This window comes from Panthera leo, chromosome D2, assembly GCF_018350215.1.
Source record: "Panthera leo isolate Ple1 chromosome D2, P.leo_Ple1_pat1.1, whole genome shotgun sequence".
NCBI classification, from domain to species: Eukaryota; Metazoa; Chordata; class Mammalia; order Carnivora; family Felidae; genus Panthera; species Panthera leo.
The window spans coordinates 20,953,075-21,097,253 of record NC_056689.1 but is presented as its reverse complement, the minus strand read 5'-3'; the positions used below and the strand labels follow the sequence as shown (position 1 = coordinate 21,097,253).

General features: G+C 39.6%; 2 protein-coding genes across 3 annotated transcripts; both read left to right on the top strand.

Moving 5' to 3' along the window:
• Nucleotides 1-10,416: 10,416 nt before the first annotated feature.
• Nucleotides 10,417-10,557, top strand: MRLN (myoregulin). The gene has a single exon (XM_042909032.1). It carries the CDS (start codon nt 10,417-10,419, stop codon nt 10,555-10,557), a length of 141 nt encoding a protein of 46 aa, XP_042764966.1.
• A 19,297-nt stretch (nt 10,558-29,854) lies between these two features.
• On the top strand, nt 29,855-83,612 carry SLC16A9 (solute carrier family 16 member 9). 2 transcript variants are annotated; one of them, XM_042908161.1, is made up of 6 exons: nt 29,855-29,902; nt 53,566-53,798; nt 65,615-65,758; nt 77,560-77,655; nt 80,198-81,115; nt 81,515-83,612. In XM_042908161.1, the coding sequence occupies exons 2-6, from the start codon at nt 53,603-53,605 to the stop codon at nt 81,691-81,693; spliced, it is 1,533 nt and encodes a 510-aa protein (XP_042764095.1). In that variant the 5' UTR covers nt 29,855-29,902; nt 53,566-53,602; the 3' UTR covers nt 81,694-83,612. The 2 variants fall into 2 exon arrangements, with proteins under 2 accessions (XP_042764095.1, XP_042764096.1); XM_042908162.1 differs by lacking the exon at nt 65,615-65,758.
• The last annotated feature ends 60,567 nt before the right edge of the window (nt 83,613-144,179 follow it).

Sequence of the window (144,179 nt, the reverse complement as noted above, 5' to 3'; positions counted from 1 at the left end):
TGTGTATCAGGCTTCTAAATAAAATGTGTAAAGAAGACATAAGAGTGAATTGGAAGGAGGCAGATGATGGCCTGGTGTTGAACCCTGGCTTGGATCGCTGACAAATTGTGTGAGCTTAAGCAAGTACTCAACCTCTCTGAGCCTCAGTTTCCTCATTCATAAAATGAGAGTCATAACTTCTTTTATAAGGGAGTGGGGTTTACTCGTAATGTATATAAATGGCCAAGTATTATAACATTATTTATGAAATCCCTCATTTGAATTTGTCCTGAATCTTCTTTATATCTCTTGTTTGTTTCAAATTCAGGTCTAGGGCCCCCAGTGTGGTCTTTGGTGGGAAATACTAATCTAAATGGTAGAGACAATAATTTGTTTTTACTGTTTTTAAGAACTTCATCTTTAGGATGGGTAAGCCATGTGAATGTTGAAGATGGCATATGGTTAGCTGTTAGGGACATTAGGCTCTAGCTAAGATCAATGATGGCAACAAACTTCCCCAAACAACCTCACATGTAGGCTATTATTTCCATAAACTTACCTGATCTACGTTAACCAGCATTCTAAAATTTTTCCTTTGGTTATGTACTTCTGTGGTCTGAAGGGACCAGTTCTTCCCCATTGCTAGATCGATTCTGTGACTAGATGAGACAGAAAGAAAGGTTGTCTCAAAGAGTACCTGCTTCCCAAAGTGTTCCCTTGTAACTCAGGGTATGAGGTTTCTTCTTTCCTCTACGGACTTTCATTATGCACAAGTTTATTTCATTCCTATTGTGTGCAAGACATAGAGCCAGGTTACAATGCTTCAATGAGCTCTGACGGTACTAGAAGAAAGAAGTCATTTCACGAGTGATTTTGCTACCAGTCAGAATGGGCTTGTTTCATGGGACATGAGAAGTACATGCAGAATACAGACAGGGTCCAGACTCCACAGGGCCTTCACATGCAAAACTGATTCACCAAAAACAGACATTATTGGTTGCACATCGCCTTGGAAGGCTGTACATTCTTGGAAAGCGATTCAGAGGCTTTCAGGGCTCCTCTTTGGGTTCAACTTCTAAGTAATGAGCTGGAAAGGCATAGAAGAGTCGCACCTTAAAGTTGCATTTCATCCTCACCCCTCTACCCCCCACCTCCCTGATCATTTCTTTTTTTTTTTTTTTTTCAACGTTTATTTATTTTTGGGACAGAGAGAGACAGAGCATGAACGGGGGAGGGACAGAGAGAGAGGGAGACACAGAATCGGAAACAGGCTCCAGGCTCTGAGCCATCAGCCCAGAGCCTGACGCGGGGCTCGAACTCACAGACCGTGAGATCGTGACCTGGCTGAAGTCGGACGCTCAACTGACTGCGCCACCCAGGCGCCCCACTCCCTGATCATTTCTTAACTCAGCACCTATTTTTCTCTCAGGTCTGTGCTAAATGCTGGAAATATAATTCTGCCTTAAAAAAGGCCACAGACTTTCATTTAACTTGAAATTCTGTTCTCCAACCTAGCCATCTACCTTCTCAGCTAAACTGGACTCCGAAAAGCACTTAGCTGGTTTCTGAAATCAAATCTGTACCTTAATGAATAAAAAATTGCCACCAGTGAATTTATGCAGAGTGTGTGTTGCAGGCCAAGAAAGTAGTTTGAAAGGTTTTGCCAGATGCTTTTTAGAACTCCCACAGGCGCAGACATTCTCCACTCTCCTCCACTTGCCAGCCCCCGACTCGGAGCGGCACTGCTTTGGCTCTATGAATTCTGCAGGTGAAAAACACAGACCTAACAGACATCCCCGGTCTCACTCCTGCTTCCTCACATCATGGCAGGACACACATTGGATGCACTGCTGTGCTGGGGCTTCCTGCTGAAACGGTGCAGGGCTGGACCCAGCCAGGCTCTGGGCAGTTCATCGGGCCTGGTAAGTGTGCTCTACAGCAGTGATTCATGAAGAGGGTTGGGGAATTTGGCAGGGAGAAGGTTGATAACATTTTGATTATTTTGGTTCCAGAAGATTTCTTCATATTAAATGCCTGTAACTGGGCAATTTATGTCTTCTTAGGGGCCATGCACAAACTCCTATTTGGGGCAGGAATGTGGCAGTGGGAAAGCTCAACCTTCAGAAGTCTTGTAATGGATGATTAGCAAGAGATGTTGGTTCGTGTGTAGAAAAATAGCTCATTTTAGGGCCAAGATACGTACTTAAAACATTTGAGGAATGGTCATGGATTGCCCAGGAAGGCCCAAACTTCACAGATCTGGGAATCCCACCTGCCCCCACCCCACTGGGGATCAGGTGGACCATCGTGAGTGCTGCCAGGCAAGCCAGCACCCTGCTGCCCACGTGTCTGCACACCTGCCTCAACTTCCTGGGCCTTTCCTGTCTAGGTCCTTTGGTTTCCTCTCATTCATCTGAGTCACTCTTCTCTTCCCTGTAGTTGGGCTGCGGGGAAGTGGCCATTTTTCTGATTCTGCTGCTTCACTGTAATAACCTCTACTGTATCAAGTGCGAGGTGGCATGCTGGGCTCTTGGCTTACCTTTTTACCAGTCCTGAGATACTGCAGTGGCTAAAGCTTTGGAGCCAGACAGACCTTCATCCAAATATCTGGTTGTCCCTGGTGTGTGACCTTGAGTAGTTTATTTAACCTCTCTGCTCTTCAGTTTCCCTAACTAAGGTAATAGGAGTGCTAATTACTCACGATATAAGGTTTTATGAGATTTAAATCAAAGCATTTTCAGGCCCTTCCTAACAATAGTTAGATAGTTACAAATAAAATCCTTTCAACTCCCTGCAAGACAGATGTTATCTTTGCTCTCCAGATAAGGTAGCAGATGAGGTTAATGCCAGGTCCAAGGCTACAGGGTAATACTAGCCAGAACCAGGATCTAAAACCAGTTCCGTCTGGCTCTAAAACCTATGCTCTGTCTTCGCTCTCCTCTGTTGACTGACCATCTGTGACAAAATGTACTTTTTTTTTTTTTTTCAATTGAAGTCCACTTTGTCAAGTTCTGGCCTCATGAGTCTGACCTGCCAAGTGTTCCAGTTTTCACTTGTGACTTACTTTGTTTTAGACTCTCTGGTCTTACCTTGGCCTGTATCAAAGAATTTCGGAGGTAATGAAGGTAGAACCTCTCTAAGTGGCCAAGTCTGGTGAAATGCAGAATCCAATTTATCTCAAATGTCAGAAAACTGCTGAGACAATTATGATAGTACTTCTTAACAAAAGTATCTGTGGAGCCTCAGGCAAGCTGCTGTACTTCCTGTACTTCTCTGGGCCTCGTTTGTCCAAGGGGAAGTTTACGGAATTTCAGAAATCTCTTCCAGTGCCAACATTTCCACGCATATTTCAGGCCTTTATCTACTATTGTTTTTCTTAGCTGGAAAGAGAAAAATCTGTTGGAAATCCTGTCTTAATCAGGAAACAAGGAACAACAATTGTGCCTGCAAACATTTAAGTGTAAATCCATATGCTGCTTATTATGATTCTCATTCAACAAGCTTTGTCTCATACAAGACTCATCATTGCTGAATTAATTTCTCAGATTTGTGTTCAATTTCCTTTCTTACATGATTCAGCTTTGGGCAGAATCTAATTGAGCCTTACCTAGTTCAGAAAATGCAACTTGAACACAAATTTTAGAAACTTACCTAACACACAAAATCCATTTGACTAGGCCTGAGTTTTTAGTTAACTTCTGAAAGACTCAAATTTGAAGAGTTGCTTGCCACACCAGCATCCATTTCTGGAGTCTTAAAGGGGCAAATCTCCATTATGCTGTAGAAACGGTAGCCATCCCAACAAGTCATTCCTATCCTAAAATCCCATATTGCTGGTGCCACATTTTTGTTGCCTTCCAACAACTTGACTTGGTTCCCTAATTACAAGCAAAAAACAAATACAGAAGCAAAAACACTAGCAAGACATAGCTCCCATATGACTTATCAAGTTTCTAAAAGATAATTTTATTGAACATAAGTTTTATGAGAAAGATATTTTCCATTTAGAGACAAACAGAAGACACCCAACTTTGAGATTTTATTTTTAAAATATTTTCTGGAAAGGTACACTTAATATATGTGTTTTTCTTATTGTAATTGTCATTTAAACAAAGTGAATTTTCAGTCTTCTGAAAAAGCCTCTACTTTACGTGCAGTTATTAAATCGTTATTTGTTGAAGATGAATTGGTGTCATATACTACAAGGCACTGGGATCCAGGGTGGGTAACGTCATCTTCACTTGCTAGGAAGCCAGCAACAGCCTATGGGGTGGTCTATGCAAACAAATGAATATAATACTAGGTAGTGAAGTGCAATGTCATAGACGACCTGTCTTAAATTCTGCCTGAGGAAGTCAGGATGGATCACAGAGGGGGTTATGCTGGGTTTCAAAGGATGAGTAAATGTGCCATGGTTTTGTGTGTTTAGGTGTTTAAGGAGAACCTGAGAAGAATGATTCATTCAAGGGATACCATCTAGGAGGTAATATGCTAGAATATAATTAATAATAGTTATCGCTGCTTGTTATGTGTACTTGCCAGGCATAAGTATCATCTCATTTCATTCTCATACTGCCCTAAGAAATAAGTACTATTATTTTCATCCCCTTTTTATAGAAGGGCTAAGGCACAGAGTTCATATAATTTGTCCAAGTTCTCGTGGTAAGTAGCAGATTTGAATGAAACCCCATCAGTGTGATTTCAGACCCGTCTCTCAACCACTATGGGCTGAAAACATTCTTGTTATTTCTTTGTATAGCTAATGTTAAGGAGGTCATGGGGAAACGCTTGTCAGTCACAAGTTGATCAGTGTGTAGATAGCAAAATAATAATAAACAAGAATAAAATTGCAAATAAGAGAGCTAATAAAATAGGTTTCAAAACCTCTGCTTTCAGCAAACCTGGTTGCTAGACAGTAAGCTCACATTGGTAGTCTGTGAGTGCTTACAAAGACCAGATTATTTTGATGTGAATAAATGAACAACTGGCTGTTGTATAGATATCTTGGCAAGTTCAGGGTTCTCATTCTCAGAATTGCAAGACTGTCTAGCCCATTATTCGACCAGCAGTTTATACACAGAAAGGAGCCAGGACCAAAGAGGAAGAGTAGTCATTAATAATTACGTGTGGGTATTTCCGTTTCAGTATGGTCAATTTCCATTGTAATACATATCTTTTCGAAAGTAACTTTTCTTTCTTTTTTATTTTTTAATGTTTATTTATTTATTTATTTTGAAAGAGAGAGACAAAGACAGTATGAGCAGGAGAGGGGCAGAGAGAGAGGGGGAGAGAGAGAATCCCAGGCAGGCTCCAAGCTGTCAGCACAGAGCCTGGATGCAGGGCTCAAACCCACAAACTGTGAGATTGTGACCTGAGTTGAAATGAAAAGTTGGCTGCTCAACTGACTGAGCCACCTTGTGCCCCTCAAAAGTAACTTTTCATTTGAAAACACTAACAAATCTGTGTAGTTGAAAGATGGTGCCATCTGGGGACTAGAGTCCTGGCTTAGTAGAATCTAGGATCCAGCACACAATACTGCGTGGCCTTGGATAGTTGCTACATCTCCTAATAGCACATAATCACAGCCTGGCACATGCTAGACCCTCAATAAATAGTAATTATTGTATTTTACTTAAGTGACCTATTAAATAAAAATGGACAGATTTCCATTATTTGTCATTTTTCAACATGTATCTCCAGGGAACTTTGGTCAATATTATCTTGACCATTAGATACTGATGGAAACATGAGTAGGATTAGCAAATTCTTGTCAAAAAAGGAAATATTTTTGAAACATGACTCAAGAGTTTAAGACTATAAACTTTAATCCAATGAAAAGTGTTTATCTTTTGATTGAAAATGAGACTTTCCAAAGTATGTTCTGTTCTTTGTCTTGACCAAGAATCCATGCCTAATAAGGGGAAATAGTAGAGGTTGAAAGAAGTTGAAAAAATGGTGAGCCTTACTGGAGGGCCAAGCCATTTAGCAAATGCATTCTTCTTGTGGTCATAGAAGTCAGAGTTGATTTGAGAAGCCCCATTTTATTTAAAAACAAGACTGTAAAGGTTTTAAAGGCAAGAGCGTACAAGCTGATGGCAGGGTGAAGAACAAGGAATACAGTGAAATTCAACTTCCAGAGACCAAAGTTTGTTGTTACTCTTCATTTGTCTAACTTACTTTGTGGGATACCACTTTTCAACCATTCAGTAAACAATGAACAGGTCAATTTGAATTAGATTATTTGAACTATTAGTGGGGTCAGAAGATAAAATAAATACAAGTTTAAAAAACTAGATAACAGAGTATTTTCAGTACAACATTCTATAAAATAATAAATTGATTCCCACTTCCTTCTGGAAATAGGGAAAAGAAAGGTAGGTAGAGGCATTCAAATGAGATGATAAATAATTTGGAGTCATCTGAAATTTCAACATGAAATATATTTGGCCCAGGATAATCTTGGATGTCTTACATCAGAAATTGGAGGTGATATTATTTTAATTATGATTTTTAAATACCACGTTCAAGATAAGACCATGGTCTTGAGATAGTCACATTCAATATGTTATAGCATACTTCTAGAAGTGTCCTAATTTGTTTGAAATTTGTATTTTGGGTGCATGTTATAGCCAATAAAAAACACCAGCAATCACTTTTTTCCCCCTGAAAGTTGCTGTTAAATAGTTTTTCCCCCAAAAGGAATGTCCCTCCAATCCTGGAGAAAAAAAACATCTGATTATGAAGCTTCTAGGTAAGTAAGAACCAATTAGGCAAAATGTAAATCAAAGAGTAGTTACACTCATAGTTTTAATCCACAGTAAAATCTGAGTGCATCAGTAAACTTGCGATGTTACAAATCTGCATCCTTCCACTGATTTAGATCTTGAAACAGATCTATCATCAAGCAGAAGAACCAAACAGGAAATGCCCATATTCCTGTTTATCATGAGCACTTTGAGACAAGAACATGTTCTTTAGCCACAGACTTAGAATGAACTCAAGGAAAATTAAATTTGTCAGTGAAACATTTTAATTAAAAATATGTTATTTGTACTTTTTCACATAAGTTGCATATTGTCATTAAAATGTTTCACTGATAGATCTAATTTTCCCAAGTTCATACTTGTTTAAGTGATTGTTTTGACAAAAAATCAGTATACATTACTTTTCATTATATGGAAAAGGAAGAAGACTGGCAGTTTTGAAACTACTTTCCTTATTTTCTAAGGGAAGCAACATCCTTTTAAACGAAAATGTGAGAAATGGAAAAAGCACGGATAAAAAATCACAGAGTCCTTCCTTCCAAACTCAGGCTCTGTGATCATTTATAGATCTTTCTCGGTTTTCTTTTCTTTTTAATTATTTCACTTGTGAAGTCTAGCATACATATAGAAAAGCACATAAAACTTACATGTACTGTTTGTCAAGTGGTTAAAAAGTGATTGCCAGTGTAACCGCCACACAGGGCAAGAAATGAAACGGTGCTGGATGTGTCTCAACCGGCCACAACTTCCCCCCACTCACTGACCACTATCCTGACTTATGGTAGCCAATCCCTTGCTTTTCTTGATAAATTTACCTCCAACACTGTTGCCATCTGCATATGCACCCCTAAACTGTGCACTTTTAGCTGTTTCTTTGCTTTATGTATCTGTACACTGTGTATTTCTTTGGTGCCTTGCTTTTTAAAACTTCAATATTGTGATTGTAAAATTACCCCTGCTGTTGTGTTAGTTGTAGCTTAATTTTCATTATTGAATAATATTCCATTATATGAATTTATCTATTTATGTACTAATGGGCGTTTGGGTTGTTTCTAAGTGGAGAATATTGTGAACAATATTTGGATCTGTGTCCTGGTGCAGGATATCCATGCCTAGGGTATATGTCTAGGAGTGTAATGGGTGGTCATAAGGGATGGCTTTTAATGTTATTTAAATATTTAAACATAATTTTCTAAGTAGCATTTTTATTATCTCATAGTTGCAATAACCATCATTTCATTGGATACATAATCTTTCATTTGTGCCTAAATTTTACAGCCTGGTCTTTTGTAATAAATGTACTCCTCCACTTTCTAACTTGTTCATAAAAGTAATACAAAGTCTGAAAACTTATAGAATTTATAGCAGACACACAAGTGCATGGGTTATGGTCTTACATAAAGAGTTGTCATAGAAGATACTGAAACAAATATATTTAGAATAATTTTTAGGGAAGTTTTTAATTGAGTGGTGTTTGACTTATAACACTGCATAAGTTTGAGGTGTACGACATATTGATTTGATACATTTAAATTGCAGTATGATTGCCGTAGTAGTAATAGCTAACACCTTTATCACATCACATAATTATCATTTCTTCTAGTATTGAAAACAATTAAAACCTGGTCTCTTAGCAAGTTTAATGTTTATAATATAGTTTTATTGTCCATAATCACTGTACTGTGTTTTAGGTTTCCGAACTTACTTAGTAGTTCCAAGTATTTATCTTTAAACATCTCTGCCATTCTGCCACCCCCTGAGAATTGTTGTTTAAAAAGTATGGTGAATGTTTGCCAATTCCTGTACAGAATTGCTGTACAATTCTGTGATAAATTAGACTTTAACTGTCATATTTTCCAAAGTCCACTCTTTGAGCTCCCCTTTCTGACTTCTTTGAGAGTAATTTTAGAGTTTCTCCAAGTAGGCTCCCTGGTCCTCCACTTCATACACAACCTCACTATCCAATAAAACCTTTTAATGTGCTTTGACACAGGAACCAAGGTTGCTAAGAGACCACCTGTGCTGAATGCACTTTGTTCTAGCAAAAGCTTACAGAGAGAAAACCAAGGAGCCGTGTTATCTACCACTACCCGGGATTAAATCAGGTGAGAAAAGGTTTCTACTCACTCTTCAGTCCCCACCAGCTGTCTGGTCTTTCTCTCACTTCCTATTTTGGTCTCTTGCTGTTGTTGAAGGAAATTCAAGGTGCCCCTCAGAACACAGATTAAAGAAGTACAAGCTTGGGGCCATGGCTATAGGAGGGAAGGAAAGGCATTTTGTAAATCCATATATTATTCTCACCCTTTGTTTCTGAAACATAGGCAAAAGGAATTGTTGAATGTCGGGGAAATTCTAGGTGTTTACTTTGCTAGTGACTGCTGTGTAATTTGGAGCATGCCATTCCCTCCTCCAGGAATGGGGCTGGTTACTACAGAAATTAACCAAGGCTGCTAGGATGGAAGAAGGTAACACTGCACAAACCTCATTTATCCACCGCCCCCCCTCATTCTCTCTTGCAACTCAACCTGCCTTTTGTTTTTTTAGTAAAAATAGCAAAAAATATTTTCCTACCCCAATATTGCCACTTTAAAATTTTTTTTAAAGTTTATTTATTTATTTTGAGAGAGACAGAGACAGCATGAGTTAGGGAGGAGAGAAGCGAGAGGGAGAGAGAAGTCCCAAGCAGGCTCCACGCCGTCAGCATAGAGCCGGATGCAGGACTTGAACTCACGAACAGTGAGAACATGACCTGAGCAGGAACCAAGAGTGGGATGCTTAACCAACTGAACCGCCCAGGCGCCTCCCCAATATTGCCACTTTTAAAAAGTACTGATGCTCCTTTTAAGTCGAGTATATAAAAGGAACTTTGATGCAAGGCTTTGAAAATCACTTCATTTATTTGACCTTGCATTCCTGAAAAAGGAGTTCAGAATGGTTCTAAACTCCCTACTTGACAGGCATTTGGTAAGATGTTCCAACAGTGTGCTAAACAGAGAGCATGCTAATACCTTTTAAAATTCCATAATACTTTTTAGAAAGCATTTTAAAGTAAAATACTTTATTTTTAAAAATTATTTGGTTAACACAGAAATGTGGAGGAAATTAAATGTTTGATGTTTTATTAAGTGACCAAAATAATGAGAGAGAGGATCTTGAGGAAAGATCAAGAAAATTAAAAAGACCTTTTGCTGTTTAATTAAAAAAAAATTTATCATCTACCTTTTTCCATGTGTCCAAATTCTCATTTCCCTTTAATACTGTCCATACAAGTTGGAAGAATGGCAATTTCACCAATGCCAATATAAATGATTGTAAATAACTTTGCAGAGAAGATTTCATGACTAGACTACTGATAACATGACAAGAGAGTGGTCATTCTGATAGCTCCTTGAGCTGTTTCTTTTTAGAAAGAAAGGCATGTTTGCCATGTAGAGAAATGTATGATTATGATATAAAATGGCCAAAATGAGTGGATGGAAAATATTTTAATTCATTAGGGAGCAAAGTATTTTAATTTATTAGTGGGTTACAGATGTGTATGGATGTTTCCTCATTACTATTTTTTTTTTACAGTGCAAATATTCAATTGAGTTTAAAGGATCAAGATTATAAATATATTTATTGGAGGATATTTTTCTCTTTCTTTCCCCTAGGGAGCAAGAGCAGCCTGGATATGACGTGTAAAAACTGGATATTAATGTCTACTACTCCTCCCACAAGTCTGGAGGATGAAATTGTTGGAAGACTCCTAAAAATTTTATTTGTTATCTTTGTTGACTGTATGTCTATTATATATGTTGCTATAACTTCCTAGAGAGCCTACTTTCCTTACTTTACATGTAAATTTCACATTAATTCTAGTGAATAAAAATTTGGAGTTTAATATGTTGAGTGATTTTGATCTCCAATTGTTTTAGAAGCCAATAGGACATTACAATAAAAATAATACTGTGTATTGTTTACTACCTTAAGATTTATAAAACATCATAAAAATTGACATGGAGGTATTTTGTTTCTAAAAACCTATATTACTGAGTCATAAAACTTCTTGATTTTTTTTAAATATGAAATTTATTGCCAAATTGGTTTCCATACAACACCCAGTGCTCATCCCAAAAGGTGCCTTCCTCAATACCCATCACCCACCTTCCTCTCCCTCCCACTCCCCATCAACCCTCAGATTGTCCTCAGTTTTTAATAGTCTCTTATGGTTTGGCTCCTTCCCTCTCTAACCTTTATTTTTTTTACTTCCCCTCCCACATGGTCTTCTGTTAAGTTTCTCAGGATCCACGTAAGAGTGAAAACATATGGTATCTTTCTCTGTATGACTTATTTCACTTAGTATAACACCTTCCAGTTCCATCCACGTTGCTACAAAAGGCCATATTTCATTCTTTCTCATTGCCAAGTAGTATTCCATTGTGTATATAAACCACAATTTCTTCATTTATCAGTTGATGGACATTTAGGCTCTTTTCATAATTTGACTATTGTTGAAAGCGCTGCTATAAACATTGGAGTACAAGTGCCCCTATGCATCAGCACTCCTGTATCCCTTGGGTAAATTCCTAGTAGTGCTATTGCTGGGTCATAGGGTAGGTCTATTTTTAATTTTTTGAGGAACCTCCATAGTGTTTTCCAGAGCAGCTGCAACAGTTTGCATTCCCACCAACAGTGCAAGAGGGTTCCCGTTTCTCCACATCCTCACCAGCATCTATAGTCTCCTGATTTGTTCATTTTAGCCACTCTGACTGGCGTGAGGTGTGGTATCTCAGTGTGGTTTTGATTTGTATTTCCCTGATGAGGAGTGACGTTGAGCATTTTTTCATGTGCCTGTTGGCCATCTGGATGTCTTCTTTAGAGAAGTGTCTATTCATGTCTTCTGCCATTTCTTTACTGGGTTATTTGTTTATAGGGTGTGCAGTTTGGTGAGCTCTTTATAGATTTTGAATACTAGCCCTTTGTCCAATATGTCATTTGCAAGTATCTTTTCCCATTCCATTGGTTGCCTTTTAGTTTTGTTGGTTGTTTCCTTTGCAGTGCAGAAGATTTTACTTTGATGAGGTCCCAATAGTTCATTTTTGCTTTTAATTCCCTTGCCTTTGGAGATGTGTCAAGTAAGAAATTGCTGCAGCTGAGGTGAGAGAGGTCTTTTCCTGCTTTCTCCTCTAGGGTTTTGATAGTTTCCTGTCTCACATTCGGGTCCTTTATCCATTTTGAGTTTATTTTTGTGAATGGTGTAAGAAAGTGGTCAGTTTCATTCTTCTGCATGTTGATGTCCTGTTCTCCCAGCACCATTTGTTAAAGAGACTGTCTTTTTTCCATTGGATATTCTTTTCTGCTTTGTCAAAGATTAGTTGGCCATACTTTTGTGGGTCTAATTCTGGGGTTTCTGTTCTATTCCATTGGTCTATGCGTCTGTTTTTGTGCCAATACCATGCTGTCTTGATGATTACAGCTTTGTAGTGGAGGCTAAAGTCTGGGATTGTGATGCCTCCTGCTTTGGTCTTCTTCAAAATTACTTTGGCCATTCGGGGCCTTTTGCGGTTCCATACAAGTTAAAACTTCTTGATTTTTTAATATGATTGTAATTTCGTAGATTGACCAAAATTTGTAGGTGTAATTGCGAGTGATCTTTTTCAGGATGCATGCCTATGTGGAATTTTATATGGTTCTATTTTTAACACACCAAGCTTAACATATGATAAGCTTTCCATACGATATCCCAACACTTTATACTCATTTTCTTATACACATATTGCATCTGCATGGAGGTGTAGATATGGTATTATTAACCTTGGACAATTTTATGTTTCTATAAACAAAAACTTAAGAATAAAAATATTTAAAGGAGATTGTTTTAAGAAAATAGAACTCATAAGGGAGGAGAGAAAACAGGTGCAATGTACATTGGTTTTCTATTTGGGTCTAAACTCTCCCAGTGTGTCATTCAACATAAAGCTCACAACAATCCTAGGAGGAGGGTTCGTTGCCCTTATTTTACAGAAGAGAAAAGAGAATCTTGGGAAAAATATGCTTGCTTGAGGCCAAAACCAGGAAGCAGCAGAACCAGGTCTTGGACCTTGGCAATCCATGTCATGTTGCCATCCCAAGGTCAATAATAAGACAAGTGTGGTTAAAAAGCAATCTGTAAGGCTCCACTTTTTTTCATGGAAATGTTTTATTCAAGACCCTAGGGCTGTATTTGAGCGTTGCCCCTGTTTGTTTTCTTATTCCACATTTAAAAATCTTTGATGAAAGAAGAGACAGCTCATTTACCCTGTTTGACAATGCATTCTCTTCACTTGTTTCTTTGATTTCCTCATTTTCTGACAGTGTTAAAATATAACTGTTGGATTTCTGCTTCTTAAGCTTCTGAAAAGCAAAGGTCACTCTGTCCTTTAGACTTTCTGACTTTTTACATTGGACACAGATGCTTCAGAAAATTCTGATTTCTTTCATGCGATGACAATTTTCTCAGATTTGGCCCAATCATTAATGCAAGATTTCATAAGAGGCCTAATGAAGTGTGAAAGGAATCTGGGACCTTTGAGACTTATTACTTAACTGACTCTTACTTAACCTTTCAGTGGAGTTGTATATTTAACCATAAGCCAAATAGAGTCAAACTATTTGAACATTTGCTGTAACAGAAAATCCTGGGTTTTTTTTGTTTGTTTGTTTCTACATTATATTCACACCCTTCCTTTTGGATATAAGGGTCACGTCCTGTTGATGTGATGTGTTTCTCCCCACTTCTATTTGGGATTTGTTAGGGTCTATTATCAGGTTTCTGGCAAGAAAGTAAAATCACTCCATCTTCTGAAAATTGGTCCCCGCCTCCCGCCGTTTGGTTCCAGCCAGTTTAGGACATGGTTGGAAGCACTGACTCTGAAGCCAGACTGGCTTGGTCCAAATCTTGGCTTCACCTCTTACAGTTCAATAATCCTATGTGTCCCCTTCCTTACCTACAAAGTAAGTGCCTATGTCGTAGGTTTGTAGAGAGGATGAAAGATGACTGCTAAAGTGCTAAGCACAGTGCTTGCCATATGGAAAACCTGCAACCGTAACTTGGTGTTATCAGCATCCTCAGTTGGGATCACAGATGACATGGCTTCCTCAAGCTGAAGGCTAGCGGATCTCAGTCACCTGCCTGTACTACACTTCCCCCTTGCCCTTGGAATGACCTCACATGGACCCATTCCCTTAGCCAGAAACTGTGATGGTTTTCCACTGGACCCTAGCATAGTTCTGCCCAAGGTGTAGGTCTAACTGGTAGACCCTGCAGGGCTCCTTCTGGTTATGTTATTTGGGACCTGGCAAATACAGTTAGATATAATACAACTGGAGACAATGAAGGAAATTGATAAATATCTTTTTGCAATAAGTAATCACAGCCTTAATATGCAAGAGTTGGGGTTTTTTAATTGGAAATACAACACATTCTTTTTCACTCTTCAAAAATATTCATTCATTTCCTTTTTGCCAGGTGTGGTCCTGAACAGTCATGTCAAAATAATGACCAAAACATAGTTTCTGCTCTGAGGGAGTTCATAGTCCAGTCGTGGTGGTGGAGGGGGGAATGAGTAGATACCCAGATGATGGGACTCCAAATTGGAGGAAGCAGGAGGACATGCCTGGGCTGTTATGAAAGGTGTGGCAGAGTATGTTCTGGGGACTGCCAGGAACAGCAAGTCCTGGGGTCCTGTTAGACATGCAGAACCCTAGCTTCCCCCAGACCTACTGAATTCAGAAGCTGCATTGTAATCAGATCCCTGGTGATTCATATGCACACTACAGGTTGACAAGCACTTATGTGGAGGGAGGCCCACTGGACTAAGTGTTCCTACTGTTTGGCTACTGGAAAGACATGTGACCTCTGGGCAAGTTGCTTAAACTCTCTGGGTCTCATACTCCTCCTGCATTAAAATAGAACAGAATGAAGAAAACCCAAAAATGGCATTAACACTACGACTTTGCATATCACATAGAAATTTTGTGAACTTTAAGCGAACTGAACTGAAACACGTAGAAATGCATAACAGAAAATAGTTATATAAATCTAAGATGTTGTTATAAGCACCCAGAAGACAGGAGGCGCTCTGTGAGGTAAGGGATCTGTAACTCCCTTCAGGAGAACTGGAAAAGGATGGTTCTCATCAATGGCAACAGTATCCACAGCATGGATGTGTTCTGTAGCCTGGATTAGGTAACATGCTTTTTCCTGGATGCATTTCTGTGGAGTTTCATAGAACTTAAGGTCCACAAGCACTGTTATAATCAACCCTCCTGCTGAACTGGATTTTTTTTTTTAACTTGCCATTAACACATATGAATTTTCTGGCCATACATGAACTCAGGTGCCTCCATGCTGTTAATTTTATAATCTCTCTTGATATCAATGCAAATGGCCTTGCATCCTTCCCAGTTCTGTGGCCCTTGAAGAATTTGAGTGGAGAGTTCAGAAGTTGCCTGCTGGGGTCCTCATAATTTATAAATGCCAATACCTGGAGTTGGAATGCACTGTGCTGAGTGTTTTGCATACATTATGTAATTTTGTCTGGACTAACAGATCAATGAGGTATTTCCATTTTGCAGATGAGGAGATACATACTCAGAGGAATTAAAGGCCCAAGTTTGCATAGGATATCGTGATTGTGGTGATAGAGCTAAAAGTGAAAGAAACACGACCCTCCACTGAAAACTATCTGCCGCTAGAACCCTGCTTTGACCATTTGGTTATATGCCTCAGGTCAAACAAAAGAATTTAATTACCTCACTGGCTCTTCATTTGGAAGGGCAAGAGGTGTGCACTAAATGAAGTGTCCCAATCATACAAGTAAAATACGACCTGTTGCATATAAGCTATTGTGTTGCAATGACTATCCATCTTACAGGTAACTCTCTTTCCTAAGGCTTCTGTAGTAAAATGGCACATGTGCTCACTCTCCAGTGGTTGAACTCCACTGTTTGATGGTACCAAATATGAAGTCAGTCTTTATAAAAGGGAGTCTCGGATCATTGTTCTGCATTCAACATACAAAGAAATTTAAGTTGTGTCCATAAAATCACTTAATGTGAATTTTGTAATGACTGACAAGTCTCAAATACCATTTTGAGCAATTTGTTCCCAAAGAACTCACAAAAGTGATATCTTGATAAATGTGCCATTTTCTGGGGCTTAATAATAGCATCTTTTGAGTAACAAGCAGTCTACAGTGTATGCAGCACTTAAATGTTCACTTGAATGATGGCTCACACACACACACACAAAATAAGCCAGATGGCCATTCTGAATTTGAGTGGACAGTTGCTAACTCTGAGGTAGGATTGGGCTGATCTGCTTCTGTAGAGCCTGGGGTGAAGATTTGAGAGAAGATCTTAAATGTGTGGTGTTTGTGGGGCGTCTGGGTTGCTCAGTCGATTAGTTGTCTGACTTGGGCTCAGGTCACGATCTCATGGTTTGTGGGTTCAGGCCCCACATCAGGCTCTATGCTGACAGCTTGTAGCCTGGAGCCTGCTTTAGATTCTGTGTATCCCTCTCTCTCTGCCCTCCCTCACTCATGCTCTGTCTCTTTCTCTCTGTCAAAAATAAATAAACATTAAAAAATTTTTTTCTAACTGTGTGGTGTTTGTGTGACCACATAGACCAGGTTTTTGTTCTGGGCTGCTCTCTGCATGACTGTTATTTGCTAAGCTTCCTGGGAGCAGTCCTACTAACTGAGCTGAGCAGGCGGAAGGCAAGTTGCCATGTAGGTCAGTCTAGGATCAGCAACGAGCCCAGACTTATTTATAAACCCAAAGGAAAGGCCCTTTGAGTGTGCTCCTGCCTTCTGACCTGGGACCATGGCGAGAGAAGATTAGTGAAAGAGCACGGGAAGTCCTTGATGGCCAACTGGGTTTCCAGCCTGAACCATTTGCTGTTTCAGCCAAGAGCTTGTTACAGACTGTTTTCTGGATGGTCAGTGTCCCTGGACTGGTATGACCTCAAGGTACAGGAACTGACCTTTTGGGTGTTGTTTACAAAGTTGGTTATGACTTGCACCATGGAGAGCATCTGCTCAATAAAAATTTAGCAAGCACTCATTGCCTATCTGGTGGTGGTGTAGGCACAGGGAAAGACTGTGGGCCGTGTCCTCATGGAGCATGCCTTCTGGTGGGTGGGGGAGGGAGGCAACAATCTGATAAAGTCATGAGAATCTCAGGTAGTACTAAGTGTTGTGAAGAAAACAAAGCAATGAGAAAGAGGGTTTATGTGGGGTAAAAGTACTTTAGCTACGAGGATCTAAGAAATGTTTCCTGAGAAAGCAACATTGGAGGGGCACCTGGGTGACTCAGTTAAGTAACCCACTCCTGATTTCAGCTCAGGTCATGATCTCACAGGTTCATGAGTTTGAGCCCTGCATCAGGCTCAGCACTGACAGTGTGGAGCCTGCTTCAGATTCTCTCTCTCCCTTTCTCTCTGCCCCTCCCTACTGGCTCTCTCTGTCTCTCTCAAAATAAATAAAACTTAAAAAAAAAAAGCAACATTGGGGCAGAGTCTTGGTTAATGAGAAACAAGCTAGATGGAGAGCTGGGAGTAAAGACTTCAGGTATAGACAACAGTAGGTACAAAGGCCCTGAGGCAGGTAGAAGTCAGGAAGGCCAGTGTGACTACAGATTAGAGACGAAGTAGGGAGTTAGTTTTCCAGCATTGATAAAAATCAGCTTCTACCTAAATTCTCTGATATTTGTCGCACAACCTAGATGGTTAGTGAAATTTTCTCATGGCAAACTATAGAAAGAATGTGAGCATATGTCATATTCTGCATTCTTTGTACTGGTACACATCACAGTGTACATTAAACAACAATCCTTCCTTCTGTGGGGATTGCCATTTTTCCATGGTTATTCTAGGCTGATTGTGTCTGCTCTTAACTTGTCACAACATTAAGCAGCTTCATTGCTCTACTCATTAATTTTAAAAGCTGTGCTTTTAGGATGGCTTTTTTTTTAAAGTTTATTTATTTATTTTGAGAGAGAGAGAGAGCATGCACAAGCAGTGGGAGGAGGGGCAGAGACCGAATCCCAAGCAGGCTTCCTGCTATCAGTGCAGAGCCCTACAAGGTGCTTAAACTCACAAGATCACGACTTGAGCCAAAATCAAGAGTCAGACACTTAACCAACTGAGCCACCTAGGTGCCCCAGACAGCTTTTAAAAACTATAAGCAGGGGCATCTGTGTGGCTTAGTGGGTTGAGTGTCCAAGGTCACAATCTTGTGGTTTGTGGGTTCAAGCCCGGAATTAGGCTCTGTGCTGACAGTGCAGAGCCTGCTTCAGATGCTTTGTCCCCCTCTCCCAGACCCTCCCCCACTCATACTCTGTCTCTCTCTCTCAAAAATAAAATAAACATTAAAAAAAACATAAGCAGAGCAAAAATTGCATCTACTGTAGTTTTTTTTAATAACAGCTTAATTCAAATCGACTTTCTTTTTAAATTTTGTTTGACGTTTATTTTTGAGAGCTAGAGAGAGAGAGAGAGAGGAAGGGAGGGGCAGAGAGAGAAGGAGACACAGAATCTGAAGCAGGCTCCAGGCTCTGAGCTGTCAGCACAGAGCCCGATTCGGGGCTGGAACCCATGAACCCTGAGATCATGACCTGAGCCAAAGTCGGGGGCTTAACCGACTGAGCCACCCAGGTGCCCCTCTAATAGACTTTCTATTTCTGTAGATCTCTTATTCTGGGCATTTAATATAAATAGAATCATAAAATATATAATATTTTTGTATTTGGCTTCTTTATTGGCCAGATAATACTCCATAATATGGATACATCACAGTTTATTCATCAGTTGATGGTTGTTTGGATTGTTTCCACTTTTTGGCAATTATAATTGTATACATTTATTGTGAGGGCATATGTTTTTAGTTATCTTGGGTATATATCAGTTAGTGGAATTATTGGGTTATATGATAACTCTACTTTTAATTTTTTCTTACTTTAAATTTTTCTCATTTCTTTTAATTTTCTTTACTTTTCTTACTTTCTTACTTTTTTTACACTTTTGAGGAACTGCCAGACTATTTAACAAAGCAGCTGCCCCACATCTACCATTTTTGAAAAAGTTTTGTCTTGATATGTAGGGGGAAAAAGAACATTTTTGTCACCTTAATAATCCTCAGGATTTCAAATATGAACTAGGTAGATTACAAAATAAAGGCTAAAGATGAAACCATTTTCCCCTTCCTCTTAATTTGAGTTTCAAAACCCTCAAGTATTTTCTTTAAATCTCTATTTTATCCCTCTGGCAATTACAGCTTATTGTTTGGGTTCTTTATTACTCATTTCATCTCAAGAAGTTAATTATGTAAAAAATTCCTCACATTTCCTTTGAGTACGTTAGGTCTGATAAAAAATATCCAAGTTAACATGAGACACTTTTTCACTGATGGAGATTAGATTTATTTGACTACTATTCCTTGGACACTTACTTCAAGCCAGTCACGTTCACGGTGCTGGATATTTTCCTTGCTGTTTTCTATTTCAGAAGCCTCACTTTATTAGTTGTGTGGTTGGAGGAATACTGTGTAGTACAAATTATTCTTATCGTTCATTTTCCATAAGCAGACCCTTTGCAGACTGAATTCTTGGCTTTCAGTATTCATTGGCTGCATGCTTTTTATAAAATATACTATTTGGGCTGCACTTAGTGAGTCAAACTGACTGCAGATTATAGTTTCCAGCGTGACAAGAGTTCTAATAGGTGTTTCTTTATCCACCCCATGGCAATCTTCATTTCTTTTGGTGGTATATTGTAACACTATTGGCTAAAGAATCTGTTGAAAAACAATCTTGACCTTCCAAAGAAAAGTTGAGCTAACAGCCTTTCCAAGAATTACATCTAAGCCAGAATCCAGCCCTTGAGTTCATTAAGACCACAGTTGACAGAGAATGGACCCATCTTGACACCTGAGGAATGACTCAAGTCTTCTTGGTTAAAAGGCTAATTTTCAGACTTAGTCGCTGGACTTTGTTGATTCCCTGGAGTGGTTATCATACCTGACTGCCACTAGAGAAACTCTTCTTAAATGAATTTCAAGAGCTGAGATGCAGGTTTTTTGATGAGGCACCTTAAAAGATATTATATATGACAACCATTCATAACCATTGTAAATTTGTTAATGGATAGAAGTTTCCTCTTCTAACTCTGTGCAGGAGACGTGGGATCTGAACTCTTGTTGGGTTTCTTTGGTGTACACATGAGAACAAGTACTCAAATAGCACTTACTATGTACTAGGCTTATTCTAAGCATTTAATTTGGTTTCATTCACTGAACCTTCACAACTACCATATGAAATTATTCTCTTCATTTTGTAGATGAGGAAACAAGCACGAAAGGATAAAGAGTGTCATCAAGGTTACAAAGTAACAGGGAGTCTTGACTCGTGCTCTTACCCTCTATTCCCTCTGCCTTTTATCATTCAACCCCTTGGAGCTTCTGTTTCTTCATCTGAAAAATTAGTAGAGTAAGTGTTACATTGAGTGTGAGGTTGTACCTGCTAATCTCCAAGGTCCATTCCAGTTCTAAGACTCTTGTTCAGATCCAGCAGTCCCAAAAGGAGCATTCATGACCATGGGTGGCTAAGAGAAATTATCAAGCCGTGAAGTAGCCTGGGAATGCTAAAATACTCAAAAGCAGCCACTTCAAGCCTCCAAGGATGTTTGAAGGACCAGGTTCAGGGGAAGGAAATGCCCATCATTATCATTGTACATAGTGTTGAGAGTTAATTAATTCAGCTTTTCCTTGGTGGGTGCCAGAGTCTATGTGATGAATCCAAGTATTTGTACTGTGGGTCATACCACTCTCAGGTTAGAGATGTAATGACTTTTCTCTAAGTACAGAATGCTGGATTTGTGGGTAATGGGGCTGTTGGCATGCCTCTGTCTGAGCCAGCTGTACACCTGGTGTTTGCTTGATGTTTGCCTGTTACTGACAAAGGATCTGGCTTGCCACTATGGTCTCTTTAGCCTAATAATCAACCCTGATTCTTCTTGCTCAAGTCAGTTCTATTTCTAGTGAAACTTTAGTATTTACTTTGCAGACACCACTACTCACGGTACTGGTACTGAACAGACTCCTCAGTTTTTGTTTCTGTTGCATGTGCTCACTCATTTGTCGTCATGTTATCCAGACCACAAATCTGAAAATTTGAATCTGACAAAAGAATTTTGTACCGTTTCAAATTGTGAAATAAATCTTGGAGATCTACTTTAGATTTGGAGTTTTTTTTTTGAATTTTGGGGGTCTTATTGGAACAATGAATAAAGTATTTGAAATTTGGACTATTGTGGAGGATCCTGCAGTGTAGAGGCACACTTCCCTAATTTTCCCACCATTCCCTATAAAGCCGTTATGGGAAACCTGGACGCCATCACAAACCTTTCTTTTTACCAACCTTTCTTTTCCTTGTATGGTACTTTGTAATCTCTCAAATTGGTCCCCCTAATTTTTAAATAATTTTAGAGGTTTTACATTTTTATAAGTTTTTTCCTTGGCTATTTGATCAGCCTTCTAACTAGTTTTCCTCCCAGTGTACCCTCCAATGTGGTTTTGAAGAGTGATCATTGTGACAAATCCTACCATGTCATCCCGCTGTTTGGAATCCTTCAATGCTTCCTTCAACCTTTCAATGCTTCATTGCTAAAGCCTTCATACAGAGATAAGAACTCACATGGTCTAACCCACTGGAGAAGACATTTTGTGTGTGTGTGTTTTGGCTAGTTAGCATCCCAATTTGCTTTTGGAGAATTACCTCTCCTTCATTGAGTGCTCTCAAAGTGCCCCATGTTCCCTTGAGAAATGGTTATAGTGCCCAAGCCAGATCACTAACTCTTTCCTTTGGGACTCTGAATCTTGAACAAAAGCCTGTAAGAATGGAGAAAATAGAGCCCATTCATTTGCTGATAAGACTATGAGTCCCTGCCAACTTGATCTCTAAGTGGACCCATGTCCTCTTGGGTTGTCCATTTATGCAATCCTGTCCAGAGATGGGAACCATTGCTTGCAATCAAAGGCCCTATTCTTTTTTACTTTCTATTTCTCACAAATACCCTTATCTTTAATCCTGTGTAGTTATCCATTGTAGTTCCCTAGCCTAACATAAGAAGCTTTCATGACATTAAAGCTTTGCAAATGCTCTTTACTCTGTCTTGGGATGCCTCCTTCTCAACCCAAGCTGTTTCTATTTCTGTGTTCTGTTAAAGTGGCATGAGTACCTTGACTAAGGTACTTGGCACATTCCAGTAACTATTTACCTGTCAGTATTCCTTCATAGATGGTGAGACCCTTTGTTTTCATATAATGTCTGGCTCAAAATAAATGACTAAGAAATATTAGATGAATTAGTAAATAAGAATAAATAACAATTGACAGTATATTTTGTAGTTCATGCATGGGGATTTATGTTATAGACAACAGACTTCAAGAAATGGGTTGCAAATTGTAGATCATAAAATCAACATAAATTGTGTGAGACTAACCATAAGATAAATTGCTGATGAGATTAAGGCAAATTTATGAGACTAAGGGTTGTGGTGATCACTAAGTTTTGTGACAAACACAGGACATTTGTTTAACTAGTGAAGTGTTTTTTTTTTTTTTTTTTTTAACTAAGTAAGTAATTTTAAAACATCATTTTAAATACAGCTTGGTTAAATAGTGTGTACTTAAGAGCACAGACTCCAGAATCAGGCTGGATTTGAATTCCATATCTTTGTTTTTTTCATCTGTAAAACGGTATCTACTCCTTAAGTGCTTAGCACAGTGCCTAGAGGTTCTGGTCATCTCCGTTTGCCACTCTCTCCAACCCAATTCAATTTCTGCCCATCTTTGTCCTGCTCTGTGCCTGGGAGGCTGACCACTTGTGGGCAACACCTCTTGGGCTCCCTCAGTGCCTGGATTCTGCTTGGCCTTGGCCAATGGTAAGCACCATCAAAAGACTGGAGAGCAGAAAGAGAGGCAGGGGACTTCTCTCCACACTCATTTTGGCACTTTGTGTCTGGCAATTAAACTGTATCTCTTCCCAATCCCATCTCCACTCAGGGGGTCCCTCCTTTGCACGTTCTGCTGTCCTAGGTGCTGGTAATACTACGTCTTCCCTTATTAAAGCCCAGAGGTAGTAATCACTTCCCACTGTCTAGTCTCTGGTTGCTTCTTGTTTATTCCTTTAATCCTACCCACATTGCTATAATTATTTTTTCCCTTAAGACTATCTTGGTTGGGCCTATTCTGTTTCCTGCCTGGACCTTGACTAATACACTATATATATAAATTGCTTAAAAATGCGAGCTATTGGGGTGCCTGAGTGGCTCAGTCAGTTAAGTATCTGACTCTTGACTTCGGCTCAGGTCATGATCTCACGGTTCATGAGTTTGAGCCCTGTATTGGGCTCTGTGCTGACAGTGCAGACCCTGTTTGGGATTCTCTCTCTGCCCCTTCCCTACTTGTGCACTCTCTCTCAAAATAAATAAATAAACTTAAAACAATCCAAAGAAATGTGAGCCATTATTATAGTAAATTATAAATATTAAATGTTTAATTAGTATTATTTTTTAACTTTTTAATGTTTATTTATTTTTGAGAGAGAGAGAGAGAGATGGGGGGCAGGGGCAGAAAGAGAGGGAGACACAGAATCTGAAGCAGGCTCCTGGCTCTGTTAACTGTTTAATTATTAAATTAAAAAATTAATATTAAATTTTATTAATGGAAATATTTAAATTAAATAAAATAGATAATTATTGCTACTGAATATTGTTATGATATGAAAACACTTATGGCTATTGAGTCAAAGCAGGGTTCACATACATCTTTAAAGGAAAGCAGAGGACCTCCAACACATTTCAATTCTATAGCTGGTTGTTTTGCTTGTGGTTTGGAATTACTGTTGAGTACTTGGATGGAAAATTAAAGAAGCTGTACAGTGTGCAGGGGGGAGGGAGAGAGCTGAGCACCTTTTTATGTGAGCACAGCCTGGGGTTGGTCGATGGGGGAAAATATACTAGCACTGTTGGGCTTATTCTGTCTGCAGTGGCCCCAGTCCATGTCCAAACTGGATTTTTTTCTTTATAACTTCTAGTTTCATGGGTTAGGTATCATCTTCAAAATTGTGCTCAATAAGCCAAGGTTGCAGCATGCTGATTAGTTCTAAGGTGACCATGTTTTTTTAAAAAAAAGAAAGAAAAACAAAAATGTTTACTCGCTGAAACCATGGGACAAACTATTTGGACTGTCCACAGATTTTGGACTGTATAGATCCTGTGCACAATGTAGAAGTCAGGCTTTTTTCACTTACATCATGTAACAGAGAAGAGAAGAAGGCTAAAACTTAACATTTGGAATTGAAATATTGTTTGGGGTTGTCTGAAATGTTGTTATATACTGCACATAAGTCAGACACTCAGGCAGAGGCACATTAAAAAAATTGGCACTGTCTCACAAAAAATATTCAATTCAATGGTCTTATGTTTATTTTAAAATAATAATCAATTCCACCTGTATTAAAAAAAAAAGAAATTGAATTCACTGGTACCTTTGAACTTGATAGCCTGCCTTTGGGATTAAACCCTTCTCTGGTGATCTATTATCCAATTTGATTACATCCTAGATGATATGAGCTGAATTTGCAACATAAACAATTCCATGAGTGGATTAAAATGTAAGAAATGGTCTGAAACTGTCCTGGACATAGGAGGGGATTTTCTCTTCCCTCCTTCAATACACTATAGGCAGACGTATGGCCTAGTCTCATAAGCATGGCCCCTGCACTCATGCTGCCTGTTTACTTCCATCTTTGCTGCTTTGTTGCCCTCCGACTTTGGGCAGCTCACTGAACCTCATGGGGCCTTAGTTTACCATCTATAAAATGGAAACTCTAATTTGAAAAGGTAGATATATACGCACCCCTGTGTTCATCACAGCATTATTTACAACGTATAGAAGTAAACTAAATGTCTATCGATAGATGAATGGGTAAAGATGTGGCATATATACATAATGGAATATTACCGAGCCATAAAAAAGAATGAGATCTTGTCATTTGTGACAACATGGATGAACCTAGAGGGTATTATGCTAACGGAAATAGGTCAGACGGAAAAATACAAATACTAAATGATTTCATTTATATGTGGAATCTAAAAAAACAACAGAAAAGCCAAAATAGCAACAGACTCATAGATTCAGAGAACAAACCAGTGGTTGGCAGAGGGGAAGAGGGTGTGAGATAGATGACATAGGTGAAGGGGATTAAGAGGTACAATCTTCCAGTTATAAAATAAATAAGACACGAGGGATGTTGTATACAGCACAGTTATTACAATATTGTAACAACTTTGTATAGTGACAGAGGGTAACTAGACTTATTGTGTGGCAATTACATAATGTACATAAATATTGAATCACTATGTTGTACACCTGAAACTAATACAATATTATACGTCAATTGTCTCCAGTTAAAAAAATAGAATAAAATAAAGCTTGGCAGAGTAAGGCAATTGAAGAGTATTAATGGTCTGATGCAGCAAGTCACTTACTTTTCACAAAAAAATGTTTGAGCATGCATTCATGCATTCATTGCTCCTTTGGTGACTTATTCATTCAACAAAAGTTCATTAAACAAACTTCTACTCTATTGTTGCCACTGTACTCTAGGGAGTAGTGATGAACAGGATAGGCCAACCAAGTACCTGCTACCAAGATTTTATAGTTTCTCTGTGCAAACAAATAATGAGTACATTATAGACGTTGGGAGTCCTACATGTGGATATATGCTGGGTGCTTTGGAAATTGGTACATATAAAAATGCAAGTTATTTTTGGTTATGGCCTTGGAACTGTGCAATGCTAGCCAGAAGGATACAAGGTGGAAAGTATATATATATATGTGTACACACACACACACACACACACCACAGAAGGACACACACATTCCATGTAGTTTTATGTTTCTTATTTCCACTTTCTTAAGAATATAAAATGTTAGTGCAGAGCATGGTTCTCTGTACCCTGGATGTCTGGATTTGAACTCTAGCCTACCTGTTGTGAACTGTGTGACTGGGGGCAAGTTATTTAATTTCTCTCTAGTTCATTTTCATCAGCAGCCAATGTGGATGATAATCATAGCACCTGCTTCTTGGGTTTATTATGGGTCATAGTGAGCTTAGTGAGCTGGTAGTGTTAGCTCTTACCAGCCTTGAATCCTTTTTCTAAGGTAGAGTGGGAAGGGCACAGACTTAGCAATCAGTCAGACCAGAGCCTGAGCCCTACTCCATCTCTTACCCACTAAGCAAGTAACCGAATTCCAGTTTTCTGATCTGTGAAATGAAGATAACAATACCAAACGCCAGGAGATAGCATAGTTCTTGGCAATTACCAGACACTCAGAGAACAGCATTTATCCCTCTTAACCCTAAGAGGGTTAAATAATCTCCTAAGATTAAAAACATCTCAGCCCAATAACATGACAAAAGTAAAGGGAAGAAAAAGATGAAACAACATTCTGGAGAATTACAAGCAAAAATATGATATAGTATGTCTTTAAGTTCATGTCTAACATTTGAAAATTTGTCTCTTTAAACATATCTCTGTAAGTATAAGAGAGAACGATTTATCCACTTCTAGTATTTTTTGGTCTTTTATCTGTTAGAGTATAAATGAATGAAATGGAATTAATGGCTTTAGATTTGAGCCAACTGCTATAAAAACTCTAATGTCTATTTTCTTTATTTTTATTTTAAAATGTAGTGTCCACGTAGCTATGCTGTCACTCATAAAGAGGGGAAGAACAGCATGTGGAAAGGAAAGAAATCTGTCCTGGTGTAGTAAGGGAGGAAAGTCTGCTCAGCTGGGCAGGCACTGGAGTGGTGACTCAGGTGCTGTGGAAATGTCTTACCCTCCCCTGACCAACTGATGCCTTCACCTGCCCTCCTCATTTCTGGCCTCCTGGCTAGGATGAGGTCCTCAGAGCAATTTTAGGTTAACTTCTCTGTCTTTTCTCTAAAGGATTGAGTCAGCAAATGGCCTAAGAAGGGGTGGACCTTAAGCTATTTCACAAATCACAAAGTTCTTAATAAATGCTCCATAACAATAATAATAATACAAGGCAAGGAATGAAGTTCTTCGGCCAAGGCATCACTTCTGTATCAATTTTCCTTTAAATGCACATTCAGTTTTCTTTCTTCCCAAGGGAGTCTCATTAAATCCAGCTTAATTTTTAAAAAAAAAAAAATTTAACAGTTGTTTGTTTATTTAGAGAGACAGAGAGAGACAGAGCACAAGCGGGGAAAGAGCAGAGAGTGAGGGAGACACAGAATCCTAAGCAGGCTCCAGGCTCTGACCCCCTATGTGGGGTTTGTACCCATGGACACAAGATCATGACCTGAGCTGAAGTCAGATGTTCAACTGACCGAGCCACCCAGGCACCCCTAAATCCAGCTTATTTAATGACTTTTTTCTTTCTCTCTTGAAAGTACATATACTTTTGGGCCCAAGAGAGACCCAAAGGGCACGGGTTACACAGAGCTATAAGGCCAGCAATATTAAACTATCTGATCCTCACTTTGCTAGCAAATCTTGCTTCTTCCTGTCATTGGGGATGAAAACTCTGGATGGTAGCAAGGTGGTTTTAATACTGTCTCTGTCAACCTGCTCTCTACCCCATTCTGTGCTGTGGGCTGGGTGGTGTGGGAGCCAGGTGATCAGAACATCCCTAGCTTCTCTAGGTCAAATTCCATTCATAGGTAAAGTGTCAGAGCTGGATTAGATTTCTGAGTTCTCTCACATGTCTAATTTCTCTGCTGAGGTGTGACTGATAAATGAAACTTCACAAGGGGGTAGGGGCAATTCTCACATTCTAGCAAGGAAGCAATTCCCTAAGCCAGGTGGCCACTGCTCCCAGAGTCACCTTACACACTCCTTAAGTTCTCCAGGCTGCCTTCTGCCCACTTCATTCATTACACTATGAGTCTGGACCCCTAGCCATTTGAGTTTTTGACCCCTGGGCTCTAGTCCTACACTAAAATTGGGACCATACCCTAGTGTTTAAGAATGAACTCATTTTGTTCTTAACTGATAGGTGTGAACTGGCCTGAGCAGACACGGGAGTGTTGGTCATATACCATCTGTAAAGGAAATCTGGGGAAACTTGGTGGAGACGAGAACAGGAACAAGGCACCTTCAGAAACCAGTTCGTGAACACAAGTAGTTTTCAAGCAGGGATTCCTTGTCCTCAAAATATAATTTTACATGCATGGATTGGTTTGACCAAACTAACTGACAAGATGACACTTGCTTTGGTGGTTAGAGAGTATTTGAATCAAAGAAAAAACTTTCTAAAATATCTCTTATCAAACACAAGTTATCAGTGTACAGGTCAATGAATCATTATAAAGCGAATACACTCGAGTAACCACAAACTAGCTCAAAAATAGAACATAATGAGAACCTCCTTTTTTATCTTCTGTGCTTCTCAGAAGTAAATTTTTGATGGCGTGGACAGCATCACCCCTCCATTTTTCCTTCCAGAAACCTTTCCTGGGAACACCTCCCTCTCATTCTTACTGTACCTTCATCCCCACCAACCCCCCACCCCGAAATCTTTCTTCCTCTTAACACAAAACAAAATATGTAATATCAACTAGCTCTGGCCATTCCCTTTCCCATAACCTGAAAGTCAGTAAATTGGGTAGAAGGGGATGAACCACAGTTTTCATATCTGTAAGAAAACTTGACATGCGTGATCAGGCTCCTTAAGATTTTTGGAACTCTCATTTCACATCGACTCTACCATGCAGGCAAGATGAGAAAACAGAGGTTCAGGAAGGTTAGCTTAATTTGGACTTCAGAAAGCAACTGTATGCACGGTGTAGAGTCTTTGTCTAGGTCAGCACCAGAGGCCTCGGTTTATAAACGGAATTCTCATTCCAGTGTTGGATGGCCTTATGCCTGTTTGAAAAGTTAGTACCAGCTACGGTGCCCCTTCCCAGAAACATGTACAGACATGGGAACACCAAAAGTGCATATCACTTTAAGCGTCCCCTCACCCAGTGAGCCTCTGGTACCTACAAACTGTCCCCAGTCTGCCGCGGTGACCCTCTGTGGGGTTACAGCACACGTCCAGTTCAGCTCCCATGCCCGACAGTGTGAACTTGTGTTTAGATGCGCCCTCCCTCTCGGCCCGCTGTGTTGCACTGCGGAGCGCCCTCCTTTCCCATGGAGCTGTCACAAAGGACAGCACTTGGCATCCTCACTCCTGTAGCCCAGGAGCACCGGCTACACAAAGTTCTGGTGCCTGTTTCTCTGGGATCATTGCCAGCTGGGTATACAGCTCCGGCCAGGAGGGCGCCCGGCGGCCCCAGGAGCCTGGGAGACCGGGGGCGACTCGCACTCATCTCTACACCCCGGCTCCCAACCAAGTGCGCTGGGTCTTTGGCGAGCTGGTGCGGGCACGCGGTGGGCGGCAGGGGCGCGGCGGCGCCGGGGGACGCGCGCGTGTGCGCACCAACAGGGCGCCTGGCCGGCGGTGCCCAGCTCTCCTGAGGCCTCGGTGGCCCCGGGCCGGGCGGGGACCGCGGCCCCGGCAGTGCCCTCCCTCCGCCACGCCGGCCGGAGCCCGGCCCGAGCCTCGAGAGCGGGAGCAGCGCCCCTACCGCTCGCTTTTCCGCCTCCATCTCCTCCGCCTCCTCCTCCTTCCCCCCAGCCACCCGCGCAGTCACAACCGGTTCAGACTGGCCAGGGTGCCCCGCAAAGGAGTTAGAGAGAGGGGCCAGACCGCGGGGAAGAACTTCCCGGGAAGGAGGAGGAGGGAGAGAAGGTGGAGCCCAGAGGAGGGGGCCGGATCCCCCTCTCCCTGCACGCGGCCGCCGCCGCCGCCGCCGCCGCCGCCGCGGGGCTCGGCGGGGGCAGAGGGCGGCGGCTCCCGGGGTCGCGCGTAGCGGGACCGATTGCCCAATACTCCGGCAGGGGCCGGGGCCAGGTCCGGGCCCCGGATAAATACAGCCCGGCGGGCCCCGAGGAGCAGGGGAGAGCTGCGGCCGCGGTCCTCCCCGCACCACCCGCCCGGCTTTGCCCGGGGCACTGCGCCCGGTGCTGCGCCCCGGAGCCCCCAGCCGAGGCCGCTACCCAGGTAAAGGGCTGGAGCTCGCGGGAGGGCGCCGACGCTGGGCGGCCACCCGCGCTGCCTCGCCTCCCGGAGGCGAGAAGTGACTCCTTGGGCTCGGAGCAGCGGGAGACGGCGGCGGCGACGACGCTGTCACTGGCGGCCAGCACTTTGGAACGGGTTTCTGGTTTGGGCTGTGTACCGGGAGCCGAGAGCGTCCTCGGTGCTCCCATCCCTGGACACCCCCCTCCCCTTTTGATGGGGTGCCTCTCCGCGGTGGGCAAGTTTCCCCAGGAATCCGAGGGAGGCATTTTGCACGGAGCGCAAAGAGAGACAGAGATACAGAGAGAGAAAGGAGATCCTAGAGGGAGGACGGTACCACGGGCTGGGCTCGGGGCAGTGGTCTGTCCTGGAACTCCCAAGACAGCTTCTGGGGCTGCTGGTGGCAGAGCGGGGCTGTGGGGAGTGCGACCAGGTGGGCCCCTGTTCCTCAGAGGGCGGCGAGGCCTCCAGGTGCCCGGGTGGGGAGCCGGTGCGCGCAGCTGCCCTGGGAGAGTCGCGGCTGGGGCGCCCCGCTGCTGCAGGGCTGGGAGGAAGGCGGCGCGCGGAGCTAGAGGCCTCTGAGCCGCGGCGCCAGGTTCAGCACCACCGGGTCAGTCCGGGCGACCGCTTCTGGAGGCACGGGCACCTGGGCCGCCTGGACGCCGAGCAGGACCTCGGGAGAACTTGGTGCTTAACGCTGCAGCTGTGGCTCGTCCCAGGTAGCCGACTCTGGCTTCAGCAGCACCCAGAGGCTTTGGAAAGAGCTGACAACTATTTAAAAGCTCGGCCATCAAAAAAACAAAGCAATGCTTCTCGGGGTCCCATGTCTAATTCAGCACAGGTCAATCCATCCTGCAGGTTTAGGCAGGCTTTACACTAAATATGTTACTTACACAGTAAGTTATTTGATATAACAGTTTTTTGGGCCAATTTCCTGGCTTACAATTTGGGTGTATTTTTTAACATCTTGGATTATCTGGATAGTAGTGTATTTTTTTCTTTTTTCTGTTATCAGATAGATTATCCGGATAGTAGTTTATTTTGTTTAAATCTTGGATTATCTGGATAGTAGTTCAGACTATAGATGGATTTTTACTCCCGGAGTAGGATATTTAGTTGTTCCATCACATTGTGTTCAGGTGGTAGTCCTAACAGTTTCTTTGATTCTGGTTGGCTTTAGCTCTGGGAAATTGTTCTGGCTAGAGAAGATTCTGAGGTGAGAGTACCCATATTCATTGACCGATCACACCTTCTTTTAATTAACATGTGAATGCAGATAACAGGGTTAGTATCCATACCATCGCTAAAAAAAGTTTTTTGTTTCAAGACCCTAGAAAATGGAAATTACATAATAAAATAGTTTAACCTGCCATTTTGCAACAACTCATAATTTTAGCACCACTGACTGAGAACATCCTTCTCTGTTGCTTCCCGTTTGTGTTTAAGGGGAACCAGGACCTTTCCTATGTATAGGATGAATACAGGGAAGGACAGGTGACATGGGGAAGTGCATCAGGACACTAGAAAACCTCTTCCAGCTCCTGGCTGTGACTCTAAAGAGATGGAGGTGATGGTGTGTGTTGGGTGGTGGCTGAATCTGTGTCAGAGCAGACTGATACAGTGCTTTTGGGTTGGATCTGGTCATGAAACTGGAGCTAGAGGATGATGACAGTTAGAAACATGTGGTCTGATTTTCTTGTTTTTTTTTTTTTTTTAATGTTTGTTTATTTTGAGAGAGAGAGGAAGAGAGAGCATGGGAGTGGCAGAGAGAGAGAGAGAGAGAGAGAATCATAAGCAGGTGTGGTGATGTCAGGGCAGAGCCCCAGGAGGAGCCTGATCTCCTGAATCATGACCTGAGCCCAGATCCAGAGTTGGAGGCTTAACAGACTGAACCTTCCCCGGGTGCTCCCAGATTTTCAAGTTTTATTTCCTCACTCCAATATTTTGACCCCTAATTTTTGTGGTCTTTTTCTCAAGTGAGATATCTCTTCAATTTAATTTATAGAAAGAAATTGAGTATTAAAAACCGTGGGAAGTGCAAAAAGCCACAATGACTTGCTTGTATAACTATAGTTTTTCAAGAAAGTTTGCCTAGTGACTTCACTTTTAATTAAAGATTGAAAGAATGCATATATTTTGAGCTAGTTGGCTTTTTCTTTGGGGGGTTCTTTGCAGATACCGAAGTATTCCTTGTAGATAATGAGATTGAACTAGAATTTACAAGTGAGTTCAAGCAAAGAACACATGGTCCCCACCTTTAAAGAGTTTAGTCTAGTTAGGGGCACCTGAGTAGCTCAGTTGGTTAAGCATCTGACTTTGGCTCAGGTCATGATCTTCCAGTCCATGAGTTTGGGCCCCGCGTCAGGCTCTTGTGGACAGCTCAGTGTAACAGAGCCTGTTACAGATTCTGTATCTCCCTCTGTCTCCCTGCCCCTCCCCTGCTCATGCTCTGTCTCTCTCTGTCTCTGAAAAATGAATAAACCTTAAAAATTTTTTTAAAGAGTTTAGTCTGGTGGGAAAGATAGGTATGTTTACAAATATCTACAGTACAAGATAGTATATATAGATGGAGTCATATGGCAGTAACACCAATAGCGTGCTATTGAATGGCAGAGAAAAGGAGAGGTTCATTCAAGGTTAAGAACTAAAAAAAGTTATGTGGCAGGTGGAGCATTTGACCTGGGATCTGAAGAAGGAAGAGATTTCCTCCGTGGAAAGGATCCTCACTGGAAGAAGCAAACAGCACAGAGTCCTGGAAGTCTGATGTGTCCAAAGGAAGCAAAATAGTTTGGAGTGGCTAGAGCCTGGAATTTAAGATAGATAAGGCTGGGAGGTAGGATGGGGCTAGATTGTGGAGAATATAACAAGCCACGTGAAGAAATTAAAAATGTGCTTGAACGTTATTATTGTATTTATACTACCAATGTTACAGCATCTTTAACTGTAGTTTATACCTTAAAGTTCAATTTTGTTTATACACTAAAATAAGAAAAATAATATTTTTTTTGAGAGAGAAAGAGAGACAGAGTGTGAGTGGGGGAGGGGCAGGGAGAGAGGGAGACACAGAAACCAAAGCAGGCTCCAGGCTCTGAACTGTCAGCACAGAGCCTGACACGGGGCTCAAACTCACGGACAGTGAGATTATGACCTGAGCCGAAGTCAGATGCTTAACCAACTGAGCCACCCAGATGCCCCTGTTTATATCCTAGAATAAATAAATGGATAAAATCTCAATGGTATTTGCTTCCTGTAAACATTACTGTAAAAGAGTAATGTATTTCAAATAGCCTTTAATGCTTTAAGTCCAACAGTTTTTTTCCCCCCAAGTCTGCAGTGTTATGGACTTAAGGTATACTAGTCTTATGGTATACCAACTCTTAGTTTGATGAAAACTTTGTATAGGAAAACACCTCCACATTCCTGGGCAATATGCAGAGTAGAGCCACTGTCTTCTGTTTCAATTGCCAATAATAATAATGACTATTATTATTGTTTATTAAATGTGATATATCATATAAGCCACATGCCTTATTTCATCTAGGGAGGCATCATTTTGATCTTAGGCTGATGATTTTAATGAGGTCACTCAGCTGAGTAAATGATGGAACCAGGATGTGAAGCCAAGAAGTGTCTCTCAAAAGCTTATTCTTTGAACTATTGTGCTATCATGTAACAAGGGCATAATACATGACAACTTATTAAAAGAACTTAGAGGGGCTGGGTGCCTGGGTGGCTCAGTTTGTTGAGTGTCCAACCTTGGCTCAGGTCATGATCTCATGGCTCCTGAGTTCCAGCCCTGCATCAGGCTCTGTGCTGAAGCTTGCAGCCTGGAGCCTGCTTAGGATTCTGTGTCTCCCTCTGTCTCTGCCCCTGCCCTGCTTGTGCTCTCTCTCTCTCTCAAAAATAAATAAACATTAAAAAAAATTAAAAGAAGTTATAGGGGCACCTGGCTCAGTTGGTTAAGCATCTGACTTCGACTCAGGTCATGATCTTACAGTTTGTGAGTTTGAGCCTTACATTGGGCTTGGGATTCTCTCTCTCTCCGTCTCTCTCTGCCCCTCTCCCACTCCTGCTTTCTCTCTCTCTCAAAATAAATAAACTTTAAAAAAGTAAAAGAAGTTAGAAATTGAGCCTGCTAACTGTAGAAGTGTTTCTCTGTTTTTAAATTTTCACCTTCATTCCCATTATTTTGATTTTGTTTGTTTCTTTATTTAGAGAGGGTGCAAGCAGGGGAGGGGCAGAGAGAGAGGGAGAGAGAGAATCCTAAGCAGGCTCCATGCCCAGCTAGGAGGCTGACCTGGGGCTAGATCTTAAGACCATGAGATCATGACCTGAGCTGAAATCAAGAGTCTGATGTTTAACTCAGTGAGCCACCCAGGTGCCCCAGTTTTATTTTATTTTTTTTATTGAGTTAATATTGACATATAGCTTTGTATTACCTTTACATGTACAATGTAATGATTTGATATATGTATATATTGTGCAGTGATTACCACAATAAGTTTAGTTAATATCCATCACTACACAGGTTTTTGTTTGTTTGTTTGTTTTTTGGTATTGAGAACTTTTAAGGTCTACTTTCTCAGCAACTTTCAAATATAAGATATAATATGTTAACTATAGTCCTCATATTGTACATTACCCATCATTCTGATTAATTTCACACTACAAATCAACAATGAGACGTGTAAATGTTTTAACACATCTTTAAACTATTATATGATCTTGTGCTTTTAGTATCCACTCAAAAGAAACTCTTCAGCTTTTTGAGAAGAGATGGGATATGGATGAGAAAAACTCTAGTGAGAGTGACAGCATCAAATACAAAGGCTAGATCTTCCAGATTCTCTGGAAGGGTGTCAATTTCAAATATTCTTGTCATTATTCCCAGTAACCCCCACCCCCAAATGCACTAGATCTTTTTGTATTCCAGCATCCTGGAAATGTTGCCTTGTGTCTTTTTATTCTGAAAGTAATATAGCAATATACTAGCTTGGACACAATATACTCGTGTGTGTTCAGACAACAAACTAGACTCCACATAATCATGTACAAATTATGCAAAACATATACTAAGCAAAAGAACACACCAGTGTAGATGGCATCATCATAGATTTCTTTCAGAACACTACTACTTGGGCCAGGCTGTGAGTGATATGGTTTGTGTGGAAGAGAGAATAGCTGAAGCAAGAGCCCAGCAGCATAGGGAACGTGGCAAGAGTATGGGATGGATGCAGGGAAATGATTATACCAACTTGTATTGAAGTGTCTGGCCCTCATTTTGCCTATATTTAATCGTTAAACCTAGATGTTTTCATCTTTTTTCAGGCTCTGAGTGGTTTACAAATTCTGCTATTTTTCTCTTCTGAGCCTGAGAACAGGACTAGAAATAAATGACCTTTCACTGGATTGGTCAGTGAGAGACCTTGGTACTGGTCTTTCCTCTAGAGTGACATCTCTAAACCTCAGTGTCTTCATATAGACGAAGCAACTGAGTCATTGATGAGATCAGTGGTGCAAGTTCACAGGGTTCACCCGGGGGAGACAGGCATCATAAATAAGTAATAAGGGGTGGTGGGAAGGGAGAGCACAGGTGAAACTCTAAATGCAGGTCAACCTTGGTCCTGTGTCAGGGAGATTTTAGGGAGTGGAAGGAACTGGAGAGAACATGTCCATTCGATGAGGGTGAATGTTACTCAGTTCCAGCCAATTGTTGTGTAAGAACAAGAGCCCAGTGTCACCAGATTCTGATTTTTTTAAAAGAATCAAAAAATTCAGATTTTTATGTGAAATCTTTCAGTGTTAAATCAGTGGCAATTCATTCAAAATTGCCAAAAGTAAAATAAAATAAAATAAAATAAAATAAAATAAAATAAAATAAAATAAAATAAAATAAAAATTGTGCAGGCCAAACAGAATACTACTGATCTAAAGATCAGATCTGGCCTGAGAGCTGTCAATTTGCTGAATGATTTCCAAGCCTCCTTCTGGCTTCAGGCTTCTATGATCCTACACTGGATCCATTTTATATCTAACCTATTTCTTCTACTTTGCTAAACCATAGCCTGGTACTCACCATATCTAAGTTATGCTTTGGGGATAACTTAGCTTTGGAGGAGTTCTTTGGCAAGTGCTGAACTATGATAGATCTGTAAGGCCTTAATTGGTCAAAGGATGTCCTTTTTTGATGGCCATGCTGGTTTCATAATTCATAGGCTGTAGCAATTAAGTACTTGTGTTAATTATCCCTTTCAGGGACAATTAATGTGATTCAATTCCAGAGCCCAGAATTATTTCTCTAAACACTTTCCTTTCTGCTCTTCCTTCTCACCCCAGTAGGAGATAATAACCAGTTGGGAAATCGATCCTGGTTCCCAATTGGACAAGGTATATTTGTAGCCTGACTTATGGTGCTCAAAGAAATCTTCATCGTCTTTACCCTGCCAAGATTTCACCATGGAGTCTCTCTCTCTTTTTAAACTTGGAAGTGTCTGGGAAAAACATTCTTGAACTGCAAACTGAATTAAGGGTTTGGCTTTTGAGTTGTGTTAATACAGGACTTTAGGTTTCTTTTTAAGAAAGCATACTTATATGGGCCCCAAAGTAACAGATTTGCATATGATCCCAACCCCAGATTATTTTTAATAACACTGGTTCTTTCGCAGTGAAATTCTTTAGTATAATTTTTTTAAAAGCTCCATTTATTGAATTTGACTTGCTAAGGTGTGTTCCTCACTTTACGTCAATGAGCTGTTTTACAAACAGGTGAGTCTGACTCTAACTGAAAAGTTCAGAGCAGATGTTGACAATGAGAAGGAAGTGTCTGAATAAATAAAACAAGAATGTCATGTTTAGAGAAACCACATATCTTCTTGAGACTGAGCTGATTTCAAGAGAATGAACAGAAGGCTCTGGATGACAATTCTCAGCCACAGTTTGTCCTTGTTCTGGCTCCAGTAGTGAGTCAACCTCCTGCCTCCCCCCACCTCCCCGCACTTCAGAGAGTGTGTGAAGCATCTCTGGATGTTTAACATTTAGAACCAAATCTGAGAGAGCCAGGTTACTGTCTGACCATTAAAGACATACCATTTGATGTTATACTGGTAAAAAATTTGAATAAAAAAACTCTACTTCTGTATTTTTACCCATGTATTTGGCTAGTCCTTCCGATTCAATGATGAAAACAGGCTCCAAGCTCCGCGAATGTAGGGACCGCATTGTCTTCTAAGTGCATTCCATTCATTTTCTTCTAAAAAAATGCACGATGCCTTCTAAATGCACTTAATTCATTTGGTTGAATGAGAGATGTTTGATTAATCATTTTAATATACAGGAGAGTTAGGTAAGTAGCTTTTCCAATATTCATTAATTTCATAAAGATTTATTGAGCTCTTATTATGCACCAAACACAATTCTTAGTGTTAGGGATGTGAGATGGGCTTGGAGGTTAGACACCTTAACAAGGAATAGCAATATATTGTGATGAATGTTATAATAGCAAGATTGCCCAAACTGATGTAAGATCTTAGAGGAGGAATGACTGACCATTGGAGAGTCAAGATGGCATCAAGTAAGAGGAGACATTTTAGGCTAAGTCTTAAAGGAAAAGCAGGAGTTTGTCGGTAGGCAAGTTGGAGACAGGCATTACAACCTCTCCCTAGGCTCACGTGTTGACTTGCAGCAGTGGCTTGGGGACCACAGGTTTGTTGGGACATCCTACAGAGGTGTAGTTGTGGGCTGGATTGTTGCAGATCTTTAGAGAAAAAAACAGAATTCAATAACTTGCTGGGTATTTAAAGATCTAAATATTGAATATATAGACAAAACATGGTTGTGTAAAACCAATTTTTCATTTTCATTTATAATTTTTGAATAACATTATTGATGGGGAACTATAAGCTCCATGAGGCAGGAAAAATTATCTTTGGTTTTCTTATACGCTTATAATAATGAATTAAACTTCCCCTCTGCTAGTGGATACACTGTGGGTGGTGAGGAACCACTGAGAGATTTGAAAAGTGGAGGTGGAATTGGAGAAGATGAGAAGCATGGTTTGGCAGCAGCCTGCCAGATGAATGGCAGCAGGAAGAGAGCATAAGCAGAGGGGTCCATGAGTAGGTGGCTGTGATAGTGCAAAGATTTGCAAAGAAGAGGTAGAGGAAGAGTCAGACTGCAGAGCTCATTGTCAGGACCCTGGTCCTGGCTGACATGGGTGTTGGGAAGAAGGAACAGGGAGGGGATGGAGAGAGGGGCTTTCTGCTTGGGCAATTGCAGGTCTGGTTGTGTTTGTTCTCCAGATGAAATTTAGGAGGAGGAATTATGGATGTGTTAATTGTGAGGGTCTTGAGCACAGCCAGGTGGGATCTTGACATAAAAATTAGTAAGAAATTGGTTGGACATATGGGTCTGGAGTTCTGAGGGGAGGTCAGGCCTGCGGATGGAGACTTGGGACTCATTCCTTTGCATGCATGCAATCACTTGGTGAGGCTAGAGACAGCTGGTGGGGTCCTGTGGGAGTGGGCTCAGGAATGTCACGGGGGGCCATTGGTTTGCAGAGAAGAGAGAGGTGAACAGTGTCAAGATGGCGGTTGAATGCAGGCCTGAACTGACTCAGTGATAAGGCAGTGGGGGCTCCACAATAAGAACATTTCTCTTGTTGGATGCATGGAAACCAGAGAACAGTTGAGGAATCATCAGGATGTGAGAAAACAGAGGCAGGGAGAGTGTTCTTGCAAGTTTTTCTAAGACCTTTGAAAGATGCAACAACAGTAACAGCAGCTGCAAGCATTTACTCTAGGCTGAGCACCATGCCCAGTGTTTCATAGAGATGATTTCCTATATTCCTCCTAAAAATCCTAAGAGGAAGGAGTTCTTACTATTTCCATTCTATAGATGAAGAAACTGAGAAGGTTGTTAACTCACTGAAAGGCACACGGCTGATGGCAGAGTTCGATCATGAACCCAGGAGAAATGACTCCAGGGTTCATGTTGTAGACCAGGGACTTGCAGTGTTTTAGAATATGACGTGCAGTAATATGTGTTTGTGAACCTGGCCGTGCACACACACACAGGCACACATACAAACACTGAAGCACAGATTCACACAATGGTATTGAAGCCTTATGACCATGCAGGAAGTATTCTTATATTTTTGGTGCTTATCTAATTTATTCTATTCTAAATTCCAATTTTAAAAAATGTTACTCATAATCCACAGTTGATTTCATGACCCATGATACATTGGAGTTTGAACAACACTGCTCTAGCCCACTGCTTTGCATTGCTTCCCAAACTAGAGCTTAATACTCTTTTCTATTACATTCAACAAAACATTTTTTGAGTGCCCACTATATGCATAGATGTGGAAAGAACATAAAGAATATAAAATGTGCCTTGATCCCAGGAATTTTCTGTTAGTGAAGAGGATGGGAAGAAAGCAAGTAAATGCCTAATTATAATGCATACTAGAATGAAATAAGAAAAGAGAGGTATAAGCAATATATCATGGGTGCATAGAGTGATTAATGCTGGCTCTAAATGTATACTGATTTGACTAGTAGTGTTTAGTGTTTTTGTGCTTTGACAACATTAAAAAACTTTTATGAAATTAATAGAAATGTATTTGGCAAAGACTTTTAAGAATAAAGGCCCCAAACTATAGAGAGAGTGCAAATGTCCATCAACTAATGAATGGATATATATATATATACAATGTGGTGTGTGTTTATGTGTGTTGTGTCACACAGACACACACAATGGAGTATTACTCAGCCATAAAAAAGAATGAAATCTTGACATTTGCAACTGTGTGGATGAAGCTAGAATGTATTATGCTAAGTGAAATAAGTCAATCGAGGAAGGACAAACACCATATAATTTCACTCATATATGGCATTTAAGAAACAAAGAGATGAACGTATGGGAAGAGGGGAAGAGGAGAGAGGGAAACACACCACAAGACACTCTTAATGATAGAGAACAAACCAAAGGTTGATGGAGGGAGGTGGGTGGAAGATGGGCTAGATGGGTGATGGATATTAAGGAGGGCACTTGTGATGAGCATTGGGTGTTGTATTTAAGTGATGAATCACTGAATTTTACTGCTGAAACCAATATTTCACTGAATGTTAATTAACTAAAATTTAAATAAATTAAAAAAAGAATAAAGGTCAAAGGAGATTTAAGACCATGATATTCTGTGTATTTTTCTCAAAGGTCCTGAGGTGGTCAAAATATTATTACTTAGATATCAGTTTGTTTAGTATAAGCCCTTGGGTGATGTCAGCAAGTTCAGTCATTTTAAAGTATATCCATTAAAAAGTTTTAAAATGGGGGTGCCTGGGTGGCTCAGTCGGTTGAGTGTCTGACTTCGGCTCAGGTCATGATCTCACAGTCCGTGAGTTCGAGCCCCGTGTTGGGCTCTGTGCTGACAGCTTGGAGCCTGGAGCCTGGAGCTTGGTTTGGATTCTGTGTCTCCCCCTCTCTCTGCCCCTCCCCTGCTCATGCTCTGTCTCTCTCTGTCTCAAAAGTAAATAAAAACATTTAAAACATTTAAAAAAAAGTTTTAAAATGAAAGGGTATCCATTAAAAAAATTTACCATCAACTTCCCAAAGTAAAGCAATGCAACTATACAGACCACTTAAGAAAGAACCTGCATTAGGTGGTCACTCCTTGGGTTACATGGAGAGAGTTTGAAGTAGAATCTAACAAAAAGCCTAGGGACACAGGGATAGAATGAGAATTATCAATACCTACCTAGGTTTTATGTAGAGTTGTACATAGATTAAAAAGATAACATTTGAAAGTCCTTGGCATTGTGTCTGATATACAGAAAGTGTTCATAAAAAATGGTAATTAGAAGTTATTCATGATATGGCTAAATAACAGTACATTTAAACCTTAGAAAATTTTCTTAATTCTACTGTTTAGGGAATTCCTAAGAAAACATGACATCATTATTGGGGTTTAAGGACACTTGAAATATTTTTCTATAGCCATGATTGGAGTGGGTAAAAAAAAAGAGAATTAATTTAAATAACTAAGGGCAGCCAAGTCTTTCAATTTATGACTGTATATTAGGACGTGAAGTTGTTTAAGATGACCTGTAGTGCTGTTGTCCCCTTCTGCTCAGTAACCACATGTTAAAATCATCTGGAGTGCTCTAATAGCCTGGCCTCCCCTCCAAACATCCTGCTTTCATTGCTGTAGGGTAGACCCAGACATCAGGGATTTTTAACCTCCCAAAGTGATTGATTCTACCATGTAATCCACTTTGCAATCCCCTGCAAGTCTTAGTGTGCTAAGTGCTTAGTATAGAAGTATGTGCTTAGGAAGCGTGCTTAATATGCTCTGATGATTAGAAACAAGCTCATGTGGAGATACAACCTTAAAACGGGGTTTTTCATTTGCCCTTCTGATGCACATTGAGTTACCACCTTTTCTTGAGAACTGGTTTAGAAAGGAAGATCTTCGGGGATTTTGGAATAAGAAAGGGGTTCTTTGAACTGGGAAGATTAGAAAACTGGGGTGTGAAAAATACAAAGAGAAAGAAGCTTGAGTTCATGTAGCACTTTAAGAGACAAAGTAGTTGATTTTTAAGGACACTTGTAGCCCTTGTTAACTCTGATGATCAATGCTCACCACCGTTCTACCCACGGGCACCCTATGAACCATCCGGTGGCTAGGAAGGTGCTGGAAAGCTGTGTGGTTTCCTGAGTTGGGAAGAAAAGGAAGGATGGCAATGAAAGGGAGAAAGAGAACAAAGCAACCCTCAAAGCAAGATGAAAGCAACCCTCGTTTGGATTTGTCTTCTCTTGACTGTTGGTGACCTAAGAGTAGACTGTCCTTGTCCTTATGTTCTTTCCTCACTGAGACTTCCCTCTTCCCATTTACTTTTTCTTACTATCAGGAAATTATCTGAGATTTGAAAAATGTCACTTCCATATCACCCCTTTTTTTTGGAGGGAGGAATTTCATAGCAGAGTATGTGTGTGTGTAGGTGTGTGTGCGTGTGCACACTGTTGTGGCAGGGAGGGAGGGGGGTCGTGGATGTTCTGGCCAGCTGTATTTGTAGGGAGGGTAGTTTGAGATTTTGAGAGGATCTCTGCCAAGATAAAAAGAATATTTTTATGACAATTATGTTTAAAAGGATAAGAAATAATTTACACTGAAATTACTGTGTGCCAGGCACTGTACTAATAGCACAATAGTCTGATGAGGTAAGTAATATCATTTCCCTCACTTTTTGGATGAAGAAAGTGAGGCCCAGAGATATTGCAGTAATTTGCTGAAGGTCACATGCTTGGCTAGTATCAGAAGTGGGACGTGTACTCAGGTTATCTAGGACCCAAGCTCATACTCTTATTCCTTATGTTCAGTTTTTTAGAACAGATATCTTCACATATTTATAGATATAAATATCTGTGTATGTACTTGTATGAAACTATAGCTTTTGACATAACAAAAAAGTGGAAACCCTATCAACCATTCTTTGGGACCACATAATACCATTACTAGAAGATCCTGACTTCTCTTTCACTACCTTTCCCAAACTCAGAGATTGTTTGGCTAGTTTGAACAAATTAATAGGTGGCTCCATCATTATATTGACAGCTTTATTATAATTATAATTATCACCATCAGCAGCAGCATTATCATGATCATGAAAATCTTCTTAGAGTTTTACCTGCCAGCTGCATGCCTGCTCCATTGGGGACTATGGAGGCTGGCTGGGGCATGTGACCTAGATCTGGAGAGGTGAAGTGACCATTTTAGCATTGACTATCTGGAGATTTTTGGAGCTGCTTCTCCCCAGGTTTTTCCTGGGCTGCTGTACAGCAGAAGGATGACATTATGGGCGATTGGATGATTCTCTAGAAGTAGAGCGCCTAGGCTTGGCCATTAGGGAAAATGGAAAAGAGACAGGGAAAGATTTTTCTCTCCTCTGGCTGGCAATGGTGTGTACTTGCTCTCTCTGGAGCCACAGGGGTGGAACTGGGCTCCTCCAGCTGGAAACCAGCCAACAGATTCTGGGGGGTTGCCACATCAAAGTGTGGGGTTAATAGCATTGCCACCACCAGTGGGGATATAGCCAAATGTCACAAATGAAGAGGGAGCAGGCAACCGTCCATTCCTTTGTTTTCTGTCTGCGCTCCAGGGTGCTTAGAAAATAAAAGTCATGCTCTTCTGAGAAGGTCCATTTATTCTGCCCTCTTGTTTTGTAAAGTTAGGATTCTTTGGAGAGAGATGCTTACTTTTCTATAGGCTTCCAATTCACTAGGGCACATTACCACGTTGCAAGTTGTTTTTTGAGTTAATACACTTTCTGACACCATTTTCTCCTATTTGCATTAAAAACAACTTTTGCAAATCTTCAGATAAATTGATGTAATAATCATCTTTTAAATTTTGTATCACAGGCAATGATCCCCTTTGCATTTTCTCATTTTATAGAAGATCAAGAAAATAGCTTTTGTCATGGTTATCACTCCTATAGGAATTTTTGCTTTGATCAGTGGAGATTTAGGGGTAATAAGCTTTGTCCTTGACCATATTATAGATGACAGGGTTGAGTTAAAAGGACAGCACAGTGCTGGCAGCTGCACTGGGGTGGGTGGGCTCAGGGCGATGAGTTCCCACATGCTCCAGTCCCCACTTCATCCCCAACTCTTAGCCTCTTCCTTTCCTCACCTGTGTCCCTTCTCCACTGGGAAAGAGGATGTGACAGTTAGTCAGAGGTGGTCCTTCTCTCCTGTAGGACAGTGATTCTCAGCCTTGGCTGCACATTCGAGTGACAGGAAGGGTCAGGCTGTACCCCAGAGCAGTCTGGGGTGGGACCTCGATCAGAGATGTTTTAAGCTCCCCAGAGCGCATTCAGGCTGGAGAACCATTGTGGTTGGGCAACCATTTTGAGTGTATCTGTGGATGACCTTGGTCAGAATCACAGGGTGATTCTTAAAAAATCCGATTTCTGTGATTCCTAACACACTAAAAATACATAAGCCTTGAACCCAAAATAAAAGGAAACCAAATCTAGCAGTAAACATGAGTTTTGAATTATTCCAAACTAGAATCTGGAAATATCCAGATCTTGGTTTACATTTTCTAAATATTAAGAAATAACTAAAGATTAAAAGGTTTTAGAAACCCTAGGTTTATATATAATTCAGTAACTAGTTGCTGTAGAACTCTGGTGTGAGTAGTAACTACTTCTTAAAGAGGCTATCAAGTTACCAGAAATCCTTTATGGTTTTTAAAGTAATAACTAACATTTATTTTTTTTAAACCAGTTTTTGTTTTAGAGAGAGAGTGTGTGCACACAGCATGGGAGGGACAGAGGGAAAGAGAGTCTTAAGCAGGCTTCGCGCCCAGCGTGGAGCCAATCTCACAACTGTGAGATCATGACCTCAGCTGAAATCAAGAGTCCAATGCTTAACCAGCTGAGCCACCCAGGTGCCCCACTAACATTTATTAAAGCTTTTTACTGTGTGCAAGGCACTGAGCTTTGCACTTGAAATTCACTGTTATCCCATATTAAGACAAGAAAAGTGTGGTTTAGAGACATTAAGTAATTGGCTCAAAATCACATGGCGATCACATGGTGACCTCAACCTCTCTCAAAATAAATAAGCATTAAAAAAAAAGGAATGAAATACAAATACATGTTACAACATGATGAACCTTAAAAACATTATGCTAAATTAAAGTGGTCAAACACAAAAGACTACATATTATATGATTCTCATTTATATGAAACTTCCAGAATAGATCATCTATAGAGACAGGAAGTAGATCAGTGGTTGCCTAGGGCTAGGAGGTTTGGGAGGAAATGGAAAGTGACTACTAATAGGTATTCGGTTTCTTTTGGGGATGATGAAAATGTTTTAGAATTATGATGATTATTGATCATCATAATCTCACAGTTGTGAGATTGGCTCCACGCTGGGTGTGAAGCCTGCTTAAGACTCTCTTTCCCTCTGTCCCTCCCATGCTGTGTGCACACACTCTCTCTCTAAAACAAAAACTGGTTTAAAAAAAAAAAAATATATATATATATATACACACACACGTATATGTGTATACGTATATATATGTGTGTGTGTGTGTGTGTGTATACATATAAAACAAGGATTTCTTTGTGTGATTTTGTGAAGAGTTTTAATAGTTTATAAGAAGGACAGGGGCTGGGTTCTTCTTCTTTTCCTTTAAAAATGACATTGATCTATACCAAAATTTATTTTGCTTCAGAAGAGAAATCATAAACTCTACTCATTATGAAATAATATCACTGGAAAAGGACAAAATTAATCCAGTGTCTATAACTTTTAAAGGAGTAACACTGGTGTTCATGTGAGTGTGTTTTCCAATATCCGAAACAACAAATGGAGCAGATTCACTTGGAAGTTTGTATCTTTGACCCAGAGAGAACTGACACTGTTATAAAGCTTTAAGCTACCCGTAAATGGTCAACAAACAGCCATGCTGACTCTTTGGCAAGTGACCGCACGTGTTGCACTTTTTACTTGGCGCGCGCTGTGGAACGCAGCGCCTCCAGACATAGGAAAGTGAAAGTACCAGCTGAGTGGTAGCGTGGTAGAGGCGGACTCCAGCCCCCGCAACAGCTGTGGCTACTTGTACATCAGAACGGCCTCTATGCTGCTTGTCTCCCATTAAATGCAATCTAATTAACTTATATTTGAATCATGAGTCTCTGTGTGTATTAAAGGGTATTTTTTTACCTGTATTTTATTAGAATTCCCAAATACTTATTTGCTTATTTTTTATTTTCACAAAGAATGATTTGTTTACTTACATTTTTAAATGAGAATTCCTCCCAGTTTTTTCTCAATTCCTAGCATCCCTTGACCCAAACCGCAGTCAGCGGTGGAGGATGCATGATACATGTTTGGAAGGGCAAGTGTCACAGGAGGGAAAGAGCAGTATCAGTGCTAGAACTGCTTCTGGCAGAATGGGTCTGCTCTGTAGTTTATAAAACTTGTTACCCATGTTAGAGTCAGAACCAAAACATAATTTCCAGTAGCTTTTGAATGCATTTTACTTTAACAACTTTTTGGAGATATAAATCAGATGTGGTGAAGTTCACCTATTTATTTTTATTAAAAAACTTTTTTTTTAAGTCTATTTATTTTTGAGAGAGAGAGACAGAACACAAGCAGGGGGAGGGCAGAGAGAGAGGGAGACACAGAATCCAAACCAGGATCCAGGCTCTGGGTTGACAGCACAGAGCCTGACGCGGGCCTTGAAACCACGAACTACGAGATCATGACCTGAGCTGAAGTCCAACGCTTGATCGACTGAACCACCCAGGTGCCCCTGGAGCTCACCTATTTAATCTGAACGGTTTAGTGGATTTTTTTTTTCATGAGTTGTGCAAACTGTACCATAAAAAATAACTTAAAAACCTTTTTGTTACCTCAACAAAAACCTTGTGCGTATTCATGCCCACCTATCAAACTGTTTTCCAGAGTGGCTGCCACGTTTTCATCCCCACCAGCAGCACACAAGCGTTCCAGCTTTCTTCAGCTTGGCCTCTGGTTTGGAACCTTCCATTTAACAGGATACATAAATGTAACTGAAGGAAGTTCACAAAGCCCAGGATGATTTTGACTTTTGACACACCTGGTGGATGACCAGGTCAAGACAAAATCAACACGGAATCAACCATTTCCTGCCCCCACCTCCCCAGGATGTAATCACATGATCCTAGGCCCTTAGTTAAAATAAAGTGCTTTGATGGGATATTGCTCAGAAGAAAAAAAAGAATGGAATCTTGGGGCACCTGGGTGGTTCAGTTGGCTGAGCATCCAACTTCACCTCAGGTCATGATCTCACAGTTTGTGGGTTCAAGCCCCACATCGGGCTCTGTGCTGACAGCTTAGAGCCTGGAACCTGCTTTGAGTTCTGTGTCTCCCTCTCTCTCTGCCCCTTCCCTGCTCATACTCTGTCTCTATCTCTCAAAAATAAATAAACTTTAAAAAAAATTAAGAAAAAAGCATGGAATCTTGCCATTTACAATGACATGGATGGAACTAGAGAGTATTATGCTAAGTGAAATAAGTCAATCAGAGAAAGACAAATACCAGATGATTTCACTTATATGTGAAATTTAAGAAACAAGTGAGCAAAGGTTAAAAAAAAAAGAGACAAACTTAGAAGCTGACTCTCCACTATAAAGAACAAACTGATGGTCACCAGAGGGGCAGTGGGTGGGGGGAGGGTTTAAATAGGTGATGGGGATGAAGGAGGGCACTTGTAATGAGCACGGGGTGGTGTATGCAAGTGTTGAATCACTATATTATACACCGGAAACTAATATTACACTGTATGTTAACTAATTAGAGTTTCAATAAAAACACACAAAAAAGAGAAGACATAAAAATAAAGTGCTTAAGCACCAGATAATTTGGCAGTGACTGAGATTCAAAAAAAAAAAAAAAAAGAGTTCTGTTTTTACCTCCTATGATTCAAGTGAAAAATGCACCTAGGAATCTTTAGTGAGATATAGGTAACAGTCAAAAAGGGTTATTAGAGAATGATTGTTATTGAGGGGAAAAGGCAAGAGGAACCATCAACTGAAAGGAAGGTAAACTGTAAATCACTCCCAATTTGGCAAAAAATAGTGTAATATGTATGTATACACCTCAGAGACAGAAAACTTCTGTGTCAACACTGAATGTTCATAAACGTCAAATATGTAATTCTAGCATTCTATGTGTGGAGAATAGACATTTTTAGCCAGTGTAGATTTGAGAAAATAACAGAGGATTGGCATTATTTGAGCAGAAGTAAATGCATAGACTATTGGAGTCTAATCACTTTGTAAATCAACAGTAAAATGTAGACTTCTATCAACATTTCCAAAGAAAGTGTCTTGTAATTTGTCCTTTCACAAAACAAATGCTAGCTTTAAGAGATCTGCTATCCTTCATACTGTGATAATCTCATTTGCTTGAGTAATGATATCTCTCCCCACCCCAAGGGAGGTTTATAATATGTAGAACATATTTAATGTTTAGGTTAAAAATAAGATATGCACTTAAATTATAAGTTAAAGTTAATTTTGTAATGTTCCATTAGATCCTGTGCTGTGACAGAACTGCCCTTAAATTATAGGGCTCTTCAAATGGTCTCTCAAAATGGCTTGCAATTTTGAGTTTGATAAGATGTCTCATTATGCAAAGTCTGGGTTTGTGAACACTCTGATTAAAAAAGATTCCAGGGTGCCTGGGTGGCTCAGTCGGTTGAGCAGCTAGCTTCAGCTCAGGTCACGATCTCACAGTTCATGAGTTCAAGCCCTGCATCAGGCTCTGTGATGACAGCTTAAAGCCTGACCTGCTTCAGGTTCTGTGACTCTCTCTCTGCCCCTTCCCTGCTCATGCTCTGTCTCTCTTTCTCTCTCAAAAATAAATAAATGTTAAAATTTTTTTTTAAGTTTCCAAAATTTCAAAGAATGTACCAGAATATACCAGAATGTGTATGTTTCCTAAAAGCATATTTTTATACAGTTATATGATTAAGAGCCCCCAATTTTGAGTATACTCATGGAACACTAGTCCAAACAAAACAACACTTTCTGATACTTACAGATTTTGTTATTTTTTAGGACAAGAAAAATCCATCACTTAGATAATATATCTTGGCGTTGTAAGTATAGGATTCTTGAGACATTTTCTTCTTAAATTTCAACTGAGAGTACCATCTTTCCAATCTTGTTTTCCTCTGTGATCCCTCTAAGACTTGCCTTCTTTACTTTCACCAAATTTAGCAGGCCTATCCTGATTCCACACCCATGTTCATGTTGTTTCTCTTACTAGAGCCATGCTTTCCTGAATCTCTCCATTGTTCATTAGGACCAACCTACTTCACAGGGCCTTCCACTCCTGCTTTCCTTTCCCTCTGACTCTCAAACGTTTCACATCCAGCCACCTCTTTGGCACTCATTCGCATGCTATCTTACATCTTAACTGGGTTATAAGCTCCTAGGGAGCAAAAGCCATGCTTTCTATTTCTTCTGCTATTTCTTCTTCTTCTTGGTATCTAGTCAATATATTTTAATTTGTAAGTGATCATAAAACTTGAATAAAGATCACTTTTATAATGCTGTATTTCTCTAAATATTAGTATAAGTGGACTTAGTGGAAATTTCAGTTAATTTGAAGTTTTTAGTTAAAAGAATGCCAGAGAAGAGATTTTATCATATTGAATCATAAGATGTGAAGAAGGAGGGATAATAAGAAATTTCAAGAAAAAGAGATATGGCATATTCTATATTTTCCATATTGTGCAGTCATAGACTGTGCTCCTAAACCTACCCTTTTGGCCCAAATGGGACCAAGTGGGGTATAGAAAGGTAAAATAATCAACTTGAAATTACTTCACACTCAAATTTTATTCTGTTCCAAGTACAAGAAACAAAAACAAATTAACAAAATAATTTCCTGGGTTTGTTCACAGGAACAAACAGGTTTGTGAAATGAAAGGCTGGAGAAACCCATCTTGGGTATACCCCAAGGTAGTCAAGGTGGTCTCTTCAATGTACTACCATTGAAATCAGTAAACTTCAAATATATATTTCCTTATAGCATTTCAGTCAAAATTCAGAGTCCTGGGAAAGAGGTCCTGCTGGCTTTGCTTGGATCACATACTACTCTATGGGTCAAGATTAAAGAACCTTGATCAACAGTCCTACCACCTATCCACTCATAGAGAAGACCCAAGTCCCCCAAAGGAAATTGGGTACCATTACAAAAGGGGGAAAATGAAGATTAGTCTATTTGTGAAATCACCTTGGAGAATATATAATGTCAGAGAAATAGCAGGTGAGAAACAAGGAATAGAAGAAACTATAGGGGAAAGGTATTAGTTACCCTGACAGAAAACAAGACATCACTAAATGGTATTTTCCACCATGTTCTATGTATACTACATGTACATCAAACTGTGAGACAATTAAAAGTTAGAAGCTATTAGCCAACTCTTTATAAAAACTTGTCTTTCTAGTCAGAGTTGATATATATGGGAACTTTGTATTTCAAAGGTTTGTTCTCCCAAATATTTACTGTGAGAAGAATTTCTCTGGCTCCTGTCCTGTGTGTTGAAATGTCACCCAAGGCAAGGCAAAGTGAAACAAGGCCAAAGTATTTTGTGTATAAAAGCACTTCTGTCTACTTAGGTCTGCAAACTGGCAAGGGAGATACTCCTCACCCTTTTCCTCCCCTGACCCTTCAGAAAATACTGGCTTTCTTCATGATTCTGGTGCTTTGCCTATATAAATGTGTACTTTTCCTGAAGTGCGATAATTTGAAGATTTAGTTGAAGGACAATCTTATATGCATTTGTTCTTATACAGCCTTTTAGTCTCTTTAGATGTTTGGCTGTTGCTATCGTATAGTAATCTAGTTTAGGGAATTAAGACTATATTTTCTTTAAAAGGGATTTTGAACAAGAAATTTGCAAAGGACTAAATTGTCATTCGAAGGACCAAAATGATATTGTTTACTTTTACATTAGGGTAGGTACTGGAGAGAGTTGACTTCTAAAGAAGAGACATAGCTGATTATTTCAAAGGACTTAGATATTTGGAAATTTGGAGTATTCTGTCTGCTAACACAATCATTTGGTCTGAAAGACTGGCTTTTAGACTCTATAGTTCTGTGTACAAATTGTAACCTCTTTCAATTGTCAGTTATGAAATACTGAAAGCTAATTTATACACTTTAAAGGCCCGTGGCAGGTCATGACATGATTTTGCCTTAGCGTTCTGAATGTCAAAGTGAAGAAATTCAGTGAAGCCCATATAAATTGATGGGTGTAACTATGACTCTCTTAAGGTAGCCAAGTGCTCCGTCATCTAATTAGAGATGTGCATGAACAGATGAATGACATTTTCTACTGTCTTTACCTATTATTTGATAAAACCACAGCCAAGGGAATGGCTTGGAAAAATCTGAGGTCAAAGAAGACTCAGTTAAAACTGATTGTAAACCTGACATGATGTAGTGATATAAAAAGCATACATTAAGTGGATGGCCCTGTTGGGGGCAGGAAGGTCAAGGCTTGGGCCTCTAAATCTATTGCCATGTAAACTGTTTCAGATCTTCAAAAAAAGTAATATTTTCAAATTCTTTTAAAATGTAGTAAGCATTTTTTTTTTTATGGTAACACTCAAGATAGAGTAATGTGAATGTTTTCTTTGTGAAAGAAATCTATCTAAGCTCCAGAGGCAGCACGTTGGCATTTGAAGGTATTCTAAGTTAGGAACCAAAGACATATACTCTTATTATTTGACATTATTCTGTATGCCTTGTTAGATGCAAATACAAAAGAAAGCATTTTGAAGTATAAAAATTCAAAATAAGAACGTAAAATTATCCCTGTTTGTAGATGATTGTGTAACTTTATTGTATTATATATTTTATATACTCAAGAGAATCATCCAAAAATCTACTGCAAACAAGAGAATGTAGTAGGGTAATTGGATACAAAATTAACTTATAGACATCAATAACTTTTACACATACAAACAAAACAAAGAAATAACCCTGATTTTAATATTAACAAAAAAGATAGAATACTTAAAATAAAAAGAAATGTTAGGGAAAACTTTAAACATAAAGAACACTTAATATCTTCTATTAAGAATAGTAGACTTGAACAAACGGAGAAGCACACCATGTTCTTCAATGGCAAGACTCAGCATCACAAAAGGATCAATTTTCCTTAAGTCAACTTACAAATGTAATTCAGACTTAGTAATTAAGCTATTGTAATGTTGAGTGAAAGGCAGATCAATGGAACAGAATGGAAATTACAGAAATACACACATATATACCCAAGAATTAGATAGGAATTACAAATGGCTTTTTATCTATGTAATGACACACAACTTTCAGGGAAAGCTGAGAAATGCAAGTTAAATCTATAATGAAATACTGTTTTACCGTTACCAAATTGGCAAAAATGCAAAAGCTTTATGACACACCCCAAATTGCTGGGGATAATATGAATTGGTTTAATCCTTTGATGCCAATTTCATAATACTAGTTACAGATACAATGTTCTTACCTTTTGACTCAGCAATTCCTCGTTTGGGTTTTATCTAACAGATATGCATATGTGCAAAAAGGTCTATGGATATGTAAGATTATTCATCGTAGCATTGTTTTTCACTGTAAGTCACAGGGAACTGGTTGAATTAAGAGAAAGCCCTATAATGAAACACAATGCAGCACAAACAAGAGAATGAGGAAGGTCGCTATGCATTCAGAATATTTTTCTGTGTAAAAAATAAGAGGAAATCTATATTTGAGTGAACAATGTATACATAAACCAACTCTAGAAAGATATAAAAGAAACAAGAAGTATTGGTTTTCTGTGGAGGATATGGGAGTTAGGTGGGAAATAGGTATGGACTGTATACCTTTGGTCCTTCTTTTTCAGTTTTGAACCATGTAAATATTTTGCCTATTTAATAAATGAATAAACGAACATGTGTGCAGCCATATGGTGAGCTACTTTGTGCTTATTGAGAAAAAAAAAGACTAAGGAAGCTGTGTATTGACAGGGAAAAATCTTGGGGGTATTAAATGCATGAGACAAGGTTTGGAATAGATTGTACAATATGCTACTTTCTGTCTAAAAAGAGGGAAATCTAGGGGCGCCTGGGTGGCTCAGTCGGTTAAGTGACCGACTTCAGCTCAGGTCATGATCTCATGGTTCGTGGGTTCGAGCCCCATGTTGGGCTCTGTGTTGAATGCTTGCTCGGAGCCTGGAGCCTACTTCAGATTCTGTGTCTCCTTCTCTCTCTGCCCCTCCCCCACTTGTGCTCTGTCTCACTCTGTCAAAAATAAATAAATGTCAAAAAAAAAATTTTTTTTTAAGAAAGAGGGAAATCTAAGACTATTTGCTTGGTTTTGCTTGTACCTTCATGAACAAAGTCTGGGAGGATACTTAAGTTGGTGGACATGGTGATGTGCTGCCAATTCCCCCCCAGACCCCTTTGGGAATGAGAGATTCCTTGCCCCAGCTGTTGAGAGTGCTGGCCAAGGCAGGTGGTGGGGTGGGGGGTGCTGGGGCTTCAGCTGACTGTCCTACAGGAATGACAGCCTCACCTAAGGTCATGCACTCTTCTTGGATGGTCCAAATCCAGTGAAAGAGCAACTTGGGGGAAGACAGGGCAACTCTTCATGCCCAACTCAGGGCAACTCTGAAGGGCCATCCCAGCTTTAGAAGTCCCCTTCCTTAATACCACGTGGCAGCTTACTTTTTCTCTCCCCTATTACCTTCCATAGGAAGAGAACAGTCCTAATAAACCTCCTTCTTACTAATAGTCTGCCTCCCGGGGAACCCAACATGTGACAAGAAACCAGACCTAGTGAATGGGGACAAGGTTTTCACTCTGTGCCTTTTTATAATTAAAAAAATTTTTTTTGATCCATGTGGAAATATTACTTACTCAAATCATCAGCACAAAATTTAAAGTTAACTTGATATGTCAGTGATTTTTATGCTTCTCCATGTATATTTTTAGAGAAGCTTTTTGATTTAATTTAGAAGATATTTTTAATCCAAAATAATGTGCCCCACCACACTCTAAATATGCTTTTCTTTTCCTTTTGTTTTTGCTTAGGCCCGACAGAGGAACACCTCCTTGATCTCACCTTACGATGGAATTTAAAAAGTCACCTGATGGTGGATGGGGCTGGGTGATCGTGCTTGTCTCCTTTTTCACTCAGTTTTTGTGTTACGGATCACCGTTGGCTGTTGGAGTCTTGTACATAGAATGGCTGGATGCCTTTGGTGAAGGAAAAGGAAAAACAGCCTGGGTCGGGTCCCTTGCAAGTGGAGTTGGCTTGCTTGCAAGTAAGTGGATAAATCTATGCTTCTCCTAATTCCTTTATCATTAAATTAGATTTGTTGCATTGCCAACACTGTGCAAGGCATAGGAGGCTATTGTTTTTTTTTTTTTTTTTTTTTTTTTTTTTTTTTTTTAACTAGCACATATTTTCCTGCCTTCCTTGAGATTATAATAAATCTATGTGAAAATACAGGGTTCCATAAGATACGCATTCATTTCTTGATGCATTTATTTGCCATTGTGTGCCAGGCAGTGTGCTAGATGCTAGATATAAAAAGATGAGCAGTAAACACGCTGTACCTGCCTTAAGAGACTCAGTCTAGTGAGAGACACCCATGCTTCCATGAGTAAGATTGATACAGGGAGATGAAGGCATCCAACCAGGCATGTCCAGTGTATGCTGGTGAGCAAAGGACCACACGATGTTCACTGTCCTGTAAGCAGTTCCTATTCGATTCGAAATTACTCCTCTTTGATTCAGGTCCACTGTGATCAAATTGCATGAACTACATTTGTGTCACCTTCATGGGGAAAATTTGACATGGCAAAGGTAGTCCCATCTCACAATGATGACACTATTTAGAATTTTAATGCAGTGTTATGTATAGTATAGATGTGATGAATTTTGTGTGGCCTTTGTATAATATCTCCATAAGTAATATTCTTGATAAATGTTTACATATGATGGAGTAGGAATTCATTCTTTAGAAAGAATCTTTAGAATGAATCTAGAATGAAATCTTAGATTCATCTTTAGAAAGAAGAGTAGAGGGGTTTTCATTTACCTTTAAAGGATGAAAATCATTATGGCACTTCAGTTTCTGGAGTAATAGTTTGAAATCTGCAGTAATGTTTAGTGACCATCAATCTGATTTACTTGAAACTATTTAAGCACAGGTGTGCTAAGATGGTGACTTCTTAGGGTCAGTATCCCTGGGGTCTTTTCCTGTATGCTATGAGGTTGGCTTCCTTCATTGAGAAAATCACAATCTCTATTCTGTGGGGATATACAGACATCGTAGGAACATAAGGAGAAAATAAGGACATTGAATGTGATGATTTGAAAGGTAATTTTCAGCTCTGAAATGATTTCATGAACACAAATACATTAGCTGTTCCTTCTTTTAAGTATGCTGTCTTTTCTTGATATCTAAAGGGGACCTCTTAAGACAAAACAAAATCATTTGTTTCCAATTGATGTATTATCTTTTTTTTTTTTCAATATATGAAATTTGTTGTCAAATTGGTTTCCATACAACACCCAGTGCTCATCCCAAAAGGTGCCCTCCTCAATACCCATCACGCACCCTCCCCTCCCTCCCACCCCGCATCAACCCTCAGTTTGTTCTCAGTTTTTAACAGTCTCTTATGCTTTGGCTCTCTCCCACTCTAACCTCTTTTTTTTTTTTTTTTTTTCCTTCCCCTCCTCCATGGGTTTCTGTTAAGTTTCTCAGGATCCACATAAGAGTGAAAACATATGGTATCTGTCTTTCTCTGTATGGCTTATTTCACTTAGCATCACACTCTCCAGTTCCATCCATGTTGCTACAAAGGGCCATATTTCGTTCTTTCTCATTGCCATGTAGTACTCCATTGTGTATATAAACCACAATTTCTTTATCCATTCATCAGTTGATGGACATTTAGGCTCTTTCCATAATTTGGCTATTGTTGAGAGTGCTGCTATAAACATTGGGATACAAGTGCCCCTATGCATCAGTACTCCTGTATCCCTTGGGTAAATTCCTAGCAGTGCTATTTCTGGGTCATAGGGTAGGTCTATTTTTAATTTTCTGAGGAACATCCACACTGCTTTCCAGAGTGGCTGCACCAATTTGCATTCCCACCAACAGTGCAAAAGGGTTCCCGTTTCTCCACATCCTCGCCAGCATCTATAGTCTCCTGATTTGTTCATTTTGGCCACTCTGACTGGCGTGAGGTGATATCTGAGTGTGGTTTTGATTTGTATTTCCCTGATGAGGAGCGATGTTGAGCATCTTTTCATGTGCAATTGATGTATTATCTTGCTGAATTAAAAGCAAGACTTGAAAACACAATAGTGGATACTGTGGCCATGTCAGATAAGATAAGTAACATAACTAAACAAATGAAAATAATACTGTCATTAGGAACTCAGGAGAAACAGGAAAAGTTTGCTCAAGGCTTATTTCAAAGAGTGTTTCAAAATGTGGATTGTTTCCAAAGCTGTCAAAGTACAAATGGATAATTGATATGTTAATATAGGAGTTTGCAAGCATTGATTTCTACAAAATGATGTGGTACAAAGAAGACAGAATCTTTTTAAATGTCCTCCAATTAGTCACCATTTCTATTAGCAAATACTTAAACAGAAAGGTAATTACCCTGTCTTCCAGCAAGAGTCAAAGGACATTTGAAATGATAGCACATATTCAGAGAACAAATTTTATCACTAAGTCCGTCCAGGTGGGCATTGAGGGTTCAGAGAAGCTGAGAGCTCCTTCGGGATGGATGGGACATTGGTGGTCTGAACAGCAGCTTGCACTTTCTCCAAGTTCCCACTGCTTCAAGGACCAGGAGCTTCCCCCTTAACTTGTAGCAGGACCAGCTACATAATTTGCAGGTCCCAATGCAAAATAAAAATGCAAGGACCCTTGTTAAAACTTAAGAATTTTAAGACAGAGACAGCAGAGCAGTAAATCAAGTGTGTGGCACTCAAGCCCTGAAACCAGCTCTGCTTGCAGGGGCTGGGAAAATAGAGCATCTCACCAAAGTTCAGAGGGGGAGAACAAGTACTGGGGGAGGGGGGAGCATTGGGTTGAAGTTAGAGGCTAATTTAAGTCCTGGCATCAAGATTAGTTAGCTGAGTTACCTTGTATAAGTCACTTAACTTCAGTTTCATCTGCTAGACGAGGAGGCACTTGCACCCAGCTAATGAAACCCTTTGTGAAGATGACCATAGAATAAAGAGACAGAGGGCTAAACAAGGAGAAAGTGATAGGAAAGAAATGATGGCTGAACAGCTACCACTTATAGGTGTTTGTGTGTGTGTGTGTGCGCGCGCATGTGTGTGCTGAACACGTGTGATGTTGGCCTCCCATATGCTATGCTCTTCATAGCATAAATTAAAAGACAGATCCTGAAAACAATGGTAATGAAGTATTCGCAAGATGTGTCTAGCATGTGTGAGCCACATCAGCCCTTTGTTGACAACTTTGTTCTGCAGAGAAATAAACAGATTAATATTACCTTGGAAATGGGAAAAGTAGGTCTCATGTTGGTGACCCAAATGGTTATCAGCAATTCTTAACTGGGAAGATAGTTAGAATCATCTATAGAAACAGTTCAGCATCTAAAGGCCTCTATTTGACCCCAGGCATTCTAATTCAGTTGGTCTATGAAGAGGCCCACATATGTAAATTTTTTTAAAGCCCAAAAAGTGATTTTCAGTTGGGAACCACCACTGGCTTACCTCTTGACTTAGATTTTAATCTTGCACTTGTCGATAATTCTCCAATGTGTGATTTGCTTTGACTCACTTGTAAAAGGGACTGCTGTAGGTTTTTTTGGCTTGGTTGTAGCACTGCTCGTGCCATGTAAAACATGAAAAATAGTGTCCAGTGACTCTGATTCTGGTGGAAAAAAACCACATAAGTGGACATCTTTGCATCTTTTTGATAAAATATAGTTTATACATATGTGTATATATATCTATATTCATACATCTTTTTGATAAAGATGAGCTTTATATGTATACATACATACATATATAAATATATACATATGTATATACCCTATACATACGTATATACACATATAGATGTATATGTGCATGTGTGTGTGCATGTGTGTATTTGCTCTTACATTCAGGACTATATACGAATTACTCAAGGTTGTCTAAAAAGACAATTTCCTACCTATCAGTGCAGTGGGGTGGGGATGGGGGGGGGTCTTCATTTTAACTGGCTGCCCAGGTGACTATGATGCAGGTAGGCTGTATTATATCTGAGAAACATGAGTTATTGTCTTTACCCAGTTTTGTTCACAGAAGACGTAGTAGGAGTCTCAGTTCTGTGATCCAAACTCTGGAGCTTTATAACTGAGCAAGGCATGGAAGAGTAAGTCTATTTGCCAAGCAGCATACAGATTGTATGGTCCTTACAACAGTGCACTGAGGTAGGCATTACTGTCCTCAAGTTTAGTGCCCAGGATGCCCACATGAAGACGCAGCCCAAGATAAAGCACATTCTCTAAGAGGAGAAGTGGCACCCAAGCTCCAGTTTCTCTAACCTGAGAAGCCTGTTTCTTCATCTTTAAATTGGAGACAATAAAAGTACTACCTTATATGATTGTTGTATAAAGTAATTGAGATGGTGTTTGCTATATGGTAGGTGCTCAACAAACCTTAGCTATTAAAGAACAAGAATCACCCACAAATAAAATTACTTTCCCAAGCAGTTGCAACCAAACTGTGGAATCCACAAAAAAATGAGACCTTTCAGAATGAAAGACAAAGATACTTCTAGGGGGATGGGCTGGAGGGAAAACTAGAACTTTACTGAGATTGTGCCTAAGCATCTCGAATTTAAAGGCACACCCCTGGTCTCTGGCAAACTGAGATTTGAATGGTAGCTCACAGTAACGTGCAAACAATGCAAGACATGCATATGTTCACTTTATAGTCTTCATAATCTTAATTCTTCATTCCTTCTCTTTGAAACTGGAATAATTGAAGAGAAAATACTTCTTCCTCTGTCTGAATTATTTGCTTATACAGCTGATCTTTGGGATGAATAAAGCTGGGAATTTGGGTTATACAAGCTCACTATCATTATATAAGTTAACATTACATACATCCATAGAGTGTCCTTTGTGCTTGGGATTCCAACACAGAAGACATCATCTGTGCTTACAAGGGATTTTAGTTTCAGGGAAGAGACAGAAAGAAGACTTACTGATAATTTGAGACTTCACAAAGGCAAGGGGAAAGCAATGTCTGGAGTTTTATAGAGATAGGTTGTGAGGTGGGCTAGATGGGAGGATGGGCTGTGCAAGGTAGACCATCAGGGAACAGGCACCATGCAAAGGCCTGGCGCCTGCACCACAGGGTTGCATTCTGGAAGAGTATATCTGGCTGGAGAAGGAGGCATTGCTTTGGGAGATGTGATGGTCAGTGTCAACCTGGCTAGGCTATGTTCCCCAGTTAGTCAAACACTAGTGTAGGTGTTGCTGTAAAGATATTTTATAGATGTGCTCAAGGTCCATAATCAACTGACTTTAAATAAGGGAGATTATCCTAGACAATTTGGGTGAACTTGATTCAATCCTTTAAAATGCCGTAAGAGCGGAACTGAGCTTTCCCAGAAGAAATTCCATGTTTTGGCTGTATGGTCAGCCTGTGCCAGAGAGTTTCAACCTGCCCTTCCTGATAGGCTGCATTGTGGGTTTTATACTTGCCTAGCCAGGTCTCATAATCGCAGAAGCCAATTCCTTGCAATAAATCTTTTAACACAAAACTTCTGGGTCTGTTTCTCTGGTTGAAATGTGACTGATACAGGAGGGATGGAACTTAAGTGAACTCACGGGCTGTCGTGGCCTTGCATTGTTTTCAGCTGAGCTAAAGCACAGTTAGATGTCATTCTTCAAATTCAAGAAAGGTGGGGCTGTTTTTTCAGATAACAGAGTTGCTGAAACAAGCAGACCTTTTGTTCTATATTTTTGTACTATAAGCAGACTTAACAGTGCCCCCCTTCTCCTTAATTCCTCCAAAGTTCTTCAAATTGATAATGAGTCAATAAATCTATCCCCAGGCTGATGGAGTAGGTCACTATAGCCAGTTGGGCTTGCTGGGTGAGTTGTGAGTGCTGGCAGAATTGTATTTGAGGATATCTGTACAATTTTACTCTCAAGTCCTGTTAACTCCTGCAAGTAGGACTGAATTTCTGCCTCCTACAAGGATTCTGTTGCATATTGGCCAGTTCCCAGTGTGGTAGGCTTTTCCAGAATTGGTGAGAATAACTCTGGGTTTTGGTTAAGCTTTCCCTACTCTCTATATCTCACCAAACCAACCAACAAGCAAGCTAGTCAATATTCATGAGATCAAGGACTGAGTGGGTGTGGCCTTTCTCTTCCCGTAGGGAGATGAACTTAAAATTCTGGTCTCAGCAAGAGCAAGGAGTGAGGAATCTACAAGGGTTCGCTGGGCTCCATGCATTGTGGGTAGAGAGTTAAGACTCTCATGGGCCCCATCATCTGCTCTATTAGGAAATTCTTGCTGTGCTGCAGGCATACAACCTGGTTACTGCTATATTTTATTTCTCACTGTACTGTCAGCCTATTTATGGTTTCAGTGCAGTAGGCCTGGCCATCCTACCACTCTTGGGATTCTGAAACTTTTTAGGGGAAATAAGTGCATGAAGGGGCATGCCCCTTCCATCATTTCTTACCCAAAGCTATCTTATAATAATTACCCAAAGCTATCTTATAATAATTATAAATTGGGGAAAACCACATTATGTTTCTGTTTCCATTTAGAATGTATTTCCATTCCTTTCACTGATATAACCACCCTTTATGGTCCATCAGGTCAAGGTGCAGTTTCTTGACCCGTGGTGCTCTCCCTTTTCTGAAATCTCAAAACATATGATTTGAACCTTTCTTTTGGTGCCTCTTGCCCGTGACCTTGGGTTTTAATTTAACTCTTGTGTGTTTATTTTGCCTTGCGATTTAGGTATTGGATTGTGTGCCCTCTGTCTTCTACCATGATATGAGTGAGACTCTAGTGCTATGCTGTCCCACCAACAGCCACCAGTCACATGTGGTTATTGAGCACTTGAAGTGTGGCTAGTTCAAGTTCAGGCATGCTAGAAGTGCAACAAATTCATACTGGATTCATTCACAAAAGAATGTAAAATATCTCATTAATGATATTGAAATGACAATGTTTGGGCTTATTGAGTCAGATAAAATGTATCACTGAAATTAATTTTACCTGTTTTATTCTTCTAATGTGCCTACTAGAGAGTTTAGAATTCCATATGTGGATCACATGTGTAACTCCTTGTATTTCTATTGTGGAGTGTTGCTTTACTGGACACTTGGTCAATAGTGAAGGAATGACAGTGATCAAATATTTTGTTTTTTGTTTAATGCAGACCTAAAGAGAACGTTACTAACATACTTCTAAATTTTAAGAAGTATATTCTTCCTCCATGCTAATTTTAAGAGCCAGCAACAATTTAGTTCTGTTGTTTCTTCCTACAGTACCCTGAGGGCTCAAGGAAACAATTTCATCACTTACTTGTGGATCATTCTGACTTCCTTGTAACAACTCATTCTTCTCATTTTTTAAATTTACCCATGATCATAACAAAACACTTTTTCAGTTAGAATGTTCATTTTCATTTCCCTTTTTATTCCCTTCATTGGATGAAAATTACCCCAATCAGTCTGATGTGCAGATGATTATTAAGAAACTATTTCATATTTTTGTTTCATTTTGTATTTAAGAGGTTGCAGTTCTCAAAATTGTATTCTTATCTTCCTTTCTTTCTTTGCTCCTTCTTTTGGTTTGTAGAGTTATTCCCTAACACACAGGTTCTTACATTTTTTTGAGTGAATGTGTCCCCATTGTGCCAAAAATGTTGCCAGGGCCCCCGTGCAAGAGAACAGAATATCTCTTAAGAGGTCTGCATACCATAACCTGGAAAGGGTAGAGCTGTTCAGCAATTAGTGCCCCACATTGCCATCTAACCATCCTTAGAGCTTTCTTCTGTGCTTATTGCAAGCTTTGCTACTTAACACTCAGCTGAGGACTTTCAGTTCAACCAACCAGTCAATATTAATCTCTCAACAGAATGTAGTAATAGTAATAATGGCTCCCAAACACCAATATACTTACAACTGTAATTTCAAGAAAAGTTTTCACTAAAGGCGAAATTAATATAAAGGCAATGATACTGTGTGTGTGTGTGTGTGTGTATAAAGTTCCCACTATCTTCTTACTATCTTACATTTTATTCTGAAATTATATCTTGCTCATTACTTCCTTATTAAAATATTCCTTCTTGCTCTTTAATGAAACGGCAGCGATATTGTAGAGTTGTTACATTCAAAGAATGACCTTACTTGTTAAAACAAAAACCTGGCAACCAGATGGTGAAGCTTTCCCTCTGCTTTTTTTTTTCTAAAATTTTACAGCTTTCAAGAAGTGGAATCACTGGCTTATTATGAGTTAACTAATGTTTGTTCCAAAAGCCCCTTCTGCAAAGCATAAGACCTGAAGCATTATATGAAATCTCCTCTGAGAGCAGTCTTTTTATTGAATTTATCTCTTGAAACTAGTCCAGTACTCCATGGTTTATCATCTTGGAAAACTTGCCTGTTATTACAAAGAGCTAAACATGTGAATGTGTCACGTTTTACGAATGTGACTTAATGGTCAATTCCAGTTATACTTTGCCGTAATTGTTATTGATGAAATATGGGGCTAATGTGGTTTGAATCTATGTAAATACAATCTGGAAATACTTTGGTTCCAAGGATGGGAAAAAAATTATTTGCCCTAAACTTTTAAACATGAAGATGAGCTTGAATGTTATACTTTCATTTGCTATCAATTCATAAAACTGCTTAAGTTGTAACATATTAACAAAAGTACATTGGTGTTCTTTACTAATATTTTGATTTTTAGGAAAAAATTAAGGCATCAATTGAAATAGTTCTTATTCGGAAGAATGCTAAGCTGACTTTGGCCTTAGCCCTGTCATTGACTGGCTATGAATGTTTGGTCAAATAGTAGGATCTTTCTGACTTCCAGTTTTACCTTTTTAAAATGAGGTGTTTGGACCCTCTCCAAAGCCTCTTTCCTCTAAAATTCTTTGTTTTCAATCTCTGACATCAAGATATTTTTCTCTAAGTAAGCAGCAGATGGCAGTATGAAAGTAGAGAATTTTTTAAAAAGAGTTTTCAATTTACTGTTTTTATTGGTCAAAGAATTTCTGCTCATTTCTTCTTTAAGCTTGATTGTTTTCTGTGAATTGTGTATTACACAAAATAATTTATGAACTTATCATGTAATTGATAATAATTATGTACTTTTTAGCATGTAATAGTTACAGTGTTATTGTACATGCTATGAAAATTATGACCCTCCATCCCTACCCCTAGCTTCCCAAACTCTGCGTCTCCTTGTGGAATAATTATACATTAAGGAGCATAAATTTAAAGTCCTACTTTGAGGGTGAAACTTGAAACTTTTCAGGTATGCCAGCAATAATCTCTGTTTTAATTCTATTGTGCCTGTTAAATTTGTTGACGCTGATTCTCTGTCAGTGCAGTTTGGTAAACAACACAGAAGGGTCATGCCTTTATGATGTCAGATATCCATTTATGAAATTTGGCCCTTAAAATCACTTATATTTTTGAAGTATCTAAGTATTTCTAATTGGGTATATAGGCAGCTCAACATTTGGATGATAAGTTTGGTCTTTCAAATTTATTTTCCTTTTAAAACACTGGCACAGAATATTCCCCTCTGTTTATCGTGTAAATATATCAGCCTGCTCTTCTGTATTGGCTCACATAGAAGGCCTGAAATGTCAGGGGCCAGTTCATGACCAGGGAGAAATGTGGGAGAGTTGTGCATGTTGAGAGCTATGTAGTATCTTAGTGGTCATAACCTGGTCTTAAGAATGCACTTGAGAGTTTCTCTGGTCCTGGCAGGAATGTTGGACTTGGGTGGTTAGATCCTGGTTCTATCACTTACTAACTAATTTCTCAGTTTGAGGTTACTTAAAATGTTTTAAAATCTAAATAAAAGATATATACAGTAGTGCCTGGGTGGCTCAGTCAGTTGAGCTTCTGGTTTCAGCTCAGGACATGATCTCATGGTTCGTGAGTTTGAGCCCTACTTTGGGATCCTCTTCCCCCCCACCCCGCCCCTGTCCACCCCCACTCACGCATGTGTGTGCTCATTCCCTCACTCTCAAAAATAAACATTAAAAAAGATATATACATAAAAGTGTACATATCATGAGTATTACTTGATGAATTTTTCACAAACCAGATTATACCCATGTACTAAGCACACTCACATCAAGAAACAGAACATTGGCACTACCTAGGAAGTTGGGCTGGGCTCCCTCTGGTTACAACTCCCTACCCATTACTAAAGATAACCATTATTCTGACTTCTAATCATAGATTAATTTTGCCTGTTTTTTTACTTTTTATAATTGCAATTATGTAATGTATACTTTCTCATGTTGTCTTTCACTCCACGTAGGTTTATGAGACACTTCTATATGTGTAGCAATAGATCCTTCATTCTCAATAGTCCACTGTGTGACTACACCAGAATTCACTTACACATTGTATTGCTGATGAACGTCTGGGGTTCTAGGCTACCATGAGTAGTTCTGCTGCGAACATTTATGTACTTTTGGTACAGGTATTTCTATTGAGTGTATACATGGAAGCAGAATTTCTGAACCATGTGCTGTGTTCAGCTTTAGGAGAAAACACCAGCAGTTTAGGAGACTTCTGATTGCTCCATATCCTTGCTAACACTCACTGTTGTCTGCCTTTAGCCATCTTGGTGATTATACTTTTTAAAAATTGGGAATAATAATCTGTACCTTGAAAGGTTGTTGTCAACTTAAGGTTGTCAACTTAACTAGGATTTCTCTTTGCTTTTGAAACCTGGGCTCTTCCTTCTACCGTGGGCATGGACAACCTCTGTGAGCTTCAGTTTCCTTCGTGTAAATGAGACTAATGTGCTGAATAATCCCCAATGTCCTTTTGTTTCTGATATGCATGCTTTGTAGTTACATGCTTTGTAGGTACACTGCTAGTGGAAGAGAATTTCACTATGACTTAAATCCCGTTACATGGGCAGTTGCCCACGTATGCATAGAACAGATCCAGGTAGTGGTCACTGTAGCCTGCCACTCAACAGTGCACTTCACCCCCCAAATTCCAGATTACATGTAGGATGTAGGACAGTGGTACTGACAGACCCGTGCTGGAATGGGTAGGGTGCTTCTCCATTGGTCCCACCTCCATTGGTCCCACCCTACCCCCACATCATCACTCTACAGGGTGGCGACTGGTTGTGGTCAGTCAGTCATCAAGTTTATTTTCCTCATCAATTACCTGACCGGCTCCGTGCTGAGAAGGAGCGCTGGGGAGGAAATATGCATGGAACATGCAGGAGGAAAAGTCCTCAGAATAGTATGGTGGTTAAGACGCTGGGCTCAGGAGTCAGACTGCCTGGGTTGTTACTTCTCTCTCTGTTACCACTCTGGTGGCTGCTGTTGCTGCTCTTGTCACTGAGGTGCTGGACCCGATCAGAGACTTCCTTGTCCCAGGCCTTGTGATCAGCTTGACACCTGTGCTCTCATTTGTCCTGCCTGTAGCACCACAAGGTGGTATGATTATTATTCCAATCTGCAGATGAGGAAACTGAAGCCCAGAGACATCAGATAAGCTGCCTAAGATCGAACTGCCAGCAAGTGGTAGAACTTGAATTTGAATAAAGCCTGACTCCAGAATGCCTGTTTCTTACCTACATGGCCTTACCATCCTGAAACCTTGATTTCCTTATCAAAAAGTGAGGTTAATAGCCCTTTCAGGGCTGCAGGGAGATTAAAATGAAATGAGATTGTTTCTATGAAGTATCTCATAGAGTGTCTGGCACATAGTAAATACACAGTAGATGTTTACTGTTAGTGTTGTTATTGTATGATGGAAAGAATCATTTTAAATTTATGATGGGATGGATCCTAGGACTGTGGGAAGGAGGTTACTGTTAAATAAGTGAAGGTTTCATTTATTATTTTAGGTCCTGTCTGCAGCCTCTGTGTCTCCTCTTTTGGAGCAAGACCTGTGACAATCTTCAGTGGCTTCATGGTAGCTGGAGGCCTGATGTTGAGCAGTTTTGCCCCCAATATCTACTTTCTGTTTTTTTCCTATGGCATTGTTGTAGGTAAGAAATCTGGTCACTATAATTCTTCTAAGCTTCAAGAGTTAAACATCATTTTATCAATGTCAGGTTTATTATTCAGTTAATATAAGGTGTGAAAATGATAAAAAATAATTTGCTTTCAATGACCACTTCACCAAAAATTATTGCCTTAGTAACATGTCTGCCCAGCGAATCAACATATTTGAAAGGATAAACATGTTTTATCAACACACACTGAGTTCTCCGACAAGGCATAAGAAGGGTTTTCATTTCAGTGCTGGTCTCTAATGCACACAAAGGAAAAGAAAGAGGAGGGAGTCTGAGGCTGATGTCACTTCTCTCTGACTTAAGAAGTGGTCCTTTTCATTCTGGCTGGCTAAGCAGGGCTCTGTTGGATTGTTTGTGTTCTAAACATCCTGTGCTTCTAGGGCCCACATCACAAAATTACAGCAGAATTAAAAAGTAGATTTTAAAACACACAATCATTATTTTTTTTTTTAAGATAAGGCACAGGTGAAGAAAACTGAGTGGTGGGGATAATTGATGGTGATCCTGGTTACACGAGAGGAAAAGTAGAGGGTGACTGACAGCACCGACGGCTCTGGGTAGATGCCTTTGTGGCCTTTGTGATGTGTTGTACTAATTGTGTTTGGTGTTCGACATGATCAGACTATTCTTAGGGGCGGTTGGTGGGGAATTTGAAACAGATGATTCCAGCTTTCCAAGTTTTTCTTAGCGTCTGGAAGAACCTAATTTTGTTGGCTATTAATATTCCTCTTTTTCGCTTGGGACTATTTCCAGAATAATACCTAATGGAAATAATAGTGGCTAATATGCACTGAATGCTTAACCATGTGCTTGGTTCTATGCTAAATGCTTTATCTGACCTTATTTAATCTTCACAAGAACCCATATTACAGAGGGGGAAAGTGAAGCTCAGAGGATTGAAGCTACAAAGGAGATTTGGGGTTGAATGCACTTAGTCTGACACCAGATCCTGAGTCAGAGCAGTCTGACCTGACCTGAGTCAGATCCCAACCTCTTTCACATTTTTGTAGTTATTTTTGGTGCTTTTAGAACCCTTAAAGTGTCTTGTTAAATGCAACAACATACCCTAATACTGCTGAGACCTGAATCTAAATAAGCAAGCCCCATGTTAGTTCCTTGAGAGCATGTAGTGTATGTTTGATATTTTATATTCCCTGTGGTGCTTAATACAGTTTTGGACCTGTGGGTACAAACACATTAATCTCTGGTGTAAACTTGAGAGTTTTCATTTGATAATCATTTTGCATTCTTGTCTAAAATCATAAAAATAAAAATGTAGGTATCTGTGTTTATGCATGAATATTGGATTATTCCCTTTAGGACAAATCCCTTTTTACATAGAAAATTGAATCATTATGCCATTGATATGATCTAGTTCAAACTCTGGACTACATGTTTAAAATTGCATAAGATTTTACTGCTTCACCTGGTTTCAAGGTTAATCTAGACATACAAAATTTTTACCGACTTAAAAATTGATGAGCAGTGAGTGATATATAGCATTTGCATTACCTATATATAAAAATGAATTTTTAGGAAGAAAAATTTGGCTTGCAATGTCTAGGATTTATATACAATTGACTGTGTTGGAAGAATAAGGATGTATAGAAAAAAAAGACAATATTAACTAACTCCCAAAACTAAGTTTCAAAATTTCTGTATCAATGGAGGGAGCTTTATCAACTTGTGAAGTTAATTTTGATTTGATTTATGTTGTTGGAACCTTTTGATAACTAACCATGACTCCTGACCTCCTGAATCCATGATCTTTAATTAATCAGATAGGATTTGAGATTGGTCTGACTTACCCTTTTGGCTCGTGGTGGTGGTGGTGATGGTGGTGGTGTTACAGGCCTTCCACTTGGCTTTCCCCACTATGATAACTCTCACCCTGGCCAAGGAACAATGTAGGGAGTTATACCAACCACCAATGTATATGTGAGCCAATGAAATATCAGGAACTTGGATGCATCCATGGACTCAGTGGATCCATTGTAAGCCAGACCTGAGGCATGATCCTATATATTACCTGGCCCCCATATGACCACTCTAAGGGAAGGGCATGTAAATGCTTCAGGCCCTTAGTTAATAATGCCAGCTCATGTTCTGTGTCCAATAGTGCTCTAAAGGTATCCCACTTTCCCTAAATAAGTGGCCATAGTTGTCTTTGGGGAAATGTTTAGGGTACTGTTATCCATATACTTGTCATAGTGTTTGTCCTTCCTCCTGGAATCCCAGCCTCTCCTTCACTTAGTGGATTGTAGGTCAGAAAACAGACTCAGCTCTTGAAGACTCTGATTTGGTCATAGGTTCTGAATCCCTGCAGCTGAGAAGAAATTGTGAGCTCAAAGAGAGAGTGCTGGGCTTACGGTCAGAAGACATAGATTCTATGAGCCTGAGTACACTTGATCACAAATGGTGTTCCTTCATCTATGAAAGCAGGCTGGGAAACCTACCTCACACAGGTTTTGTGAGGACAAAATGAAGTCAAGCAAAATAAAAAAAAAAAATAAGTAAAAAGAGTTGAGTTGGATTTCAGTTAATAAAAAAATCACTCTCTCTGGTATCTATTGGGGCCCCATGAGCTACTCCTAGCCAGCAGACAATTAATACTTATTACCATGGTTGACGTCATCTTTCTTTCTTTTTCTTTCTTTCTTTCTTTCTTTCTTCTTTCTTTCTTTCTTTCTTCTCTCATCTTTCTTTCGGCTTATAATACAGGGCTCACAATATCTGTGGGATAAATAAGTGAGATAATAGTGAACAATGATATTTCCATTCTGTCACCATTTTAGAGTATCCAGTTGAAAAGGAAGTGACAGGAAATTATTACTGTCTAAACTCATTTTCCTCTTTAGTATTGAATTTCTTAGAAATAGCAAGAAAGATTCAGTCTGATGATAACATTCACTGAGCACCACTTCTGTGCTGAATTGTATACTAAGCATTTTCATTTGTCTAGAATGAACTAGATGGTGTCTTAAGATAGACAATATGCAGAGGGACAAGTTATTTAACTTCTGTTTCCCTTTTTTTTTAAGTTTATTTATTTATTTTGAGAGAGAGAGAAAAAGTGCGAATGGGGGAGGGGGAGAGAGGGAGAGAGAGAGAATCCCAAGCAGGCTCTGCACTCTCATTGTGGAGCCTGATGCTGGGCTCAAACTCACAAACCGTGAGATCATCACCTGAGCTGAAATCAAGAGCCCATAGCTTACCTCACTGAGCCGCCCAGGTGCCCCTCTGTTTTCTCATTTTTAAAACTACATATAATAATGACATCCACCTTGGGATTTTGTGCATTGATGAAGTAATGCAATAATATTAGCTAGCATTACCATTATTATTAGTTTTGTGACCTTGGAAAATTATTTATTCTCTCTGAGCTTCTGTTTTTATTTTTTATCAAATGGGACTAATATGACTTCACAGAGCTATCATGCCCATTCATGAGCAAATGTATCTACAGAGGCACAAAGAGGTGTTTCATACATGTTTTTCCCTTCCCTTAAATTCCTTGCTGACCACTTAGTTCAAGACCACAGCAGCAGTTTTTTGCTAATGAGGAAGCTTTATTGAATCAGCAATATTTGTATAACAGATTGGGAAGATAGAAAGAGAAATTAAAGCTTTTTAGTATGTTTAGTTATAATACACAATATCAAAAAGAATACTAAAGTTTATTAATTGGCATAATTCTGTTTTACCCCTTAATTGATATTTTAAAAAGTGTCATCTTGAAAATACGATGTTATCTTGTTCAGTTTTTGTAGCTAACATAAAATGGAAGTTTCCCCTTTTTCAAGGGACTGTAAGCCACACTGCCAATCCTGGTAATTCAGGCTTCTATTTTCTCAACTACTTTACCAAATCAGGAAAAAGAAAGTATGATGTGGGAGGCTGGAGTGCAGGGGGGCCAGCAGGAAATCAGTGCTTAATGAGCTCAGGCTTCTCCCCAATAATTTCCTTTTGCTTTTCTGGAAAGCACAACTCAAGATCAATGTCTTACATTCTCTTTTCTTCAGACTTTATTCTTTAGCTACCTGGTTAGTGTTTGCTTGCTATTCCCTTTTGGATTTTGGAAAAGTTCAATTTTCTCTAACTTTGTTTTCATGGTAATATCTGCCTATGGACTGAATCTGCACAGTGTATTGAGACTGGGAGGAAAAAAAAACACATTTGCAGAGTCTGATTCTCCTACTGCAATTATGGCAAATGAGATAAAGGTCATTTCCTGGCATTCATTTTAGCAGTTAGAGTTTTATAAGCCTTTTTGTTTTGTTTTGTTTTTAATGGTTATATCATTAAAGAAAGTCTTTTTTCTCTCATAGATGTTCAATTGTAATAAGGAACTATGATTTTCTAATTAGTCTGAAGCTATTATCGACATAATGTCATAATACTCAGGTGAAAAGTGAAAACATATATCAATATAATCGTTATTTTTTTTTAGTACTTATTATACTCCAGGCACAGATACTAAATCTTTTACATTTTTTATGTCTCTTAATCTTTTTTTTTTTTTTTTTTTTTTGTTTCTGAGAGAGAGAGGGAGGGAGAGTGAGTGGGGGAGAGGGAGAGGGAGAGAATTCCAAGCAGACTCCACACTCAGCATGGAGCCTGACCCAGGGCTTGATCCAATGACTTTGGGATCATGACCTGAGCCAAAATCAAGACTTGGACGTTTAGCCGACTGAGCCACCCAGGCACACTTATGTCTCTTAATCTTTACAATTGTCTTGTGAGATTGTTTTAAAGATAAAGAAACTAAGAATTAGAGACTTTCAGTAAACTCTCTAATCCCCAAAGTCATCTAGCCAGTAACTGATAGAGCTGGGATTTGAATCCAAGCCTGATTTCCAAGCCTGTGCTCTTAACTAGTCAATGTCATGTTCAGAGTACTCATGAGTACTCATGCTAAGCATACAAAAGTCAGAGCCAGTTTATTAAAAAAGCTAGCCAATTGCTTGCACTTCTTAACTCTCCACGCAGATGTTTGAAGCTAGAAACATAAAAGTAACTGCATTTGGATATGCTAAAGTTACTTATCTTTTTTTGGCATCCTAAGTTACCTTCCCACAATTTCATTTCTAGAAGTAGATATTTCTGGAATACTATATGTAATTGCTTATCCTAACCCAAGTTTAGGTTAAAAAACCATATTGACTCAACTATTCTAAGAGGTGATTCAAATACTTGCTTTAAAACATACATAAGGGGAATTCTCCCAAATGACTGACAGACAGGTCCCCACACTACAGTGACCACTGTCTTCATTTTCCCAGGGCTAACAGGTTTCCCAGGATCTGATACTTTTAGTGGCCAAACCGGGAATGTCCTGGGCAGTACCCTATCCCCACCCCACACAGAATCTGGATTCTATAGCTTCACCCATATTGCTTTTTAAGATTGCCATGCTAAGATGCACTGTTACTAAATGTTTCCTTTTCCTAAAAATAATATTCAGGGAGAAGTTTCATATACAGATGTAGGAGCTTGATAGATATCTATTCACTTACACACAAATATATGTATATAATAAAGGGTATTTTAAAAGAATTCATAGACATCTAAAAATATGTATACGATTTCAAATGTTTTAATGCTTGTCTTCCTAAAATAAATCAAAGTTCCACTTTGCATGCTTTTATTCACATGCTAGTTCTTTAGAGATGCTTGCTTTATGTATTCTAAATTAGAAGCATTTTTTAATAGCAGAGTGTTTTACTTCAGTTACATTTTCTCCTTATAACTGTCTTACCAGTTTAATTGATCTACGCATTTTTGATTTATCGGTAAAGATTGAGAAAAAATGAGAAAATGAGGAAGTTTAGTGTGATTTGACCAAAGCATCCTCCTATAATGCATAGAATTTGTAAATTAGTTGTATCTTTTTTCAAACCATATAATTCTAATTCTGTCTTTCTAATGATGTTATCTTCGTAAATTATTACGAAATTAAAAAATCTTTAATATTTTTAAAGCTAAGATTTAGTTTCTGGCTAAAGTAAAAAGTAAAAAAATTAGCATCATTTAAGTGGGGAGTAGGTATAAAGATATTATTAAAAATATATATACACACACACATACATACATATAAGTGTGTTTGTGTTTGTTATATGAATAGAGACATAGACAGGAAGAGAAAAATGCAAGAACTCAAATGAGATTTACGGGGAATGGCAGTAGGATAACTTCTGTGGGGAGGTTCATTCAACAGACTTTTAAGAACACTCACTCTGTGCCAGGCTCAGACCTGGAACCAGGATACTTGGATGAATAAGACGCCACCTGCCCTCAGAGCTCGCTGTTTAGTTGGAGGAATAAACGTATAAATTTATAACACGTAACACAGCAAAATAAATGCATTGATAAAATGAAACCAACATCCTGTGCTGATATACCACATACCTGTGGGAAGAGGGGTGCTGAAGCAGGCTTCATGAAGGAATTCATGCTTGAGCTGAGTCTGGAAGGACAGGTAGGATGTGGTCAGATGGGAATGGGTTTTGAAGGGGAGTTGAGTGGGTGGGAGGGGGACATTGTGGGAGCTCAAATGCTCTGAGGTGTGAGGTGCCATGGATAACAGTGCTGTCAGCACGGAGCCTGATGCAGGGCTCAAACTCATGAACCGTGAGATCATGACCTGAGCCAAAACCAAGAGTTGGACACTAACTCACTGAACATGCAAATGCCCTGATAACAGTATTTTTATAGGTATTTGTTTAAGGACTGAGGAAGTCATGTGAATAGGTGCAAATACATCAAAGATTGGCATGCAACAGAGGCCAGATGACAAAATGTTTTTATATGGACTTTACTGTAGGAGCATGATGTGATGAGAATTGTATGGCAGCAGCTTAGAAGATAGATTTTTGGAAAAAGTACTGGAAGCTGAGACAGTGATCAGGAAGCCAGAGTTCAGCTCAGAAAACATGAGATGAACTGAGGCAGTGGTGGTGCAAAGACGGAGGGAGGTTGATAATTTAGGCAGTTGGTATGATAAAGAGCTTCTGCCTGGTTTGATGGGCAGAGATGAGGGAATAGTGGCCTCTGAAGTTGTGATCTTGCCCAGAGATGTGTGAAATGGAACATAAGATGTGGAAAGGAAATGTTAGAACATGTAAAAATATTTAGTTTTTACTTATTTAAGTAAAGGGAAACAATAATATTATACTAATGTTTATGCTTTGAATTGTTAGTAATATAGGTATTTAGTTTAATAATCATTATGCTTATACTGCAGGCTGATGGTCAGAATTTTTTCCACTGATAGGTGTTTGATAAAAAGTGATTGGTCAAAAAAATGGTCAAAAATGATTGGTCAAATCCCTTGGTCAAGGGATGCTTTAAGATAGTGGTTTCCAACTTTACAGCCTTGGGACCCTTTACACTCTTTTGTTTAGGACCCCGAGGAGCTTTTGAATATATGGATTATACTTACTGATATTTGTTCTGTTAAGTTTAACTATTAAAAGCTAAGAAATTTGAAAATATTTGAGTAATTCATTTAAAGATAATAACAAACCTAATATATGTTAACATAAATAATGTACTTATTATGAAAAATAGCTCTACTTTCCAAAAGGAAAACAAATTTTTGTGAGAAGAGTTGCATTATTTTACAGTTTTGCTAATCTCTTTAATGTTTGGCTTCATAGAAGACATCTGGATTCTCGTATCTGCTCTGTACACAATCTGTTGCAATCTGTTTTTTTTTTTTTAATTGAAATGTATGAAGTAAATCTTGTCACACATAAAGATGTAGTTGGAAAAGAAAGGAGTTTTAATAGCCTTTTCAGGTAATTGTAGATATTCTTCTTCGATACTTTACAAAAACTTGATGAGTGATGATTTTCCAAAGTTAATTGTAATATGGAACTTGGTACTACATCAATATACTTTTCATACTCTTATATTTGTTTATTCTGCACTTTGAATGGATCTTCATTCAAACCTAATTTTGTAATATCATGAATTGGTTATTTGAAAAATACTGATTCACTAAGTTATGAAAGAATTCTAAATGTTGGCAAATTTCATTATACAACATCAAAAAATCACTTTTGTTACTTTCACCAGCAGACTCATCAGAAAATCTTTATTTATTGGAAAGCTGTCAAAATCATAGTAATGGATATCAGTTTTCAAAAATTCTTTTTCTGGAAACTTTGGATTTTATTATTGTTAACAATTACTACCAGTTTTCTCCCTTCTTAGTTTGTTTTCAAAAAAGTGTCTACCAAATACCCAAGTCTGGGTAACCCTAGTTTGTCTGTCAGATATTCTTTCAAATAAAAATAAGGTCACAAGATAAAAAGGGGGCTCTTTTAGCTGGCTACTAAAATAATTGTGTAAAGGGTTTTCCTTGCAGCAATTGTTGTAATCCAAATGAAGAATTTTTAAAATATTTTTGTTTGTTTTTATTATGAGTGTATGATTATGTAGCATAATTTGATACCAAAATTTGGTACCAATACCTTGATTTGTGCTAAGGCACTTCTGGTTTTATCACCATCTCTTTTGCTCCATCAGCATAATTGTAAACACAGTGAAAAAAGCAGAGAACATATTAGTATCCATGGGATACTTATCCACAGGAGATACCATTCAAGACCACCAATGAATGTCTGAAAGCATTCATAATAGTGAACCCTATGTATATGTACACCCCCTATGTATATGTACACACTTGTTATAAAGTTTAATTTATAAATTAGGCACAATAATAAATCAGCAACAATAACAAATAATCAAATAGAACAGTAATAACATACTACAATAAAAGTTATGTGAAAGTAGTCTCTCTCTTTCAAAATATCTTATTGTGCTGTACTCACCCTTCTTCTGTGATGATGTGAGATGGTAGAATGCCTGAGTGATAAGATGAAGCAAAATGGATGACATAGGCATGTGATGTAGCATTAGGCTACTACTGACCTTCTGATGATATGTCAGGAGGAGGATCATCTGAGCATTCTGGACCGTGGTTGATTGCAGGTAACTGAAACCATGGAAAGCAAAACTGCAGAAAAGTGGGGGACTAGTGTATTATGAAAATAGTTTTGAATTTACAGACTCTGTGAGAGATCATGGGGATTCAAGGGACCCCTCTCTAATAACTTCCAGTTTAAGGTTGTCCTGATGCAGATGTAGTACCTTTTTGAAAAGTTTAAGGAGAAAGCATTTCAAATTTCTGCTACATTAAAAAAAAAAAAAAAAAACAAGTGAAATAACATTAACTATTAAACGAAGGGCCTTGAAATAATTTTTTAAAATGTCTTTTTTTTTTTTTGGTTTCAGGCTAAAAATTTAAAAGTTGCTGTTTCAACTTTTCTGACATTGACATTTAGTAATCAGAAATGTCTTTTTCCCCTTTGTCTCTCATTCCTAACATTTTACAGAGTCCTGACAACCAAATCACAGAAAAGTAAATTCATTCTGCCTCCAAAGGCTTTCTGAGGTATACAGTCTTAGTCAAGGGTGACATTTTTTGGTTTCAAAATTGATTATTCAGAAACATTTAAAAATTTTTTTTTAATGTTCATTTATTTTTGAGAGAGAGAAAGAGCATGAAGAGGAACAGAGAGAGGGGGAGACACAGAATCTGAAGCAGGCTCCAGGCTCTGCGCCGTCAGCACAGTCCCCCATGCCGGGCTTGAACCCATGAGATCGTGACCTGAGCTGAAATTGGACACTTAACCAACTGAGCCACCCAGGTGCCCCAGAAACAGTTTTGTTTCATATCTTGAAGAGTCCTATATATGAATAGTAATGACAACTGTATAAATCAGTGCAACTCATGTTTTAGTTCATGAGATAATATTTTTTCCCTTAAATCAAACATGAAGGGCATTTTATTTAGGGGTGCCTGAGTGGCTCAGTAAGTTGAATATCCAAGTCTTGATTTTGGTTCAGGTCATGATCCCAGAGTTGTGGGATTGAGCCCTGGGTTGAGTTCCATGCTGAGCATGGAGCTTGCTTAGAATTCTCTCTCTTTCTCTTACTCTGCCCCTCTCCCCTGTTCATGCTCTCTCTCTCTCTAAAATTAAAAAAAAAATTTTTAGGGGCGCCTGGGTGGCGCAGTCGGTTAAGCGTCGGACTTCAGCCAGGTCACGATCTCGCGGTCCGTGAGTTCGAGCCCCACGTCAGGCTCTGGGCTCATGGCTCGGAGCCTGGAGCCTGTTTCCGATTCTGTGTCTCCCTCTCTCTCTCTGCCCCTCCCCCGTTTATGCTCTGTCTCTCTCTGTCCCAAAAATAAATAAAAAACGTTGAAAAAAAAATTAAAAAAAAAATTTTTTTTAAAGGAGAAAAAAATCTTTTTACTTAAAATATAATTGTTTTAGTCTATCTCATTTCTTTAAGAAGACTTTTTATGGAATCACACATAATCCTCAGAGTCTTAGGTTGTTTAAATTATTAATTTACTAAAACACTTATGTAATATATTTGTTAAGCCCATGTATTCTTTCTAATCATAGTTTAGGTGCCAATGAAAGGCAATGACAATGATCTTAACTCATTTAATGGGCTGTGGTTTCAAATCCAGTTTTTAGACTATGGTTTATGTGTTGTTTATAGAATGATCCTCAAGAACAGATGATATTGCAGAAGAAAGGCAAAAAGTCATGAGTTAGAAGCTAGAGGAAAATTTTATGAAAAACCAACTGGCTTTAATAGGTGCTAAATAGGGAAGAAAAGATTAAGCTAACAAACAAAAGCCTTGGAGAAGATCTGGAGATGAATATAGTCCTTGGGTCTCAAGAAAGGTAAATTTAGGGGCGCCTGGGTGGCTCAGTCGGTTAAGCGTCCAACTTCGGCTCAGGTCATGATCTCTCAGTCCTTGAGTTCTAGCCCCACGTCGGGCTCTGTGCTGACAGCTCAAATCATGGAGCCTGCTTCAGATTCTTTGTCTCTCTCTCTCTGCTCCGCCCCTACTCATGGTCTATCTCTCTGTGTCTCTCAAAAATAAATAAATGTTAAAAAATTAAAAAAAAAAAGGAAATTTAGTAAGGTATTCTTTTGGGTTATAAAAGAATTTCAAATCTACAGAAAAGTAGAGGATAGTATAGCAAACAACTGTATGCTCACCACTTAAATTTAACAGTTGTTAATATTTTAGTGTATTTGCTTCCTTTTTTTTGCAAACATATTTCAAACTAAATCAAATACATTTTACTGTAAATAAGGTAGTTTGCATCTCTGAAGGAGGAAACTTACAAATATATATTTTACTGTGATGCGATGACCTGAGAACCCCAGAGGCCTTTGTTTTGCAGACTGGGGGTGTGCAAGCTATAAGCTCTCACAAAATAGCATGGAATAATGAAGGGAACTTTCTAAAATTATTTAGAGCACTTTGAGGAGGAAGGACACTGAACTGAGGGCAAGAACTTGGAAGTGAGACTGAATGGGAAAGTTTGATTAAATTTTACTATTTGGTGTTATTTGGTGACTTAACCATTATCTCTATCTCCCTGTAATGTCGCGATTTAAATTTGCATTATTCATTCATGCTTCAGAAATTGGACTTTTTTTCACTTGATTCCAACCCTATGGGTGTGGAGTGAAAATTGAGCCTGCACAGATATGTCCATTGGAGCTGTACGAGTGACATCAAAGAACCTACGAGTCCATACTCTGAAGAGTTATAGCCAATCAGTAACAGAACAACCTACTGGAGATGTTATTTTTTCTTTTTCTTTCTTTCTTTTTTTTTTTTTTGCATTGAAGTAGTATAATCTGTCTTGATTTATGTAATGTCTTCTTATGTTTAGGACTCGGATGTGGTTTATTATATACTGCAACAGTGACCATTACGTGCCAGTATTTTGACAGCCACCGAGGCCTTGCTCTTGGCCTAATTTCAACAGGTACATTTTCAAAATAAGTACAGCATTGTCACTATTCAGTTTTCTAATTAAAGTTAAAAGTTACTGAACACAGATATGTTTAACCAACCACTTCCCAGCTACCACTTAGGTAGCATATTTTTTTACTCTAGCCTGAGAAGGAAATTTTATTTTCCACAGTAAATAAGAGTAGTGCTTCCAGAAAACCCTAGGATGCATACATAAAAAATCTGGGGCATTCAATGGCCAATATACCAAAGGAAAGAAAAGCTTATGGGACCCGTACATTGAGAGTCACAAGTTGGTGAGAGCTTCAGTAAAAGAAGCAGCCTGTACTTATGTAAGGCGCCTTCTCCCTGAGAAAGGTAGGAGAAATGCCAGGAAAATGGAGACTCCAGGGCTCTGTTGAAAAGCCTGCTGTTGGCATCTTGCCATCTCCATTTACTGTGGAATGTACAATTTTTCTAAAGTACTTATTTATGAATGCATTCCCCTGGCCATGTGCATATCTAAACGACAGACTCTTCACTCTTGTTATTCCTTTAATAATCAAGAGATGATCACTGAGGGAAATGTAAATATAAAAGCCTTCTGGACTTCCTCTGATGTTTTAAAGTGTCATTTCACTTTTCAGATGGATTTGTTTCCTAAGAGAACTTATCAAACTTATCAAACTTTTCCTTAGAGAACTTATCAAAATTTTCTGTGGCCAGTATTTTACCAGTTTGCTTAGGAAATAGAGCTGCCAAGTTTAGTGAAAGTGGCACATTTACATATGCTACTTGTTAATGAGCTGGTGTTCCTGGGAGGTCAGACTTTGAGGTAAATGGAGTAAATACAATGATTTGTCTGGCAGCAGGAGCCAAACTAATGTTTATTCCTGAGATCAATCTAGTGGCAACAAAGTGATTCCAGATTGAATTAAGTTGAACCGGATATTTCCCAAAGGTGGTTTAAGGAAGTATTGGCAGGGGGGAAATAGGAATCATGATCTAAGAGGAGATGGGGCCAGAGTCTTGAGGACACAGCTGGGCTAAGGCAGAACTGAAGAAGAAATAGCAAAAACAGGAGATAGAGAATCCAAAGCAGTTGGAATGCAGTTCAAAGAACCTTACAGGATCTCCCACAGGTGTGTGAGTGTGATGGAGTGCGAAGGTAGGCATTAGTGTGAAGGTAGGCATGAGCTTGAAGGACAATAGGTCTTGCCTACACTACATTTTTGTAGAGGCATTGTAATGTAGCAACAAGCACAGATGCCAGAGCCAGACCACCTAGGTCTGAATCCTGCCTGTGTCACTCACTTGCTGTCTGGAAATAGACAGACTTTCTAACAGTCCTGTTAACTATTGAGTTAAGCCTCAGTTTTCTGAACTGTAAAATGGGGATAATAATAGTACTCATCACATCAAGTTATTGGGAATCTTAAAGAAGCATACATGTAAGGCACATAGCAGGGTACTAAAAGCATGAGATATTATCATTATGAACTAGGGTTTCCCTTAATGTCCAAATTTGTATGTGTGCCAAAGATGCCAGAAGTTGTATGCTACATGCTTTCACTCTGCCTAGAAAGGAGGGCATAAGAGACTGGATCATGGCACACTGAAATAAAAATGGATCGACTCTGGACAGTTAAGATTTGGCAGAATTAAGGAATTTTCAGTTTCAACTCACAGGGAGCTAGGTGAAGCAAAATTAAGGACAATTGTGGATCTACTTAGTCCTTCTGGGTTGCTGTAACAAGATACCATAGACTAGGTGACTTCCACAAAACATAAATGTATTTCTCAGTTCTGGAGGCTGGAAGTCTGATATCAGGATGCCAGCATGCTTCGGTTCTGGTGACAGACTTCTTCCAAGCTGCAGACTGCCATTTTCTTGCTGTGTGGCATGTGTGCATGGTGGAAGGGGAAAGGAAGCTCTCAGGGGTCTCTTTGATATGGGTGCTAATCCCATTCACGAGTGCTCAGTGGGCTCATGACCTAATTGCCTCTCAAAGGCCCCACTTCCTCATGCCATCATATTGGGGGTTAGAATTTCAACCTGTGAATTTGGGAGGACATGAACATTCAGCCTATAGCATCCACCTTCAGTGAAAAAGATGACAAGCAAAAAAAAAAAAAAAAAACCTCACAGTAGAATTTTTTAAAAATTGAAAAGAAATAACAAAAAAACCCACATGAAATATTCTGACATTGCTGGAAAAAAAAAAAGGAACGTGAGCATGAAACAAAGGTTGTGGGGGAAGCAATTTTGTTCCATGGTTAACAGGGGTTGGTGAACTAATGTCCATGGGTCAGATCTGGTCTACTGCCTGTTTTTAGAGAGCTCATGAGCTAAGGATGATTTTTACATTTTTGTACAGTTAAAAAAATCAAAAGGATATTTCAGGGCATCTGAAAATTATGTGAAATAAAAATTTCTATGTCCATAAATAAAAGTTAATTGGAATATAACCATGCTCCTTCCTTTGCAATTCTTCTTTGGCTGATATCAATAATGGTTGTTCTGAGAACCCTGAATTATAAGAGATTAAGATTGAACATCTCCCATTTCTTTTTAGGTTCAAGTGTTGGACTTTTTATATATGCTGCTCTGCAGAGGTTGCTGATTGAGTTCTATGGGCTGGATGGATGCCTGCTGATTGTGGGTGCCTTAGCTTTAAATATATTAGCCTGTGGCAGCCTGATGAGACCCCTCCAGCCCTCTGATTGCCCTTTGCCTGAAAAAACAGCTCTGGAAAGTGTACCAGATAGATACTCCATTTACAGTGAAAAAGAGAAGGACCTGGAAGAAAACACAAACATTCTTGGAAAGAGCTACAGTGCTGAGGAAACATGCAAGAGCACCTTTGGCAGTGGTGGCCGGAAACAGGAGAGCCTACTTCATAAAAGCCCAACAACAATAGCACATTCAAAAGAGACTGAAACGTACAAAAAGAAAGTTGCAGAACAGACATATTTTTGCAAACAGCTTGCCAAGAGGAAGTGGCAATTATATAAAAACTACTGTGGAGAGACTGTGGCTCTTTTTAAAAACAAAGTATTTTTAGCACTTTTCATTGCTATCTTTCTTTTTGACATTGGAGGATTTCCACCTTCATTACTTATGGAAGATGTGGCAAGAAGTTCAAATGTGAAAGAAGAAGAACTCATTATGCCTCTTATTTCCATTATTGGCATTATGACAGCAGTTGGTAAACTCCTTCTAGGGATACTGGCTGACTTCAAGTGGATTAATACCTTATATCTTTACGTAGCTACCTTAATAATCATGGGCCTGGCCTTGTGTGCAATTCCATTTGCCAAAAGTTATGTCACATTGGCAATACTTTCTGGGATTCTAGGGTTTCTTACTGGTAACTGGTCCATCTTCCCATATGTGACCACAAAGACTGTGGGAATTGAAAAATTAGCCCATGCCTATGGGATATTAATGTTCTTTGCTGGACTTGGGAATAGCCTTGGACCACCAATTGTTGGTAAGATATTTCTTAAAGCAACCCATTTTTACTGTTCTTCTTTGTAACATCTCCAGGTATAGAAATCCAGATTACAATAGTAGCACAGATTAGCACAAAGTAAATCTGCATAGATGTCTGATGGTAATGATTTACTCATAATCAGTTTGATAAAAAGGCCAGTATACTTGCTCAGGGATTTATGTTCATTTTGTGTTCAGGAGAAACTCAAAATGCCTGCTTATTCTTGTCCAGATTATTTGGGAGAGTCTCCTCTGCTAACTCCTAAGAGTCTGCTATAGAGTACATGGGGTTTTATCTATCCTAATCCTTACTGTATATAAAATTGGTAAAATTAGAGGATGGCTTCCAAGTCTTACTATTTCTATCAAATTAACTTTTTTCTTTCTCTCTTTTCAGGTTGGTTTTATGACTGGACCCAGACCTATGACATTGCATTTTATTTCAGTGGCTTCTGTGTCCTGCTGGGAGGTTTTATCTTGCTTCTGGCCGCCTTACCCTCCTGGCATACATGCAGCAGGCTGCTGCCCAAGCCAGCTCCAACAACCTTTCTGTACAAAGTTACCTCTAATGTTTAGAGGATACTGGAAGGAACTACAGACTGTTTTCTCATAGGAAATTTCACTGTGGCTGACTCTGAATGAATTTTTTGTTTGTTACAAATCCTATTCTCTTTGTACTGTATATGTAGCTTCTATCGCCTGTATTTACCAACCCCCCCCCTTTTTTTCTTTTTCCAAGAAGTGGGACTATTCTGTTTTACCCTTATTCGTGAGTTCCTGACATTGTAAACATTTTGGCCAGCCCCGAAAGGCTTTCTCTGTGTAAAGAAATATAATTTCTCTGTAGGATCCATTAGTTCCACTGAAAGGCACCCAGAGGGAGCTCTTCTATTTTAAACCTGATGTAGGCAGCATGATGAGATATATGTGAAGGCCACCAGGGGCGAAATCACTCTCTTCTCTATGTTAGACTAGCTAGTATGTTGAAGACTTCAGGCCAGTCAGGAGATGAAAGTGGTTACTAAAATGGCGTTAAGAATTGCAGTGGAGCAAGCTGATCTTTTTTTTTTTTTTCCTCAAAGATATTTTAAATTACAGTCACTGGTTTTCACTATTTGATTTTATTTACCTTGAGGCAGCACCCCATGTTTGGTATCCACTGCGCTTAAATCGTTTCAATTCCTAAGGTGTTTGCCTAGAGGCAGGCAGTCTCCAAACTGGAGCACTCACCACAGACTTGCTTCACGGTTGGCTGCCAAAAGCACACTCACTCTTCTCTGTCAGCATCCACTCAGCTGATGTTTCCCAGGAAGTGCTGATTTTACCTGTTTCCAAATTGGAAATGCGTAAACCATTCCGTTCTGGCAAATGGGAAACATCCATTTGCATTGGGCACAGTGGGGATGAATTGCAAGTCCCTGTGTGTCTTCTTGATGAAGCATTTATTTGCTACTATGAGATTTTACCACTATCAGATTTTAATTCAAGGGCAGAACTAAAATGTGTGTGTGTGTGCCCGTGCGTGCGTGCGTGTGTGTGTGATGAACTCCGAGTCTGTGTGGGACATGGGAAGACAAAAAAGCAATAAGAAATTGATACTCTGATCCAACTGTATTCAATCTTAAGAAAAATGTTTTGAAAGAAAAATCACTGTTTAATAAATGGGCATCTTTCTGAAGAAATATTTTTTGAATTTTGCTGTGTGTCAGAATCCTCTAGATCCTTTTAAAAATATGGTTGCCTGAGTACTACTCTTAGAGATTTTAATTCTGTAGGTTTGGCTATGGGCCAAGCATCTGTATTTTTAGCGAACTCTTCAAGGAATTCTGACGACACAGCCAGGTCGAAAATGAGGGTTACAAGACTGGCAACAGAAAACATTCATTCTCTTAAGTAAAAAACAAAAAAACAATAAACCATTGAGGTGAGGGGTTTTTATAAATAGCCAACTGTGGTTCTTTAAATAGGACGCACTCTTCCTATTGTGCCAAAATTGTCTCTTCATTTCTTTTGAAATATATGATTTTATACTTGTATGTTGCCTTTCTTCAAAGGCGCCTGAAGCACTTTATAAGCATGAAGCCCCACAACACCTCAGTGAGGTCCGTAAATAGATCTTTTGTATGCAATAAACCTGGAGTGTGGGGGAATTTCATAACTGAGTTAATCCTACTTAATAATGCAATAATGGGGCTTCAAAGTGCCTTGGACTTCTCCATACTCAGACTTCTGGAAAGTTTTCTGTACCTCATTCTTCAGTCACTGTCAAGGTTAATAAATATAAGAAGTGACATTTTAAAAAGCTAAACTAAGTGTTTTTATGTTGAAAGTTCCTTTTTGCCAACATTATATTCAGGAAGTCCAATAACCTGAAAAAGTAACTTTCCTGACATCCCCATGTTCATCAACGTTGATAATTGTCCAAATGCATCTTCACCGTGTCTACTAATACCATCCAGCGTGTGCATTTTCAATTGTCTAGGGAATGAATTTTAAGTTGCAATAAAATATTTTTTTGTTTGTTTTGCATTGGTTTGGCTGCTTTTTCTCTTAACGAGTCCTCCTTCTCTGAATTACAGTGAATTTCACTTGAATGTAAAAAAAATGATCACATGTTCACTTCAGACCCCCGAATTGGTGATTGGACCTCAGCATATTCAAAAGTCAAATTTGCTAAACTATTTTGACTATTGGCTCCCAAAAAGCTAACATGTCAATCCTACAGAATCCTTTTGAGGAAAAAGGGGACAGATTCCTCTGCAAACCTTAATGATGATCTTGTCAATCATTAGTGGAATTCTTACTATGCTCTTAGGCACATTATATTATTTATCCTTCATAATAGCTCTGTGAGGTGAGGATGCTAATCTTCATTGTATGGTACAAAACATAATTGTCATGATATGGACAAAATATATAAGCAACTTCCAAAAGCCGAATGAAAAAGTGTCTAGTGAATGCTTTGGTTTCTAACATGGCTGGGAAATGGGGCTCAGGAGGATGTGTTGCTATAGAGTCAATCCTTTAGTGAATAGAGAAGTCACGTGTATGTGAATAATTATTCAAGGCTTGCCTATTTCCTAAGAATTAGCATTTTTTAAACTTTATTTATTTATTTATTTATTTATTTATTTATTTATTTACATGAGGGGCCGAACTCATGATCCCAGCATCAAGAGACACAGGTTCTTCCCACTGAGCCTGTCAGGTGCCCCAAGAATTAGCATTTTAAAAGCATCCTTAATAATGAAATTATACTGATTAGGACATAATCTTTCTTTTGTGACTCAAAAGACATTTCTTGATCCTCCAAGCAGCTGGAGCTGAGTTGGGGAAAGAAACTTTGTTAGGGACCCTCTTTCTTCCTTTCAGCCCTCGTGCCTCACTCTCTCTCTCTCTCTGATGAGCCTCCTAGGAGCCAGTTGGTGAACTCATTTTCTCGAGGGTGACTATGTCATCAAGAGAGAAGTTTCAGCCACCAACTTTTAAAGGCCCCATGAGGAACAATTTCCAAGAACCTGCAGCTGCAGCACTGGGAGGTCATGACCACATGGTAGGTCAGTTGTGTTGTGCTGGCTGGAAAGTCCTCTGATCTCAGATAGCCTCAACTTCTAGCAATCTATCTAAGATTATCTTAACTCAGGACGTTCTGGAAAATAAAGGAGAGCTCTGTTTTGAAGGAAAGAATGTCTCATTTTTTCTTTTACTTAGGAGTATTATTTTAAACACATAAAATACACAGTTTACATTAGCAGTGCCACACAATTTCTCCTTCATTAATAACAATCCTGGGACCTTTTGCTCTGCTGTCAGTTGTGGCTGAAGGATGCTGGTAAATAAAATGCCCCTTTGCACAATCAGTAAAGGTGATCGGAGATGTACGAATACATGGATAATATTCAGAGATACAGTATATATACTTGTTAAGGTTATGGTTTCTGGGTTCAAATCCTAGCTCAGTTCCTGTGGCTAGGTGATTGTGAACATGTCATTTAGCCTCTCAAAGCCTTAGTTTCCTCATTTGTCAAACATGTCATAGGGCTGTTATGGGAATTAAATAAGATAACCCCATACACGTTACTGGCACCTGTTCAGTAAATATTAACTATTATGATTTTTGTTGTTATCATTGTTCCTTAGTGTGTGACACCTCCCTCTCAGTATCCGAAGGACGTGTCAAGTGTTCCTGGGCACAGGTGTGGGTTAAATGTTTGTGTTGAAGGGCCTTATTTAGAAGAAGAAGAATGAGCTTTCTGTTATCCCTAACTTGTACAGCTGTCACAGCTATTACCCTCCCCCAGGCATGTTCTTGTCAAAATCTTTTATCCTTAGGGATTCATGACTCAGCACATTTTTTCTGGAATTGCCATTCAGAGGCTCTGACACAAAACAAAACACAAGCTGTTCCTCCACAAATCAAAGAGAACTCACTTTGTAAATTGAATTGCTATGGGAATTTGGACTTTTATTTATTTCCTTAAGAACTCATCACCCGAGCTGTTTGGAAGGCGGGCCTAAAATTAGGCAGAAAGCAAAGTGCTCTCATTTGTTTACTGAGAGCTAATTGGCCTCGGCTCAGGGCCCTTACATCCCTCTGCCTTCCCAGGACATCCTTCAGACTTACTCTTGGGAGAGTGTGATTCCAGTTCATCTGGGATTCTGTTCCTAGTAGGTCTGTCACATTAGTTGCTTCTTACTGTATGGATTCCTTGTTTTAAGGAGTCATTTACTTTTATTCTCTCTCCTTGCAAAAATTAAAAAAATATATAATTTTTATAGTTTTTTTCTAAGAGATAGTCTACAAACATTGGTAAATGGCATATTCTCAATAAAGAATAATTAACTGTGGTCAACGTGCTGTCCTGCTGTAGGTCACATTAAAACTACAAAGTCACAGGGACATGACTGTTTTTCCTTCCTGGAAAATGCCTAATGTGCTAAGGCAAGTTGTTTTTCCTCCAGCTTAGATCTGAAAACCCCTCACCACCTACAGCTTTAGTAGCTCAAATGACTCTAGGACCGTAACAACAAAGAACAGATGCGACTGGCTATATCAACCTCTAAAAGATGACAGGCCAGGCTCAACAGTCCATTTTCATATAGTCTCTATGGCTGCTGGGAGGGTGCCATTTTGAGAACTCCTGGGCAGGATCCCCTCCTGAAGGAAATTTTCCCTGAAGTTCAAGTATGAACAAGGGCTGCACTGAGACTGAGCTGCACAGTTGAGACTGCCAGTGAGAAACAGAGTCAGGATGAGCTCAGGTCCCTGGACGGAACTATAGACTGTCAGATAAAATGGGATAATATATGAGACTTTCCTCTGCTCAAGACTGGAAACAGTTCTAATTTCCAAGGGGCATTTTAGCAGTCACTAGCTGAGAGGCATAAGCAGGGACAAGAGCTGGGCCTGGGCTTTGTTCTCAAAGCCCTGGGAAGTGGTGTGAACCAAGGAAAGGTGACAACAGAAGCATCAAGGAACCCCAGGAGGCAGCTCTGATGGAACTGGGAATGGATGCCCCAGAGAAACCTGAGAGAAACTGTGTGCATTTGTGTGTGTGTGTGTGTGTGTGTGTGTGAGAGAGAGAGAGAGAGAGAGAGAGAGAGACAGAGACAGAGAGAGACACAGAGAGAGAGACAGAGAGTTCTAAAACTGTGGGTGTTCCAGAGAGAGAGAGAGAGAGAGAGAGAGAGAGACAGAGAGAGAGATTCTCCTATTACCTCAACCTACAACCCATTGACGCAACAGCTATGAAACATCTCAGGAAGCCCTGTTTCAGGATGTGAAGCATCCGAGTCTTTCCAGAAAATTGAAAAGCTTCAGGTTGCTTTTAGGCAAGAGGAAGCCTCCTTTCAGCTGGGCTTCATCAGGAAGCTAGAGGTAAACTTCCTTTGTGGGTTCTTGACTTTGCCTTAGGGGAACTTGCCCAACTCCACCCTCCTTGAGAAATCTTCAGGAAGGGTTGGGACTCAGTGATGGAGGAGACAGCAGTTCAGTGCTTAGTCAGCTAGAACAGTTCTGGGAGAAGGAGCATACCCCCAGGAAATCTGTGGAGAACCAAGGGTTGTTGTAACTATCTGGGGCCTGATAAGCTGAACATCAGGGATGGATGTTAACAAGAAAATAGCCCAGCACAGAGGAGAAAGCATGGGATCTGGAGTCCAACAAAGCAGGCTTGGCTTCCTAGATTCTCTAGCTACTGTCTTACTAGGTGAGTAAACTTAGTTTTATTTGTTAAATTCTCTGAGCTTCAATTTTGTTATTGGTGAACTATATTGCTGGAAGGTTTAGAAATAATAGATGCAAAATGTCCAGTGTTTCTAAAAAAAATGGAAATTATTTTTAACCTCTGCTCCCATAAAGTGAATCCCATATGGTAAAATAGTAGATACACAACATATATGGTAGATTGGATTCTAATCTCACTGGTATATGTTGTGGGCATGTTGTCAAACTATTCTGCAAATAATTTGTGTGCATAGTGGTGGTGTGGTAGGCAACAGTGTATCACTCCTAGGAGCTGTCCTAAATTCCAGAAATACAAGAATAAATAAGAAAGTCTCTTACCCTGAGAAGCTCACAGTTCAGTAGGACCAACTGATATTGAAGTAAGTATAAATGCAGAACTCACTTTTAAATATTTGCTTGTTAATTTATGTATTCATTCAACAAATTTTCATTTAGCACACACCATGTGGCAGATACACAGGTATTGAGGTAATGGTGATATGAAAGACAAATGTGGTCCTTTTGTTCACAATGATTTCTTTTTTTTCAATTTCTTTTTTTATTTTACAGAGAGGGTATGAGCAGAGGGAGAGAGAGAGAGAGAGAGAGAGAGAGAGAGAGAGAATCTCAAGCAGGCTCCATACTCAACACAGAGCCCAGTGTGGGGCTTGATCCCATAACCCTGGGATCATGACCTTAGCTGAAATCAAGAGTCAGATGATCAACAAAGTGAGCTACTCAGGTGTTCCCACAATGATTTCTTAAAGCAAAAAATAGATCCCATGGTACTCTAGTATTTGTGCTTTAAGGTCAGTTCTCTCTATGAGATTGTCCTAGGGGAGGAAAAGGTATACATGTATGCTTGCTGTTATAGTAGATACTGTAGCGTGCCACCCAGATGCCCTTCAGGACCTGGGTACTCTGTCCTCCATGGGCTGGGATTGGCTGCTGAGGGCTCACAGCTGAGTCCTGCTCTGGGAACTGCCTTCAGGTGAAGGTATTATTCTACCCCCTCTAGGAAAGCTAGACTTCAGTGACTCTGGCCTCATTGGCTGATGAATGGCTTCTTTGACTCAATGGGGACAACTCCAGAGTGCCATCCCAGCTCTAGAACTTCCTGTAGGATCTCAATTTTTCCCTCTGTCCCATGCTACTTCCCCTACTTCCTTACAGGTGTTTTTCTGGAAAATACTCCCCAGTAAACTTGCTGCATGCAAACTCCATTGCATAGTTTGTTTTTTGTTTTTTTTTTTAATCAGGAAACTTGACTGAAAACACCTGTAATTTCAATACAGTGGGATAATGCCCTGCACATGGGGGCCTCAGAGACATGATTCTTGAGGGCTTGTATATACCTGGTATTCTTTCAGGTACTTCGCAGCTATATATTGTCCTATTTAACTTCCAGACTCTGTCAAAGATTGGATGTCATCAGGTGAGGCTGGCTGCTTGACTATCAAAAATGGCACAAAGCTGTATTTTATCTTGGGACATTTCAGGTATGGCTCTCCTGTGGGAAGTCCAGGTACTTCATTTCTTATTCATCCATCATACATTAACCAAGCACCTAGTATGTGTTGGGCACTCTCTCAGGCACCAAATATGTAACTGTGTATAAGATAGACAAGGTTCCTGTCCTCCTGGAGCTTGTTGGGGCCTGAAGCTAGTTGCAACAGAAGCCTCAGCTCCTATGGGAAGCTCTGGAGCTGGGATGGCCCTTCAGCGTTGTCACAATTGAGTTGTTACCTCTGACTCATGCTAAAATTCCCAAAAGAATGAATATAGAAGCCAAAATGCCAATTATTTTGATTTATACAATAATTTATACAATACAATAGCCAGGAGTACCTGACTTTCCAGTTCACCTGGTCATATCCCTTTCCTTGTAGGTAAGGTCACAGGAAGCCAAATACCACTAATTGGAAGGTGTTTGAGGTTCCTGGGATGAGGCTGTGGTGGCTCACTCAGTGGTATGAGTTTTTAACAGCATCATGAGAAGACAGCTTCATTCAAACTTTGCCACTCTAAGGAACTGCCTCTAGACAGTGCATAGTTGGGCACAGACAATATTTGCCCCCATGGCAATCCTCATACAAATGCACTGTGGCTGACCACAGTGACCCTGTTCTCTCCCCAATATGTTACTAAATTTAATCAGGCTACAGCTACATGCTACTGGTCAGAGCCACTGGCAAACGTCTGCTCAGAGGCTTGCTGCAAATGACATTGCTCAGAAGGCAGTCTACATGGGCAGGTTTTTGCTGAGGGAGTCACCATCACCATGAGACAGATGAGGAAACCAAGGAATCAAACACACTAAGCAATATGCTCAAGGTGACCCAGCCAGTGTCTCAGGCCCAGGCCCAGATCCTGTCTATTTATGGAGATGGGGAAGTGACTGTGCATATGGAAATTATCCGATCCAACCCCATGACCTCACAGAAGAAAACACTGTGGGCCAGGGTCCAGAACAGAGCTCTTCTGCATCACTATTTAAACCCAGAAATTCATGACACCACTCCTGTCCCTTTAGAACATTCATTTCATATGTAACCAGAACTTTATTATTAGCAAGAACCTTCTTTTTTTTCTACCAATGGGGTAGGCACTAGAAACGTGTGGGGCTACTGAGTACTTGAACTGTGATTTGTCTGAATTGAGATGTGTTTTAAGTATAAAATACACAGTATACTGGATTTCAGCCTTAGTACAAAGAAAGTAAAATAACTGAATAATTTTAAATATTGATTATATATTTAATGATTATTTTATGATTAGATGATAATAGGGATATATTAGGTTAAATATATTAATGAAATTAACTTTCTCTGTTTCTTTTACTTTTTTAATGTGGCTATAAGAAAATTTAAGATTATATATCATATTATATATTTATTGGGCAGTGCAATTGTAGATATTGCTATCCAAAAACACATTTAAACATTTTTACACACATTATGCTTAGTTGATATAAATCTTGAGTCTCTTTTAAAGATTTTCTTTTGATTTATTTGTTGAAAAAAATCAGATTATTTGTCCTGCAGAGTTATTCTGGTTTATTACAACCACCTGGTATCATTTAATATATTTACCCTGTATTACCTGGAAAGTAGTAGTTATATCTAGAGCTTGATCACATTTAGGTTTTATTGTTTTGGAAAGAAAAAGTAATTGGTGGATGTGTAATTCCATCAAGACACACTAGATGTCTGGTTGTCTTTCTTTCTTTCTTTTTTTTGGTGTTAAGATTGAGCAGGGTGATTATCCATTATAAATTTCCCCATGTTTTCTTCATTTAATGACTTTTGTAGCTAGTTATTAGCATTACCTATGTCCATTAGTACTTAGAGGTTTCAAATGGTGATATTCTAATTCCATCATTCATTCACTCATTAACTGACCTACTTCTATAAAGACAAGGTTCCTCTTGTCAACTATCACTTTCCCCAAGGAATAGTGGATACAAGAAGAGCAAGATACTTATTTTACTGATTTAATTCTTTCTCTTTATTAGTTTCAGAAAAATAAGTTGTTTTTTTTCTGGCATCCCCCAAATGTCACCAATGAGTCCCCTCCCTGCTTTGGGAGAATATATCATTATGAACTTATGGATTTTAAATTTTGGGGTGTCAGGGGGAGGTTTCAGCAATTACAGAGGTTTTTTGATGCCTAGATTTTCCCATCAAGTTGACAAGCACTAACAACACAAGCTCAGTAGTCTTTGCCAGTTTCTTTACCCTCTGATATGACAAAATGTTTTAGGCTCACTCATACATTTTCTTTTTTAAAAAAATTTTTTTTAACGTTTATTTATTTTTGAGACAGAGAGAGACAGAGCATGAACATGGGAGGGACAGAGAGAGAGGGAGACACAGAATCGGAAGCAGGCTCCAGGCTCTGAGCTGTCAGCCCAGAGCCCGACGCAGGGCTCAAACTCATGGACCGCGAGATCGTGACCTGAGCTGAAGTCGGACGCCCAACCGACTGAGCCACCCAGGCGCCCCACACTCATACATTTTCTACCCCAGATCTGGAATTAGCCATTCCTCCAAGGACAGCAAGGGGATGGTTTTTAGACCACAATCTGGGCACTTGGGATTCTCATCGCTAGTGGGTTGGGGATTGTTTCTACAAAATAGATATTTTTTTGTTTTTTCAACAGAAATGGATCATGTGTTAATACTGATAATTCTAATTTAAATTGAGGATCACTTTTTTTTTTTTTACCTAACTTCATTGATTTTATACTTAAACTCTTTTCTTTGATGTTGACAACCCTGATTTTCTAATGATAGTATTTGCTCTATCCTATCATGTGTATAACATTTTCAAAATAATGATGTTACTATTATTACTAGTAACATGATTACTGAAACACTTTAAAATTGCTTTTCAGTTCATTTCATCCTAAAGTAACCTATTCAAGATGTGTGCTCAGATTATTATATTTTAGTCCTTTGAAATAGTTCCTCAGGGTGCCTGGGTGGCTCAGTTGGTTAAGTGTCCAACTTTGGCTCAGGTCATGATCTCACGGTTTGTGAGTTCGAGCCCCATGAGGGGCTCTGTGCTGACAGTTCAGAGCCTGGAGCTTGCTTAAGATTCTGTGTCTCCCTTTCTCTCTCTGCCCCTCTCCAGCTTGTGCGCTCTCTCTCAAAAATAAATAAATGTTAAAAAAAAAAAGAAAGAAATAGTTCCTCTCTGTGTGAAGTCACCAACTTGCTACTCAGTTGGGTTTATTTCTGCCATTCTAATTTGCATCCTTCCTATTATGAGTGAGGTTAAACATCTTTTCATGTATTTAAGGGATATTTAAATTTCTTTTTTGTAAACTGTTTTTTTATAGGGTATTGGTGTTTTTATTCTCTATTTTTTAGAAACTCTTTATATATTAGGGATTTTTGCCCTTTGTACTATAAGTTTAAAGTGATTTTTCCCAGTTTGTCATTTGCCTTTGTACTTTATGATATCTTTTGTCCTGTTGAAAGTTTTTTATGTTTGTATTTGACAGATTTTTTTATTGAATGTTTTCAAATTGATTTTTAAAATTTTTTAGATGTTTATTTATTTTTGAAAGAGACAGAAAGACAAAGCATGAGCAGGGGAGGGGCAGAGAGAGAGAGGGAGACACAGAATTTGAAGAAGGCCCCAGGCTCCGAGCTGTCAGCACAGAACCCGATACAGGGCTCAAACTCATAAACTGCGATCATGACCTTAACTGAAATTGGACACCTTACCAACTAAACCACCCAGGTGCCCCAAACTTATTTTAAATACAAATTTGTACATTTTAGATATTAGCTATGTGCATGCTTTTAAACATGTATTAACTTCTTATAATTATAATATAAAGTTTTATGTTATGGAGTGAACTTAATGAATACTTTGATTTGTGAGTTTTGTGTCATGCTTAGGAAGGCTTTCACAACTCCAAGAGGATAGAAAAATGCATCAGGATGTTTTTGGCTATAAGCTATAGAATATCAAACTAAAAGTTGTGAGTATATTAAGAATATTTATTATTTTGCATAGCAAAAAATCTGGAGGTATGAAAATCCCAGCATTCATTAATTTTGTGGCTCGAGAATGTCATCAAAAACACAGAATCTTTTTACCATTTTGTTTCCCAATCATAACAGTTGACCTTTCAGGCTGGCTTCAGAGGGTCGCCCCTGTTTCAGGTATCACATTCAAACAACTACAGATGTAGGCATTGGAGGTCCCTCCTCACACTTCAGGTTTTGAGAATACGGAAAATACTTCTCAGAAGTCCCAGGGTGAGTCTCAAGTCTGAACAGTCTCTTACGCTCATTTCCAATGCAATGACTGGCCTTGGAGCTCAAATCTGTAGGAGTGACTAATGAAGATTTAACCCTGGGACTTGGGAAGGGCCTGAAGCAAATGATCACAACATATCTGAGCATCCTCTGGATTTTGTGAGCAAGAGAGAAAGAAGAAATCACTAGTGTGTAATTTTGCAGTTTCTTTTCTTTTTTTTACACATAAATCTTTGATCTACCTAAAATTTATGTTGATGTAAGCAGTGAGCTAGGGATCAAGCTTATTATTTTTTCCTAAATAACTAGCTATTAGGACAGCTAGGACAGCTAAATAACTGTCCTATTTATTAAATAATATATCTTTTTAATCAGCTCTCTTATGAGAGTTCCTAAAAGAAAACACTGAGGAAAAAAATCTGCTGATCTCATGGGAATTTTTGATCAAGTCTTTAAAGTTCATGATCTCATGTAAACTCCTGCGAGGTGGCACTTTGAAATTGGATTGCTCACACCTACCAAGTCCACATGTGAGAGCCTGAGATGTGATTTCTCTTTCCATCTGAAGCCTAGACAACACTATGGAATACAACTTAAAAATCATGAATCTAATGCTGAGAAGTCGTGAGAAATGCTAGCAGTTTTTTTTGTGTGTTGAAAATTGAATGCTTAAATATACTTGTGTCTTATTTGTTATAAAAATAACCAAATGCCAACTATCTTCCAGGCACATAGTATCCTTTAGAAGCATAGATTTTAAGTAAGGATGAGAGACAAAAGCAAATATCTTGTGTGTAAATATGTGTGTATATGTATATGTGTACATACGTGTAGGTACATATGTGTACACATGTGTAGGTACATGTGGTACACATGCGCACACATGTGTATGTCTACCTGCATATGTGTGTGTGTGTGTGTGTGTGTGTGCACATGTACATATATGCATGCATACAATGGATGAAAGGCAGTTAAGAGGGATGCAAGTGCCAGGGTATGAGGAGTTTTTAAAATGATTGTTTGGGTTGCCTGGGTGGCTCAGTCGGTCAAGCATCTAGCTCTTGATCTTGGCTCAGGTCATGATCTTGCAAGTTTGTGAGTTTGAGCCCCACATAGGCTCTGCACTGACAATGCAAACCTGCTTGGGATTCTCTGTCTCCTCTCTCTCTGCCACTCCCCCACTTGTGCTTGCTCACTCTCTCTCAAAAATAAATAAACTTTAAAATATGATTGTTGGAAAGTATTCCCTGATTAGGTGACTTGTGAATAGAGTCATAGTGAGAACAAGAGAGGGAGCTATGTGGCTAAGAGAAATCAGTCCAGGCAGGGAACAAAGTGCCAAGACCTTTAGGCAGGAGTGTGCTTGGCACTGGTGGATGGAGTAGAGTGTGTGAGAACATGAGACCAGAAAGCAGAGAGTGAAGGTGCTTATAGGCTTTCATATGAGACTTTATATGCCATTGCAAGGATGTTGGCTCTTCTCTAAATGAGGTTGACAGCACCTAGTGATGAGGCAGAGAGAAGGAGAGAGGATGAGGGAGGGAGGGAGGAAGGAAGGAAGGAACAAAGGGAAGAAGGAGGAAAGAAAGGAAGGAGTGAAGGAAAGAAGGAGTGTAGCAAGGAAGGGATATCTGATTAATGTTTTAAGAGGATTATTCTGGGTTTTGTGTTGAGCATGGACTATAGGAAGACTAGAGGAACAGCAGAGAGACAAGGCAGGAAGCTATTGTAGTAATTTAGTTGGGAAATGAGGGTGACCTGGAACTGATCAAGGGTGGTGACAAGTAACCATACTCTGGATATACTTTGAAGGTAGAGCAGGAAGATCTGTTGACAGGTTTGACATGGGGAATTAAAGAGAGAGGCAGGGATGATTCCAAGGTTTTTGATTTCAGCAACTGAAAGGATGGATTTGCCATTTGCTGAAATCAGCGAAATTTTGCAGGTTGTAAGATCAAAGTTCTGCTACGGAATGTTGTTTGAGATATCTATTCCACATCCAAGTGGACATATTGGGCAGATGGTTGATACACAGGAATGGAGTTCAAGGTCACTGTCCATGCATTTAGGAATTATCAGTCCTATAGAAAGTAAAACCTCAAGTCTGGTGAGATCACTAGGAAGTCATTGTAGAGAGAGAGAAAAGAAGAGGAGCAGAGACTGGGTCTGGGCATTCCATCATTTAGGAATTTGGAAGATAAGATGGAACCAAGAAAAAAGGCCAAAAAGGAACAAGCAAGTGAATAAATAGGACGAAAAAGAATGGCATCTCTGAAGCCCAGTGGAGAAAGTGATTCAGGAAAGAAGGACAGTCACCTGTGCTAACTGATGGTAACAGGTAAGGGGAGGTAACAAGTAAGGGGAGGGCCACAAATGTTATCGTCTTCCCCAGTGTGGACACCATCTGGTGATCTTGATAAGTGGTCTGGAGGAGCAGTCAGTACATGAGTGTCTTGCTCAAGTGGTTCAACAGGGAATGGGGAAACATGAGGGGGATCAGGAATGCAAATCACTCCTGAGGAGTTTTATTCTTATGTGTGATGAAAATATTGTTAACTGTGTTGACTGACTTGGGACGGTGCTAATTAGCCCCAAATCATTATTTATGTTACTATGGGAAGTTTAAATACAGGGACAATTAGTTTTGCTTTGTCTCCTGGCCAAAAATGAAATACTGACTTTGATTATCTAGGATAATCACCCCTGAGGATGGCCTGAGAGAGTGTGGACAGATCACTACAAACTCATCCACAGTCCTGGAAAAACAACTTGAAATGTTTGTCTAACAGATGATCCCTGGCTTTATTTCCTATAAAAGTTATTTCTACTGCATTGAGCAAATTGGGACAAGCCATTCCCATTGGGCCTGTGGGGTGGCAGGTGCTGTAGGTGAGTGTGGAACAGAATAACCCCCTTTTGATTCTACAGCACTGCTTGGCTTACAAAGTGATTTTTATCCACTATCTCATCTGATCCTCATAACAACCATATGCTGTAGGCCAATGATGCTATCACCATTTTACAGAGGAGGAAACTGAGGATTCCATTGGCTGAGGGACTGCTTCAGGGGATAGCGCTGGGATGGACATATAAAACTTCTGACCACCTATCTCCTATTCAGTTAGATTCTGCTGCTAACTCAGCCCTACCGCACTTGGCTCCAGTGAGCAGCAGCTGGTCTGCTGCCCTGGGTCATGTCTTCCTGGTAACAGGAAGGGAAAGAAGGATGGCATGTAGCCCTCATCATGGTACTTCTACAGCCAGAAGCGCCCAGCCCCACCTCAGTTTCTGGAAGTTGACTCTGGCCTGACTTCTGCTCTCCTCTCTTGGGCCCTTTTGGACTGTCTGTTTTTCACAGGTTGTGACTCAGTTTGATGGGAGGTGACAAGCCTAGAAGATTGTGCTGGATGGCCTCCACTTCTATTAAAATCAAATGCAGCTCCTTTTAAAACCAGGAGATTAAAGCATTAGATGAAATGACAGGTGTGCCTTCATTTTATGTTCTTGAAATTATATAACTTCTCTTCCATTTCCAAGAATGTTCCAGAACTAATTTTAGAAAGTGTGGTCCACATACTAATGTTCTTAGTCAAAACAAATGAAATATATCTATATGTTATGCTTGGATGGGAGGGCATTAAAGGGGAAATTTGGAACCGAGGTGGCAGAATTGAGGAAGCTGAGTTTTGTCTGAAAGTTGATTGGTCCTCCTTTGAGATGTTGTAATTGCTTTAAAAAGGTGTCAAGGTGAAATTGCTAGTATCCTCAAGCAGCAAACACATGAGTGTCTGAACATCTGCAGAATGGGGGGCACTGGCCTGAGTACTGATTACACAGTAAAGAACATTCACATACAACAGGTTTAACTTCTAGTTTTCTAGTTCTAGACACTTCATGGAATTACTTAGGACATCCTGAACTCAGGAGGGAGAGTGAACAGATAGAAAATCCCCCACTAATCACAACTGCCACTGTAGCCCTGAGGGCCAAGTATCATAAGACAATCTACGTGAAGGAAAGGCAAAAAGACCAGAAGGAAAATAAGGTGGTGAAGCCACACATAGTCTAAGAGAGGTCTTCCTCCAGTCCAGCAATAAATTTGTATCCAGAAAAGCGTGTGTATGTATATGTGTGTGTGTGTGTGTGTGTGCGCGCGCGCATGCACATGGGATGGGGTGGGGGGAGGTGGAAGAGAAGGGTAAGAGAACTGCATGTGCTAGGGAGACCTTAAATCAAACAGGCTGCTTTGAAAGTACTAAACATGAATCCAGTTAACAGGCATAAATGCCTAAGTGCTGATGCATAGGGGCACTTGTATTACAATGTTTATAGCAGAACTTTCAACAATAGCCAAATTATGGAAAGAGCCTAAATGTCCATCAAATGATGAATGTATAAAGAAATTGTGGTTTATATACATAATGGAATACTACGTGGCAATGAGAAAGAATGAAATATGGCCTTTTGTAGCGATGTGGATGGAACTGGAGAGTGTTATGCTAAGTGAAATAAGTCATACAGAGAAAGACAGATACCATTTGTTTTCACTCTTATGTGGATCCTGAGAAACTTAACAGAAGACCATGGGGGAGGGGAAGGGGAAAAAAAAGTTAGAGAGGGAGGGAGCCAAACCATAAGAGAATCTTAAAAACTGAGAACAATCTGAGGGTTGATAGGGGGTGGGAGGGAGGGGAAAGTGGGTGATGGCCATTGAAGAGGGCACCTGTTGGGATGAGCACTGAATGTTGCATGGAAACCAATTTGACAATAAATTTCATATTAAAAAAAAAGGAAAAAAAATGCCTAAGTGCTGATATAGCACTCTCACATACTCACCATGACAGATATTCATAAATAATTTGGCAACATCCATCAAAATTAAAATGTATGTACTCTTTGATCCAGCAATTTCCCTATTAACAATTTATCCTCGTCTTGTAGATGTGTGCAAAAATGTACACAAATGCTCATTGCTGTATTGTTTGTAAGAGCAAAGCAGGAAACTACCTCAGTGTCTAAGAAGGGAACTTAATTACATTATATTATATTGATATAGTGAGTTACCCTGCAGCCAATAAAGACAATAACCGACTGAGATGGAATGTGTTTCAGAACACATTAAGTGTGGGGATAAGGGTGTGTGTCTGTGTGTGTGGTATGTATATATTGTATATGTGTTAGGATCCCATCAAGGAACAGAATTTGTCCCAGATGGGCAAATGAATGGGTCATGTACCGAAGTGTGGTCAGAGGCATTTAGACACTAGTACCAGTGGGAAATCACTACCATCCTACAGTGGAAACTGAGGTTCTCCACCCAGGTCTCCTTTTTAGGGCTGATGCACCCATTCACAGAGACTGAAAATATCAGCGGTTGTTGGCTTACAAATGGTCCTTCACTTGGCTGCCCTCACCCTCTATATGGGATGGGTTCATTCAGGTTATATTCCCTCTTGGGAGTGGCCATGGCCCATGACTATCTGACATACGGACATGAAAGCCCAGCCTCTCTTCCAATTTGGAACAATTCTGGAGGGCCATCCCAGCTCCAGAGCTCTTTGTAGCATCATCTGGGATCTCATTGAACTGCATTTCATGTTAGCTTCTCCTAGCCATTCCTGCTTTCCTCCTTTCCTTATAGGTGTGTATCCAAAGAGCATTCCTCAATAAGCCATCTGCATTCATCTCTCCATCTCAGTGTGTTTCCAGGAAACCTAGTCGAAGGTACATCTCTAGACCTGAAGAGGCTGAAGGTGCTGGAGCCTGGAGTAGGGGCTGCACACAGGAGCTGTAGGTGTTGAAGAGTGCAGCTACCACCAGAGATATGGGGCCAAAGCAGAGGAAGAAGAGATACCCAAACTTCTCTCCCACCCTCCAACCCCTTCCATTGTTTCTCACTGGATAAACCCAGCTGGAAACCAGTCAGCAAGGGAATCTAGGTAATGAGGTATACAGGGACCACCTCTTGGTGGGCAAAGAATAGGACAAAAAATAGGGAATGGGAGTACCAAATGGGGAATAAGTGACACAGTATCTTCCACTTATATAAATGGGAGGAATATATACATATATGCACAAATAATATACATTTGCTTATGCATAGAACATTTATGGAATGATTTAGAATAAAACCTGTGGTTGCTTCTGGTTAGGGAAACTGTGCCCTTCATTCTCTCTTGACCATTTGAATATTTTTTATATGTGCATATGCATTTAATATTGTGTTTGAAAAAAAATGTTGACATGAAAATACTGTGCTTCTAGGTAGGGACTTAAGGAGAGAGGTTAGATGGGATGATAGATTCTTTCACTTATGGTTGGTACTAAATGCTTCACCTTGTGCCACATAAATGCAAAGAGGAAAGGTTCCTGCCCTCCAGGAGTTTACAGGTTAGTGTGGTGTAGACAATGACAATAATGCAATGGGGCAGTGGTATCATGGAGGCAGATTGCAAAGTATAATGTACCAGAGAAGAATATTGGTCTACAGCTCTTAGCAAGTCTTCAGCTTCTAGGAGACAGAGTCAAAATGGTGGGTGAAATAATGAGTAAAATTTCATCACATTTGGCCTGTAGAACTCATTAAGGATAATGGAAAGATAATGGGTAAATAATGGCAAGAGAAGGAAGGACCTCGCATACTATTATCAGGAGTTTGGGTATTGGACATCCAGGGAAGACAGTTGTTTTCTTCATTGAGGTAAAATGAAGTATACAAAGTGATGAGTTCTGCTAAATGTATGCATCTGTGTCATTACTAGCCCAATCAACATTTCTAGTACCCTAGAAATATCCCTGAGGCTTCACTCCACTCGATTTCCACTACCCAGAGAAAACCACTGTTCTAATTTCTATCAGCGAATTCGTTTTTAAATTTTTTTAATGTTTATTTATTTTTTTAGAGAGAGAGAGACAGAGCATGAGCAGGAGAGGGGCAGAGAGAGAGGGAGACACAGAATGCAAAGCAGGCTCCAGGCTCTGACCTGTCAGCACACAGCCCAACGTGGAGTTTGGACTCACAAACCTGAGATCATGACCTGAGCTGCAGTCAAATGCTTAACCGACCGAGCCACCCAGGTGCTCCCCATGAGCAAATATTAATTTTGCCTGTTTATGAATTTCATATAAGGAATCATTTAGGATCCACTCTTTTGTATCTGACTTCATTTGCTTAACATTATGTTTTTGGGATTAAGTCATGTTAACTTGGCCAGAAAAATTATAGGATGCCCAGCTAAATTTGAACTTCAGAAGAACAAGTAATTTTTAACAAAAGTGTGCCCCATGCAATATTTGTATTTTTGTTTGCTAAATCTGGTAACTTTGATCCATTTTTGTTTTTAATAGTTCTTTTTTTTAATGCTGAGTAGTACTCAGTAGTATGAATGTAGCACAGTTTGGTGATATTTAGGTTGTTTTTTGTTATTATGGATAAAGCCCTTATGGGTATTCTTGTACAAGTCTTTTGGAGAGTACATGTTTTTATTTCTCTTGGGAGAAATACCTAGAAGTAGAATAGCTGGGTTGTGAGGTGGAAATGCATTTTTTTTGTTATAAGAAACTCCCAGGTTTTCATTTTGCATTCCATGGAAGAATTTTGAGCAGTGGAGTGATGGATGTTGGGCACCACAGAGCCTCAGCAGGGGCTGAGTGGCCAGGGCAGTGGGGACACAGGAAGGGCGGGGGACTCAGACAGTGTTATCATCCCACTGCTATGGAAGGATTGCAGCATTTTAAAAGTGATATGGTTGTGCCAGTGCCTTGCTCCTAGAGCAGCAATATCCAATATAAAAATAATGTGAGCCACGTATACAGTTTATCTTTTTTTTACAAAATGTTCATTTATTTATTTTTGAGAGGGAGAGCAGGAGTGAGCAAGCGAATGGGGGAGGGGCAGAGATAGAGGGAGACCTAGAATCCCAAGCAGCCTCTGTGTGCTGTCAGCACGCAGCCCAACAAACCATGAGATTACGACCTGAGCTTAACTCAAGAGTCAAACGCTTAACCGACTGAGCCACCCAGGCGCCCCCACATATATAGTTAAAACATTTCTAGGAACCAAATAAAAAAGTAAAAAGAAACAGGGGAAACTGATTTTAATATTTTATGTCACTCAGTAGATCCAAAATGTTATCTTTTCAACATATAATCACTTTATAAAGCCATTAATGAGACTGATTACATTTTTTGGAAATCCCTTGTGTATTTTCAACTTTCAGCCCATCTTTCTTCAGGAAGTACCTAACAGCCACAAGTGGACAATGCAGTTCTAGAAAGACTGTGGGGATGGTTTTCTCTCTCTCTCTCTGCTCCCTGGCTTTGTGGGGAGGTGAATAGCTGTTTACAATTCCCTCAGGATCTTCCTGGGGTTTCCTTCACTGCTTAGCTCACCTGCAAACACACATCATCCTCAATAGCTATGGAATTTACAACACAGACTTGGTGGCTTTTTCAGCTCTGAGCTCAATTATATTAATTACCTGGCCCATTGTTTAGTGCTGGCTTCATTACCAAACCAAAATGTAACTTAATCACTCTTTAAGCTCTTTTGAATTTTCAGACCTGTTTTACCAGCAGCTTCGAGCTCCTGAACCTTGGGCATCTGTGGATTTACAAGAAGTAAGTAGGAATTCACTGTACACTGAGGCCTTCCTTGCAGGGGCCTTCCTAGGCCTGTGTTTTTCTTTCTTATGCAGCCACCCGAGATAAAGGATCTTTGCCTTCTCTTTTTGCCTCCTCACAGCTGGCACTACGGGCCAGCTTGAGAATCATTTCCTGTGCTTTAGCCCCACCGTGTGGTTTAGAAGAAAAAGTCCAGAAGTAGGCTGCATCCATCTTGAGATCATGAGCATAATTATCAGCCTGGAAAGGCCATCTGGCATTTGCTGTCTTCTTCAGGCCGAGAGGAAATGAGATTTGTTGCTGGATATGGAATGTCTCCCACAGGCTAAACTGCCTGCTAAGAAATCAGGCGGTGTAGTGGTTCCAGTGTGAACTAAGCAAAGAGTCATGCAGAAACACAAATCCAGGCAGCTACTGTTCTATTATTTAAATTGTATTGTGTCTACATTTCACAGATGACTTGGCTCAGCCAGAGAACTTGGCACCTCTGTCAGCTGTTGCTGTAAAATGTTGAGTTAATGCCTTCAGTTACTCCAAGTTAGGAATTAGCTTCTGGCCATCAGTGATATACCCTGGAAATTGCACTCACTTCATGGATCTGCAACCCAACCCTCAGCTGAATTTCATCAATAGACATGTTGGCTTGGCCAGCATAGGGTGAAAACAAGTGACAACTGATAGATGGGGCAGAAGTTTTACTGATACCCATAACCTCACTTGCCTCCCTATTATCTTGCACCCATACTCCTTAATCCCTTTATCAGCTGCTTCTGTTGGAAAGGTGCATGAGTTTGTAATTTCCTTACTGGTTCAGAGAGGCTGTTTGATTTGCTTGCAGCCACACCATTAGTCACTGGCAGAACTTTATTGATTAACTTACCATGTTTAATGATTGCTTCATCCCACAAATTTCCTATTAAAAATAAGTCATCAGATTTTTGCAGAGACATGTTTCTACTCAGAGTGATGGATAGAGTCAATATCCTAAGGCTTCCAGTCTCCCAACATCAGAAGCTTAGCTTAATTGTGGTAATTATTTCATAATGTGTATGCATATCAAATCATCACATTACATCTTAAATATATATAATTTGGAATTTGTCAATTATATCTCAATAAAGCTGGGGAGGGGACAGAAACCTTAGGGACCCTGTTTATTGTCAATAATCCATATCCAATTATGAATCCAACAATTCATATTTATTAGCTGTGTAGCTTGGGCAGAATGTTTATTGATCATATTTCTGTGACTCATTTTCCCCTTCTGATTCACTAAATTGATAACATATAAAGGTCTTAAACAGGGCCTGCCACCCACTGAGTATTCAGTGATGACAGTAATCAGACCTGGGACTAAGTCATAGTATAAGATGACTCTGAAAGTGAGTGCCTCCCTGGCCTTCCTGATGATGATGATGATGATGAAGCTAGTACGTATATGGTCTTTGCCTTATTCATTTTGGACTACTATACCAAAGTGCCATAGTCTGAGTGAGTGGCTTATAAACACAGAAATCTATTTCTCATGGTTCTGGAGGCTGGAAGTCCAGGATCAGGGTGCCAGCACGCTTGGGTTCCAATGAGGACCATCTGGTTTGCAGATGGCTGACTTCTTGTTGTATCCTCTCCTGGCAGAGAGCAGAGAGCAGAGAGGGAAAGCTGGCTTTTCTTCCTCTTCTCATATAGACTCTAATCTTATCATGGAGGCTCCACTCTCATGACCTAATCATTCCCCAAAGACTGCACCTCCTAATGCCCTCACACTGGGGTTAGGATTTAACATATGAATTTTGGGCAGGTGGAGGGGGACACAAACATTCAGCCCATAACAGCATTATTCAGAGTGTTAATGTTGTTGTGTCCAAAATGGACCTAGAAAACATTCTGAGGAGCAGCTGGACAGTCCTGATCCCATCATCTCTGTTCTTACCTTCTGAGATTTCACCCTAAGGACTTCATTCCTAAGGTAAGCATGAGAAGACTTCAGGAGAACAACATATTAAGCTCTTATCCTGTCTTAACATTTTCCCAGGATTTAGCTGAAAGGATGTTTTAACAAGGACTACTGGGGAGAAAAACAGTGCAAAAGACTCAAATAGATAGATAGGATTGGAACAGAGAGCAGAGAGGGCAAAAAGGGGTAGAGTGCAGGGTCCTGGGCACAAGCTTCTCCAATTCCTGATGTCTGGCTGAGCACTGCTTTGCTGACCCTATCCTGTCTGACGGGTGAGTTGGGGGTCCCATGACCCCGGGTGGAAATCCTTCCAAGTTAAGAAATGCACATCTGCCTATAGGATTCCAACTACCTATTCCAACAAGGGCAAGGGACAATGGTGGTAATTAACAGGGCCACAAAACATATATGGCCTTCCCTTACCCCTAACCAAACAGGGTCAGAAGGCACTTACAATTCCAGATACTAAATAAAAATAGAAATAGCTCCTGACTTTGAGTGCCCCTGAGTCAGGCAACACCATGGACTCTTGCTCTTGGCTCACTTTAATTTTTTGCTAAAGCATATGGACTGCCAAACCAGTCATAACTGTGTCTGTGGGAGGGATGTAAGTGGCACAGGAAAAGAGCCTCAGAACTAAAAATTCCTTCCCACCAGGTGGCCTCAGCACCTATAGTTCCTGTGTGATTTCTCCTTTGGGTGAAGGCAGTGGAAATCCTTAAAGTACAATTCTTCTATGGGAGTAGATTTAAGCTTTTATCTGCCACTTTAACCTTAGGATAAAAGTACATTACATGGACTTTGTGGAAGGTGAGTTTTGATGGGTAAGTAGTATGCACCTAGAAGGAAAGTGACAAAATGTAATATTGCAGAGGGTAGGAAACTCCTTCTCATCTGATACATATGAAATATTTGTAATTATATAGATAGTGACATACAGATAGAGAATAGATGACAAGTCTATGAGCAGAAAGCATAGCTACATGGCCGACAAACTGAAGACTGAGAGTATTTGCCCAGCATTTATTTGGCTTGGGTTACCAGGCAGCAACAAAGCTCCTCTGCTGCTCCTTGCAGTTATGAAGAAGTTTAGTGCTTGAGATGCCTTTCCCATAGCTGGATCCTAAGGGCATGTTCATCTTTGGTGAAGGGCAGACTTGGAACCAGTGTTGGCAGTAGGTCACAGATGAAATCATTGGAAAATAAATCCTAGTTTGGAAAGAGACCAAAGTTATGTGAAGAGCTGAGCATCATTCCACATGTTTGTAGGTAGCTAGGTGGAACTTGTCATGGAAGCAGTCTCTGGGTCTCCTTTGAATTCAAGGGCCTAGAAACAACCAGAAGAACCAGGGAGTTGAAATTTCTATCTTCATAGGAGATAGAGTGGGGTTCAAATCTTCACTCTTTGCTTTCTTAGGTGTATGAATAAGATATATGGATGATATTTACTATCTCATGTAACAGGGACTGGGATCCAGGGTAGTTCCAAGGCTACTAAGGCAGCTCAAGTGATTCTACCAGATACTCAATTCTGTCTATCTTTCTGCTCTTGCCATCATCACTGTGCTGGCTTTTGTCTTTAGAAATATTCTCTTATGGTAGCAAGGTGGCTGCCATAACTCCAGGTATTAACTCACATTATTATAAGTAAAAGGAGAAAAAGGGGAGAGGGGCAGTTTCTTCTTGTGTACTTCTATTTATGAGGCAGGAAAACTTATCTCAGAAGCCCCTTAAAGATTCCCTGAGTATCACTGGGCTGGATAGGTCACATGCCCAATCCTTAGCTGTGACATTTTTAGCCTATAGAATGGATGGCAGACTCTATTAGCAGGGACAAAGTGGGGGTAATGTGGTCAGATAGGCAACTAGATGTCTGAAGCACAGGGCAAGAATCTTAATATCTCTATCCCCAGTTTCTTCATCCATAAATTGGTATTTTAGAATTATGTTCTGCTATACACAGAGTGTTTGTGTTCCCCCAAAATTCATATGTTGAAACTTAAACCCCAATGTGATGGTATTAGGAGGTGGGGCCTTTGCAGGTGATTAGGTCATGAGGACAGAGCCCTTATGAGCGGTATTCCTGCCCTTACAGAAGAAGCCCCAGAGAGCTCCCTTGTTCCTTCCACTATTAGAGCACAGTGAGAATTCAGCAGTCTGCAGCTCGGAAGAGGGCCTTCACCAGAAACCAACCACACCAGCATTCTGCTCTCAGACTTCCAGCTTCCAGAACTGAGAAATAAATTTCTGTTGTTTATAAGATATTCAGACTATGGTATTTGGTTGTAGCAACCTAAGCTATGTCGCTAGCAGGATGCCTGGTATACAAGATGAATTCAATAAAACTGTGTTACTGCCTTTCCAGGATCCAAAGTTCAAGAATTTCAGGAGCATGTTGTCCCAACTGTCATGTGTTCTTGGGTCATGGGGGATGGACAGAACAACTGATGGGGACAAGTGAACTTGACTTAGATAGGGTTGGTTCCTTCCTACTAGACCTCACAGAGGAGCCTGACAGGTCAGTGATGAGGAAGAGGGAAGTGGAGAGAGTAAACTTCACAAGGGGAAAAAAAACCCAGCTTTTAAATGCTTCCTACTAATATGTACAAATCACTTAAGAGTGCGCTTATTTCCAAGATCTATTTCATGATCCCACTTAGGAAGTTGATGATCCATCCCAACTGCCCTTACGTGAGTGTCATTTCAAGTAGTGTTATAAAACAGAGAAGCATCAGGCACTATTTCTTGAAGACATGACTAGGGTAACCTCCCCCATGCTGAACAGCATGGTGCAGATGTGGACACTTGTACCTTCATGTATGGTCATCATGGCAGGAAGCTTACAGGGACCATTGATGTGGCATCCTGAGAATCTACAAGTGACTGGGACAGTTGTGATGCTCAGAGGGGGATGAACCCTTAATGTATAAAGAAGAAAAGAGCAAAATCTCATTTTGGAAACCATAATGAAAATATTGATCCAAGTAGGCATGACCAACAAGTTAAAAATCACTAGTCAGATGGTTGAAGGATGACTGAACATCCCTATAGTGCCAGGGTATACCACATAGTCACGCACTCAGATGCAAAGTGAACACTTTCCAGCACAATGTGGTATGAGTGCTTCATCACGCTAATCCAGGGGTCAGGCTGAGCATTCCAATGGTGTGCTAAGATATTACGTCTTCTAATGTGATGCAGCTTGAATCCACCAAGACTTTAGACTGAATTTCTATTCTATGAGAACAGCTGAGCAACACTGCAAGGGAGCAACAAATTCAAATCCAGAAGGAGGGGCATTCTTCAGGATCTTTGGGGGCACCTATCTCATAAGTCGGTGGGGGGGGGCAGTGAACAAGGTTAAAAGACACTGAAGGGAAAAAATGAAAAGATGCAATGTCATCATTGTCATGGGTTGGATATTGGTTTGAACAAACCAGCTAAAGGACATTTTGGGGCCAGTTGGGAAAATATGAATATTGTCTGGATAGTAGTAGAGATAATGTAGAGATTACTGGTTGAAAAATAGATAATAAAAAGTATACAGTCTCATTTCTGTTAAACCCACACACATATGTACATATATACATAGAAAATGGCCCAGAATGACACGCACAGGTGTTCACAATGGAGATCTTAGCATGGTACAAATGCGATGTTTTTATTTTGTAACTGTTATTTATTAGCATGTTATCATTTCTACAATGCATATGTCCTATTTCTGCAATAACAGGTTATTTTAAGACTGTTTTAAAAATTATTAAACCTAACACACAAAGTGGGGAGAGAGTGAAAAAGCACCAAGTGTTTAATTCTCAATTTTGCTGAAATCCGGCTTGATCCAGAGAAATAGCTGTGAAGAATAGGGGTATTGTTTATTCTCACTCCCTTCTCCATCCCAGGAGCAATTGTTGAAGCTGCTGGAAGTGGCTGCCTTAAATATTTTTGTGACTGTCACATAATTGTGATCAATCTGGCTACTTCCACCAGCAAAGACAGTTTCTCAGTAGGGTTCCTGGAATATATTTTCAAGCCTAAGAACTTCCCGTACAAAGTGTATTGAATGCTTTTGCTTTTTAATAGTTGGAACAAACAGCCCTCCCCTATCCCAGACCGAGAAAAACTGAGGCCCAGAGCAAGGAAGTGATTCCTCAAGGACAGACAACCTGTTAGAGGTCAGGAACACAGGTCTCCTGATTTCCTTCCCCCTGTTCTTTTGTTCATTCATTCATTCATTCATCATATATGTATTTGTCACTTACTGTATGTGGTATTAAAGGCACAGGTGCTGTTTCTGCCCACAGTCCTGACCTCCTCTTACAGGAGATCTTTGTTTCTCTGGGAAGGCTGTCCTCTGGGTTCAAGACACCCTTGTCTTTTAGCAACGAACTAAAAATCCAAATGTGCTTATATGAATTTTCATGTGATAGATATGAATTATTAGTTCAACATCAAATTTCAAGTACAGGGGAAAAAGTGTGTCTTTCCCCTCTTTGCTGGGAAGACAATAATCCAATGGTTACATGTGGAAAAATAAAAGAGAAAGAATTCTATGAAGCTATGAAGAGTCTGAACCACAGTGAATCCTGGAGAAAATGTCTCTGACACTCAAATAGTCCTCTTAAAAGATTTAGGGGCTCACTCTTTCATTGATTAATCATTTTGCAAGTACTTTTTGAATGAATGTTGTAGGCAGAAGCCGCAAGTCAGATGTGGCTGGAACAGGAATGGCTGGGCTCAGCATTTCACTTTTAATCCTTTCTGTTTTCCATAGCAGGAGAACCATCCCCAGAGGAACAGAGCTGGACCTGGAAATAGATTGTTCCAATAAATAGCATCAATTATTTGAGCAACACAGGCAGGGCCTGTGTTCTTCTGGAACACTATTTTATAGCTTTCTCAAGTGCATTATCGTATAGCCTCAAATATGAAATGAATATCCATGAGTTCATGTGGATATGAGCAAATGATTGAATAAATAAATGGGGCAGAAGAGACAAACTTCCTATGCAGAAGGATTCCAAATAATTTATGTAAATACCCCACTGTCAGTGAGGTGAAACAAAACACCCCATTCCCTAACTGTGGGCGTGCATAGTGACCTCTTTTCAAAGTGAACTGTATGGAAACGGAGAGGGAAAAAAGAGTAACAATGGAGAAACCTGCCAAAATCTGTGTTAGCCAGTTGATCAAGGTCAACATCAATAGTTATATATCATGTTAATAGTGTATACCCTTGAAGCAATGTGATGAAAATGCTACTTTACCCCTGTGATCTTCCTCCAAAAAAATTCATAATCCTAATGGAATCATATGAAAAGCATCAGACAAATCCCAGTTGTGTGTGTGTGTGTGGTGGGGGGACATCCTACAATGTATTTGACTAGTACTCCTTAAAACCAGCAAGGTCATCAAAACAAGGAAAGACTGAGAAACTGTCATAGGCAAGAAGAGCTAAGGAGCTGTAATGTAATGAGATCCTGGAACAGGAAAGGACATTAGGTGAAAACGACAGAAGTCTGAAATACTTTTGACTTTGGCTAATGTATCAATTTTGGTTTATTAATTGTAGCAAATATAAGCATCTGATGTAAGATGTTAGTAGAGGAAACTGTGGGTGGGGTTTTTTTTTTGTAATATAAAATTACTCTAAAAATAAACTATTATTAAAAAAGTCATTCTTTACCAAGGATATCTGGGAGATCTTGTATTTGACCTTATAGGTGAGTCGTGGGGCCAACGTCTCTGGAATAGATACAAATTCTTTGGTGGCCATAGAACACTGTATATGGCAACACAGTCACATTCAATGGCTATTTCTTGAGAAGATTAGCCCTGTGGGATCATGTATATGTAATCTAAATACTGCACATGAAAACAATGGGTTTTGTATAATTTATTTTTAAAAAGCTTTTTTTTTTCTGGTTACAAACGTAATAGATAGCTTCAAAAATTTGAAAAATATAAAAAACCAAAGAAGAAAAACTTTAAGCCATCTCAAGAAAGGAAGTCTCAATGCACAAGACATTGAAGACTTTTGATTGGAAGCTGCAACTCTTTCGTAGACTATTTCCATCTAAAGTAGCTGCTACATGTGTCTTTTCTCAAGGGTGGGGGTCGACAAAATGGCCTGCAGCCACCCGTGTGTCAAAAGGTGTCAGTTCTAGCTCTCGTTGCCACATCCTTAGCATCAGGGGGACAATTGCTGGTTAAATCATCTGCACTTAGTTTTACCCCTGACCTGAGAAGGTCAGGAATTAGTTACGTGATTGGCATTTGCTCTTCCTAGCAAATGGAATGTGTGGAAATTATAGTAAATAGATTATTATCACACATTGTACTAAAGTCCTGTTCTTATTTTGATATTTAAAAAAACCATGTTTTCCTCATCTCAAGGTTATTGTGGGAAAACCAAAGCAAATATATTGATAGATTCAATAGGGCTATATGTATGAAAGGAGCTTTAAAAAGTTCAGGATGAATTATGCATTCTTTTTATTTTCTTATTTCTACTGTCTATACCAGGGGGCAGAAAAATATTTATAAAGATCAGATAACAAATATTTTAGATGGAGTGGTGTGGCAGCACATTACCCCAACTCTTCCCTAAGGTTTACTTTCCTCTTGGGATCACTTCTAATTCGCACTGCCCTCTCAATGCTCTCCATCTTCTCTTTAGAATTCGGGCCCACCTTAGACAATTGACACTTCCCTTTTTTCTCACGGTGCCTATAAGACAGCTGGGGAAGTCAGAAGGAGACTTTGCTAAGGTCTAGAGGATAACAAGAGGGAACATACTACAGACAGCACTGTGGCTCCGGTCCCTGCTTGTGCTTAGCTGCGGGCATTTCTGTGCAGTTCCCAACTGTGGGAGCTCCAGAAAAAGAAATAAAGCCAGGACATCCAGAATATATAAAGAACTTATACAACTCAATACCTAAAAAGCAATCTAATTAAAAACAATGGGCAATCTAATTAAAAACAAAGGACCTGAATAGACATTTTTTCTAAAGAAGACATACAAATGGCCAACAGACATATGAAAACATGCTGAACATCACGAATTATCAGGGAAATGCAAATCAAAACCACAATGAGATATCACCGTACACCTGTCAGAATGGCTAAAATCAGAGAGACAAGAAATAACAAGTGTTGGTGAGGATGTGGAGAAAAAAGAACCCTTGTGCACCATTGGTGGGAATGTCAATTGGTGTGGTCACTATGGAAAACAACATGGAGGTTCCTCAAAAAATGAAAAATAGAGATACCATATGATCCAATAATTCCACTACCAGGCATTTACCCAAAGAAAATGAAAACACGAATTTGAAAAGATATATGCACCCCTACATTTATTGTAGCATTAGTTACCATAGTCAAGATATGAAGCAATTTAGGTGTCTACAGATAGACAAATGGATAAGTCAGATGTGGTATATTTACAATGGAATGTTACACAGCCATAAAAAAGAATGAGATTTTTGCCATTTACAACAACATGGATAGACCTAGAGGGTATTATGCTAAGGGAAATAAGTCACACTGAAAGAGAGACATACCGTATGATTCCACTCTTATATGTAATCTAAAAAAACCAAATGAATAAACAAATGAACAAAAAGCATAAACAGACTGATAAATACAGAGAGCAAACTGATGGTTGTCAAAAGGAAGGGGGATTGTGGGCAAAGTGGGCAAAGGTAAGTGGAAGATACAGGCTTCTAGTTATGGAATGAATAAGTCCTGGGAATGAAAGACACAACATATGGAATATATTCAATGCCAGGGAACTATTTTCTTTTGCTTCTTCGCCCAATCTCCTGTTTTTAGTTGTTTATGAGTTGTTATTTTGACATGGTGGTGGGAGGAGTGATAGCCTCAGTGATGAGGAGAAGATTATATAAGAATGACCAGAAATGTATATACACATAAATATCTCCTCTAGTGACATGACCATGTCTGCCCCTTTACCCCATAAAGTCCCAGGGATTGAGGGGGTTCTCAGTCCCAGGGCTGAGAACCCCAGGAAGCCTGTACCAGGGAAGTAATAATCCGAAACAGGCTCGACTTACCTGGGGGGTATGGTGGCATGGAAATATCTGGGTAATTATTTATTTGCTTTGCTTTGTATTAGTTCCTTCAAAATTTTAGGCCCATTCTTGGCCAATGCACCAAGAAATTTGTTGTTGTTGTGTTTTGGACCCTTCAGATCTCATATTATAATTTAAAAGTTTGATTTCTTTTATGATGGCAACTTTATTTTTTTTAATTTTAATTTAATTTAATTTAATGTTAATTTTTTTAATATATGAAATTTATTGTCAAATTGGTTTCCATACAACACCAGTGCTCATCCCAAAAGATGCCCTCTTCAATACCCATCACCCACCCTCCCCTCCTTCCCACTCCTCCATCAACCCTCAGTTTGTTTTGTGATGGCAACTTTAAAATGTTGTCTATACAATTCTACACAATCTTAAATTTGGTTTTGATCTTCAGAATTTAATGATCACTTTATATATACACCACCTTTTACTCATAAGTTTCAAATGGTATTTAATTCAAAGACTGCCTCATCTTTAAGAATATTTGCTACAAATTATTTTAATACATATCTTCTCTTGGAAAAATAATCTGAAGAGATTTCTACCATATTCTCTTTTTATTGCCTATATTTGCCAGAGGTTGCCATCCCTTTTTCCAAAGTTTCTTTGAAGTTTACCTTATTTTAAATCATAAATGAGGTGTACTGGGGATAGGGGCCCCATATTATAATGCATCTCCCTGACATTGCAACATTGTGACTCAACATTTAAAAGAAAAAAATAGTATCAGTCAGATATATATTAGAACATGAACACAGCACTGGAAACCATAAAAGTCCTTGAAGAGAGCACCGGCAGTAATCTCTCCCACATAACCTGTGGCAACTTTTCTAGCTAGGTCTCCTGAGGCAAGGGAAACAAAAGCAAAGATAAACTATTGGGACTGCATCAAAATAAATAGCTTCTGCACAGTGAAGGAATCAATCAATAAAACTAAAAGCAACCTAAGGAATGGGAGAAGATATTTGCAAATGGCATATCTGGTGAAGGGTTAGTATCCAAAATCCATAAAGAACTGATCGAACTCAACACTCCCAAAATGAATAACCCAATTAAAAATGGTCAGAAGACACGAATAGACATTTTTCTGAAGAAGGCATACATATGGCCAACAGACATATGAAAAGATGCTCAACATTATTCATCATCAGGGAAATACAAATCAAAACTATCATGAAATATCACCTCACACCAGTCAAAATGGTTAAAATCAACAATACAAGAAACAAGATGTTGTCAAGGATGTGGTGAAAGGAGGACCCTCTTGCACCGTTGGTGGGAAAACAAACTGGTGCAACCATGTGGAAAACAGTATGGAAGTTCCTCAAAAGTTAAAATTGATCTACCTTATGATCCAGCAATTGCACTACTAGGTATTTACTCAAAGAATAAAAAAGTACTAATTCAAAGGGGTACCTGCACCCAGATGTTTACTGCAGCATTATTTACAATAACCAAATTATGGAAACAGCCCAAGTGTCCATCTCCCAATGAATGGATAAGGAAGATGTGGTATATATAAACAATGGAACATTATTCAGACATAAAAAAGAATAAAATCTTGCCATTTGTGACAACATGAATGGAACTAGAGAGTATAATTCTAAGAGAAATAAATCAGTCAGAGAAAGACAAATGCCATATGATTTCACTCATATGTGGAAGTTAAAAAACAAAACAAACAAGCAAAGGGGAAAAAAGAAAGAAAGAGACAAGCCAAGAAACAGACTCTTAACTATAGAGAACAAACTGATGTTTGCCAGAGGGGAGGTGGGTGGGGGCATGGGTTAAATAGGTGATGGGGATTAAGGAGGGCACTTGCTGTAATGAGTACTGGGGGTAAGGAAGTATTGAATCACTGTATTGTACACCTGAAACTAATATTATACTGTATGCTAACTACCTGGGATTTAAATAAAAACCTTAAAAAAAGAATGTGAACACAGCAACAGTAATTGCAAGATAAAGTCACAGATTTACATTTTTAAAGTTCGTATTTTTTTTGTCCAGGTATAAGGCAAAGACAAAAACACACTGAGACCATGTCAGTATGCTCCTCCTTGGCTATTTTAATCACACTGTGCTCTTGTCAAAAGTTAGAGTTAGATCAATGCACAGAGCTAACAAATGTTTTTCTAATGACAGTCATTTGGAATGAATTCAAGTTTTATTTTGGCTGAGGAGGGCATGAGTTATTGGGAAAAGTCTGCTCCACCAGGATATCAGCAGTGTGTGTAAGGGATGAGGTCTGCCACAAAATCTGAGAGGTTCTGAGGTTCTGGGTTGGATACATTTTGCTATTAGAACAGAGGTCTAAAATGTTATGAATATGATCGAAGTCCTTCATCCATTTGTTTAAAAAAAGGTATATAAGTTAAGTAGGAGAAATATGAAAAAAAATTGTTATTGCCTGCTTGAAGTTAAGATACTTTAGTATCATTGAGTTTTTAGCAAGGACAGACATTCCAAATACTGATGTTTTAAAGGAAATTATATTTGTGTTTTATTATTACTAAAGGCCAAACTGGCTTATGCTCTGAAAGAGGCAAAACCAGACTTAGGGCATAGGGTTCCTAACTACTGTGACTGGATCATTTCCACCGTGTCTGGTATTTTGACCATAAGTCTCTTTGCCGCAAGCATTTTTGCTGCAAACATTTCACTGCATAACTAACTGGTTGTAAGGCAATTTTGTCATAAATGATAAAAAAATAAATGGTTGACAGTTTGGTTTGACAGTTTGTTGGTTTCATCAACTGGTTGACAGTTTTGTTTCATTTCTCCCTGAATGCAGTACCTCAATCTTTATATTATATAAGTCTTAGCCCTCATAATGGTCTATACAGTGGCACAGAGTTTTGAACCCACATTTCTCATACAACTTTGGAATGTGTATCGACAGATGTCTGACAGTATGCCAAGAACAGCTTTCACAACGCAGTACAAAGCTCAGCTAGAAATATGTACCCTAGTAATGGAAATGGACACCTCTTTTAATGAAGGAAAAACATTTAGCAATGAAAGAAAAAGTACAATGTGGAAGAAAAGATGAATCAACAACAAAATTAAAAAAAAAGAATACTGTGAATGAAAGACATTAAGGGCGAGTACTTAGGTATAATCTGTAAAATAAATAAAATCAGTTATTGTGCAGTATTGCCATGAATTTAGACTAGAAATTTTGAATGTGTTCAAATATCTTGTATTTTGCAATCAAATCTTTTTAATTTTGTTATTCATTTTTTTCCCCTATTTCATCATGTCCTTTTTAATGAATGTCCCTCTTTTTTTTTTTTTTAATTTTATCTTTTACAGCAAAATTGCCTCATGGTCAATTAGCTTTGTGGAGAAAATGTTTGTAGCAAAAATGCTTTTGACAAAGACGCATATGGTGAAACTACCTAGAACACATCTCTACCACTCTGTTGATATGAGAAGTACAAAAAACTAAGAGTTCTTGTTGGTGATCCAAGTATGCCTTAATTTACTGCTGGACCTCTTTTCTTTATTTACGTAAAAGAAATAAGTGATCAGCCTTGGCACCAAAAACATAAATAAGCTCTACACCCATCATTTTGTAAAAGTAAAGTTCCATTTTAATCAATATATAAGCAAACATAAAAATTGCCATATTACATAATCCAGTTCCACTGTACTTAAAATTTTTTTAACTTTTTATTTTGAGACAATTGTAGATTCACATGTACTTGTAAGAAATATTACAGAGAGATTTGGTAAACCCTTCCCCCAGCTTCTCCCAGTGGTGACGTCTTGCATAATTTAGTACCATGTTGCAACCAGGAAATTAGCATGGATACAATCCACTGACATGTTCAGATTTCAACAGTTTTACACTCACTCCTGTGTGTGTGTGTGTGTGTGTGTGTGTGTGTGTGTGTGGTGTGAATGAGTGATTTAGTTCCATGCATTTTATCATATGTGTAGCATAGTGGGACTACCACCATATTTAAGATGCAGAACAGTTTCATCACAAGGAACCCTTATGCTACACTTCTATAGCTATGGCCACTTTCCTCCCTGCCCACTTCCTAACTCATGGCAACTACTACTCTGTTATTCATCTCTATAATTTTGTCATTTCAAGAATGCTATATGAATGGACCCATACATAAATTTAGAAATTATTTTCACTTGGCGTAATTCCCTTGACATCCAGTAAAGTTGTTAAATGTATCAATAGTTTGTTCCTTTTTATTGCTGAATATTATTTCATCATATGAATGTACCATTGCTTGTTTAACTATTTACTCATTGAAAGATATTTGGATTGCTTCTAAATTTTGGATATTATGTATAAAGCTGCTTGGGATATTTGTGTACAGGTTTTGTGTGAATGTAAGTTTTCATTACTCTGGGATAAATGCCCAAGAGTAATCCCTGGATCACATGGTAAATGCATGATTAGTTTTATAAGAAGGTTTTATACTCTTCTCCAGAGTGGTGATACAAATTTTACATTCCCACCAGTAATGTATGAGCAATCCAGTTTCTCCATATTTTTGCTAGCAGTTGATGTGATCACTATTTTTTATTTTAGTCATTTTGATAAGACTATAATGGATAGCTCATTGAAGTTTCAACTTGCATTTCCTTTGTGGCTGATGTTAAACATTTTCGAGTGCTAATCTTCCACTTATATATCCTCTTCAGTGAAATATCATTTCATGTTTTTTGTCCATTTTCTAATTGTTTGTTTCTGATTTATTTTACTGTTGGGTTTTGAGTGTTCTATGTATATTCCAGGTACAATCCTTTACTGGATACGTGGTTTTTAAGTATTTTCTCCTAGTCTGTAGCTTTCCTTTTTATGGTTTTCACAGGATATTTCACAGAGCAAAAGTTAGGTTCTTTTCTTTCTTTTGATGAAGTCCATTTTCAAATTTTTAATCAATTACTTCTCTCAAGAATGATATTTTTGGTGTCTCACTTTATTTTTATACGTTTCTATTTTCCCAAGGTGTGCATATTTGCAGTTAAAAGGAAAACTTTTTTGAGAAGAACACCGCTGTGAGTTCCCAATGTTTTTATACTTAGAGCAATTCACTCATGTAGGGTGAACTTGGACTATTTGCTTCACAGCTGAACAGTGTAGGTGATAACGGAAGTCCCGGTTAGCACAAACCGCATTTAATAAGACATTTTTCTCCTCGTTCTCACAATTGATATTCTTTCTCAGGCTTTTTAATGGTTCTGGTTTTGGGGATTGCACTAGTTGGTATGTACTCTAAGCCCCAAGCCCAGGAGATGTACAAAGTCTGTTTTACTTTATTGCTGGGAGTTCCTATAACAGACAGGAAAGTACATGCATGAAATTCCAAGGCAGCCATGCCCAAACGTGTATCTCCTAAGCTGTAGGAACTCTCCATGTTCCATTTTCTCAACAGGAAGATGGGGATAACAATCCTAAGTTTCATAAAGTTGCTGTGAAAATAAAATGAAATAGTGTATGCAAGGCACTTTATAGAAGATCTGGTATACTGATATGCTGAATAAATATCACCTGCTAATATCATAACCTTTTCATTTCTGAATGCATTCACTCTCATATTATTTCCACCTAAAGCAAAGAATTTCAAAGTTCCATAGCCACCCATTTCCCCTTATCAAGTTCTTTAAGGAGAACATGAATGTCTAAAGGAAAAAGCACTGGCTGTTTTTGGTCCCCTAATGGCATAAAAACAGTGGGTTTGTGCCTGGGAGAGGAGCACACCTTTGCTTATTATGGGAGAGTTGTTACATAGTAAATACCTCTTCCTTTGCAATTGTATAGCAGAAAACACATCTCCAATAAGTTATATCTCTTCAAAAATAAATCTGAGGCAATGCAAGTTTATTTGAAATAGGGTCAAAGAAAACACTGTACAAGAGTAGGCAAATGAAACGGGGAAGAAAAGGCAGCCAGGAAAGGATGTGTTACTAACTAACTACCACTATGGCAACAGGAGTTTCATGCCTCTGAGAAGTCTGGGAGACAGTGTAGGAGATGTGACTCAGAGTTATCTCACTGCAGGGGGCAGGGATCCTGGTACTTCTCTACCAGTTCCCCTTGCCATTGATGGATGGGTGCTCCAGGGTGGGGTGGATTAATTCCCTGGCACTTCCCTTCAGCTCCAGGACAAAAAGAGCCCTTAGCCACCAGTTAAAGGTGGAAATTGAGCAAAGAAAATAGTAAGTGTTGAGGGGATGGAGGCAAGTCGCTGATAGTTTCTGCTATAGTCTGTTCCTTGCCCCCTCACACATCCACTTGTGCCCCAGTTTCACTTTATTTCATACTATTTTTCAAGTTTGTGTCCAGTCACAAGGCCTTAGTAGACAAGCTATAGTCCCCCACAGTTGTAATTGGTTTCAAGGACATAATTGATATTTTTCACCTCTTCTCTCCTCCATCCATTTTAGATCCCCCCCCCCCCGCCCCGCCCCACGTTCAGCTAGCACATTCACATGGAGAAGTTGCTAACTCAGTAGGATAACCCACCCTTTCATCTCCATGGGGCCTGGGTCCCTGGTTAGTACTTTAGCCATGCTGTAGTGGTTACAGTTACACATGTACAGTTACTGGAGAGCATGGAAGCATCAAGAAAAGGGGCTTCCGTGAATTCTCTGGGTTCCAGACCTACTCCTCCTTGCTCCATTATATAGCTACAAAATTATTTGTATCAGAGACGTGATTTCTGACCTGCCCTTGGTGAGAGATTTCAGCAGAACCCTTAACTGTTTTCTCAGGTAGAACATTTCACTCATCATAGGGCCACCCACATTCTTATTCTCCAGATCCAAACCAATGTAGGCCTTCCACCTGGGGTAAGAATATCATCTTAATTATGCATTAAGAACTGAGAAAACGTCCCCTGAGGGACAGACTTGGGCCGGTTCTCCATTTTCTGCTCCGTCTTCACCCCTTGCCACCCTCATAGAGTCTGTGCAATGATTTGCTTAGACCTTGCACCAAATAACCCTCAACTGTCCTGGTCATCCCTTTCTCCTCAGTGTACAACTACATGGGTATATGCCTAGAGTTCCTTTTGGGGTAGAATTAGGGGAGCTCTCCTGTATGTGCTTACTCTGGTGTCACAGGAAATTGCCTTCAGTGGCTTCAGTTGATTGTCTCTGGATGTGAAAGCTGATTCTGGCCAGAGTGGAGTGTTTATTCATCAGCTCCTGCCAGTCATTTTTTGAAGCTGTCCTGGGAAGCACTAATTCCCTGGTATTCCTAGTCAGCACAGCAGGAGCAGATTGTGTTCCTGTGGTCAGGAAAAGCCCTTAGAATGAGCTGCAGGCACTGGCAGTGGGAATTTGGGCAGACATGCACAGAAGTGGTAAGCACCAAGGGATCATGGGGCATGGGCCTTCAACCACGCTGCTGACAAACCCACTAATTGGAAACTATTTGGTTATAGTTCAGTGGATTTCTGCATCAGCTAACTCCAGGACTTTTTTTTCCTTACACTCTGTTTATAAACTGACATGGCTAGGATCTATGTTTTCCCCTTTAAATTAAAAAAAAAAAAGCTCATTGGTAAAAATCATAAAAGCAACATGCACGGTCATTGAGAAAATGCTGAGAAAATACAAGGCATAGAGTAAGAGCCGTAGGAGCCTCGAAGAGAAAATTGCTATTCTGATGAGCAAGTGAAGGAAACAGGCAGAGACCTTGAGCATCTCTGCTGACTCCCTTGTCTTCTGTTTCATCTGCAGCATCGGAACATCCCCATGAGAGAGTTACAATTTGAATATCATTCTAACTTCATCACAAAAGAAGATGAATAATAAAACATTAACGTGTTGAAGGTTACACTGTGAATTTTAGGAATACAACCGTGCCTCTTGATTCCTGTTTAGTATTCGGATACTCCCTAAACTACCCTTTATGTCACCTCAACTGCTATCTCAAATTATACTGTTCAGTTCATACTCCACAATCTGTTTTCTCTGGGGGAATGGAGAATGACAGCCTATCTATCATCCTTCTTTGCTTCAGAATGAAATGTGACTTTTATGTAACTACAGTAATATATGTATGCTGTAAAAATGCCTTGCAGTCTGAAAATGCTACAAATAAATTGGGAAATGAAGACTAATGTGCAGCTGAAAGGTTCTAATTTTCAACTCTCTTAGCATGAGTCAGATTCCATGTGCCAGTGCTCCCTTGAAATAGGGTTGACAGTTCTCCAGCATGAAGCAGAAACACAATAGAATTCATCTCACACATTATAAATGTCTTACACCCACTACCACAAATGACACATGGAACTTGGGACCGCTTATTGGAGGAGTGAACCCAAAAGCCGTGTGACTTGACAATAATATCTTCCTCTTAATTTCATCCATACCCAATGTATTCTTCCTGAAATTTCTTTTTCAGGGGTATTTTGCATCAAACTGCCCTGTAATGTACCTTCCATTATGTTCCCATGCAGCATGCTGACAGATTTGTATACTGGGAGTGTTTAACCTTTATTCTCAGTATCCAAAGCAGGATACTGGCAGGAAGGGATATACATGTGAATAAAAAACTGATTTTTCAAGTGTTTCATCTACTGGGTACTTTATTTATAGATAAAGGATTGGGACTCAATGCTTGTAATCATTCAATTCCCAGAGAGTTTCAGGGACTCATTTTATGAATATTTGCTCCAAACCCTTGCTTTTTGTTCAAGAAGCACAAAAGTGAAGTTAATTGGGGGGCGGGGGGGAGGAAAGGGTTTGATTTCTTCTGTCACCTCCCAGTCAGCCACATATCCATTAGCACCATTGGTAGATTCACTAAGCCTTCTATTTCTGATTGGATATTTAGAGCTTGTAGAATCCACTTTCTTCTTTTATTTTGTGAGAATGGGGATTACAATTACAATTTCCTTCTCTCTGATTCCTCAAAGATGACTAACAGCACTTCTCTCTGCAATCCCTGCACTTATTTTTGTCCAGCTGGAAATCCATTTAGAGCACCTGAGTCCCCAATTACAGTCTCTCTATCTTTCTCTGGCTTCAATTCCCTCTAAACAATGTTAGTTTCACCTTTCCCAGTGTGACAGCAATGCTTTTACACAGAGCAGATGGAAGTAAAATAGAAGCTGAATGAACACATTTAATTTTGTGGTTTGTTAGGATTAAATCTTTGTCCCTAAAGCAGATTTAATAAAGCTTATATCATAACCTAAAACAAAGCAAGCTACAAAAGATTAAAAATATAAAGATAAAAAATGCTATCACTAGCATTGTCTCTCAACACCTCAATTTTAAGAAGAGTCATCATTAAGTAAGTTAAATATTTCCTTCATTTTGGGGGGATTCTGATTTATTAGTTACAGCTCTTAATAAGCCACCCCCAAATTGTGCATGTTTTAGCCTTCCCATTTTACTGAAGAATATTATACCATTTTTATTTTTAAATATTTTCAAGGCCTACCACTGACCCATTTATTTTGAATGATGATTGGTGAATTAAAATTTTATTACTTCAAGTGTGGGCTTTGGAATCTGAAAGATTTTATCTTCTCCATTTAAACACTTGAATGACCTTCAGCAGCTGATTAATGCCTTTGAACTTTAGTTTCCTCCTCTATAAATGAGCTGTTAGGATTAAGTGTAATAATATTTGTGAGAGCCCTGAGTAGGGTGCCTGACACATGACAGGAAATCTGTAAAGGTTCACCTTCCTCTTCCTTTGAAGGAGTTCTGATGGGATTGAAACAATTGATTTTGCAGCATTTTAGAAAATTAATTTTTACAGATGTCTATAAAGATCTTTATAAAATTAAAGCACAAAAGTAAAGAAAATCCATTAATTGGAGTTTGAATACTTAAAAAAAAATGATTAGAACTTCAAACTCTCAGAATGTATTTCCTGATATTTTTCCAACAAGATTTATTTTTCAAAGTTAATTTGTGATGACTGATATCAATACTGTACAATTTGTCAGAAAATCTTTTAATCAATATGCAACCTTTCTCATAACGAATTCATACATCAAAGACTTAGATAATTAAGGAAATAGTTTTAGCTGGTTTTACACAAACTAACATACTTCACCCTGAGAAATGTTTTCAGAGGATGGGAAGGGGAGATTGGTCTGATCTCCATTATTTTCATAAGTCAGGCTAGAGAGAAAAGTCCTTTTATTGTCTAATACTTCCATTGAGAAGTAGAGGAGATGATTTTCAGAAATACCAAATAAAAGCTGTGCTGTCCAGTGAACAGTAGGTTTACAACCTATAGGAATTATGTACGAACCCCCCCCCCCCCCCCCAACATACCGTGCACAAAATGGAGTCCTAAACCCTTAGGACTCACCTCACTTCACTTCCTGATTCTTCTTCCCGTCTTCATTTTGCGGGCTTATTTTCGAGGGCTTTGCCATGAGCATGTGCCAAAGCACAAAGAGAGGAGGGACAGTAAGTCTGTGTGTCACCTCAGGGAATGTACATTTGTTCCAATCAGACTACTTTTTGCCTTGCATGGGCATAGGCAAGATTGGGATACGCCTGTAACCTCTGTAGTACTCAGCCAATGAGGAACCAGGGGAGGGACTTGCATGTAGGAAATAAATACTCTGCTGTAACTTCCCCCAGTGTGCCTATGCATCAGACACCCATTCTTGCAAGAAGTTGATTAAAGCCTCACTTCACTGTGCTCCGAGTCTCCCCATTCCTCCTTTGGGTCCATGAGCTTATTTCCCAACATTCCTTTATTGAACAAGAAGTATCCATAACTTTCATACAAAATGGGACCTGTTTTGAAACAGAACTGAGCGGATTTAAAAATTCTCATCAATTTTTTTTAAGCGAAGCTCAGTTTTATTTTCTGCAGTAACATTTAAGTTCCAAACAAAACAAGTGGACCCTGAGTGCCCAAGGGCCAGTACAGGCTGAAGATCGGGCCCCATAATAAAGCGGCAGCCACTACAGGAATCATTGCCCTCAGAAGGATGCACTGCCTAGGAAGGGACACAAGGTTAGACCTTAGCTCCCTTTCTGGAGCCCAGGGTTAGCAGAAATGGCTGGCCTAAGCTCTATATTGTCCATATCACTAGGGAAATCTGGTGGAGAAAGTGGACAATGGAAAATCAGAGGAGGCAAGAACCAGCTCTCCACTGGACTTTCGGGATCCTGCCGCTCCCTGTGCGCCGTTTCTGAACAGCTTCTCTGTGGGGTTGCGCATCTGGGACCAGGGACCCACACGCGATCTGTGCCCCCAAGAGGGATGTGGAGAGCAGGCAGAGGACAAATATGTATTTAGCTTTCTGGTCTTCGGGCCGTGGGGAGGCGTCTCCGCCCCGCCAGGGGGCGCTCTGTGCTCCCGGGACACGAGGACAGCCGGCTGCAGCATGTGTTGGCACAGCCCTGGCTGTCCTAGCCGTCGTTGGCCTCAAATCAATTTTTATTTATTTTTTTAACTGATGTTTGCTGTTGGAAGCCCAATTTAAAGTATGTTAAGTAAAAAGTGAAATTTATTGGGAGATATTGGGGTGGCTACTCATGAAAAAAGCAATCCATGTGGATAAGAGAGATGCCACTGAGCCTTAGGATGTGATAGCTGGAAACTGGGGCTAGAACATAATCAAGCCTTCATTTCTGCTCCATCTCTGAGTCCCTTTGCTCGCTTCCTTTTGTCTTGCCATGGATTAGGCTTTCTCCACGTGGCATAAAACACGAGCTGGTGGCTCCTGAAGTTCTATCTTACTGTTTCATCCAGCAGAGAAAGAATAACACTACTCTGATCACCTCCATGACCAAAAACCCTAGGAAAGGCGGTGACTGGCCCAACTCAGGTCAGACGCCTACTTCTGGACCAATCATATGTGGACAGGGAGTGGGGTCTGGTCAAAACATGGCAGACCCAGGGAAACCATGTAAGTAGGGTGGGGAGCAGGTGGGTGGTAGAAAAGAACAATGAGTGCCTTCATGATTGGGCTCTGCTGTCTTTCCAGAGCCACCTCCCCTGTCCTTCCTGCACTTTTACCTCTGTGAATGGCACTAACGTCTTTCATCCATGGGCTTTTGCTCATATTGATTTTTCTGCCTGAAATACTATTTTCTTTCTTTTCTGCTTTTTATTCCTTCTTCCCCTTTTATTTGCAACTTATACTGTCCACAGGAAAATCATCCCTGGCCCTCAAGTCCAGGTTTCAACCTTACCTGTGCCAGGGGATACAAGTATAGCCTAAATTTCTCACACTAAGGCAAATATTGTATCGTATTAACCCCAACCCTAAGTAGGCTGTAAAACCATAAGGGCAGAGAACTCACGTATCTTGTTGGTTGCTATGTCAATAGCACTTGGCCCAACATCTGGCCATGAGTATTTGTTCAATAAACACTTGTTGAATAAGTGAAGGCATAAACAAAGGAGCAGGGATGAGAATATTTTAAGAGCTGTGGTAGCCAGGAGAAGGCAGTAGTAATGGTAAACTATATATCTTGAGAGTTTCTTGAAAAATCACTAGAGCCAATTTAGAACACTTGCTCTATGTATGCCATACATTATTTCACTTAATCTCTATGGGTTGGGTTTTAGAATTCCCACTTTACCTCTGAGAGTTTAAGTAACCTGACAATGTTTCCATTCTAAGTACACACAGTACCTGGGCTTAAAACTCAGTATCTGACTCCAATTCCCGTGCTCTTAACTATTGCCCTGCATCAGTTCCTTTGTTAGCAGCTTCCATATGAGAGAATGGCATACTTAGATCTTCCAGACTTCAAAGGCTATATGACACTCATTTTTTAGGAAGGAAGGAAATGTTCCCAATGACATTAATCCATTGGCCCGTATTCTATAGCAATTGAACAAGTTGACAAATTCTTACTCTTCCTGGTAGTGCATGAAAATGTGAAAAATAAAATTGGCAATCATAGTTTAATCACGAGGGAGAAAAAGAAAAGTTATTAACTGATTAGTCATTTGCTGAAGCTTGTTGAGATTCAGTAAGTGTAAATTATGTAGAATAAAAAAATCTGCTGGATCTGATGATTATTTTCATTCTCTGGTTTTATAATGGCACAAGTGAAATTTTGTAGGAATGTAATGAGTTATCAGTATCAAATGGTTCTTAATTTAGAAACAATACCATAATTACCTAGGGTTTTTTTTTATTTTTTTCTATTCTGAGTTTATGTTTACAAGTGACTAGCTCCAGATGATACCTAATTATCAAAAATTCTTCCAATTCTACCTTTGATTTATTTTGATGGCAAATTTGTCTTTAGTAACTTCCCTAGAAGACAAGTTTCTCATATTTTTCTCTGTTCTGTCTATATTACAGAATCCAAAACAGATGTGTGACAAGTGACAACTTAGCCCATCATTCAGATGGTCTTTTCTTTTTGGTGCTCAGTCAATCCAGCTGTAGAATAAAATAGACTCATGATCCTGTCATTCACAGTGACATGCCATTATATAAATATGAAGGCTAAAGATGGGCATGTGGAACTGACTTCCATTTATGTATTAATATTTTTAACTGTGATCATTTCCTGAGCTCGTAATTATAAACCACAGTTGGATTTTTTAGTGTAATTTACTAGAGCCATAATTCTTGATGAAATTACCATAAGCACACCAGCCTCTTTGGTTAGTCAGAATGTGTGCTCATGCCAATGCTAAAGCATGTGAAAAAGTCACATTTATATATATCTTTGTTCTTGTTATGTCTCACCTATAAATTCATAAACTTTAAGAGAAAAAGATTCATCCATTCTATTTCTTTTACACTGTGTTTCACTGTGCCTCCCAGCAGGGCTTTAGCACCTGGACATGTGATAACAGTGAGTAACTGACATTTCTCTCTTTGGGATGTAGCTGCCTTTGGAAGAATAATGTGGGAGCTTCAATGTCATGCTCTAATCCATACATTACTCCATATGCCTCCAGAGGCTGTTGGTTGCTTAGGACAGATTCCATATGACATGGCAGTAATTTTTTTCATTTCAGTTTTTTCTTTACCTCCTGCAACCAGTCTGATTAGCTTTGCCTTTAACATATATCCCAAAACACTCCACTTCTCTCCATCCCTACTGTTATTAGCCCAGACCAAGTCATCTTTTTAGGTTTTTAGCCTTTTGAGCTGCATTCCATGCTTCTAGTGTTGCCTCTCATCCCTTCCCACTTCCACCCCTACCTTTTTTTTCCACATAGCAGAACAAGGATGTAAATCAGATCCTGTAAGCTCACTGAGCATCAGACACCTCAAGATTATTCCACCTTGGAGCCTTGTACTTGTTACTCCTTCTGTCCAAAAAAATTTTGAAAATTCTTCACCCTTTGATGGCTGACTCATATTGCCATTGGGGTCTAGCTCAAAAGTCATTTCTTGGAGAATCCTGAAATCTTTTTTTTTCTTGCAATTCTTCTTCCATCTTTGCTTTTAATAAATATATGTGGCATTCACTAAATGGTCATATTTCATACATAGAATAATGACTCTCCAGAGAACTTTATCTTTCAGTACTTTAGAAAACAAAAGCAACTTTAGAAATGTTTTTTTTTCCTAGTTGTAAAATTAGTTCATGCTTAATTAAGGAAATTTGAAAAACATAGACAGTAAAGGAAGATAACTAAAACCACCCATAACTCCACCTACCAGAGGTAAGTATTATTAATACTCTGCTGGTTTCTCTCTCCTTCTATGATCATGCATATCATACACTATCCTTTCTGTTTCAGATGTGTATCTTGTGATAATCTTCCCTGATAATCTAGATGGTGTTCACCTCAATATATCTCATTAGAGCTTTATTTTAAACCCAACTAGGTCCAACTGTGTATTAATGTAAACTTTCTACCACGTTGTAGACATGTTCTTTCTCACCTGTTCCCCATATCACTCACAGTCCTATCCTGTGACTTTTAAGTTGGAACTTAAGTTGGAACTCTCCCTTCAAATTTTTATCCTCTTTTCCACCAACCTAAATCATACATTCACTCTTTATTAATTTATTTTTACAAATGTTTATTGATGACCTACAATGTGGCAGGTACTGTTCTTGGGGCTGAAGACACAGCAGTGAATATAACAAAGTCCCTCCTCTCATGGATTTATTTTGGGCAAATACATGGACAAATACATAGAATGTGAGATGGTGAAAGCCTGGTAAGTAGGTAAGAGTCATGGCAGTGAGTGAGTTGTTATTTTTAAATAGTATGGTCAGGGAGATTTAAGGAAAGACCCGAAGGAGGTCAAGAGTGAACAATGGGATATCTGGAGGAATTTCTATGGCAGAAGGAACAGCAAGAAAAAGGCACTGACAATGGAGTGTGCTTGGAGGTTCCCAGGAATAAGAAAGAGGTCAGCATGACTTGAACCTATCCAGTGAGTAAGGAATAGAAGGAGACAGTTCAGCAAGATCAGGTGGCATCACGGTAAGGACTTTGGGCATACCTCTGCTCTGAGTGAGATGAGACATCAGTGGGGGCTTTTGAACAGAGGAATTCCATGATCCTGTGGATATTTAGTGAGTTACTCTGGTTGCTGTGTGGAGAATGGGTTGGAGGGAGCCAGGAGTGGGAACAGATGGCTGCTCAGGAGGTCACAGAAGAAATACCGGCAGAGGATGATTTTGTTTGTGAGAAATGGTCAGAATATGGATGTGTTATGAATATAGAGCCAACAAGACCTGGCTTTGGAAGTGGGAATTGAGAGAGGAGAGGAGTCCAGGGTGACTGCAGGGTTTTGGGCCTATGCAACTTGAAGAATGTATTTACCAAGATGAGTGAGATTGGAGGCACCTGGGTGACTCAGTCAGTTAAGCTTCCGATTTTGGCTCACAGTTTGTGCTCTGTGTTGGGCTCTGTGCTGATAGCTCAGAGCCTGCAGCCTATTTCTGATTCTGTGTCTCCCTCTCTCTGCCCCTCTGTCTCTGTTTCTCTCTCTCTCTTTCAAAAATAAATAAAAACATTTAAAAGAAAAGATGAGGGAGATTGGGCAGGAGCAGGGGTTGGTAGGGTGGTGGGTACTGGACTGTATTAACAGTTCAGTGTTGGGGCACCTGGGTGGCTTTGTCTGTTAAGCATCTGACTCTTGATTTTGGCTCAGATTATGATCTCATGTTCATGAGATTGAGACCTGCATTGGGCTATGTGCTAGGTATGGAGCCTGCTTAAGATTCTCTTTCCCTCTCTATCTGCCACTTCCCTGCTTGTGCATGTTCTCTCTCTCTCTCTGTCTCTCAAAAAAAAAAAAAAAAAAAAAAAGGAAAGAAATAAAAAGAGTTCAGTGTTGAATGAACTCAAATGGAAAGAAATGTCATGGATGTAGGTGGATGTTTGAGTCTGGATTTCTCTAGGGAATTGAGGTATGGTAATATGAACGTGGAATTGCTATACTATATCATATTTGAAGTCACAGGACTGGATGAGATTACCAAGGAGTGGTTTAGATAGAGGAGAGAAGAGAAAAAGGATGAACTAGATGGGGAGGAGAAGGAAGAGAAGCTGTCCATGGGCTTAAAATTTTTAAAAACTCAGGTTAAGTCTTAAGTTCTTTTCAAAACTTCTCTCATTATCTAGGCTAAATTTATCTTTATATTTCCTGTTTCTACATCACTTGAAACTATATGATGGAATTTAGCATTCAGTTACACCCTACAGTATTCCATAGTATTCTAAGAATATTTGTTGGGTGGCTACTATTTATGGTGTCAGGTGCAATACTAGGCACTGGCAGCACAATGGTGAAGCAGATAGACATGGAGCTTCTCTAGGGGAGTTTTTGTCCCTGGGGGATAACTATGTAGTGAAATAGTATATAGTCTATCCATAGAGTATATAGTGATGTGCTATGTACATGTAGCATATAGTGACATAGTATTATTGACTACTAAATATTACGTCTATATTCTCTCCTTCCTCTTTTTTGGTATTTCTTCAGTGGTGTTAACTCTGGAGAATGGAAATTAAGCAGTGATAAATATATCATTCCTTTGATTACTCAAGGAAATATTTAAAAAAAATATATAAATGTTTTGAAATTTGATCTAAACATTGTTTATTTAATCAGTTCATAGCATGTGTTTTGTTGTAGTATCAAGTAGCATCTGTTAAAAAATGATTCTCTATTTTTCTCCAATTGGTATTCTCCAGCGCCATTTCAGCTTGGCTAATTCTGAATAATTTCCAGTATATTTCTCTATACAAATAGCACTGTACCTTCTCTATGGAAAGAGCCAACCTGGTTAAATCACCATAAAAGCTGTCCTTGATTTCTTGTCCCTTCAGTCTCCCCCTCCTCTCTCTTAACTGTGATCTCAGGCTGACCTTCCCTTTCCCCATTCCCAGCCCAATTCCTGGCTCTCCACTTCACACAAATAGCCAGGCAGAGGGATAAATGCCAGCTGCAGAGGAGAGGGTAATAAAGACTATCCCAGGCAACATGAATCTTAATTTCCTAGGGTGGGTCCTTAGGAATCTGAATTTAACAAAGACCTCTAAGGTGTTTCTGGCACAAATTAATGTATGAGAACTCCTGATGAGTTTAGTTTGGCAAGATGGATGTACTGGGTGGCCCAGGCATTACTCTGTGAAGAATACGTTAGGCTGACTTCACTACAGGTTGGATAGGCTTCTTTGGGCTGACCTACTGAGTTTTGGGCCGCTCCAGGTGGTACCTCACTTGCCTCACCCTAGTCCTGGTCTGCTTAGAATGTTCTTCCAGAGAAGGTAGGATCAAACACTGGTTAAGAGTATGGAATCATTGGCACCACCACTTCTTAGCTATATAATCTTGGGCAAGTTATTTACACACTCTGAACCCTGGTTTCTCCCTCTGGAAAATGAGTAATAATCACACCAACTTTGTAGACCTTGCTGTGAGGAAGAAATGGAATAAATCGTGTCAGGGGCTTGGAACAGTGCCCACTGCAGAGCAGGGGCACAGGAACCACTGGCCATCACATTGCTCATCCTGTGGACCATTTCTTTTTCCTCTATGGAAAAGCTTGGCCTGACTCTCAAATGACAAATTCACAAGTTTTCAGAACATGACATATTCAAAACTTGGGGATGTCCAAGCTGAATGGTTTTGGCTTTGCCATTGTTTGGAGGAGTTTATCAGCCCCCAGAGGCCACAGTTATTCTAATGCTAATTTAAAGAAGAAAGCCCTAAGCAACACACCAACCCTAGTTGCCTGTGATTCTGTGATTGCTTTTACATTACTTGGCATCTTTCTTTAGAGCATTAAGCATTTTGTTGATATTGTCAACAACTTAATAAACAGCCTTCACAAAGTTGCTTTGAGAAAGATGTCCTATTAAAATGAAATTGTTTAAAACAAAACCTCTTTTCAAATAGGGTGAAACATAAAAACTTAAAAAAAATAAACCAGAGAAAGAGAGCAAAGTCAAAGGAAATTTATTTGTGGGTATAGGATCAGTGAGAGAAAAATGGAGAGTTTCAACCTAGTTTCTTTGTCATTCGATTGTCACGGGTAGAAAGATCAGAAGGAAATTGCCCATCATTTTAGAAAGCCCATAGAAGGGAAATGTGGGTTTCTTGTTTCTTTTTGTTACAGTCTACAGTGATCCTTTATTTTATATTCCCACAGGCCACCCCTAGGGTCTGCATATGCCTTATTTCACTGGAGACCATCTCCCCAGACTCTCCCTGTCTCACACTGTCCAAGCCCACTGGAGATCTTACTGATGTACTCTGTGTATGTCACTCTCCCACTCCAGAATCTTACCTGAAGGGCATTCTGTCTGAATTCTGATCTCTGTATCTCTGCCCACACTGCCTCCTCTTTCTGCTCCAGGCTATTTCTTATCTTGAATGAATTCTAATATGTGTTGTTATTTTTCTTTCTATTGAAGCACCTTCAGAGAAGAAAGATGGGCTCAGGCTTCTTTGTATTCCTAGCATCTAGTGTCCTAGATACTCAATAAACATTTGTTGATGGTAATGATAATGATGTTGACTAAAAATTGGATTGATTCTCAAGGCTCCCCTTGTGATTAGATTCTGAATTAATTTCAGGTCTATTACAGCAATGAATAAAGCCTAAATTGCTCCCTACTTTGGGGAGCAGGGCTGTTATCAGGGAGAGTAACTCCCAAAGAAGTTCTAAGTAAGGCTCTCCCTTTCCCTGATGCTAGCTGGTACCATTGCCAAGATTTTGAGAAAAAGCTTGGGCAGTACCAGGAACCTGCTAACAAGTTACTACTCACTACCATATGCTTCTAGCAGATGATTAAACATTAGATATATTTTTAAAGATCTTCCAAGAATTCCAAATTTCTTTCTTTCCCTCAGCTACAGAAGGACACTGGGTTTAACTTGCCGCTTTCCTTCACTGCTCCCTGATTCATAAGGCTAAATTTAAGAAGGGAGCTGGCAGGGACTGATTTCTACAAGTCATCAAGAACATGTTATTAAAAGTTAATGTATTTCCCTACCCAGGTTTGGGACTAATGTAGCAATAAATTGAATGAAGATAGATCAGACTGTTTACATAATGAGAAACCAGCTAATGTGGAACTAGAGAACCTTCTGGTTTTCTAGGGAAAAGGGCAAGGGTTCAATGTTTGTTTCCAAAGCATCATAGTAGCACAAGAATCCAAGAGAAAATCTTGCCTTTTCAGTCAAGCTATCCCAAGTCATGTCTCTCTTGCTTATAGTCTTACTGCTCTTTCTGGGTCTTGGGCCCAGTGTGGTCATGTTCAAGCTGACATTCCTGGGTACCTATGGAAGTTTGTGTTCACCACCTCTCCCTTCATGGGAGAGGAAGTTCCTGATCTTGCATTAGGTGAAGAGTGTATTCTTTCACCCACTAAGTCTCACTTTCTTCTTTTTGGAAATTTGTAAGAATTAAATAAAGTTCTAGCTGGAGAATTCTTTCAAGTGCCTGGTGCACATTCACAGTAAATAGTAGCTATTTTTGCTAATACTACTGAAGAATTTTAGTTAATTCCTCTCCTTCTGAATTGGTGAGAACAAATTCAAGATTCTTTCTGTATTTTCTCCTTCCTTCTTTTCATCTTTCTATTTCTTCTTCTACTTCTTCTCCTCTTTAAGCCTTTATAATTCTATTGGGCTTCCTACACATGTAGGACATGTTGCAGGATTTTTATTGTAGTTGTTGAATGTAAAAAAATAATAAATGATGATGCTGCAAGATATAATAGGCTGGGCTAAAATTTCATTTCAAGGGACTTAGGGCAACCGTTACATAGATACTCCTACTGCAAGAAGAAAGAAAATGGACTTCCTCTTTCTGGACCTCAAACTGCCCTGCTGTAAAACAAAAGACTGAGCAAGATGGCATGTACCAAAGCTTCCATGTGTCAGTATTTGCCTCTCACTAGAAACGGGGCAGATGTAGTGATAAATTGTCCTCAGCTAGCTCTATCTGACTGAGAAACTACTTCATGGAGTTTTCAAGTAAGGCTGGGTCTTGAGGAATAGGTGTGACCAGTACTCAGTGCTAAACTGGTGGTGGGCACATTGCAGAGAGCATGTGGCGGGCCAGCTCATCAGTAGGCTACTGATCTGGGGTCTGAAGAGCCTGGAGCCTCACAGGGGTGGACACATAGGATGCACTGAAGCCAGTGAGATGCTGAGCAGGAACAAGGAATTCTTGGGAGTCAACTGAAAGGAGGTCATGGAATACTGATTGTTAATTTGTCCATGGAGAAGCCAGTTGGGTTAAACCAGTTGTTGACGAAGCGCTAAATAATCCCAGAGATCGTTTAAGAGGGAACATGGAAGAACATGCATGCTTTTAGTCATGCAGGGAAGGTCTGCATCCTGGCCAAATGCATATTAACTTTGTAAATGGGGAGGCTCTTTAGCATCTCTGGCCTTAGTTTTCTGATCTGTAAAATAGGAACCTGGATATGGGCTTTTCAGGGCTGTTGTGATGGTTAGGGGCAGTATGTGTTTGCCAATGTCTTCAGAAAGTGGAGTGATTATTAGTGACTCCTTCAATTTTTCAGGTAAAAAAAACAATAGTAAGGATGGCAAATGACTGAACTATTCGTTTCTGAGCTACATCAGTGCTTCTCCAGCTGTAAAGCGCACAAAAATCTCCTTGGGAGCTTGTTATAAAAGGGATAATCTGGCTTAGTAGAGTGGGGCCCAAGATTCTGCATCTTTAACAAGCTCCCAAGTGAGGCCTATGCTGCTAGTCTTGGACCAAATTTTGGGGAACAACAACCTACACAACATAACCTCCTACGGTTGTCGAGAGATGTAAAAGAAGTGGTAATAAAGTGTCTAGCAAAGAGTCTGACACAAGGTCGGCCTCCAAAAATTGTAGCTGGTATTATCATATATTTGTTTTCCAAATTTCATGGTCTCTCCCAGATGCCCCTGAAGTGACCCTAAACGAGGTCAGACTGACAGCGTTTTGGTAGAGGCAAGAGCCTTTTGACAAAGTGTTTGTAGAGCTGTGCCCCTTTCAGTCTGAGCAGGGCAGGGAGGGGGGCTTCTGCAAAATAGGAGTTGGCAGAGACTCTCATAGGCAGGGGCCCCAGGCCTTTTCTAGCTTGTAGTTATTCAAAGAAGGGTTATTTAATGGGTCTGTCTTTAGCAGCTCAGGCTGCTAGGGGATAAGCCAGGTGTAGGCATCCAGTGCTGTTGGAGAATCCTTCCTCAAGGTGGCCTCAGAGAGACCAAGGAAGAGGAGAGCCAGCCTAAGGAAAGATGAGTTCTTCTTACTGACACTCTGCCTTGCAAGTTTATAGCCCAGAAAAGTGCAGACTATTTATATCTCTGTGAGCCCAGCAAGCACAGATTTTCAAGTTTTATGAAGACATTCCAGCACTTACAATGATATTAAAATTTAATGCTTGTGCTTTGCTTAGCTAACAGTATCTTTTAGAGGTGGAACTAGATGACAGCCCAAGCTTCTCTGATGTCTGCTTGTCTGGCATTCCATTTCAGCCCTTCTTGCACTGAGCTGTCACTGGCTGCTTGGGGCAGAGACTCATTTGATATCTGTCTCATCAGACTGAATATGGTCTTTCCTCTCTGCAGGTATGTCACAGTGCTTGGAAGTACCTTTCAAGGGCCAGCTTATGGAATGATTTCCCATCATCAATCTTCGATCCCAATGTCTTAATGGAATTCTTACTCTGCTGTTATAGCTTCCTGTTAGATTCACAGCAGGATTAAGGAAAGATTTTGTGTGTACTTCACATTAATAAGATCAGCCCCCAAGGAAATCTATGACATAAATAGGAGAGACTCACTGCTTTTCAAGGCAATTGATAAGGATTTAGGCAAAGGCACTGATTATACAAAAACAGGTTAATCCCTGACCCAAATACAAGCAAAATTATGAAATCAGTGAAACTTAAGTTCTGTGTTTTGTGCCAATAAAGCCAACTTTAAGAATTAAATTCCTGAAAATAAGACAAAAACAGAGAGGGAGGCAAACCATAAGAAACTCTTAAATATAGAGAACAAACTGAGGGTTGCTGGAGAGGAGGTGGGTGGGGGGCATGGGCTAAATGGGTGATGGGCATTAAGAAGGGCACTTGTTGGGATGAGCACTTGGGTGTTATATGTAAGTGATGAATCACTAAATTCTACTCCTGAAACCATTACTCCACTATATGTTAACTACCTTGGATTTAAATTAAAAATAAATAAATAAATAAATAAATACCCCCTCTGTGGAAAAGATAAATTAAAAAATAATAAAAAAATAATTAAATTCTTTTTCATTTATTGGAATATCCTATGTCTATAGTTCTCAAAGAGTGACATGAAGACCCCTAAATCAGAATCACAGATTCTGGGCAGATTGACAACAATATATATCGCTTATCACCACCCCAGGCTGGTTCAATGTTGAACAAGCATTTTAAACAAACCCACATGATTTGAAAACAGTTGACTTATTCAAGGGCCATAGTTAGGATGGTTAAGAGGAGAGTGTGTGAGTAGGCTGTTAGCTGTAATTTATCTTTTGGAGTCTACATAAAATTTTATTTGAAAAAAATGTTTCTGTGATTCAAAGAATTAGAAGATCTCCAGTGTAGTGGCTACAGAATATCTTTTCTCAGGTTCCAATCCTGACTGCCAGTTGTTTGCCATGTGACCTTAGGTTAGGGAGTGGCAAATGACAAGGGTCAGCCATCTTGTTTCAGTAAATAAAGTTTTATTGAAACATAGGTCCACGTGTTCATTTACTATTGTCTATGGCTATTTTCAGCTATAATGGTGGAGTATTTCTGACAAAGACTATATGGCCTGCCAAGCCTTAAACTGTACTTAACTAGCCCTTTAGGAAAAAGTTTACTGAATCTTGAATTAGGTAAGTTAAAGTCTCTCAGTTTCAGGTTTTCTCATTGATAATATGAGATTAATAGCACCTATCCTATACAGTTGTTGAAATAATTCAATGACATAGTTAATGGAAATTTCCTAGTATGACTTCTAATAATACTTTCAATAATATTGATTGCTTGCTTGCTGTGTGCTAGGCACCGATTTAAACACTTTACATGGATTTTCTTATTTGTTCTTTATTACAACTCTGTGAAGTATTATTATTCCCATTTTACAGATGAGAAAACAGAGGCAGACAGACTGAGTAATCTGTCCAAGCTTATACAAGCCACAATGGCTGAGGCAGGATTTGACCTCAGAGCCTATGTTGTTAATCAGTATGCTGAATTTCTTTTCTTTTCTTTTCTTTTCTTTTCTTTTCTTTTCTTTTCTTTTCTTTTTTTTTCCTAAGTGAGAAAGAGAAAACACAATATGGGGAGGGGCAAAGGGAAATGAAAAGAGAGAGAATCTTCAGCAGGCTCCACATCCAGAGTGGAGCCCTACACGGGTCTCCATCTCACCACCATAAGATCGTGACCTGAGCCAAAATCAAGAGTCTGGTGCTTAACCAACTGAGCCACCCAGGTGCCCTGGAATTTCTTCCAGTAAGGTTTCCTCCCCCTTTTGAAGTTGGCACTGCCTGTACCTCTGCTCACGAAACTTAAAATAAGCTCTCTGAACATGAGAAAATTGTGAAGTGGGAAAGGGATTGTGGATTTCACCCAACAGAAACTTACCATTTTAAGGTCAAGGACACTAAGACCCTGTGTTCAAAGCCCTGTTGGCAGATATGTGCAAACCCAGGACTTATGCAGGGGAGCCCTTGCTCACCAATCAGCTAACAGCATTGAACTCTGTATAGGAGGGCACAAATGGTTCTTTGGGGAGATGAGTAAGAACTAAACACGTAGTCCTTACTGCCCTCAAAGTTTGTGACTCTTTCAGAAATGTACATAGGCAGTGCACAGGCTGAGTCTTCAATGCTTGTTAAAACCCTGACTATCTTCTAAGGGGGCCATATTGTGTGTATCACATCTCTGCCCTACCCCACCCCCAAGGATTCAGAGTTTTCAGGAGTATATATCAGTATGGCGATACTAGTTATTAAAATATCGAAATATTTCTGTATCCATTGGAAATCATGGTTTCCCTGAGCCTGCTAGTGCCCTGACTGAACCCCCTTGCCCCCTCAACTTCTCACAATCCAACAGTTAAAGACTTAGCCCCTGGCAGTCTCTGACTGTTCAGTGCAAGTGCAGAGCTCATTGCTAAATTCAGTAATTCATATGTCACCGCAGCCTGGCATTATTCACCCCTTTGGTACAATAGGATAAGCTTAACCCATCATATTCTCTTTCTCAAGAATTTGCACCTAGAAGACAGGACAGTGGGACCTTTCACCTGAGGTCTGAACTTTAAGAAGATTGTGGAGAGGGTTGTGTCCACGGTGGGTTCTGAGCAAGACTGAGATGTGAAGAAACTGAGACTTCCTGACCTGCAAATGCTGGAGGGGAAACAGTGGAGGTGGGGCTCATATAGACACAAACAGTGACGCCACGAAGGAGGGCAGATGGCCCAGTACAGGGACGGGGGAGCACTTGGTCCTGAGATCCACTTCAATCACTGAATATTTTTGGTTGCATTAGACTCTTCATGGGTGCCTAAACAAAACTCCTTTTTTCTGAAGGAAACTGTTCTTGCAATAAAAGAATCAGATAAATCAGTATGGTTTCAAGGCAAAAGTCATTCATTCCACTTAATCTTTTTTGATTCTTTTAAAGTTTATTTATTTATTTTTAAGTAATCTCTACACCCAACATGGGGCTTTAACTCATAACCCTGGGATCAAGAGTCATGTGCTCTTTCTACTGAGTCAGCCAGCCCCTCCCCATTTATACTAAACTACAACAAGAGACCTACTTAAATTGTAAAATCTTTTGTATCTAGCACTGCACTGTAGATATCTTTGATGGCATCTGTGTGACGGGCTTGAATACTATGACAAGATAGACCCTTGCTGTGGTGAGGTTAGACAAGGTTAGCAGCTGATGCTTAGAAGCCTGCAGAATGCTCTCCTCTCTCATTATTGGCCTTGATTCAGGGCTGCTGCCCATTGGTATGAATTATCACTTCTAATAACCAAATGGCCACTGAAATGGTAATGAGAATATTATGGTTTTCCAAATGAAAAGCCTCAATCTAATACATTTTCCTTTGAGAACACTAATTTGAAAATAAAATCATAGTCAATTTAAGCTGAGTTAAATACAAGGAACAATGGAAAATAACCAGCAAATGCCACTTATACCACTGCTTTAATATGGGGGCACATATACATCTATAACGTCCATCTATAGTTTCTTCCTGGGGAACTAAGGACAGTTGGTGAAAGATCTGTCACAGCTGAATCTTTACAAATGATTATAAAATGCACTAGGAGAACCAAAGACTGAAAGAGATGAGAAAATTTAAGTAGGAATGTTGATAATAGGCAAAACTATCCCAGGGGCTAGGCCACAAGTGGAATATCAAGCTGATGTGACAATACTTAGGAGAGAAAAACCCCTTACCTGAGATTCAAAGCCCAATATACATCTTTACTCTCTGCCCTCTTTCCTCCACACTCTGTGCCTTCACCTCATGGACAGCCCTAGAGTCACCTGTCTCTGTCTCTGCTTTCCTTCTATTCAGGAAGCCTAAATCTTATGGAAATTTGTCCAGTCTTACAATTCCCATACCCCCACCCTTTCCAAATTCCTATTCAGACTCTGAATTGTCATTGCATTTTGCATGACCTCTTGCACCATGACATTTAAAACATTTAAAACCTTGGCTTCCAATATTTGAGGAATATGTTCTTTTATTATTAGACTATAAGCTACCTAGAACTTTTGCACATATTCCTTCCTGTATACTTGAAATAAACTTGTCCTACCCTCCCCTGCCCTCACCATAGCTAATTAACTTTTATTTATTTTTAGATGGCTGTATTAACGACACTTTTCTGGGGAGGCTTCCTGGACTTCTCAGACTAAGGTGCCACATGGCTCCTCCTTCTCTTTTTGGCATCCTCTCATGGCTAGATATTTATATAGTTATCCAGTAAATGTCCATCTCCCACACCAGACCAGCAGGGCGATGTGAAACATACAGACCCCCAGCCCCTGGAGATTCTGATTCAGTGGGTCTGGGGTAGGCCCTGGTGGGGGCTGGGTCTAACAAGGACCCAGGTGATTCTTATCATCAAGAACACTTGGCAGATGCTGCTTTAGGTCCCTGGAGACTCCAATTCACTTGGTCTGGAGCAAGGCCTCGGCAGACTTTGAGAACAGATAATATTTCCATGTCCAGTTTCTGTTTTAGTTTCATGTCTCTTGAATGAAGCCTTACCCTTTTTTCATAATATGTGGCTTTTAAAATCCAGACTGATGAGAATATCTGACTTCTGGGTGAGAAAGAGCACTCATAGCAACAACCTTTTCTCACTGCGGACCTTGATTACACCTGTTCTACCCAATATTCCCTTCCTGTTTCTACAAATGATACTGTTAGGTGTCCCCTTCATTGGCAGAGTCTGTTATAGCTAAGATATTATCAACCTCCATATTATGCACTCAGGGAACCCTGGGGTAACAAACCAGACAGCGTTTTTGGCAAAAGAATTTGGCCATAGAGTATTTCCCAACAAACAGGCACCAACCATTAGGCTGGGCTAAATCGGATGCAGAGAGACAGCCTTTCAGAGGGATTTCAAAGGCTCCTACGGTCACTTTCCAAGTCTCCCACCATTTCCACCCCCCTCAGGTAACTGGACACACGTGGGTGACAAGAGATGGAGAAGCACACTGAGGCAGGCTTGCAGACCTCAAGGTTTGTCTTGGGGGCACCTGATCCCATCTTTCCGTTTACAGTATTCATGTTTTCTGCTCTTCAGTGTCTCCTCATAAACACTGAACCCAGAAATGTATTTCAAAATTTTGAGAAACCAAATTACAAAAGTCTCTTTAAAATATTTTGGTAAAACTTACTTTATTTCCACTTAGATCATATTATTGAGTTTCCTAAGAATTTGCTTTTGTTTTTCAGAAGAAATTTAGACTAAAACCTAAAGATTATTAACTTTACCCATATATAGTGATGGAAATTTATGTGTATGATCACCTTGTGGGACATTTACCTGAATGTAAATATTCCCTCATGAATCACCACTATCTTTGATATAAGAACTTATTACAGATAAGGAACTCCACACGTTTGTTTCTTCCAAGCCTCTTTAAAGCTGAGCAGCTTTGTCCTCAGTGTGGCATTTCTTTGCATCGAATCTTGTGGCTCTCACCTTTGCTGCTCCATTAAAGTGCCATTTAGGTTTCATTCCACTTGGGGGCAGTATTGTGCTCCTGATCGCAGCTGTCTTCTTGTTTTTGTAACTTGAAAATGTTAATTTGGGAATCTCAGTGGAAATATCCATTTAGTAACAAAATTGGAAGATGCAGGGTCATTTAGCCCTGCCTATTGCCAGCTGCGAGCTCCCTCTGTAGCAGACTTGGTGGCCGACTCATTCTAACTCCTTTGTCTTGGCATCTTCTTTTAATATCACTACCTTCTGAACCTTTTTATCTTTCTGAATGCTTTAGAGATATGACTTGCAGTGACAGCTTAGCATCAACAATCATGACAGAGGCTTAGCCAAAAGAGGGCCTAGAAAATGATATTTTACTTCCAGCTGTTTCTTGTTGCTATTAGCAAAATCCATTGGATTTTTCTTTTAGGAGAAAGATTACAATTGATTGAGGTAAAAGAAGACATAAAAACAGTGATTTTCATCCTTGGCTGCACATTAGGATAACCTAGGGAGGTTATATAAATTCCTGAGGCCCAGGCTGTAACCTAGAACAGAGATGAAAATGTCTAGGGGAGGAAAGGAGTTTAGAAATAAGCATTTTTTAAAAGCTCTCCAGGGGCGCCTGGGAGGCTCAGTCGGTTAAGCGGCCGACTTCAGCTCAGGTCATGATCTCGCGGTCCGTGAGTTCGAGCCCCGCGTCAGGCTTTGTGCTGACAGCTCAGAGCCTGGAGCCTGTTTCAGATTCTATGTCTCCCTCTCTCTGACCCTCCCCTGTTCATGCTCTGTCTCTCCCTGTCTCAAAAATAAATAAAACGTTAAAAAAAAAATTAAAAAAAAAAAAAAAAAAAAAGCTCTCCAGGCAGGTTCAATGGGTAGCCAGATTGAGAACCACTTACCTAAGGAAAATTTGGAGGGCTAGAGCTAACTGTAAATATAGAAGAGTTCTAGAATTAAAACACGCTAAAAATGAGCCAGAAATCAGAAAAGCTGGTTTCTAGTTCCTCTTATTTTGTTGATTATTCATATGTCTTTGGACAAGTCACATCATTACCTTGGGCTGTTCTGTAAATGGTGTAAGGACTGAAGGTCATGGGATGTGACAATCATTTTAAAACAGACTGTGTTTCACAGATTTTTGTTATTGTAATAATTTTTGGAACAATATCACTCTGTTTTATTGTATTTATGGGGCTTAAACAGTGCTCTATTCCCTCTTTCTGGATTTGACCTCTTCAGTGTGTTCTGAGCTTCATGCTGATGTCATGGAAGCAGAATTTTCTAGATGGGTGCTGGGCAGGAATTTGTATTTTAAAAAACAAACTGTGGGACTTCCAATTCTGGACAAATGGAGTACATGAATCTGTCTCTGACCTTCTAAGTAGAGCTAAAAACTGTAGACATTACATGTAAAGCAAACATAGGATGTCCCTGAATGGTGAAGAGAAGCTGGACTTAGGAATCCTAGGATTCCAGAAATGTCATGACACTGAATTTTTTGTTTCTTTTTTCTTCCTGTATACCCCAGACTGGCTACTGGAGAAGCCTACAACCCAGAATTTCAATGGGCACAAACAAATGAAGTCCCAAGGAAAGCCTTCTCTCTCTTACCAAAAGACTGGGAAAGGTACAGCCAGGCAAGACCAAAACTTTTTCACAATAAAGGCCCTATTCCAGCAAAACATCAGGGTAGAAACCATGCCACACCTTTACCTTGTAGAAAAGGTTGAGATATTTAGTCTACCCTGGACTGGAGGTAATGAGTGCTCTCTCCTCTCCATGCTGAGGCAGTGTTCAAGGAAGCCACGTTGGAAGCCTGGATCTCTACCCCCATCCTGTGGTGGTAAGGCACCCCTCCCTGCACCCTCTATCCCAATGTTCAGTGGAGGCCACTCAAGAAGCTTGAACTTCCATTTCCATCTGATGGTAATGAGTATCTCCCTACCTCCCGGCCATGGTGGGATCAGTGGAGGCTGAGTTAGGGAGTCTGGACTTCCATCTCCTTTCAGTGGTAAAGAGGAAGAGGGTGTGTTTCTTCCACCACTGGCCCAGTTTCAGCATAGGCCAGCTAAAACAAAGAAAAATTAAGTTTAAGATCTAGAGTCTTAAAGCATCATTATCCTAAGAGCCAGAAATATCTCAACTTGAAAGAGAGAAGAAAATCAACAGATGCCAATATGGAGATGACACAGATTTTGGAATTATCTGATAAGTATTTTATTTTATTTTTTAAATAAAGTTTATTTATTTATTTTGAGAGAGAGAGAGAGAGTCAGCACATGTGAGAGCATGAGCAGGGAAGAGGCAGAGAGAGAGAATTCCAAGCAAGCTCTGCAAGTGCTGGCACAGAGCCCAAGACAGTACTCCATCTCACAAACTGAGATCATGACCTGGGCCAAAATCAAGAGTTGGTCGCTTAACTGACTGAGCCACCCAATGCCCCTCTGATAAATATTTTAAAGCAAATATCTTAAAAACGTTTTAATAAGCACTTATGAGCAAACCTGAAAGAAATGAAAACAACTGTTCAGGTGATTTTTATGCACTCCAGTGTTTGAAGATCACCAGTGCAGGGAGTTTAGGCTTCTTTGAAGAGGTGAGGCAGCTGGCCAACGAAGTCTTTGTTTCTTAAACTGTAAACATTTCTGTGAGGTCCTAAGCCTCCTTAGTCTTAAATATTTCTTGAATGCTTCCAACTTGTTTCTTGGCAGTATCATGTAAACCTAGACTGCATAGTGGCAAATATAATATTCAACCTCATTGGTCTTTATAGCTGAAGGTTTCAGTATCCAAGAAGCAACATCCCTTGGTGGGCTCAGGATCCAATTGTACAGGATCCCTGACTAGCTCACATATGACCTAAGCTACATCTTTTCCTAGAGATCTCTATTTCTCTTTTGTATTGACTGCAGCTCCCACACCCCTCTACTTTCAGCTTATTGCTTTATTCCAGTGTCAACTTAGGGGAGTTTGGTGGGTGATTCAGTGACAGTCATTTCCATGGCAGCTGGTAAAAAAAGGGGCAAGAATGAGGGGGAGATTCGGTAGTCCTCTTTCTCCTTCCACTGCTACCACCTTTCTGGGAACTCCAACACAATATTCTTTCCTTAGCAGCTGCTCCAGTGTCACTTCCATCAAAATCCTTCACCCACTCCTACTCCAGGCCCCATCCAGCTACTTTTCTCAAAGATTCCAAACTCCTACAATAAAATGCCCAAGAACACGTGAAACTGGGTTTTCTTTTGAAATATAAGTCAGTATTATTAACCCACTTATGCACAGGTCCCATTAATAAAACTCACTTATCATCTGTTCTCCTTCATCTTTAGGATCCCATAAGAAAAGAAAGAAGGGAGTGAGTTCTACTTTAGTTTTCCACCATCGATGGTATTAAAACTGATGCCATTAAAATTGAGGTTTAGAAAAACCTGAAGAGGATCTATACTTGGCGAGTGTCATAATGCCTCAAAATCTTCTTTCCAATGGGACCACTATCATTGTTCTGTTGTCTTCTCAGACACCCACAGTACCTTTTTAAAAAAAAGTTTATTTATTTATTTTGAGAGATAGAGAACCAGTGAGGGAGAGGCAGAGAGAGAGGGGGACAGAGGATCTGAAGTGGGTTCCATGCTGACAGCAGAGAGACTGATGCAGGACTCCAACTCACAAACCGTGAGATCATGACCTGAACCAACAGAGCCACCCAGGCACCCCACCCATAGTACATTTGAATGAAAAGTTTCCTTTCCGCCCTTCTAAGGGAGAAGTGGGGAGTCACCAAGGAGCACTAATATTTGCTGATATCCCTAGGCCGAGTTGCTACTTAGGCACCTCATATTCTCAACAGTCAAAATTCTACTCCTGAAACCATTATTACACTATATGTTAACTAACTTTGGAGTTGAATAAAATTTAAAAACTAAAAATAAATAAAAAAATAAAAATTTCTATTAAAATTTTCATAAATGATGTTGAGAGAAAAAATAACAGCCTTCAAAATGATGACCAATTTTCCATGATTTTAACAGAAAAAGCATATATTGAACAAATAGAAAGTGGAAATAGTGTAATTTAATACTTTGGCATAAAATATATGTCAGTAAAATACATTGTAAATATTGATTTCTTAAAATTATACTCTAAAATACTTTTGAAATTGTCATTAAAGGAACATGGAAATTTTATTCTTATCCCTTAGGTGAGCTATATAAAAGCAATGGTTAATATATATTCAGTACTATGTCTTCAAATATTTTTCTGTACTAAGTTGTAAACAGAAATGTACATCTCAGATTTTTATGCATCTCTACTGATTTGAGAGGATAAATTTTTTGTTCAACATTTTCAATTATATCATTATTCCTAACATCAAAAAATTTTTTTTCCTGCCCGCTCAGATTCATGTGGCTCTGTGGGGATGGTGTGAGACCACTGCTTCCTATGAAGTGTTCAGCTTCAAACTAACTTGCTCAAATAAAAGCAAATTGTTCGAAGTCTTGTCAAGCCCCATGGTGATTCTTAAGGCTACTGTTCTGTGGTTCGTAATTCTCTGAACAATCAGTTGTTCTCTAAAAGTCTGGGTGATCTTCCAGAGAGGAAGTTGGAGGTCAGGTCAGTCCCATACTGATAATGTTCCTCCACCAAGCTCTACTCAGTAAGTACTGACCTTGTTTATTCATATAGATGGCATTTTTTGGAAAAGCCTATTTCATCTGCTAACAGGAGCAAGAAGGGTTTAGGAAGTAAAAGAGTAA

Coding starts and splice junctions, on each gene's coding strand:
- MRLN (XM_042909032.1), top strand. CDS start 10,417: ATGACGTGTAAAAACTGGATATTAATGTCTACTACTCCTCCCACAAGT.
- SLC16A9 (XM_042908161.1), top strand. CDS start 53,603: ATGGAATTTAAAAAGTCACCTGATGGTGGATGGGGCTGGGTGATCGTG. Junction 65,759..77,559: donor TTCCTATGGCATTGTTGTAG/GTAAGAAATCTG, acceptor TCTTATGTTTAG/GACTCGGATGTGGTTTATTA. Junction 77,656..80,197: donor TCTTGGCCTAATTTCAACAG/GTACATTTTCAA, acceptor ATTTCTTTTTAG/GTTCAAGTGTTGGACTTTTT.